The 144,179-nt window shown below is 41.7% G+C and overlaps 3 protein-coding genes across 7 annotated transcripts; 1 reads left to right on the top strand and 2 right to left on the bottom strand.

Annotated features, from left to right (window-relative positions):
- Positions 1-63,401: 63,401 nt before the first annotated feature.
- Positions 63,402-94,878, bottom strand: CENPC (centromere protein C). Of its 3 annotated transcripts, none has more exons than XM_054824531.1 (19): positions 94,704-94,878; positions 92,975-93,021; positions 92,021-92,082; positions 91,598-91,695; positions 90,442-90,532; positions 90,110-90,329; positions 88,988-89,182; positions 88,053-88,432; positions 86,564-87,410; positions 85,903-85,941; positions 84,594-84,667; positions 83,603-83,671; positions 82,220-82,324; positions 78,293-78,391; positions 75,563-75,658; positions 75,093-75,247; positions 74,505-74,595; positions 73,009-73,081; positions 63,402-63,631 (listed from the first exon to the last, which is right to left on the bottom strand). In XM_054824531.1, the coding sequence occupies exons 1-19, from the start codon at positions 94,716-94,718 to the stop codon at positions 63,589-63,591; spliced, it is 2,799 nt and encodes a 932-aa protein (XP_054680506.1). In that variant the 5' UTR covers positions 94,719-94,878; the 3' UTR covers positions 63,402-63,588. The 3 variants fall into 3 exon arrangements, with proteins under 3 accessions (XP_054680506.1, XP_054680508.1, XP_054680507.1); XM_054824533.1 differs by having other exon boundaries at positions 88,212-88,432; positions 94,704-94,784; XM_054824532.1 differs by lacking the exon at positions 85,903-85,941 and having other exon boundaries at positions 94,704-94,784.
- A 1,570-nt stretch (positions 94,879-96,448) lies between these two features.
- STAP1 (signal transducing adaptor family member 1) lies at positions 96,449-104,464 on the top strand. Its single transcript, XM_054824681.1, has 8 exons — positions 96,449-96,668; positions 99,093-99,164; positions 99,840-99,953; positions 100,651-100,707; positions 101,560-101,720; positions 102,356-102,484; positions 103,148-103,217; positions 104,023-104,464. The coding sequence occupies exons 1-8, from the start codon at positions 96,531-96,533 to the stop codon at positions 104,131-104,133; spliced, it is 852 nt and encodes a 283-aa protein (XP_054680656.1). The 5' UTR covers positions 96,449-96,530; the 3' UTR covers positions 104,134-104,464.
- Positions 104,465-109,445: 4,981 nt separating this feature from the next.
- UBA6 (ubiquitin like modifier activating enzyme 6) lies at positions 109,446-142,340 on the bottom strand. Of its 3 annotated transcripts, none has more exons than XM_054824737.1 (34): positions 142,219-142,340; positions 141,789-141,925; positions 139,420-139,482; positions 137,873-137,967; positions 137,049-137,077; positions 136,150-136,244; positions 135,511-135,622; positions 134,314-134,394; positions 133,658-133,780; positions 131,677-131,800; positions 130,326-130,429; positions 129,472-129,534; positions 128,333-128,409; positions 126,627-126,693; positions 126,073-126,216; positions 125,340-125,407; positions 124,985-125,063; positions 124,699-124,779; positions 124,251-124,328; positions 122,749-122,930; positions 122,096-122,201; positions 120,269-120,358; positions 120,078-120,158; positions 119,328-119,456; positions 118,425-118,476; positions 118,256-118,319; positions 117,335-117,404; positions 116,606-116,677; positions 115,296-115,413; positions 114,140-114,333; positions 113,378-113,505; positions 112,501-112,588; positions 112,024-112,118; positions 109,446-109,736 (listed from the first exon to the last, which is right to left on the bottom strand). In XM_054824737.1, the coding sequence occupies exons 3-34, from the start codon at positions 139,458-139,460 to the stop codon at positions 109,601-109,603; spliced, it is 3,066 nt and encodes a 1,021-aa protein (XP_054680712.1). In that variant the 5' UTR covers positions 139,461-139,482; positions 141,789-141,925; positions 142,219-142,340; the 3' UTR covers positions 109,446-109,600. The 3 variants fall into 3 exon arrangements, with proteins under 3 accessions (XP_054680712.1, XP_054680713.1, XP_054680714.1); XM_054824738.1 differs by having other exon boundaries at positions 142,147-142,265; XM_054824739.1 differs by lacking the exon at positions 142,219-142,340 and adding an exon at positions 142,092-142,206.
- Positions 142,341-144,179: the final 1,839 nt, after the last annotated feature.

Here is a 144,179-nt window from a genome sequence, read left to right as displayed (position 1 = left end):
GATTCAACATCAAATTAAATTGCCCTGGATTTTACCTCTTGCACTTTTTGAAAATGCATCTCTGCTAAGTAGAAGACTGAAAGGGATTGGTAAATAATAGCATATTCCTGCCATGCCAGGAATGGTGCTGCTGTATTCAATACGTTCACATGCGTCACTTGTTTGTACATTGTCATGCATGCTCTTGCTTGTCTAACACGGTGATTGAGCATTTCCTCTGAGTAAATGTGTGTATATCTTCTTTACTGAGGCATACAGGGATGTACAAGGTCTCCTTGAGGACGTAAATTCATTTTCCTGTCTTTTTAGCAGAGTGGCTGATTTCGGTGTCATTAGCTGATCCGCACTGGAACTTCCTTGAGCCATTCATTGAGGTAAATGTCTAGGCAGGTGAAACTAATGTTTCTCTTTCCCAGCTAGGATGAACCAGTTCATTTACTCAAGTCGGACATATTAAGAGCAGTAGTCTACTTACTTCATAGCCAAGAATTTTAAAAAGAGGTGGCCAAGGGGCACTCAGCAAAATCAGCATTGATTTTTCAGCACTGCCTGGAACACAGCCAGGTCTTACGGGGCCAGAATAAAACAAATACAGGACCCAAGCCTTAAAATGGTTAAAGAGAATAGCACATACAGGCCTGTCAGCCAAAATCAGTTTGGGCAGGTGAGAGGAAATGGGTTAGTAAAGACTGAAAGGATGGGATAATTAACCTCACTTAACATGGGTTTATGAGGGCAAAAGACCCTGTCAAGTTAACATAACACTAATTTTGGAAAAGTCCTAAGGTCGCTCCCACAAAGATTGCATCCTACTTAGACTTTTGTGCCTGGGACCACAAGGCACTTATATCACTAAGTTTGGAAGCAGCAGAACAGATTGAATGGACTTAAAAGGAATTAACTGACAAGCCTTGATTTCTGGGGGACATCTTGCAAACCGGGGGATGCTGCTAGTGGAGTCCTAATGCATACTCACTTGCAATTCTTAGATACCCTGAAGACAGGAGCAAAGTTTCAATGAGAAACTTCCTCCTGCTTTTGTCTCCAGCCAGGCTGGAGTGTCATATTGTACAACTAAACCTGTCAGCGTGAAACATCCAGCTTGTTTTCTTTGCCAAAGAGGTTATGGTAAACTTGAAAACAACTGGAATGTCTCCAGTCTGCTGCTCTCCCAGCAGACCTCCCTCCGCTATACAATTCTGACTATTCTTAATAATTTATCTCTATGTCTTGGTTTTGATTAATACTAATTGACTGTCAAAAATGCAGCTGAGTGCCCAGTGCTCTCTCTGCTGTCCCTAGTGGGAATGTGCTGTATGAAAACGAGTTCATTTCAATGAGCTCCAGCCTTGCCTCCACCTAAAGCATCAGTCGCTCACAGGAGTCTCAGCCCCATGGGGTGGGCAGCGGGGCTGCAGCCAGGACCACAGGACCAGAGCACAGTAGCTATTACTGTCCTTCATGCACACCTGCAAACTGAAGTCATAGCGAGACACAACTGCTGTGTGCTATATTCCCAAGCCTCACATTGCTCAGTACCTTCCTTGCCAGTGACCCGGCCTTTGCTGCTGCCTAGTCATTTTCTTCAGCTGTCATCAATAAACAGTGACGTGAGGTCCTTAAAATGCCCTGAAGGTTCTGCTTTTGGACAAATGCAACTGGGCTCATTTGCAGTTGTCGCATCTATGAAAAATGCTACTTTTTTTTGCTACAAACAGCTGGAACAAGTTCAATTGAATTTATATCAAGACTGGGTTTGTTTCTGAGCTGGTGACTCATGTTCTTGTCTATTTCTGATTAAATGTTATCCCTGTAAATGGCATACACATTTTTTCCTATTTAATTGTCATGGCTGAGGGGATTTAATCTATGCACCAATTCAATAAAATGTTATCATCGGCCAGCCACATGAAATGCAATCAGAGCGCCATTGCACGCATGGCTACGAGACATAGACATGCGCTCCCAACGTCGGGAGAAGGCATTTCAGGATGGGTTTTGTTATGCTCAAAGAGAAAGAAGCAACTAAAAAAAATCAAACTAATGCTGCATTCACAGAGCCAGATGTCTTGTACACAAACAAAAGTCACGAGCAGCAAAAGAGTGATCCCAATACGCTGTGATATTTAATTGATGCAAGTTTGATGTTCAAAAAATCAGCGGGCAATTCCCACATATACATGTTCACCAACAGGAGGAAGAGCAGCTGGGGTGCTAATGGCATTATCCCAAGCCTTCTGAAGGCAATGAAAGTTATTTTCAGGCACATCTCTGGGATTTGCTTCATGTCAGAATCCAAAGGTTTTGAGGTGCTCAAGGCTGGATTTTTTGGCTGTTTAATTCTCATCAGTGAGGCCGGGTATCCAAAATAGCTAAGCTACACTTAATACGATTCTGACAGGTTTTTTTTCAAGTGCCTTTTTATTGGCTCACAACATGCTAAGAAGAGCCACTGATGATTTGGCAATTGTATTTGCTGTTGAAGCTTGTTAGGTTTAGAAGTGCCACCATTACTGCTTCCTTGCAGGATGGGCATTTTCTTCAGCTACGTCATCTGTTCAAGCCCCTGAGGGGGTTTTGAGCCAACCAGGTTGCTCGTGCTGAGGAATCCTGCTGCCCTGCTGACTGGCCTGGGGGCACATCAGCATATCTGCAACATGGATTGCATATAGGTTGCCCACAGCCCACGGAAAAAATTCCTACCACTCATTGCTAGTGTTTGTGGGGGTCTCCGCAAGCTGCTGGAAGAACACAGGCCATTGCCTCTGCATGAAAACAAGTGAGAGTGTATTCCCCCCCAAACCGTCTAGTGTCCAAATGAGATCAGATTGTTCAGACTCTCATATGGTGGGGCCTACATTTAGCAACTGCAATGCATCAGGAGATAATCGTGAGTTAATATAGAGCAATGGTAATGAACAATAAAGAATGCTTTATATAGTTTTATAATCATCATACGGCACCATTATTCCCAAATGCACCCATAAATCTGCCAAAGGAGGCAGCTCTACAGCAGAGACACTTTTATATGTATTTAAAAAATGGGATAAAATCATTTCAATCCTTGGCAGACCTAATTTAGTATCACACAACATTTATCATAATACCAATAGCATTAAACTAGATGCCCACTGCACCGTGAGCTGGCGGCACTTTATTGCAGGCCAAAGAGAACTGGCACACTATCCAGATGGGGGCTTCGTTGGCAAGAATAAAGCACTTGTGAAATCAGAAAATCAAAATTTTCCTCTGTGCCACGGACCCTGCTAAAGAAAGCTAATGGAGTCCAGACGCTACAGAGATTTCCAGTGCGATCTGCACAAAGCCCTCCAAAATCCAGATGACTTTTAAGAAATGCAGTGTAAGCTGGGATGCAGCCCCAGTGGCAAAAGGAGATGGTACTGCAAAGGTTCTGACTCCCACCTAGCAAAGTGCTTGTGGTACAATCCAGTACACACAGCAGGACTGTTGATAACACATGCTTGGAGTCAGTCAGATCTGGAATGTTTTCCCAGCCCAGGCTTTCAGAAATGAATAACACCAGTGCTCATTATCAGACAAATCTTAGAGCTGAGAGCTTGAGTTTCCCAAATTAGGCTGCAGAGAGGTGGTTGAAAATTTCCTTACGAGCTATTACTACAGAAAAATTGGACTTTCGGCTAATCGCAGGCTCATGCACAAAGGTCTGTTTTCAGTGGAAAACTCTGATTTCTCATCTTAGAAACTCAGCAAACAGAGAAGCGCATACTGCTTCATGGAAAACACACTCCCAACAGGAAACCAGAAGAGCAGAGCCCTCGAGTACCACTTCCCTGAGGTGGTGCTTCGAGACTGAGATATTTAGGCTTTTGCCTGCCTTAGTATTTTATGTTTCTGTGTTTCACATAGGCCACAACAACATCATCTATATGGAAAGTGTTGAATCATTTTTCCCCCCACGCACATTTGAAAGTGAAGGTGTGCACAGTATAAATGGTGTGTACTCACACAAAGCACTGCATCACACTTGCAAATATCATTGTGGATTTTACCCTTCCGACTTACACCCTTTCTGGCTGTCAGTGCAATCACAACCATTAATCGACTTCTGCAAGCTCCCAGTTGGCACAGAAACCCTCATTTCTGACTTTCCAGAGAGGTCGCTGTTTATTTTTTTTAGAATTATTTGCAAACACTGCTGTCTGCTGCTTAAACACCTGAGGTACTTCTGACTAAATATTTTCACACCCTGGTTTGTGACCTAAGCCAGAAATCTGGGGTTATTTTAAGCATTTCTCTAATAGCTGTATGTATTCAGCAAGCTGAGCAATCTTCAGAAGAGCGACAGAAATGGAGAACTGGAAGGAACCAAGCCCAGCTTTAAAAATGGAAACCAAAAAACAAAGTCCCTGCTAGTACTGCTGCAGGCAATCCAAAAGGCATGTCTGAGCTGCTTCTAATCATATCAGCCCTGCTCCCCAGCAGGAGGTGAGGGAGGAAGCGTGACACAAAACTGACAAACATACCTTTTATTTCACATCAGCCAGACTACCATGCTGAGAGACATGATTCGGGCTTTTCTTAGGAAAACTCACTCTGGCCTATCGGGAGCATCATTTTAGCAACTGATCAGTGTGATCCCAATTAGAGATAGAGCAGTCGAAGCCGGTGACAAGCTCCTCAGCAAGGGTCAGATCCTGCACCAGAGCCTGCAAACACACTTTCCCGTACCATTACTGCCCTCCTGGTAATGCTTCCCCCCCAAACTTGCCTGCCCATGTGTGCCGCTTTGCCAGCAATGTGTCCCATGCCACGGCAGCAGGTCAGAAGGATGTGCCCTCGGTGTCGTATGGAGCAGAGGGAGACTACGGAGAAGGGTCACAGACCAACGCACTCCAGAGTCGGCTTACGCTAAGTGGTTATACGCAACTGTGGATACATCAAAAATAATTTTCATTTAAATCAGACAAATTTGCAGCAGCTCAGCAAGTGAGAGCACACACGAGCCAAATGGCCCAAATCCAGGTTACGCAAGACCACATGTTGCATGGAGATATCTGCAGCTACCATGCCAGCCAGCAGCTGGAAAGGAGACTTTCCAGTAAGAGCCACCTTGCTGTGACTTTTAATCACTGCATGCATTAACAACCTCACCCTTACGAGACAAAAGGGCACTTTGTCAAGACGGAGTAAGTTGGCCGCTTGATCATTTAATTGCCCTTGTTTAATTATTGCAGTTTGGATCACAGAGGTATTGATTTCTCAGAAAGGCTCTCCAGACCTTTCACTGGGCTCTACCTCAAAGTGAACTAACAAGTGTTGGGGAATGAAGTCTATAGTATAAATAATTTAAAGCAATGTATCATCCATGGACTACATTAAAGAAGAGTATAGGTAAAAGAGGAATGTAAGCCATGGCAATATCAGTGGAGAGGACAAGCTGTCAATCTTTGATTTTCCTACAAGTAAATGTTAGAGGTTTCTTCAATGGCCCAGCTCCAAATATAAGAATCTCAGGTTTTGTTTAAAAAAGAAAAAAAAAAATTCTTAGGATTCTGGGGGAAAAAAGATAAAAAGATATCATCATCAAAATTCAAACATAAGTAAAGAAATAAAATAAATAAAATAAAATAAGGTCCAAAGAGAGAGAATGATTATTCTGAAAAACAATCCAAGATTGCTATGCCAAAGCTATGATTTTTCAGTCCATTTCTGAGCACTTGAGATCTGCAGGGTGAGAACATCATTATAAAGGAAACTCAGTGCCTTCCAAGTTCATCGCTTGCTCAAGAAGCCGAAGTCCAAAGAAATTGACAAGAATGGATGAGAAGAGGCAAGATTTTGAGAATACAGCAATGAAATGGTATTAAATTCCTTTTTTGTATTATTTTGTAAAGATTTTTACTACTTTTAAAAAATAACTTTATTTCACCAAAAGACTCAGCAACAGAATTATTGCATGCCAACCTAAATTACAGCCTGACAACAGAAGCAAAAGCCCTAAGACAGGAAAAGATGTCGCTGCAACCTACGGCAGTGGGATGTAGACAAGACAGTTTAATATGGGAACGTAGGTGGTGCACTGCACCTTTCTAGTTGAAATCAATGGGCTTGAAGTTTAGTGATCTGCCCAGAAAGCAGCATAAATGCTAACGCATATCAGCACTGCGGTTTCTAATGAATGCACCACGGCAGGTTTTGGCACAGTTAGTCCAGCAGAGCTTTGCAGCCCTTGGAGGGGATACAAGGGGAAAGGGATTGTGCAAGGCCGTGAGACAAGCTCTAAACTCTTTGCTTGTAGTTATGCAATTATATAAAAATACTCTCAGCAGAGAGCCAGTTTGCTTTTAAATTGCCAGTTCTCATTATGGCAAAGTAATATTTGAAAATGTTAAATGAATGACACCTGAGAATTTAGAAAGAGGGAGAAATATTTTAAAAACCCCAAAGATTTGGGTCTTATGGGTTTTGGGTTTTTTCTGTAATTTCTCATCTCCACATTTTCAGGGAAAAACCTCGGGATTTTTCTGCTCAATGTGAAACCAGTGTAAATTGGAGCCTATTTCCTTCAGCATAACTCATTCTCTGCAAAACTGTGTAACATCCCAGCTCTTTAGATCTGCAGCCCCACAACTGAGGAGCAAGCAATGATATTCATGCAAGGTCATAGCCCTATTTAATGGAATTAAGGGAGTTTATGGTTCCCTGGCTTGCCATGCATTTGGGGGGAAAATCACTTTCACCTTGATCTGAACTAACTCCCAAGTGACTTCAAGCAGGAATTAAGAGGCCCCCTAAATGTTTTGTGAATTAGTGTTTACTTCTATAAAACAGGTTCCCGTCAGTTTGGCAGGGTGAGAGGCTCAAATACAAGTGAAACAGGGAACTGCAGAGCAGAGCAGTCCCTCCTGCATCTGTTGCCACACAGCCCTGGTAGCCCAGGCCAGCCCAAAAGTTTAACTTAAGCAGGCACCTTGAGTTTGGTATTGCCTTCTCCATCTGCACAGGCTGCACAAGGGACAACCTCAGTGCTGAGATGCTGTAACAGGCCCAGCAATTAGTCCTTATTTTTTCAGCTCTGTGCTAGGTATGCAAGGCAAGCAGGTAGCGGGGGAAGAAAAGACGTAGTGTCCCTGATGGGACAGGACAGGACCTGTTCTCTAAAGAGGATCATCAGGGGAAGTAGAAAGTTGGAGATAAGCCTCATACAAACTCTAAAATTTCAATATATATTTCTCTTACTTTAGTCCCTGTTGAAAATTATGCATTCAGAGTAGTCAGAATAATTGCATCAACGTACGCATTGCTTATAAGTAGTAACTGCTGTTGCAAAGGTTAAAAAAATCAGGGTTATTACTGAAAACTATTTTCTAAAAAAACTATCAACAGCATATTTATTTATCCTGTGTTTTGGAGGAATTAAAAATACCTACAAAGTCGTTTGAGTTGCACATGCTTTTACTTAAAAAAAATTGTAGAAGTCCCTATGCTTTTATATTTGCTGCAGCCTGTTCTGCGGGAATTACTAAGAATTAAAAGAATGGTTTGATCATAATAAGGTGATAAAAATGGTATCACAGAGCTGTAAATAATGCTAAGAGATAAGGAAAAATGTAGTAGATTTCTTTCCCAATTATGGAAATTATTCAAATAAAAAAACAGCAAAATGTTATTAAACTAAGTGAGCCATGAATTTCAAACACTGTGTATTTTAAAGGGACGTATTTTTTGCATAGACATTTGAGTAAAGAGTAAGCGCAAAATACTCCTAACATACCTGGCCACTAGCTGGCACCTTCCAGTTCTCCTTGCTTCAGGCAGCAAGATGTGAACAATCAAATCAAACAGCTCTTCCACTTGGTGTCTAGTATTTTTTTCCCAAGTATCTAAGCATCTTCTGTCATTACAGGTGGGAAATGATTGCATCCATGATAATTAGAATCAATTTATTATTATCAATTGCTATAATCAACACAAATCGGAAGCTTTCCTTCCTGCCACTCAGCCACAGCTTTGTAGGGAAACATGCAACACACAGCACCTCAGGCAGTAACGCAACAATAAATTCAATCTTTTATCACCTCCGGCACAACGTCTTAATGCTGACTTGCTCATGGACATGTAACAGGTACTCTGTGCTAAAGCCAAGCAGTGCTTAAAACATTGTTATTTTAGGTCTCCACATCTTACAAGTTGAAGTGATCCATATATAGTCAATATAAAAGACTTAGAGATACACAAAGAGCTACACATTTTATTTCATCTTGGTGATATGAAAAAGAAATGACATATAGGAAATGACCAAGTAAATTACATCCAGGAAGAATAAAAGTTTTTTGACTCAAAGATTTAGTTGTATTTGGAGTACAAAGGATGAACTTAAAAAGGCACATTAGGAGAACCATGATGGATGCATGTGTATACACAGATGTGAGGGGCTGAATATATTTATATTTGTATTTATTTGCAACAGTTGCCTTTAATGGAAATAAAAGAACGCAGTCTAGTCAGTGAAACTGGAACTTATTTTGCAGGAAATAGATGAAAAGCTACCAATCTAAGGACTAGAAAACATAAATAGGTATCCATTTAAGACTCTAAAACATCCAACAGATAAAGAAGATTTGGTATAAGACTCAAAAGACTGCAAATCATTAACAGAAGGGTGAAATAATATATATATTCTCTATATTCTAATATGTACAATATCCTATATTTTATGTGTGTATATTTATATAAACAACATCATAGAAAATTCATCATCAGTTCTTTGCTCAATCTAGCTAATGGAGTTCCATGGAGCAGAAATGAGAGCCAAACTTCATTTAAGGTATTGTGTTGGGTTTGCGTGGCAAGGTTTTGGTAGCGGGGGGGCTACAGGGGTGCCTTCTGTGAGAAGCTGCTAGAAGCTCCCCCTGTGTCTGACAGAGCCAATGCCAGCCGGCTCCAAGACGGGCCCGCCGCTGGCCAAGGCCAAGCCAATCAGTACCTCTGTGATAACATATTTAAGAGGAAGAAAAACACTTAGGGAGAGAGAGCTTTTGTAGCCGGAGAGAGGAGTGAGAAGATGTAAGAAACTCTGCAGACACCAAGGTCAGTGCAGAAGGAGGGGGAGGAGGTGCTCCAGGCGCCGGAGCAGAGATCCCCCTGCAGCCCGTGGTGAAGGCCATGGTGAAGCAGGCTGTCCCCCTGCAGCCCATGGAGGAAGGATGAGGGGGTGTAGAGATTCCACCTGCAGCCCGTGGAGGACCCCACGCCGGAGCAGGTGGAGGCACCTGAAGGAGGCTGTGGCCCGTGGGAAGCCCATGCTGGAGCAAGTTCCAGGCCGGACCGGTGGACCCGTGAAGAGGGGAGTCCACGCCAGGGCAGGTTTGCTGGCAGGACTTGTGACCCCGTGGGGGACCCACGCTGGAGCAGTTTGCTCCTGAAGGTCTGCACCCCGTGGGAGGGACTCCATGCTGGTGCAGGGGAACGATGAGAGGAGTCCTCCCCCTGAGGATGAAGAAGCGGCAGAAACACCGTGAGATGAACTGACCGTAACCCCCATTCCCCGTCCCCCTGTGCCGCTGAGGGGAGGAAGGTTGAAGCCGGGAGTGAAGTTGAGCCCGGGAAGATGGGAGGGGTGGGGGGAAGTGTTTGAAGAGTTGATTTTATTTTCTCATTCCTCTACTCTGTTTTGCCTAGTAATAAATTAGATGAATTCCCTCTCTAAGTTTGGTCTGTTTTGCTCGTGACGGTAATTAGTGAGTGATCTCTCCCTGTCCTTATCTCGACCTACAAGCATTTCGTTATGCTTTTTCTCCCCTGTCTAGTGAATGAGGGGAGTAAGAGAGCGGCTCTGGTGGGCACCTGGCCTCCAGCCAGGGTCAACCCACCACAGGTATTCTATGCAGTGAATCCCAAAAACTGGGATTCTAAAAGATTCCTAACTGCTCTGTTTTTAGAAGACAACAAATTAAACAGCAGAGGTGACAAAAATATTTGAGGCATGCAAAATTCTTCTTGTATCCTTCCCCTTCAGCTCCTGAAAACAAAACTTTCATCGACAGGACAAGGGGTAATGGTTTTAAGCTGAAGGAGGGTCGATTTAGATTAGATGTTAGAAAGAAATTCTTTACTGTGAGGGTGGTGAGGCACTGGAACAGGTTGCCCAGAGAGGTTGTGGATGCCCCATCCCTGGAAGTGTTCAAGGCCAGGTTGGATGGGGCTTTGGGCAACCTGGTCTAGTGGAGGGTGTCCCTGCCTGCAGCAGGGGGGTTGGAACTAGATGATCTTTAAGGTCCCTTCCAACCCAAACCATTCTATGATTCTATGATTCTATGATTCTATGATTTCATGGGACTTCACCCACAACAGTCATGAAATAACTGAGAATCTTCCCAAATAAGGTCTCTCTTCCCCAAAGTTCCCCACTGAAAGCTGTCTCCATCGAAAGTAAAGACTACCAGCCATTTAGAGTTTTAAAAATTGATATTTTGCCACCTCACTGTCCCTACTCAAATTTCATTCATCCTTCATTTTAGGACTTGGCCAGATAATGTGTCTTGCATTTGCACCATGGCAGACTGAGGGACATGCCTGAAAGCAAAGTGTCAGTGGTGCAGGTGGCCTTTGTAGGTAGAGACGGCTGTGTCTTGACTGCTAATTTCAATTTTATAGCATGCAACTGAGTGCCAGAACAGACCTGTTTTCTTTTCTTTTTAGTAAGAAGGAAACCACACATGCTATTGCTAGAAGCAGGCCAGGCAGCACAGAGAGTGCAGCAGGTACCTGGCAGCAAGGCAACTGGAGCTATCATGCAGGAGACAACTTTTATGCTCTTTCAGAGTGAGCGAGGATTATGCCAAGCCCTAATGTTCCATACGAAGGAAATGAAATCACTCAACATATTTTACAGCTCAGGGAAAAATGGTGCTTCATTTTTCCTCCAATGAGGTATTTAGCTCTGTTAGCAGGACATTATTAGATTTATTAGCATGTCAAGTCCAAGAGAGCTACCAGTTTAACTCTCAATACAGTCAAAGCACTATTTGGAGGGAGGGGGAGGGCTGCACATTTGAAGCGGGCAGGAATTTTTTTAAAATGCATTAACAACTCCAACCAAGTTGAGCCAGTAAGGCACATTAGGAGAATGCAATTGTCTCGATAGTTCAGAGGGACATACAAGATTAGAAAATATCATTCCAGTTTAGAAACCTGCATATAGTTAAGCATAGGAAGGTTAATATACAGAGAGAACAATGCTACAGCTCCCACTTCTCACCTAAAAGCAAGCAAAACTGTTTGGGGCCCTACGTGATTTGGAGTTGTATGTGGTGTTTTCAAAGGTTGCTTGGGCTCTGGGTTTAATAGAATTTAAGTCCTTGAGTGCACTATATTTCCTTAGCTGTGCTAGGATCAGTTATGTTTTAAATGCTTCACGTTCAGAGTTCAATACCCATAACTCCTGCTGAGCAGTACCTTACTCCACCATTTCTATGAATTTCACTGTAATCATTTGTGGAGTAATATCTAACACCCAAAAGCATACTCTGCTCACCACCACAGCTTGCCTCCTCACCCATCTGAAGAGCAAGGGAAGAAGAAAAAAAAAAAGAGTTTCCTGTAATACCTTGCTGCCTTGCATATTCTTAAGTACAGCATCCCATGATACACTTTTAGTATCCCTTACAGCATCAGTGAGTGCTGTGGCAAGTCCTTGCATCACCATTGTAACCCTAGGATACTGTAAAGGACAGAGCTGGTTAAAAAAATAATTAAACAGCAGGCTGTAGCTAAAGATTAGGAGGTGGAGGGGCCGATTTAATGTTCAAGGGGGCAAAAGGAGGAAAATACAACACTGGCAGGCCCAAATTTCCCTGGCTCCCACCAGCCACCACCTAGTCACCAAAAGAGTTAATGAGAAGAGTTGTGTTTGATCGTGTGGCTTGTACAAAGCAATGACCACAGACTCTGCTCTCTATTACCAAGAGGAGCTGCTGTACCACTGGGCAAGTGGGAGCAAAGGAAACCAAAAGCACCCTGCACTGGCTAGGTAGCATGAAGGACAGTCTCGATTCCAGTTACCCAGAGGCTCTGCAAGCCACTTGCTGCCTTAAGGACCAAAAATCAGCACCAAAGTCTCCAGTGCTTTACAGCCCAGTGGAACAAAACCCACAGCACCTCTTGTGCTAATGCAGAGTGTCAATGTGCTTTGCACTGATTTGGCTAATATTTATTTTTGTGTACACAGATGCCAGCTCTGAAATGTTCATGGTGTGGCATTTAATTCAAGAAGCAAAGGGAATGACCCTGCTTTTATGAATGGCTGTAAAATCATGCTGTTGCAGGACTCAGGTGCTTCACATCCTCCAAAGTGTTTTCCAAAAGGCTCAGAGAGCAGATGCTGGGCTGCTAACCGATCCGAAAAGCAAACACCACCAAGCATGGGGAGGGGGAGAAAGCAGGACTAATGAAACCCTATGAACGTGCTCGATGGTTTCCACAGCCAGGGCATCTGAGTGACAGATAATTCATCTTTTACCAGCTCCCATTGCCTAGAGATCAGTCTCTTGGTTGTTTCCAGCTAAAGCTACATAAACCAAAGTATTTTCAAACAGGAAACCAGATGTGACAGGGCCTGCCCCAGCCTGTGACAGGGACACGTGGGTTAATTATGATTGATGCCATATCACTCTTCATAAAGCACCCACTTGCCACATCAGGTGTTTTTACTGTCATTTATGGAGTGATGCTGGATATGCCAGCAACTGAGGTTTGGGGTCAAGGAGACAGGGACGGCAGTATGAAATAGCCAATTAAGCTTCCTCCGCTTGCCAGGAGGAAGACATAGAAACATACATTAAGCAAAAGCCACATAGTGATATTTTTCTTGTGTTTTCATGCTGCCTATGGTCCCACAGTGTCAGTACTGCTCATATTGAGGAAGACCCAGAGGTGGCTGCTAGGGTTAAGCTGTGGCTCAACATGGGTGAAGCTGGGAGGGGGACGCAGGGCTATGGTGCCTGCTGGGGACTGCTGAGGGGCAGGGAGCTGGCTACATCCACAACAACAGCTGTAAAACCAGCAGCATTTCAGTACATGACTTTGCCACACAACTAACATCGCTCATCTAGGAGCTACATGCAATTGAAATGTCTCTGCTTTCTAATGCATCTTTGACTTTGTAAGAGGAAAATTCTAAGAAATTCATATATATGGGAATTAGTGTGCAAACACACTTGAGCCCTTGGTGTTTTTCTTATTTCTGTCCAGTAATAGTTATATATAGCGTGCACACACACATACACACATGGAGAAACTCAGATCCCCTGCACTCAAGTGTTGGCTGGTTTAAGATGGAAGAAAGGCCTGAATGTGGTATTTCACCAAAAAAAAGATACAAGCCTCTCACGCTTAAAATGTGTTCACTGCCACGTAGTGCGCTTTATGTGTCTTTTGCATACTAATCCCCTCTACAGCAGCTTTCACACCCTTTTTTCCTCCTTTTTTTCTTAAACCACAAGACCAAGTTCAGTAACTGCTCCCTGTCTGTGGTCTCGGGCAAGTTACGTTTCTCTGCCTCCAACTTGGTGAAGGGTTAGACACATCTAAGATGCTGACATGAGCTACTGCTGCTGTGCTGGAAACTGGTAAAACTAAGAGCAAGAAGTGCACTGGTGAGCCAGGGAGGAAAGACGAGGTGCTGTTCTCTGCTTTAACTATTCGTAGGTGTACACCACTTCTGAATTGGGTATGGTTGTGGGTATGACAGCCATAGCTGTCGTCTTCTGTGAGTTACAAATATGGATCAATGGTAAATGAACTATTGTGCTTCACTTTATCTATTTTATGACTTAGACCAACTTATTGTATTTTAATGAAAAAATCAAGATAATAAAGCTTATAAATTAATAAAGGCAATAGGATCTGCAGAGCCTGGTATTGAACATGCTGTGTAATTTCATGTGTGAGGTTATTTATCCTCCAGTTCCAGAGTCACCTTTTTTTTTCTTTTTCTTTTTTTCCTCTCCTATTTAAACTAATCAGAACCATTTCAGGGAAGGAACAAGGTAAAAAGGTGGAGTCCTAAAACTGGTTTGCTCAGGCATCTTTGCTGGCTGGGGGTCTCAGCTCAGTGCCAGGATAGAAGGAGCTATCAGACAGTCCAGAAAGCTTTTGCACAGTATTTTGAATCATTTGCATGCCATTAAGGATAAACAGAGCACAGCTGGAGAACACCTTTCACTACCTCCTACCTATCCTCAACTTGAATTATCCAGCTCACCTTAGCAAATTCTATGTCCAGCAGTACGTGTTTGCAGAGCTGCTAAGGATGTCTTTTCTCATGAAAAATGGCGTTCTTCTGATTTGGGGTGTCAGATTTGAACGGCATGTGCATCTGTACACACACAGGGTCCTCAGAGGCAGGAGCTCCTCAGGGTGTTCCCCTAGGTGAGAGGGTGGTTCTGGGGAGTGCTTGCTGCCTCTGCTACAGGGAGACAGGGTGATGCTGGAGGAGTCTGGGGAGAGCAGAGGGAGCAAAGGGCACCCTCATCTTCCCAGCTAGCGCCATGCACCCTAGCACCCAAAAAAGCATGTATATGGAGATGGAGGTACCAGCATGTGGCATCTCCTCACCGACACTGGGAGTGCATGAGCATCTTAATTCTGATATTTATTCAGAAGTTCAGATATTGGCTTGGCCTTTTGAAACTCAATAAATAAAGAATAAAGCTCATGTCTCAAAGTGTGGCTTGCCCACATGTTTCTCCAACTAACTTTTCAAGGCTTTTTATCCTAACCTTGCAGCCCTGATGTTCCTCCGCAGTGAAATGATCAGCAGTGAAACAAGGGATCATTTTTAGCAGATCATCTGGGGGGGGGGTGTGTGGGGAAAAATAAACAACTTTCACATTAGTTGCAGAGAAGTGCACAAATGAATTACCCGCTGTTTTCAGCCAGTCATGAATAATTCAAATTCCCCTGTGTCGGTGGATCTAATTAGTAATCATCCAAACTATTCTTAAATTATCTAGTTTTGAGTTACTTGCATAGCAACGACATTCATTTCCGATAGGATTATTAATCCATTTGCCAGTGTGAGATTGCCAGGGCAGAGGCAGTGGGAAGCCATACCATCAGTTAACGTTATTAATGTTTCTTTAACAATTAACCTATCCAGTGTTCAGGGACAAACAGCATATGTCATGTAGAGAGATATTTTTAAAGCTCTGTGGATACGTGCCATACATCCTGCTGATTCGGCCACCTTGAAATGCAAGGAGCTGTCATTAGCGAAGGCTTGACCCTGAATGTGCAAATTGCATAGGAACCAAGAGAAAATATGAAATAATAGAGTTACCAAGATATCATAGCAATAGCTGAGTTGTGAATCCACTCCAAAAAGTGACTTTGCAAATGCAAGGCTCACCAGAGTGCTTTTCACTGATTCTCATGTCAAGTAAAAAAGATCTGTAATTTGTTCTCCCTGTTGCTAATTTGAAGGCTCCCAAATGCAGCCCATGTCTGAAGCTCACTTGAGAGGTCCTTTCCCCCTTTGTCTGTCCTGTGACTCTGCAGTCAGTTCTTTTGAAAAGGAAAATGCCAGTTTAGTATACCTCAGAAGATGGCACAGCTGAGATTGGTGGGGAAGCTGTATATTTTTATTTAGTATAATTCAGTAAATAAGGAGTGTATCATGAGCTTTCCCTGTCCACCAGGTATTCACAGTAAAACACCTGCTCCAGGATTGATCTGTAACTGTGCAAGGTCAGGGTGAGACCTTTGTTTAGGGCAAATCATTCCACATCTATTGCTGAGGGAGTTTCATATCTTATTTAGAAACATCTGGCAGTGATGCTTGTCACAGATGGGATACTGGGTTAGATGAAGCTTAGATCACATGAAAACATGTTCCCAAATTTGATTATTTTTAAAGGAGCTTTTAAAGTTACCAATCCAACATTCCCTTCAAATATACATCCTTCCAGAGAGGCAGTGCCAACTTGCAAAAAGGTAACAGTTTGATGTCCCATAGAGAAGCCCTCACTCCTAGCCAAGCAGCATTTGGGTCCCTGGGTAGCTCATTGCTGCAGCCCAGTTCCCTGCATAAACCAAAATTGTCACTAAACCAATTAAATAGCAAGAGAGCTGTGCTCAGGGCAGCTACCAGCCCTAACTCCATCATGGGGTGGAGCATGGCTGCCTAAGGAAGTCACTCCGTCAAGCCAGCTACCATGGCTGTAAATACCAGCAACCCACTCCTACACATTTTAATACTTTCTACATCATTTTAAAAGAGGTTAACTCATTTTGCAACAAATCTTGCTATCTCAGTCACTTTGGGGGGTTCACCGGAAACTGATATTTGCAAGCACACTACATAAAATACTCTCAAAATCAGTAAAACTAATAGTCAAAAGACAAAGGAGAATTTAACTTTTACCAGCCCAGGAAAATCAAGAGACCTGTTATTTAGAATGTGAAACCTTTCTTATTAGCATAGTATGTTGTGCTGGAAAAGTTCTGCATGATAAAATAGCATGTGAGAGAGCACAGCACAATTTTTATTAAATAAAAAAATAAATACATTGATGCCACCACAGGAAAGGAATAAAGTTGTAAACATATTTCCCAGACATCAGCTAACAGCAGGAGTTTACAGTTTTTCTGCAGTGGCCAAGTATAATAAAATTGATCTGTTGACTATACAGATCCATAAAATAGTTTACACAGAGTTAGAGTTATTGCCAGTTGGATCAGAAACAAAATTCTTCCAAAAGAAAGTGGCCTTATAAGTATCCTTTTTCCATTACACATTATGGCAACTGCAGGGTAAATGATGACCAGGTTTCCTTGCAGTTCGGCACTTTGGGATATTCTGCATTTAAACATCGCTCAAGGACTGAGCATAGGAAGATGGGTGAGCTAGAAAGGACTGAAAAACCCTTGAAGAGGCAATGGGAGATGCTCTCTCCTAACACCCCCAGGAAGACAACAGAGCAGAGAACTGCAGACGCAAACAGCTTAAACCACCATTAGCACTGGTCCCCGTCAGCCAGTAGTGGCATTTAGCCTGCAAGTCTCCTTGTCCTCAGTCTGAACTACACGTCTTCCTCAGAACTGTGCCCCTCAGACAAACCCCACCAGACCAGGCTTTCAACATTTTTACTCCATGTAATCCATTCTGGTCTTTTATTAGGGACAAATTAATTAATTCCTAAAAAGAAATCTTAAAAAAACCTCACTTAAAAACTCATTATCTTCCAAACTTTGATGATATACGGTTCATAATCTTGATCCAGGAATCAGACCACTGCAGACAGACACCCAGGTGAGCTGGGAATTAAGCTTTTCTTACAAAATCTGGGGAAAAGGGGCATTTGGGCACAGAAAAAGAGGACTACCTTATCTCAGGACTACCAATCCATCCCTATGAGGGTGGAAGCACATGCAAGGTTAAAAGACCTGCAGAAAGCCAATGCAGAGCAAAAAACTGAACCTGAGGCTCCAAAATGCCTGGCTAATGCCCTAACCATTGGAGAAGCCAATATACTACTGCAGGCCTCTTTTCCCCAACATTAGTTTCACGATTGCTAAAGAAAATCAGTATATAAAACATGCAAAAACATAATTCATTATTTCACAACGTAACGTACACAAAATCCTCCCCAACGCGCTGGCATTTAGTTTGAAATATGCCAAGGTTAATAGCTATAATGTAAAATCGTTATCTGCAGAGTATTAATTAGGACCCTCATGCACAATGCATTAACAATTTGCATGCAAAGAGGGCTGCAGTGGTTCTCTGTAGGAGGCTGGGAGCATGTCATAGTGGACGGAGAGCTGGAAGACTTCGAGAAAAGCCTTGCACTGAGCTGTCTTGCAGCCCAAATTGGGGCTTTGGGCCAGCGCCAGATGCCTCTCTCCTGCCCTGTGCACTGAGCGAAAAACAGTTTTTCTGGACCTCTCTGCATTGCTAGGCAGACAAGATTCAGTCATTTGCACTCGTCATGGTGTACGGGAGGCCTGCAGGCACTGGGGGATGTACCTCAGCAGTGCCTGCCATAAGCAGCTTTCTCCCAAATTATGCCAGGCACCTTTCAAAGCCTCCCAACACTAAGCTTTTTTGGCTTGCATGTGCTGTATATTTTTGGAAGAATGCTGTTTTGATACAGAAAAGATTTGATATGTTTAACGCTACTATTAACAGAGCCAGCCAGCCTCCAAGCCCCTCAGATAAGTAATTCAGGAGTAGCCACCTCCACAAGTCTCAGAGAAGGACAGAACCCGACATTTCTTTTTTTTTTTTTGTGAATTTTATAACTTTGAAGGGCCTCACATTCTCCTATGCACAGCACTTTAACCCTCAGCCTTGCAGGGTAACTCTAGGACAAAGCTTCAAAACTCTCACAGGGGACGTGAAACTTACTCAGCTGCAGGTCAGGAGCACAGCTCCTGCTTGCAAATATTCACAGAGAGTGCATGAGTGCCTCCATCCTTCTTTTTCCTATGTTGGTTAACCATAGTATCAGTTCTTTTTTTCCCATCTGTATCTTTTCCATTCTTTTTTTGTGGGGGTTACTGGTTTGCATTTGGCAGTTGTCTTCTTTGAAAAGTCAACATTTCTAAACAAAAGCAAAGTTAAAAAATATCTTTTTCTGAACAGCTGTTTCCCACATCCAAAATAGGAGCTACGATTTTAAGCAACTACAACACACAATTAGATGTCTCAAGCAGTGTGCCTAGATTTTTATAAAGTCTTGCTGAGATCACAAGACCATGAGAAAAGGGACTAGATGGGACTTTGCGAGCCCATCACACACACCCTTTCCCCCCAAGGGAAGCTGATCTTGACTCCAATGGCCGATGTAGACTATCATGTAGAAGGACACACACACATCTACAGAAGACCATTGACTTCATGGACTTTCCATCAGACTGGCAAAGAAACCTGGGAAAGGTGCTTCTTCAGAAGAAAAAAAGCATGCCTTATTTTTAATCCTGGAGAAGAAATCAAGATTCCTCATCTCAGGTGGCTTTCATCAGAAATTAAGAAGGTGCTGTCCTAGCAATTTGCATATATCCTTTGCCATCCTCCAGCTAAAATACTACAGCTGGGACAGACTCATGATTTGGCTGTGGTGAATCTGAGGCTTTTATTAATGTGATCCGTCACCAAGCCAATGGTTAACATATCAGTCTTTTTACAGGGACTGTTATCTTGCTGCCGAACTCCAGATATAAATGATGGCTGTGTGACTTGCAAATTGCTGGGTACAGTCTGTGAGGCAAAAATCAATAGGGCCTCTAGAAAACTCTTGCGCTAATCAGGCCTGGATTTGATACAACGAGGACAAAAACATTTTCTTCTGGTGTTTTTAGCCTAACTTGTGAGAGAGCTCACTCATGCTACAGCATGTGCCAGGATGTTTGCAAATGGTGCTGGCAAAGTTGAGTGGCTGTAAGGTTTGCACAAGGCCAGGAGTGAGCTGCCTATGAGTTTTAAGGTGAAGCTTGATAGCCATATAAACAGGATTGTACAATAGGAATGTATGAAATCACGGAGACAAATCATGACCACCCCCCAGCCCTATTCCCCAAATGGATTAAATTTTTATCAGAGTACCAGGAAGAAAATGTCAGATGTATTCTACTCTTAGCAGGTGCTAAAAGATATTTATTCGAATACTTTTTTTCCTCCTTTTAATCACCACTAAAGCTCCCTCTTGGACTCCTTTTGGAGCTCCTTTTCTTCCCCAGCCATGACCAGCTAGAGAGCAAGTATTGGTGAGGACTCAGCCAGGGCTCAGACAGCTGTGGGCTGAGACTCCAGCCTGGAAGGACTGATGAAAAAGCAGGAAAAATAAATCTCTGCGTGTAGATGCCTGCCTAGCTCGTCACCTGCTGAGTAATACCTCTCCAGGGACCACTTTGACTTTTTAAAGATTTGGTTTATTTTTCTTTTAATAACAAACATGCAGATGTTCCATGTTTCAAATTACTCCCATTCACCTTTCTTTTTTTCTCTCATTTCCAGCTTGTTTAGAGCAGGGCAAACATTTGGCATGCAGCAAAGCCATCAGTCAATGGCCCCACATCCTTGAACCCCAGGAAAAGGAAAGTGCTTCTCTCTAACACTGCTCCCCCACTCAATGACAAACCCCTGCCCCTTTCCCCCTTTGGGCCATGACCTCCTACTGTACCCTCTTTCAGCCCTTTGGGCCCTTGCATTAGTCAGCGTTCCCAGACTTCAAAGTCCCCGAGGTGTCTTTGATCCTCTCAGCCTCCTCCTGCCACATACTTCCCTCACCATCCAAAAATGAGGCACAAGATGAAAGGTGTGGAGATGAAAGAGCAGGGGAGAGAGCTCAATCTCCAAGCAAAGGTGGGACGCAGCAAAAAAGTCAGACCACAGCCATCGGTGCAGGCATGAACAGGAAACACAACTTGCTCCTGGTAAGAAGCCACTTTGCTGCAAGCAGTTTTTAAAAATGCAGGGAGGGGATGCACACAACAGAGCTCTGCCAGCTAATGCCACTCTGCTCCAACTCACAGCTACACACCGCAGCATCACATCAAGGAAATGGTGGGGGGCGAATCTGCAGGGGGGACAAAGCACCACAGCACCATTGCAGCCACAAAGCCAGATCCTAAAAACTGCAAATTATCAGATCCTGCTGAAGTCCATGAGTGTCACACAATTCCCATGAGCTAAAGGCCTTTGCAACCACTCACACCATCTCTAGTGCCTCTGAAACAAAATTCCTTCCAAAATTCCCAAAACAGCAATGAAAAAGTCCAAAAATGCAACCAAAGGTCCCCGAAGCACATAATACTTAGCATTTTTAAAGACAAAATCTGTCAGTAATAGGAGCCTCAAATGAAGTTTCACATCTAAATAACATGCCTTCTTTTCAACAGCACTAGTTGCTGCTGGAAGCTCTACATATTTTTGTAAAATCAGGCATCGTGATGAATTGCCTGAATATACTCATTCTTATACTAAGAATCTATTCACTGTGCCAAATCCTGCTCTCATTTCTGCCACGGGTTACTTGAAATGATGGAGTCACCTCTTTTATCTGCAAAAGTTTAGGGTTGTCTGGCTGATCTTTTTTGAATAACAGCTATTCAAGTACTTTTTAGCATCTTTTTTCTCTGAAACAGGTTTTTTCTTTAGCAAGTAAATATCCAAAATACAGACCTTTTTTTTTTTTTTTTAATGGCCTGGGATTTTCTTGCAAACCATGATTGTAGTGTCTTGGGCTTTGGCTGCTCAAAGCTATTTTGATAATCCTGTTTGGTGACAAAAGTATTTTGATATTCGTTCGAATGATGCTATCAGAAAAAAAAAAAAGAGCTAATTCAAAATCTTACAATTTCCTGACAAATTTGGGCAACAACTGGGAAACAACCTACTTAACTATTATTAATATTATTATATGTATATAAACACTCTGCTTTAAAATACTTCCTCTTTCCAGTCTGTGCTTAGATGTCTTATATCCTACATCCCTGACCTACGATCACAGCAAAGACAAAACATTGGATTTTCTGCACTTTACAAGAAAAAAGACATGAGAGGACGGCAACCCCAGCAAGTCCTGAAGGACAGAACATTTGGATTGAACATTATGACCCCAATGGCTATTTGATTCTGCGAATATCTGTGCCATTTACTGCCCTCAAAACCCACTGCAAATGTATTCCAGATTTACACACTTATTTTGCAGGGTATTTTTGAGACTATTACCTTGGGTTTGTTTTCTTTTTATGTGTAGATTCTTACATTAAACACATGAAAAATACTCCAGCATACCCACAGAGTGCCTGTGAAACTACAAAGCTGCAGAAGAGCCTTCCTGAAAGGAGCTGATCCATCAAAGCGACCCTCTACACTCTGTCCAGCTTTGCAAAACTACCTGGGTCAGTGATAATTATCATCAAGGTAAATTATATTCTCTGTCATGTCATATCACAATTAACCAAGCACCCATAATCATCTTCTGTCTTGCTAAGTCCCTGAGTAGGCAGTTTGCTATCTGCTGTTGGGAGATAAGATAGATGCCCACATAGCTGTGAGAAATGTCCTATTTTGTAGATACACACAATCCATTACAAAGGCAATAAAAGCCCAACAGTGTGCTATTCTGCTCTTTCCCATAACCCTTCTCTCTCTGCAACCTGATCATCACAGGGACTCTGCCTTCCTCCTGGCAGCAGCCCCTTTTATACACTTGTCCATCATTTCTCCAAGTGTGGGCATGCAGTAGGAGATATGGAAGTGCCTGTCTGCACTTGGAGAAATCATGCACCGACATATGAATGTATCCCTCGCAGGGGTGCACATTAATCAGCAGAGGCAAGAGAGGGCAGAGCAGGAGAGTCTCCGGTGTATAAAAAGCAACCCTAGCACAGGAGGGTGTGCCTCCCTGCCTCAGCACACCTCCATGAGCCAAAAGTCTCTCAACATACCAGATCTCCACCAGTGCAGTCTTGTGCCTCTCTCTACCTTGGCTGTCATCTGGCTTTTGGAGATCAGAGCTTCTGAAATCAAAACATTTATAACCAACCTACAGCACAACTCCCACCAACAGCCAGTCAGCCCAGTGTCATCCTTCTACTGCTCATAAACAGCCTCAATGAGAGCAAAAATAAAAGCTAACAAATGGTAAACTTTTATACATACTTTTGATCATTACTCACTGGCTTCATAAATCTCTCACACATTAGACAGTCAGACTAACAGGACACAGAAATTTTGCTCTTAGTGCCATAAATCTTTCTCACGTTCTTTCTATGGTTATTATAATAGAAATTTATTGTTGCTTTCGTTTCCTCCTATATTCTGTGCAATTAATCTCGATGTGTTGCCATGTATGTTTAGAGACAGTACATTTTGTGCCTGCCCATTTGTATTTTTTTCAACAGCAAGTCCCATCTGAGTTAATATATTGTGTTATATTATATATAACCACTGACCATAACTCAGATAGAACACAACACATTTTCATTTTGCTGCCCCATTATTTTTGCAGTAAGTCGATACAATATGAGGTGAAGCGTGCCTTGCTCAGCACTTATTGATCTGTCTGTTTGCTCATTGCTTACATCAAAACACCACTTGTCAGCTCTGGCTCTATTATGATTATCTTATCATGCAGGAAGTGACAACCTCAAAGACTAAATGTTAGTCGACATCCAAGGTCAGGTGATACCGAGAACCAGTCCAAAGGGTTTTCAGCAAGGCAGAGATGAGTAACTAATGCTTCGGGACCAAGTCTCCGTTTTCTTAATGGCACCTCTACATTGCAGTCAGGAAAAGCTACTATGGCAGATAGAGGAATGCTTCAACCAGCTCTTGCAGCAGTGAGGTTCAATGTAGGGATGGTGGTAGAGTCACAGTACTTCAAAACAAGAGGAACGCTATGGACCACAAATGACAGACAAGCTGTCTTCATTTTTTGGTAGTGTCAAGTTTTTGCCACAGCCAGCAGCTGAGCAACACACAGCTGCTCACTCACCCTTCTCCCCTCAAAGGGATGGGAACAAGAATGGGGAAAAAAGGAAAATAATAACAACAACGACAAGTGATGCACAAATGCAATTGCTCATCACAACAGAGGGAGAAAAAAAAACCCAAAACCAACAACCTAATGCCCAGTCTGCTTCCGAGCAGCGAATCTGCCTCCCAGCTAGCTTTCCCAGTTATATACGGCTCATGACGTTCTACGGTAGGGAATATCCCTTTGGCCAGCCTGGGTCAGCTGTCCTGGCTGTGCTCTCCCAGCTTCTGCTGCACCTGGCAGGGAGTGAGAAGCTGAAAAGTCCTTGACTTAGTGTAGACACTACAACTACCTAGCAACAACTAAAACCATCAGTGTGTTATCAACATTATTCTCATACTAAATCCAAAACACAGCACTCTACCGGCTACTAGAAAGAAAATTAACTCTATCTCAGCCAAAACCAGGACAGGTAGAAAATGTTCAGAGTATATCAAAAGTTTGTCCATCTTGCTATAAGGAACACTGAAGTCATGGGAGATTTCAGTGGAGCAGAGGTGTTGTGCATTGGTTTGGACTTTTTATCTCCTCAACAAGTGCCTTGCACATTGGGAAACCATAACCCCACTTGTTGTTGAGGACATTTAGCCAGTTATGTGTCGATGCGGCATATCAATATCGCTGCAGACCGTTGCTCTTAAGTTGTTAAAGAGCTTTGAAAAATACATTTGGAAAGGCACCTCTGCTCTATCAGTGCATGCAGCAGGGCAGTGCCGGAATAAATTAATATGATTAGTGAACCCCTGCTTAAAGGATCAATCACTGCCTTTGTAAGGAAGAGTTGTGGAAGAGAGAGATGCCAACAGCCACTGTGCTGATGCATTTTGGAGTTTGTCGGTGTCAGGGAAGGTAAGGACTGTGAGTGACAGCAGAGCCTCTTTGGAGTTTGGGTCATGCTGTCTTAAAAGTCCAGACAGGAAAGATCAAGATTTATGGCTGGATTACTGATTGACTGAAATAATCTACCCATCTACCTGGAAAATGGTAAAGGCCCACTAGCATCCTCCAGTGTACAGTTGCTTTACTACATGGGGGTCAGAGTTTTAAGCAAGCAGGTTTCCCATGCTTGGGCATGTACATAGGGGTGAGCCTTTGGTGTTCTAGAGGAACCTTGTCTCTCCAGGCTTTACAGCCTCTTCAGAGAGTGGAACTTACAAGGTGGTTCAGAGCAAGAAAGAAACCCAAGTATCCTCTGACAGGAAGGCACTCTAGGGTGCTGTGCAATGGCAGTGTGCAGAAAAGGTGAAAACCCCTCCACAGTACATGGGCATTACCCATTACCAAATTATCATTTGTCTCGATCCCACGCTTTGGAGGCACTAGGTGAGATCAAGTGATGATGCCGAGCGCTATAAGCACTGAAGGAGGCCCCCAAGCAGCACAACATAGGGGTTGTAAACCCTTGCACCCTCTACCAAGCACCCTCTCTTTTTTGCCATCTTTTCTCTGTGGAACAACAGCTAGAGGGTTTTCTGGGATAGCAGCGAGGGTTGGCACTGGACCTACGCTATGGCTTGGGGGGACACAAGGAGAGCTCAGTCACCATTTGAGCCTCCATACACCGGGTCAGGGGGCTATGCACAGCACACGATTTCTTCTGCTTCTTTCAGTGTAAGGCTACAAAACAGGTTTACACTAACTCAACAGTCCACATAAATACAGACCCAAATTATTTCTTGTAACACACTTATAAAGAGGAACTGAAGAGCATTTCCATGCTCTGCATGGTTTGTATTACCGGTGATTTATTTTTTTAATGTAATCCAATACATTACGGCTAAATCTGATGAGGAAACAGCTCACTAGAGTCCCCAGAGGATTGTTTTCATGTGTTCCGCGATTTACGACTGTTTGATTTCACTTTCATGTGCTGGATTTCTAATTGCAACCTACCCATATCCAAGTTTCAGCCCCTATGCCACGCACCGCTAGTTACAGACCCGGGGAGACTCATATCACTTTCTTCACCTGCTCTGCGGCCTGATCCTGCCCTTATGGCAAAGCCCACTTGTGGTTGATAGAACCCTATGCTTTACACTTTGATGCACACAGTGTTCCTACTATATCTCTCCATTAAACTTCCCAGATTCAGCTTTTGAGTTTCTCATTTTCCAGACTCCCTTTTCTCTGTCAGATGGTCTCTGACTTCAAGGCTCACGAGAGCTGCCTTTACAGGTACCAGCAGCATTTCCCTACTGCAGTTCGCAGAAAGCATGGGCGGCATCCTTTAAACTCACTTCTCTTTTGTAGTCCAGAAAGAGTCTCTTCTCCACCAAAACCGTGGGGGGCTGCTGGCAGTAAGCAGCCTGGTGTTTCCATCCCCTGGGATGATGGAAGGGAAAGGTGCTAATGATATGATATCCATTTTGCAGCTGCAATATGCTTGCAGAGGGAGATAATCTAATTGGTACCTTATTACTGGAGCACTTTAATAGCAAAATCAGTTACAGGAACGTGCGCACTGAAGCACTTTGTTGTTTGGGGAGAGTTGATATGACCTGTGGTGGCTGGGCTCATTGCCGTGAACTCTGAGAAAATTAGATAGAGGTGAGCTAAGAAAGAGAAATTCCTGAACTAAGGTAACTCTCTTTGGATCCTTGAAAAGCCCAATTCATTTCCTCTCTTATTCCTCATCTTTTGGGATGATTTTGTTCCAAAACCTGCAGCTCAGGACCTCTGATCTCAACACTTAACTTCTCAAAATCCTGGGGAGCTGGCATGGTTTGGGGAGCCTCGGCTAAAATGGAACTTGTCTGTAAACCAGTGCAAGGCACTGCCAAGGTGCACTAGCCACTGAGGGTCTGCTGACATCCTTTGGGGCTTTATCCCTTGGCCTCATCTGTGCAGTGGGAGCACCTCCAGCCCCCTGGTGCTGCTGACACCAAGGTGGCCAGAAACCACAGCCCAGCTGACAGAGTGCAGCTGAGTCTTCATTTGAATACTCACAAGGGGAAAAAAAGCTCTTTTATTCAGTTCATTCCTCCTATTATTCTTCTTTGCACATGCTGCGTTTGTTTTTGTCATTAGGTTTCCAGTGTCCCTAATAAGATATTAATGAGATGCTAATTCAACATGCAAATTACAGGAGACTGGCATGGAAAGGTTGCTATATTTAGAGTCAGAGCAGGATTTTAATGGCTGTCTTCACCCATCTTGTGCCTTTTGTCAATTGCTTCCTTACTCCGGTGAGCAGCCTCACATCCCTGAAGTATCTAGGTGACCTTGGAGGTTAGGAGAAATGACAAAAATTCTGCACTATGTTACCATAGTAGTAATGAAAAAAAACCCACTATGTTCCAAAGACACTATCAAAAGAAAGCCCTCTTCTTTTTTTTTTTTTAAAAAGACCTTGGACCCTTGCCCATTCAGGAGCAATAGCAAGGGAAAGGGATGCCCTAAGAAATGAGATGCTCATTGCCACACTGCAGAGTTCAGGAGTGATGCCAGAATCGAGATGTGCCCTCATCACACAACCTGGTCTGGAGGAGCAGAGGGAGAGGAGAGGGGTGCATATACATCCTATGGTCCAGCACAGGCAGCAGAACCTGTCCTATGGCGTGACACACAGACAGGGGCTCTGCTCCTCCACCTGTATTCACAGCAGGGCAGTGTGTGCCTTGAGTTCATTGCAAGCATACCAGTAGTTTGCTCTCTTAAAAACAAATGCTGTTAGAAATGTTACCCGAAGAAAGCAAGCAAGCCGAGTGCTCAGGTATTGAGAGATGCTAAATACTCAGGATGGGACCCTCCATTCCCACCACCTTTGCATTACCATAACATGCATCTCTCCCACAGCGAGTGCAAAAGAGCATCTTCTCGCATCGAACTTGAGGGCCAGCTCTGCGAGCCACACCAGAGCTCAAGGCTTCTATTTTGTCACCTGGAAGCTGAGAATAAGGATGCAGCCTTCTATTTATAAATGTTGTAGCACCACTGACTACAAATAGAGATTTTTAACCACAGTGCCTTTAAAGGTGGTCAAGCCTGAGAGAAGACCTAGGTACTGAAAGCAACATCTCCTTTCTTGCCAGAAGCTGTATTGAGTACGCTACCCTAGAGGTTATCATGAGAGGCTTGAATCATAAGAGGCTTGATAACCATGTCCCATTGCATTTTTAGGTCAGCTTTCAGAGTGCTGGGACACCCTGCCCTGAAGCAACAGAATTATGGTTCCCATCACACCAAGGACTAAGCCCTTCAAACTGCCAACATTGGGATGCTTTTGGGAAGAAAGCATCTTATTTTATTCTTGTTACTGAAAGGTGACAGCAGCAAGCTCACTACCTCATTTTCTGTCACCATGTTATCATGTGCACATCAGATGCCCCCAACTTCATTACAGTGCACCCCCAACCCCCGCCAACAGTCATTCCCACGGTTACTCACAGTGAGGCATTTTTGTAACTCACAAAAGCCTGAAACATCCTTTTTCAGTCTGTAAGGAGACAGGTACCTACAGGGACTGGTTTACAAAGTTACTGAGTCCCCAAACTGGACTCCCGGGTTGTGGAAACCAGTCATCACCCTTAAACCTTGTGTTTGCTTGGGCAGGCATTGATTCATTCAGTATTTGCAGACTGCCTCGCGTACCAAGTTTCTGGCCCACAAAGAGCATTTTTAGTATTACTGTATTTTTAGAAATTACCCTGAATTTCTGGCTGGGCCTTTACTTGCAGACAGCCCCCTGGCTCTGATGCTTCTTAAATGTTTCGATCATTTGCATCAGCTGAGAAACTGGCTCCTATTTTATGGATTTTTTTTTTTTCCTCTGAATCACAGTCTCCAGACTAAAATGCTACCAAAACCTCTGCAGACTTCTCCCTCCCCCCAGTGGTTTCAGCTGTTTTTATTGCTCTGAGGCACCAGACAGTTTTGTTAATAACAGTAAATCCTTTTAGCCTCTGGTTAGTGCAGGTTGTGCTGTGATTGACAAGGTAATAAAAGTGTTAATGAGAGAAACCAGCACAGCCAGAGATCAATAGTTGCCAATAAGAAAAACAATTCTGATACTTAATTTTGTAGAATTCCCCCAAAGCGGTTGAAAATACATCACAATTGGTCTATTTTATTGTTTAATAGATGTTCTCTCCCTGGTGCTCTCGGATAGAGATCGAATTAACTAGAGGTTGGGTGAAATGGCAAAGAAGGGAAGAGGATCCCCATTCCTCCCAAGTTTGCAGGACTGTTGGGACATGGAGCTCTGGAGCAAAGCCATTTCTGAAATCAATGTGTTTGGGGCTACTTTTCCCTGCCAGATGATTTCCCCAAATCACTCCTCCTTTGTGTGCATTTTTCCTGCAGTACAAATATAGGAGGGGAAATGACACGCAAGGCCAGCTGTAGCACCAGTGGTCACATCTAAGTTATGGCCATAAGATCTACCGTAAGCAAAAATGCATTAATTGTGCTGCCCCAAAGTGCAAAGCTACAGGGACACTGAAGGAGCCAAGGCAAATGCCCTTTCAAAAAAACCAGGTTTAAGATTAGTGCCAATCTGGGTTTCTGAGAGCTAATCAGAGTGGTAAAAGCAGATGAAGCACATCAACTTGTAGCACAGATTAACATCAGTTGCTTGCTAACAGGCTCCCGTACATGGCACAACGCTGTGTGGCCCTAAACACCCTGTAATACCCTAAATCTCCTCTCACAAATCTATCCGAGGCCAGATGCATATAGAAGCCTAATCCCATTTCAAGGGCAGCTGTTAAACATAGGAGAACGTGTGCTGGCAGTAGGAAGCACTGCCAAACTGGGAATGCAAGGAGGGAAACAATTTCAAGAGGGGCACAGAAAGGCTGTAAGTCAAACGGAAGAGAGATTGCTATGCATTCATGAAAATATGGAGAAAGGTAGAAGGACCAATCCTTTGCAACACACGAATGACTGCGAATACATTTTCCAGAGGCTGGTTGGATTATGCACGGATTGTAAATCTATTTGGACAGCTAACAGATGACAGCTTGTGTGGTCCCACTGGTTGTGCACAGGGTGTCCTAGCAAAGTCAAAGTGAAACACTAAAGGAGGCCCCTCCATGAGGGCTGTGCTCATGGAGGACACTCCTGTGAAACCCTTTCCAGGGCAGGACAAAGAAGTCTCCAGCACCAGTTCTGACAGCAATAATTTTTGATACATATACATTATTATCTGACAGAAAATTTCCATTTCTACCCCTGCATTATGAGAGGTTCAAGGCATTTTGTCGAACCGGGGAACACAGAGGGACAGCAGAGGATCCTGGTACAAGGCTGACTTTGGGCTCTAAGCCCAGCAGTCACCAAAATTGGTAGCAAAACTTCACCTAACTTGAGAAACAGCAGAGCCTGGGCAATGCTGAAAGCTTTTAGAAATCCCTCCACCAATTATTTTTGTGCCTAGGAATAATACACAGGCTCTAATTTAGACTTTTCTTGTATTACACCTCTCAGGGGTGTGGGCTTTAGGGCTGGCCCGGAGAGACTGGGAAATGCAGATACTGTCACTTTACGTCAGGAAAGCTCTGCACAGTGATAAAGCCAGGCTAATTTTTCAGCTACCCAGGTATGCAGATAGCAGCATACCAGAGGGCTGCTCTTTCCTGAAAGCTTTGGCATGAGCTCAGAGGTGCTGTGAGCTGCGCTCTCAGCTGGCAGGAGAGAAGTTGTGCCTGAATTTTCCAGCATGGGCCCTTCAGCTTGCGACTAAAGCTATATGGAGCCAATCTGCAGGTCCAGTCGGGCACCCAAGGTCTCCAAATGCAGGCTCTGCCAAGGCAAGTATTGATTTCTGCTGAGCAAATACAACTACAGAAGAACCAAAAAAAGGTAGCTAGATCTAAATCTGTTCTTCCTTCCCCCTCCCATCCCACAGCATAATTAAACAAATATTCCTGCCTGTAAAGAGAAGGGAATAATTGGAATCAAAGAGCATGAAGGGAGAGATCAGCATAAAAGGATACCCAGATGACACCAAGGGGTTTGGCTTATCCCTTTGGCTTTATCCCCCTTTTCTCGTCCTGTCTGTATTAATGTGGTGCTAAACCCTTGCATTGTCTGACTGCATTATTATTAATGGCAACTGGTACCCCAGAGGTCAGGGTGGCACTGCAGCTTGCCATTCACTTTAATTATCGACGCACATCACCAGCTTGAGAAATAAGAAAGATAAAGGGAGGATTATTGAATCTCATCTTATGCTGTGTGTTATCATACACTCTACATCCAGATCGGTTCCTATCAGCCTTTCTCAGCTCACTGCAGGAGGGGAGGAGACGGGAGGGGAGGGGGAAGTAAGGTAGTCTCCCCTTTACATTTTAATTTCACCCACATCTTTACAAATTTGGCCAAAACAAATTCTGACCATCAGATTAATGGCTACATCTGCCCAGGAGCTGGCTTGTGGCCACAATATTTAGATATTTAACTTATTAGATATACAAATATTATGGTATTTAGCTCTTTAGAAACCCAAATATTTAGATGGGTCTGCAGGAGCTGTTGTTGTACTTCAGGACTTTCCCTGAGACAGGTCATGTTACAAGTACATGGCTTAGTCTCATTTGGTAGGACCAGATCAGGCTAAAAAGAACTTAAAGATGTAGATAAAATTCACCATTCTCTGATAAAACTCACCATTCACTGTCATTTTACCCAGTCTCAGCACTGAACTAAGCAAGCTGAAGCAAAACAGAGGAAGGGATGAATTTTCCAATCAATGAAAAAGATTAATAACATTTCAAATGCAGTAAATATTTTCCCAGCAGAGTCCTCCCAACCTGAAGAGCAAGCTCTTACATGGCATATTCAAAAAGAGAGAGAATTGCTGGGTGGAAAAAAATGAACAGATTTCCTGCATCTGCAGAGAGTCTCCTCCACATGGTGGGCATTGCCACTAAAACAATATTAACGTATTATTTATGGAAATGTATGCAAAAGCTAAACAAGAGAAGCTATCCAAATGTGCTAAGCACCCATGCTAATTTTGAAAGGCAGCTGAGAAAAAACGGTAGCATTTTATCTATCCTGTCATTTACAAGCCACGTAACTCAGCTCTTGAGTTCCAACAGATTGCATGCTCCCAAATGTAACTCATCGTGTTTGTTGGTGATAAAACAAGATTAGGAGAAAGGGGGGTTTGAATAAAGCTTTCTGTGGGGAACACTGCCCAAGCCACTATACGGCTTTAGCCCATTTTCATGCAAGGCACACGTACCTTGTTAGCATTTCTTTTAATACTTCCAATTACGATCAAGAGGCAGGTAGACCCGTCACATGAGTTAAAGAAAAGGTCTTTGACAACCCCCTTTCTGTACTGGAGCCATGAAATATATATATAAATGGCTCCAAACACTTTGCTCCCTTTCAAAGCATGATGATTACCTCTTACAGACACAATGACAAGAGGCGCCTTTGGCAATCCCACGGTCCCCTTCTCCTTCTGAGAACTGGTAGAATGAGGGGGAAGAAAAGCCCAGAAGCCTATTTTAGCCTCCTTATTTTTCTTTGTCACATCATTAAGGGTTCAATGAATCTCCAATTAAATTTCCCTGACTGCTGTCACCATTTTGATTGATAGGTGTCCTTGGATCAACCTCAGTAAGGCATGTTGTTGCACCAAGCCCCTCTTTCCCCTCGCCATCCTTTATCAGCCCCTTGTCATCATTACCTTCACATGTCAGTTCATTTACCACAGAAACGGTGTCACCAACTAATAGGGGCAATAGAAAAACATTTGTTACAAATAAGGAAAAACTCTAATAAATCAGGTTACGCTTCAGACTGAAACTCCTGGAGAAACAGTATTTCTCCAGCGTGAGTGTTCACAAGTCACCCTCTAAAATGTTTTTTCCTGTCCTTATATAAAAACCTAAACAAAAGACATGCACAAAAATAATATACTCATTCTCAGAATGAACAAACAGGGCAGACCCATGTGCAGATAAAGTTAAAACAGCTTTTACAGCTTTGGATTTTCTTCATTTTGAACAAAAAAAAAAAATCTGAGCACTTGAGTTAACTTCAAGTCTTTGACACACTAACAATATTTAAGCTACAGAAGCTAAAAGTCCTGGCTTCTGACACTGTCTGGAGATTCTCTACCAAAACGCTTTTTCATCAAAAAGCAAACACTTTGTCAAAATTAAAGCCATTTGTATCAAAGGGTCATTTGTAATGAATTTCTGATTGCAAAAAAGAAATCAGGAAGAAGGGAGCAAGATATTGTAAGCCTCTTGAAATATCATATTTTTAAATTTCATCTGTTTTGAAACGTGAATTTATAATAAAAAATTATTGTTAAAAAATGAAATGTCCAAAGCACAATGCAAAATTTTAAATTTATCAAAGTATTCAAATTTATTTAATTTGATTTAAAAGAAATATAAAAGTTTCCTTTTGACTTTTGCAGTTTCGGCACAGAATTTGGCTCTGATTGGGAACTCTTCTGAAACTCAGAAAATCTGAGGGCAGGAAAACTGTTCTGTGTTTGGCACCAGCGCAAGGAGCAGTGCACACAAACTTCAGCTTACATACATACCCTCCTGGTGACCTGGCTAGGACAACAGCCAGGTTTTTGCTCCCTGTTTGTTCAGCATCTTGTGGAGTAGGAATCTGTCTGTGACAGACGTGCCTGTCCCTGCAGTGATTTATCATATAAAAAGGTCTTTATACGTTACACACCAAGGACTGTATCCCCAAGGACTGACACATAACCATCGCTGCAGTCCCTCTTCTCCTTTTTTCCTCTGATCACCATCAAAGCACAGAAGCACACCTAGATGCCTGCCAATTGACAACCCAGCAGGGAAGATCTGCCCTTCAAAAATAAATAAGGAAAACAAGAACAGCCTTGCTAAATTATTTGAAAATGAAACCTAACTGCAAGTGTGCTGCAACACATCATCATCCCCACCCCAGCAATGACTGCTGATACGGGACGAGGTCAGCACGCATTGCCCTGAAGGCGTTAGGGCTAGGAGAGCCACAGCTGCTGCTCATACGAACGAGTTTCACTCTTTGCTAGAGATTTTTCCACCACAGTAAGGGGTAGAGATGTCGGTGCAACATACTGGACTATTTTACTCAAGCTCCAGTCCAGCCCTTACTTCTAGTTCCCATGAGCTCCATCTATTCCAAGGGAGACAGCCAACCTCACAACAGGGGAAGACCAGCTTTTTCCTCAGGGGATGTTTGGAGGATCATCTAAGCAATTAAAAAGCTTTGCTGCTATTGAAATCAAGAGGATTAATGCTCTTAAACCCCAGGGATCCTTGGTTCATCAATCCAACAGCACACACTTTTTTCTATCTGCGTACAACTGATTTTAGCTGATGCATCCAGGAGCAGCAGGACTGTGGGTTCATACGGGGCAGCGGCTGCTTGGTGAGCAGAGAGGATGCAGGTTTGCAAACGCCATTCCGAAGCACCACAGTACTGTGCAATTTGCACTGATTTATTATGCAATTAGCAGTGGGTGCAGCTCAGTGCACTGTCTATGAGAGACAACACTGGCAGAGCTCAGTGCTTAAAGCTGACTTTGTACTCAGGCACCTAAATAACCGCCCTGGTTTTCTTCACCAATCTCAATAAGAATTTTGCCTCAAAATAAAGGTAACTTCTACAGATTCTCAGTGCTGAAAATCTCCATCAAAGACCACAAAACTAGGTACTATGATTTTAAATGGATGACTTTCGCGTAGCCTTACTGTACTGCATATTACACAGACACAGAGCAGAGACTTAGCTTACTGTAAAGCCACAGTGCAAATGCTTACTATGAAATGGAGATGCATAGACAAATCAGAGATGAGGGATTCCTGTGGGAAATCAAGTCATATTGTAGCTATAAAAAACAGACACACATGGGGAAGGTTTTCAGCAAGTATGCATGGACCATGATAAACAACAGGCATATGGGAGCTGGGTGGATGTATGGCTCCTTCCCATACCCAGGTCACGCCATCAGGTGGCAACATATGGGGTGAACACCACCTGGCAAAAGGCAATGCAATTTCAACTGCCCAATTGTCTCTGCAACTTGCTTCTGTTCAGGCGAAATCGTCTGTTTACGGCAAAACTGTCAACTCCGGGGCCCCTCACAACATGGATCGGAAAAATTAGAAAGTCACCCACTGCGTTTCTATTGAATATTTGTTCCAGTGGCTGCTGCTTGCTCACTGGATAAAGGGAGTCAAGGCAAGACAATTACTGGGTTTTTTTTTCCAGATGACTATTCCAAGGTGTCCAAGCATGCCCCAGCTCCCATAGCTGATTGACTGTGCCCTCAAGGCAGCTTCCCTTCCCTCTGCCATTCACAGCAGTACACCTGGTTTAGTCATTCTGTGCACTACTGAAAGCCTTTAACCAAGCAAATAATTTTGTGGCATGGAATCATTCCACTTTGGCTAAAAAATCTTCTCCCAGTCCTTCCCGAAACACAAGTAAAACACAGGTGCAGAGAAAGGAAAAATTGAAGTTGCTCCTGAAAGAGAGTGTCCAGAGATGAACAAGAGCCCTGCACCATCAAGGATGGGATGTGGTGCTGCTCTTTCTATCACAGGGAAATACTCTGCTGCCATAATATGTCTTTTACCATTTCTTTCCTTCCTTGCTAGCAACCTGAGAATATTAAGATACAGAAACGCCAAGCCACTAAGAGGGACAAACTAGATATCAGAGAAATAAAAATGAAATAAAACCTGACTGCACATAGCTTTTAGTGATACCATTTGTAGGAGATGCCTGAATTGCAGTTAAAAAACTAGTAAAAGGAGCTAAAGGGACAGCCCTCCCCGGCACTGCAGGCCTTGAATAAATCCCAGGCTGTCCTTGGGCACTGGCTGCTGCACACCTTTTTCCTTTTTTTTTTCCTAAACTACCAGTTTGACCACATGAAGAAGAGTTTACTTAAAAACAAACCGACAAATAATGAAGTTGGTTTTTTTAAAAAAATAAAAATGTAAAAATCAATGATAACTCATGGTCTGAAGTCCGACTTTGGTGAGAAAGATCGGCGAACGCTTCCCTCCTCGTAAAGGCAGGCTGCCGCCTCAGGCAAACCAGCTCCCCAGCCTCCACGTGATGGCCACAGGCCAGTCCCAGAGACAAGCGACCTGAAACAAGGCGGCTTGAAGGAGAAGCTCAGCTCCCAGAGGACATCTTTGGCCAAAACTACCCAGAAAAGCACTGCGTGCCCTCGCACCGCTGTGTGTGTGGTGGGGTGTCGGTGACAAGCACCTGCATGAGGAGAGGCGCTGCCCGCCAAGTTCCGGATGGTTCCTGATGGTTCTGCGGCAGCCCCGCAGCCGGGCGCTGCACAGCCCCTTGGCAGTGCCTCACAGAAAAACACATTCAAGAAAGGGCAAAAAGCTGCAACCAGTGAGGAGTGAGGGGAAAAAGTGTGGAAAACAGCGCTGCAAGCCCTGAGGTGAGAGAAAAAGGAGGAAGGGGAGGAGGTGCTCCAGGCACCGAAGCAGAGATCCCCCTGCAACCTCCGGAGGAGAGGCCCCATGCCCGTGCCAAGGGGTATTTCCTGAAGGTGTGACTTATTTAAATTAATCATCATTAAATTAATCATTTTTGAGAGATGGCAGACAATCAAAAGATTATTCCTGATGACTAAGCAAGCCTAAGTGCCATGAAAATGAGTTGTTCAGCATCATCACTACCAAAAATGAATTTCACTTTGGATGTCAAATATGCCTGATGAGCATGGTTAAAAAAAAACGGAGGGTTAATTTATGAAAGTGAATAAAATAACAATTTTCTGACTGTCCAGCAGCTGTTTAATAGGGTATCTGCTCTCAACTGGCAATTAAGATGTGTAAAGGGGAGCAAATCTAGAGAGAGAACAGGAGTTTCTAAGTTCAGCATAGCTTGGCTTTCCTGGACCTCAGTCAGCTCAGCACAGCTCAAATCATGAAGAAAAACCATCAGGAAGTCCACAAAAATAATTAGCAATAGATTGCAAAGGACTTTTGAAAGTATTTTACAGTATTAGATTGAAAGGAAATTTTGCATTTTCTCCTCATATGCATCCCAAACTAAAGCTCAGCTAGGAAGAAATTTAAGGGTCAGAAAGCTACAAACAGCAAGCAGGAAACTTTTTACCCAGCTACGCCTGAGGGTGGGCTGGAAACTTTTAGTCTGCATCATAACACACGTTTCAGAGAGAGGGATATAGTTTTGCTATGAAGACTTAAGGCAAAAGGACAAGCGCCATGTCTCTCAGTGAGCTGTTTCAACAGTTAATTCCCTCATTGTTAAAATCTGCCTGTTGTTTTGTAGCCTTCAGTTTTCAGCCTTCAAATCTCATTGCACCTTTGTGAGCTCAGCTGAAGAGCTCTTTAGCTAAAGAAAACATGGCTACATTCAGTCTTTGATGAAATCACTTTTTGGTTTGCTCTTTGTCAAGCTGAATGGGCAGAGCTTCTGGGCAGCTCCCACATCTTTCATTTTGAAGGGCAATCACGGAAAATGCAAGGCTTTATTCCAGAAGCAGCTTCGCAGGGGCTCAATACAGACCTTATCCTCTTGGCCCTACCTCTTTTAAAAGACCATCATATTTCTACAGCAGTATCTTTTTCACGACAAATAATCATACTAAAAGCAAGAAGCTAGGCATTCCCCCAGGTTGGCACAAGACACCAGCTATTCCCCAGCTCTGCATCTTGCATCCTGCAAATTCAGGGCAGCTCGCACACTGACCAGAAGGGGATTATCACAGACCAAAAAACATTACCCGCTTACTGCTGCATCTGTCCTGGTGCATGAAAAGAAGAAAAATTATGAGACATGGAAAAAAAAAAGAACAGCATGTCAATGTGGGGAACCAAAGCCAGCATATCAACCACTAAAAAACAAGTAAAAAGTTTGTCCCCAAGTGTTTGCCTTGCTGCAGGTTTTCATAGCCAAGGGTTGGTTAGCACTGTTTTTACAGGTGCTGAGAAAAGCAAGAGTTGGTGAAGGCTGCTAAAGTGCCTTTCAGTGATAGAGCAAGCAAGGGCTTGGGCTGGGTATGCTCAGCACATCCACATTGCTCCCTGCCTCCTGCATTGGTAGGCAAATAGATAGCAGCACAAGGAAGAAGAGACCAAACAACTAAAAATATTCAAATACACAACACAAAGAACTCCATTTACGTTAAAGCACTGCTTCATTTAGTGTTTGGGGTTTTTTTCCCCCATTAATCTTAACCCACTAACTCACTAATATTTTGCTTCAAAAATAACTAAAATGAAGGGTTCCCTTCTAGCTGTGGGTATGAAGGAAGGCACAGACTGGAACTGTTTGATGTCCATTTCACTGCAATAAGTGGGTAAAAATGCAGATAAAAGCAAATGATGCATAATTATTATCACCATTAACACCATCTGTCATCACCCATGTGTGCTGGTGGGTATATTATTTATATTTTTTATATATATATATCTACATACACACATACACACAAACCTGGATATAACCACCCCCAAACAGCAGATTCTTCAGGACAGAGCATCCCTCTTTGCTCTGCAAACTGCAGCACTACAGTCCCAACCCTCTTTGAGCTGCTGGCTGCCCTTGTAACGTACCCACCAGCACTCAGGGGAGACAACAGATGCAAAGCAACCCGTGGCTCCCATCCCCTCCAGTCATCCAAGGGGCAGAAGGGCTCCACAAGGCAACATCAGGCCCAGAGACTTCTCTTTATAAGGGCAAAAATAATGGTTTAAATACATGATATCCAGCTCCTCCAGGGAAAGGCCTCCTGTTTTATGCTACTCCCACAATGTCCTGCAGCTGTGCCTTTGAACTAGACCTTTTTTCCATTGCTAAAGAGTTGTGACATTTTCTTTATTTAGCACTTGAGGTTTTATTTAAAAATACGAACCACCGAATTGTAAATCTTAACCAGGAACAAGAACCATCTGTGCATACTTACAAAGTACTCTGGCTGGAGATACGTTAATGATGGAACATGGCACACATGCAAATTCCTGCTTGGGATATATTTTTAAAATGCTCTTTTTCTACAGAGGAGGCAAATGACTAATTGTTTCTGTTGTTTAGGTGCTTGAAGTGGAAAACAGGCATTTCTGCTGTTCTGCCTCCATTCCTAGGTGCAAAGCCCACACATGTACAATAAAGATAAAGCAATCCACGTATGGTCGAGACTTTGGCACAAAATGCCTCTCCGTCCTTGCCCCCAGGCTAGATAATATCTGGACTAATTGCTGCCTGCACGTGTATGTCAAACTGTCCCAGATGTTTTACGATTTACTGTTGCAAAATGAAAATCGATCTAAAAATGTGAATGAATCCAAGGTTAATCACACTTCTGCTACTGACTCCAACTTCCCCCCCGCACACCTTCAAACATAGGGGGTCTGCCCATGTTTTGTCCTCATCCAAAACCAAATATAAGTGCCTAAAGGAGTTACCTAGTTGGAATTTAAGCCATCAAAGTCTAACCGTGATCCTGAAAAACCATTGCACAGCTGCTGCCTACACAGAGCTCTCTTAAATTCACCAGGCACCATGCTAGATTGCTAGAAAGTTTCCAGGTGCTCCAGTCCTGCTCTGCATGCTGGAAAAATCAAGGCCAAGCCACTGGGTTTCTGCTCACATGCAATCCGAATAACAGCCTCAAAACAAGGGGGTGCCTCACCCATTTCCCTTGGGCTTGCTCCGAGGCCTCTGGTCTCCTGGGATTTCATGCCAAATGCAGTCGGAGCTGTTACTCAGAGGGCAAAACACAGTCCTTGTCCTGTTGTGGTGGGTCTGGACCCCTTCACTGAGGAATCCCAATGCAAGTTGGGAAGAGAAGTGCTGACCCTCCTTCCAAATGGTACAGCCATGCTGGAAGAAATTAAAGATGCCTTTGGCCAGGCAGGTAACCGGAAAGATCTTGTGTTCCTCCTTCTACTCCATAAATAAGTGTATGCATTGAAAAATAATGCATGGTTGGACTGACCCTTTCCAGCTCATTGGCTGCAGAAAAGTATTTTGAAAATTACTTTAATACATATTTACCCAATGGAGCAGAATGATTCACTTTGGTACACGAATATGCCTTATTAAAAGCTGCTTACACACAGGTTTCTCAACCCAGCCCGTTCTTTTCACCCCTCCAAGGCATGTATGAAATACCACATTCGTGACATGTAAGTCTGGGGGACCCAAGTTATTTCTCCTATCTTGTGCTAGAGAAAAGGGAGTGCCTTAAAAAGAGCATAATAACAATGGTTACAATTAGTGTTACAGGTGCTATGAACTGGCCAAAGAAAGTCCATCTCTAACTGAAGCCAAGGGAGGAACGAGCCTGGGGTGGCAAGCCTTTAGTAGGGCCTGTTGCAATAGGACAAAGGGTAGTGGGTTTACACTAAAAGAGGGTAGATTCAGACCAGATACGTAATGAAGAAATTTTTTACAATGAGGGTGGTGAAACACTGGAACAGGTTACCCGAAGAGGTGGTAGATGCCCCATCCCTGGAAACGTTCAAGGTCAGGTTGGATGGGTTTCTGAGCAACCTGACCTAGTTGAAGATGTCCCTGCTCATTGCAGGGGGTTAGACTAAATGACCTTTAAAGATACCTTCCAACTCAAACCATTCTATGATTCTATGATTCTTCCCACCCTCTGTATAAAGCTTCCTGCAGAGGGTGCAGAGACCCTTTTGCAATGTGTTCTGAAAAGGCTTGTGTTTCAGCGGGATAAGAAAACCTTTCCATTAACCTCATTCTCTGTGACAGGTCAGCCCACCCGCTACGTGAGCCCGCATCACTTTACGTGTTGGGGGCCGAGTAGCGCCCAAGCAGCCTTGGGAGAAGTGCCTTAATTGCTGGTAATGCAATAGCTCCACTTAGCACCCACAAAGCAATTCAAAAATGGAATCAAACACTTTCTGGCTACACATTTAGGGAGCAGCCGGCTGTGTTGGCATGTTACTACATTACTTAACCACTGGGTCATATATCTGTGACTACAGATGGCCTTTCCATCCACGCCTCTTAAGCAGCATCTGATACCATCACCGAACCCTGGCCCAAGGGGAGGGATGCATCCGTTCTTACCAGAAAGACTTTTTCCTTTAAATTAAACACCATGTCAGCTTTGGCATCAAAATGTTTTTCTGCGGCCCCATTAGACCCACGGAAGCAGCCTTCTTCATCTCCAGCATGGGAAGCACTACCCAGCTGCAATTCAGCTGCAGCTCTACCTTGCAAAGGACAAGAATTGGCAAATAAAATGACCTTTCCCCATCAATCTCTCACCAGCAGCTCAGGACACACACACTGCTTCCCATGGAGTACTTCTAGTGATGTTTCTTAATGATGTGTTTCCTCCAACTCCCCTTTACCTGGGTCTTTTCTTCCAGGCATCTCCAAGGCACCCGCAGCCTCAAGGGATGGCTACAAAAACATCATCATGCGCTGTATTTGCACTGTAAATCTGCTGGGTTTAACGCTGACATGGCTACAGCAGCTTAGCTGTTGGCTGCACAGGGAAGGCAATGCAGAAAATCAGCAAAAAGCACTTTAGGCTACCTGAGCCAACATACCAGCAAAGTCAGTGATAGCTCAAAATATAAAAGCAGAATGGTCTTATGATCAGATCCACGGGGCATCAGCTTATCAAGTATCAATATGAAAGTATTCACGCTCTGAATCCTGCTGTAGGCCAGACGCTCCGTGGCAGAGAGAAGAAATGGTACAAATCACAAACTCATGGCCTTGGCTTACTATACTTACACAGGCTTCAACAAATGCCTCAGTGGACACTTCTGGTTGAGGATAGGGATGAGAGACAACGAGCTAAACATTCCAACTTTATCAGAACTACTCACTTGCTTTAATATTTTTATTCCTATGGTTATATAGTGAAAGATCATTTTGTTCAAGGAAAACAATGATGGCTGAAAACTGTATAAAGCTCCTCAGGACATATTTCCTTATTTGTATGCCTTCCATACAATGGAAGCCACATATGGCAGCAAGTATTTTCCAAAACATATTCTACTTGTAGAATAATCCTCCAAATTATTCCTTGTTATTAAGGACCTATGATGTGTAAAATAGGATGTGAGCAGGACCATACGACACACTTCAGGTTAACCAAAACAATTTGTTTGACTCAAAATGAAAATTTCATTCCATATTTGAGGACAGGCTTTTCACCTTGCTGAAAGAATTTGCTCCCAAAATTAAAAACTGGGGCATTTCTTCTTCATTTCCCAATTTTCTCCTTGTTTCCATACACTTATTGAAAATGTCCATCCTTCTTTCTTTCACCAAAGCTGCTTCCAAAGCTCAGCACATACTTGCTAACAGAACATTAGCCCAAACCCCACTTTTATAGTAAACGTTACCCTCACCCCAGCAATTCTGCTACAGAAGTGACACAGAAGTGAGGAGGGTGGGCTTTGCTTTCTCCCATATAAATATTTAACTGGCTCAGACTTGATTTGCCTGGAGAGTCAAGCCTTCTCTTTTAATTGATTATTCTGTTAACTTCTTATTAGTAAAGATCATCTCTGTATCTGTAGAAAGAAAGTTGGAATAAACTTGGAAATGAAGAAGTATTTAGTGGGGACAAAGAAGCGCAAGGCTTCAATGCTGAGAGCAAAATTGCTTTGAAATCTTCATTCTAAAGCAGGATGGGTAATGGGGAAGTTCCTGTTTTGTTTTGATTTTTTTTTTAAAGTTCCCTACCAAACATTTTTTTTTCCTATGGTTTCCTGAAGCTGTGAAGTGGGCTACCTCTCACTTCAGTAACAGGTCCGCAAAAAAAGGGAAAGGCTAAAGAGGATGCAGGGGAAAGAAATAGCCAGGCCATTTCAGAAAGCCCTTAGAAGAGAGGCAAAGAACGAATATTAATCTTCTTGTCCATCAAGAGCAGGAGGAGAGGATTAGTGTAACGAAAAGGACAGAGAACGAGGATTTGTTTTTGCAGCCAAAGGGTACAATTACACAAGTCTCAGGGGCTTACCTGGCAGGACTGCCCACAGAGTGAGTTAATTGACAGAAAAAGCCAGTTTTTCAAAGAAATTCAGCTCCCAGCCCCTCCCATTAACACCAGTAGTGGGGCCCTCCTTTTGAATGTAAAGCTACTGGATTTAGAGGCTGCCTCCAGTCCTCTCTGAAATGAGTCCTAACAAAACACAGATGATGCTAAATGGGTGGAGTTTTCAAGCCTGCTACTCAACTTGATCAAGGGTACTTATTTCCATTTCAGTATTTCCCAATGTTGTAGCCGAACCAGTTCAGAGTAAAGAATCAGACAATAATGAAAATTACTCCATTTAGAAGTTAACATTTCTACAGTTTACCATGATTAGAGATGTATTTAACCTGCCACCAGTGCTGGGGAGCGCAGCATCGTAGCGAGAAAAGCTGGTTGTATTAAAATCTTTTGTCTTGAAAATGCATTCTCAAATCCATCAGTTGGAACAATGTTTCTTGCTAAAGGAGGAAAAAAAAAAACCCACACCCCAGAAATGAAAGAAATGGAATGCAAACTCTACGGCAGAAAAAACCATTCAGGTTAACATTTTGAACCCCAGCATTGGAAAATACAAGGTTATAGTTGCCATAGTGACTACAAATCAATTACTTTACACACAGCTATTACAATATTAAAGTAAACACGTCCACAGTCAAAACTACTCTATAGCCTCACGGGGACTAAGTTAAAATTGTTGTGGAGCCCAGAGCACGATGGTAAAGTAAATGCATTATTACATGATTTTTTTCTTTAATTTCTTTTTTGCTTTGCATTTCAATGTGTTTAAGCCCCTCAGCACCACAGTGCAGTTGGATGGGGGGGCAGTGGGATTTCTCCTCCCTAAAGCCTGTCCAATTTGGCCTTACACAGGCTGGAATTGCAACAGAGGCTGCAGGTGGTGAAGACTCAGATGAGCAAGGCCAGATCTGCAAGAAGACATCAACTTTCATCAGGTCCTGACACTCAGGATGAATCTCTCTATGCTACCTTTAAGGCTTAAGTATCTACACAGGGATGATGAGCACCTCTGAAAAATCAGTGGCAAGGGTGAGCATGGCTCCGTTTTGCAGTGCTCCTGTTACGGGATGCCGTTTACACAAGTCCCAAATCCACAGGAATATCCGGCAGAGCTAACACATTTTCATGCTCATCCTAATGGCTCTTATAAGCTGATTTCTACCAATGTTAAGAGTATCACTATGGTTTCATACTGTGTTACAGCTGTAGCTGCTTTTTCTCTTAATAAGTGTCCTTTGAGGGACAAAATTTTACATTTTTCACCCAGGTGCACCCTGTTCAGTCCAAATGTGGCACTTTGGACTTCCGTGGGGCCAGAGAGAGGTGAGCTCAGACCCATCCATGTAACCTAATCATTTGCGATGACATTCAGAAAGTCTGAAAGCTTATTGATTTGTTTTATAATCATATTGTGCATCCTTAAGAGCCGAACAAGTGCCTGATTTAAATGATTGGCTTGATTTTTTTTTTCCCTCTGGTTCATTTTAGCAAAGGGTGATAGCACTTACTTATCACCATCAACAGACATGCGATTTACATTTGGGCTTTCAGGTCTTCTACCCTGATAGAGGCAAATGTCAAGGCAAAAGGGGATGGTGCCTGAGAACACACCTGACCTGCTTTTTTCTAAATTTTAAATCTGTTTTAATCTTTTTTTCCTTCAATTTTTCTGCCTGCTAGAATGCCACAGTCCTGTTTGCTTCTGCCCTCCTCCATTTTGCATTACCCTGTGTTTGCACAAGAATAAGCCAGGATGATGAGCATCAGCTACCATTTTTGTTTTGAAAGCTTATCCAATAAGCTAATGCTATTCTCCCAGTGTAGTCCAACTAGTCATCATTTTCCAAACACCAGACAAAGTGTTGGGGCATGAACTGACACCCAAAATTCTTAGGCAGGAAAATACAGTTTTAAAAAAAAAGTATCATTGAATCATAAAATGGTTTGGGTTGGAAGGGACCTTAAAGATCATCTAGTTCCAACCCCCCTGCTGCGGGCAGGGACACCCTCCACTAGACCACGTTGCCCAAAGCCCCATCCAACCTGGCCTTGAACACTTCCAGGGATGGGGCATCCACAACTTCTCTGGGCAACCTGTTCCAGTGCCTCACCACCCTCACAGTAAAGAATTTCTTCCCTACATCTAATCTAAATCGACCCTCCTTCAGCTTGAGCCCATTACCCCTTGTCCTGTCACTACTTGCCCTTGTAACCAGTCCCTCTCCAGCTTTCCTGTAGGCCCCCTTCAGGTACTGGAAGGCTGCTCTAAGGTCTCCTTGGAGCCTTCTCTTCTCCAGGCTGAACAACCCCAACTCTCTCAGCCTGCCTTCAAGGGAGAGGTGCTCCAGATCTCTGATCATCTTTGTGGCCCTCCTCTGGACTTGTTCCAACATGTCTTTTTTGTACTGGGGACCCCAGAGCTGGACACAGTACTCCAGGTGGGGTCTCACGAGAGCAGAGTAGATGGGGAGCATCACCTCCCTCAACCTGCTGGTCATGCTTCTTTTGATGCAGCCCAGGACACGGTTGGCTTTCTGGGCTGCAGGCACACACTGCCGGCTCATGTTGAGCTTCTCATCAATCAGTCAACACCCCCAAGTCCTTCTCCTCAGGGCTGCTCTCAATCCATTCTCCAGATGCCACGTGCCACAGAATGGTCACCATAAAGCTCCAGGTAGAAACTTGTTTTCCCCATTTAATTAAAAAATTCAAAGTATGCCCAGAAAAGAACCCTAGCGTCGTTTTATTACAAACTTCTCTCTGTGCATCTCTTCCTCTGGCATTGCTTAGAAATGAGAAACAGGGGTCTGGGGGTGGCAGAAGGAATCAGGGCAGCCCGCACCCCAGGGAGAGGACAGTGCTGTCACCCAGCCCTTCACCCTGGAGGATCGCTGAGGATACAGGTGGGTGCTCTGGCCACAAGCTTACTTGTTTTCCAGCAAAATGTCATTAAAACCTTTGAGTATATTTGCTTCCAGTTGAGACAAACGAGCATTTTCCCGGGGCGGGGGGGAAATAGTTTCACTGGAAAATTCACAACTGGCTTTAGTGTTATAATAATACGACACCCTTTTCACCGTGGATCCACAATTTGTTTACTTTTCCAAGCACGACTGTTTTCCCACCTCTTTTCCCTTATGTTCTCTCACATTCATGTTTATCAGTTACGCACAGAAATAAAACTGGTTTATGGTGAATACCCTCATTAATGTGCTTTAAACACTGTTGACTTTAAAATGATCCACTCCAAAGCTCTGAAGTAATTTTCGAGATTAAAAGTATCATTCCCCTTTCTGTGCAAACAATGTGAAGGTGCCAGGTAGAAGGCAGAGATAGGAGAAAGCCATTTCCAAAGCTGAAACGAATTCAAGAGATTTAGCTACAGCCTATCCAGCTTAAAATAAAGTTACAGCCCTGTCTTATCCTATGGCTCACATCTCTGACAGCAAACGTCATTAAAGCCATACAGAGAGGCATCACTACTTGTTCTGAATCACTGAAACTTGACGACTGAGAAAATAATGCCAGCTAATGCATCCCTCCAGGGCCAAGTCCTTTAGTGGATTATTTTTTTTTTTTTAATCCATTTGGGCAGGGAATACTGCTAAGGTGAAGTGGTGCAGTTTTAGAATCATAGAATGGTTTGGGTTGGAAGGGACCTTAAAGATCATCTAGTTCCAACCCCCCTGCTGCAGGCAGGGACACCCTCCACTAGACCACGTTGCCCAAAGCCTCATCCAACCTGGTCTTGAACACTTCCAGGGATGGGGCATCCACAACTTCTCTGGGCAACCTGTTCCAGTGCCTCACCACCCTCACAGTAAAGAATTTCTTCCCTACATCTAATCTAAATCGACCCTCCTTCAGCTTGAACCCATTACCCCTTGTCCTGTCACTACACTCCCTGATAAACAGTCCCTCTCCAGCTTTCCTGTAGGCCCCTTCAGGTACTGGAAGGCTGCTCTAAGGTCTCCTTGGAGCCTTCTCTTCTCCAGGCTGAACAACCCCAACTCTCTCAGCCTGCCTTCAAGGGAGAGGTGCTCCAGATCTCTGATCATCTTTGTGGCCCTCCTCTGGACTTGTTCCAACATGTCTTTTTTGTACTGGGGACCCCAGAGCTGGACACAGTACTCCAGGTGGGGTCTCACGAGAGCAGAGTAGATGGGGAGCATCACCTCCCTCAACCTGCTGCATACAGTTGACTTTCTGGGCTGCAGGCACACATTGCTGGCTCATGTTGAGCTTCTCATCAACCAACACCCCCAAGTCCTTCTCCTCAGGGCTGCTCTCAATCCATTCTCCACCCAGCCTGTAGCTGTGCTTGGGACTGCCCTGACCCACGTGCAGGACATTGCGCTTGGCCTTGTTGAACTTCATGAGGTTCACACGGGCCCACCTCTCCAGCCTGTCAAGGTCCTTCTGGATGGCATCCCTTCCCTCCAGCATGTCGACCACACCACACAGCTTGGTGTCGTCAGCAAGCTTGCTGAGGGTGCACTCGATCCCACTGTCCATGTCGCCAACAAAGATGTTGAACAGTGCCGGTCCCAGTACCGACCCCTGAGGCATGCCACTCATCACTGTTCTCCACTTGGACATTGAGCCGTTGACCAAAACTCTTGGAGTGTGACCATCCAGCCAATTCCTTATCCACCGAGTGGTCCATCCATCGAATCCGTGTCTCTCCAATTTAGACACAAGGATGTCGTGTGGAACAGTGCCAAATGCCTTGCACAAGTCCAGGCAGATGACAACAGTTGCCCTTCCCTTGTCCACCAATGATGTAACCCCATCGTAGAAGGCCACCAAATTTGTTCAGGCATGATTTGCCCTTAGTGAAGCCGTGTTGGCTGTCACCAATCACCTCCTTATTTTCCATGTGCCTGAGCATAGTCTCCAGGAGGGTCTGCTCCATGATCTTGCCAGGCACGGAGGTGAGACTGACCGGCCTGTAGTTCCCCAGGTCTTCCTTTTTCTCTTTTTAAAAATGGGGGTTATGGTTCCCCTTTTCTGGTCAGTGGGAACTTCACTGGACTGCCAGGACTTCTCAAATAAGACGGACAGTGGCCTGGCAACTTCATCCACCAGCTCCCTCAAGACCCGCGGATGCATCTCATCGGGTCCCATGGACTTGTGAACCTTCAGGTTCCTTAGATGGTCTCAAACCTGACCTTCTCCTACAGTGGGCAGTTCTTCATTCTCCCAGTCCCTGCCTTTGCCTTCTATGAGTTGGGCAGTGTGGCTAGAGCACTTGCCGGTGAAGACTGAGGCAAAAAAGTCATTGAGCACCTCAGCCTTCTCCATATCCCGGGTAACCAGGTCTCCCGTATCATTCCGGAGAAGGCCCACATTTTCCCTGGTCTTCCTTTTATCACTGACTTATCTATTGAAGCTTTTCTTGTTGCCCTTGACGACCCTGGCCAGATTTAATTCCATCAGGGCTTTAGCTTTCCTAACCTGATCCCTGGCTGCTCGGACAGTTTCTCTGTATTCCTCCCAGGCTACCTGCCCTTGCTTCCACCCTCTGTAGGCTTCCTTTTTGTGTTTGAGTCTCTCCAAGAGCTCCTTGTTCTTCCATGCAGGCCTCCTGGTGTTTTTGCCTGACTCCCTCTTTGCTGGGATGCATCGCTCCTGAGCTTGGTTGGAGGAGGTGATCCTTGAACATTAACCAGCTTTCTTGGGTCCCTCTTGCTTCCAGGGCTTTGTCCCATGGCACTCTACCAAGCAGATCCCTGAAGAGGCCAAAGTCTGCTCTCCTGAAGTCCAGGGTGGTGAGCTTGTTGTGCACCCTCCTCGCTGCCTTAAGGATCTTGAACTCCACCATTTCATCGTAGTCACTGCAGCCAAGGCTGCCCTTGAGATTCACATTCCCCACCAGCCTCTCCTTGTTAGTGAGAACAAGGTCCAGCATGGCACCTCTCCTCACTGGCTCCTTTACCACTTGGAGAAGGAAGTTATCATCAACGCATTCTAGGAACCTCCTGGATTGCTTATGCCCTGCTGTGCTGTCCCTCCACAGATATCAGGGTGGTTGAAGTCCCCCATGAGGACCAGGGCTTGTGAACATGAGGCTGCTCCTATTTATCTATAGAGGGCCTCATCTGCTTGGTCTTCCTGGTCAAGTGGCCTGTAGCAGACCGCCATTCTAATGTCCCCTGTCCCTGCCCTCCCTTTAATCCTGACCCATAAACTCTTGGTCATCCCCAGGCAAAGCTCCAAGCACTGCTCCTGGTCATTGACATAGAGGATGACACCCCCTCCTCATCTCTCCTGCCTGTCCTTCCTAAAGAGCCTGTATCCTTCCATTCCAACACTGCAGTCATAGGGGCCACCCCACCATGTCTCCATGATGCCAGTAAGATCACAGCCCTGCAGATGTGTGCACGTCTCCAACTCCCCTTGTTTATTCCCCATGCTACGTGCGTTGGCAGAGAGGCATTTAAGCTGGGTCCCTGATGAAGCTGACTTACGGGCTGGTGTGGCTGCAATTCCTTTGTGCTGCGCTTCAGGTGCTCTCCTGCTGACCTGTGATCCTTCTCCCACCTCTGGGCATCTATTGCTGGCACTGGCATCCAACTGGTAGGAGTGGGATGGATTGAGGTTCCCTTCCCCCAGCCTTCTTCACCAGCTTGGCAAGCCTATGACCAAAGATGTTCTTCCCCTTCTCTGACAGATGGACACCATCAGCCCCCAGTAGACCAGGTTTCTCAAAGTGAGTCCCATGGTCTAAGAAGCTGAACCCCTGGCTGTGGCACCAGTCCTGTAACCATTTGTTGGCTCACCCGATTTGACTGGCCCTTTCAAACCCCTTCCCTTTGACCAGGAGGATTGATGAAAAAGCTACCTGCCCTCCAGAGTCCCTTACCACTGCTCCCAGGGCTCTGTAATCCTTCTTGATACTCCTCAGACTGCTCCTGGCTGTATCACTGGTGCCCACATGAAACAAAAAAATTTAGAGCTTGCCTTTGCTCTGAGGATTCAGGTAGTTTTCCGAAGGTGCTAAATGTCATTTAAGCTTTCAGATGCTTTAAATCAAGTTCCCAAGATGTACCAGAATGATCTCCTAACTCAGTCACCTGCAACGAGCCTTAAACCTACGACCACACACACACATACCCAAACTGCCTTTGCTTTCAAGTTCAGCTTCTCTCTTACTAAAAAAAACAGAAAGGCAAATTATTCATTTCGGTATCAGACCACACTAGGCAACTTCCATACTCAGCCCAGCTCAGCTGCATAAAAGTCTCCCTTCTCTTTGTGCTTGCAGAGGAAACCAGCTTGTGGTCCCTTCTGCAAGCCAGAGTGCTCCAGCCTCCCAGTCACACACCTCCACTCCTCTACAGCGCAATAATATTGCACTTTTTGGGACTCTCTGCACAGTTGTTTCGGATTTTACCCCTGAGCCCATGCAGGTGAGCTGAGGAATCATTCCCAGGACCCGAACCAAAGCTGTCCATTCCTGCAGCTGCTCCCTACTCCCGGCCTGCGGTGCCTGCCATGCATCTCCAGAGCAATAACGAAACTGTCAGTTGCAACCAGCCTTTGTGGATTACCCATATACATTTTGTTCCTGTAAAGCCTCTATTAAGGATGCCATTCCGTGATACATATTTAAGTCAGTATCTCGGCACCACAGTTGCCTGCGTGAAAGAAACCGAGAAACTATTACTGTGAAATTGCCTGCAGCTCTTGAGCACAGGAGGTAGCAACTGGCTAATAGTTTCTTAGACAGCCCTGGCAGATGTGTCAGGTTGCTTCGCAACTGCGCACCTCGTGGGAGAGCAACGCACGCAAAGCTCCCCCCTCCTAGTGTCCCCAGCTGTAATTAATCCATAGCATCATTTCTATAGTGTCAGCAGCACCATATGGACCAAGCACTATTTTGCAGGACTAACCACAGAGGAGGAAGATTGCAATTATGTGTCTGATTATTCTCCAGGGCAGCCACGGGTTGCTTTATGGAAGGCAAGAGAGTCTGAAAGGGGTGGGATTGCCACGGATGGGGCTAAGAGGAGGACGACAACCAGTGGAAGATGAAACAGCGGATAAAACTACCTCCCATCTTCTGTACTGCTACCGTCTTATGCGACACTGCGTCCAGTTTTGCCTACAACATGAATCCAAAAAGGGCAGCTCCAAAATACAACATCTACTTGGCATTCAACTCACCAAGTTGTCCACTGCATGGTACGTGCTGAACAAGCGGTTAAGAAGGGTGCAAGGACACATTACTCTTTGATACCAACATAACAGCCTCCTCTTCCCAAAGCTCATAAAGGGCTCCAGGGAGTTCCCAGTCAGAGCTGAGTGCCCGGTTTCCCACAGATACTTATGTCAATAGCAGTTATGAACCTTTAGAGGTCTAGGTTTAGGTACAAAACTCCTTTAATTGTCTTTGAAAGCCTATCCTAGAAAGAGAAAAACATTTGTTAAGACAGAACAGCCTCTCTAACCCAGTATTAATATCATTTTGTTGGCAATGCCATTATTTACCAATTATCTACTTAATTTATACGTCTATATTATATACATAATCAGATTACATATAAGCTGATTTACTCAAGGAGACAACTGACAAAGATTAAACACTGTGTTTTGCTGGTGGCATCAGCATTGCAACAGCAAAACTCACTCCAGAACCCTAAAGGAGAGGTCAGTGGGTCCTCCTGCTCCCATCAGCAGCCCCAAACCACCCCGTCGGCAGGGAGACACTGCGTTAGCCGTGCACTGGTGTGCTGGGCAATGCATGCCAGCTGTCTCCAAGACTCCAAGAAAACCCTACCAAAACAAACAAATGAGAGCACTGTTTCCTTCCTTCCTTCCTTCCTTCCTTCCTTCCTTCCTTCCTTCCTTCCTTCCTTCCTTCTTCCCTCCTTCCCTCTCTCCCTCCCTCCCTCCCTCCCTCCCTCCTCCCAAAATTTGATGTTTACCAGGAACAATTTTGTCATCAATTCAATGCAGGGAAAAAGAGTTTATACTTAAAAAATGATAACAACTGCTTGTATTTGAATACGCCTTATAGAGACAGTTGAAATAAAGCAGTTATGATCTCTGTGACAGTCGCTACTGCTAATGCCTATCATAAAAGCCAGTAAGGAGGCAGATACGTTGATTTATCATGCATTGCTGCTCCCATCTATCTACTTTGTAATAAAAATCTGTGGAATTATTGCTTACGCAGAGCTTCATGTGCCCATATTTGTATTGCTAACCTCTCCTGGAAGATTTCAAAGCTTTATTTATGGGAGGCTTTTATCTACCCCTAGGAAAAGCGCTTACAACGGGAGCATGCCTGCCCCTGAGACTCGAGCCCGTTAAGAGTACAGATTTATGCCACCCAAATTCCCCAGTGGAGAAACATGCTCTTTATCTAAGCTCTCGATTAAAGCATGGCTCCAACTCATGCTTGCTGGCACTGAGGATACTGGTGACTAGGGATTTTTGTACAAGCCCCAGATAAATCCTCTGGCACCATCTCTTCAGGCAGGACCACATGTATCACCTAAGATCAAGCCCTCCTTCTAAAGCACCTAAGGTTTGTTTCACAGCTGTGGTTTTTTTTCATCCCCAATGCATTGCTTTCTTACCTGCTTTTTACTCTTACCAGGACTTTTTTTTTTTTTTTAGCTTTTACTACCTACACACAGCATGTGCTGAGAGGAGCGACACATTATTTTGAGCCAAACTATTCACTATACTCTTCAGGACAAAGCGGTTCTCTATCCTTTTTCTACAGTCCTTGCAGATTATGATGAATTTTGCCAGATTTAAGAACCAAAGAAACATACCAAGTGCCACACTTAAGAGGTACAAGGTTGTGAGATGAAAAAGGTTGATGCTTTGGAGAAAAATACCAGTATTTCGCATGCAAGGCCTACTTGAGGATGGAGGTGGATGCAGCGAGAAGCAACTTGCTGTTTCCAGCAGCAGTTTGGAGCTCTGTCCGTCCTACCACGCCCCTCTGAGCCCCCAAATTCATGCTAAGAGCACATTACCTATGTCCACATTCAACTGGCATGTTGTCACAGCTCTGACTCTGATCATGGGGAAGGATCAGCACGCACTGCTGAGCCCAAATGGCTCCTTTTGGGACAAATATCCCAAACCAGAGCTGTCTCTTTGGAAACTTCTCTACACTAGGACTCTTTTCCAGGTTTGGAACACCACGTCCTGTCCATGTTTTTGCAAAATTTCAGCAAGCAATCGTACAATATGTGTTGTCACGGGCACAGCACTGAAAGGGACACGCAGAGGATGACATGCTCAATACATGGCATTACTTAAGGGGCAGATTCATACAGCACCCAGCAAGAGTTGTCTTCCAAAAGTTAAGTCCTGCTCCGTTTCCTGCCTTGAAACCAAACTGCAGCCCCCTGGTAGCTGCTCTATCACAGTCAAAAAGCAGAGATCACTCTTAGTTGGGGATGAAGCACAACTCTGACGAAAAAGCAATTAGCATTGGCTAATTAATCAACCTGCATGCATGGATCTTCTAAACCACAGGCAAGGAGAGCCCATGGGAAAGCAAAGCCCAGTATGCACATATTGCTTCTCCTCAAAAGGGGAGAGACACTGAGGCAGCAAAGTCAGCCCAGCTTCACCATCGTTTCAATTTGCCTTAGGGTAGTATCGGTGTTGTAAACAACCTCCTTAGAGGAGTTACCTGAAGTATACCAGAAAAATCAGTCCCACTTAAAGAAAAAGCAATATAAATATTTGCATGTGCTCAGAATCAGGGCCAGAAAATTATTTCTTGCATCTTATTCCCTCATGAAAAATGTTCACAATAAACTTCTCTACATTATCTTTTTCTCTGAAATCACACAAACACAATATTGGCCCATGGAGGATTTAGGGCTTCAAAACTTTGATTTTGCCCTTTTTCCCCTCAAAACATTCTGACCTTTTTTTTTTTCCTCTCTCCTGAATCTATTCAGACTATAACTGCCCAAACTGGAGTTTAACAAATCCATCTGCTTTAATTTTCTTCTCACACAGAATGCAGGAGCTATTTGGGTTGCAGCTACTACAACAGTCCTTGATGGATGGGAAGGAAGAGCTGGATTTCAGAGCGTCTCCTTCACCAGTCTCCCCTGAAACATGGACAGGCCCCACTGAACTGGACCCAACCGCACCTTGAACCCTAAAATAAAGCACAGCTGTGTGTACCTGCTGGCAGGGATGCTGGGCAAGAGTTCACACCTCTGCATGATCCTCCTGTGGCAAATAGAACTGGGGCTGGTGCCAAGCGAGTGTCAGCCATGACAAGGGCCAGGTGGAAGAGCAGAGAGCGAACCCCAGCTGAGGTGTCACCATTTTTCACAGCTCTCTGGCCCAACATAATGTTTTAATGAGAGGTGAACTGGGTGAAGGTGCCCATCTTGGCTCTTTACATGAAAAGACGGAACTTGTAATCAACCTCACACAAAACACTATACACCAAATAAACCTTGAGGGCATCAGGAATGAGATGTACCTACTCAGTAACCCCAGCAGCATGATGTCCTGGCTTCACTGAACTCAACACATCTTTTGCTATTGACTTCAATGAGATCCTGAGCTTTCTCGTTATCATTTTCACCATACTTTGCTGGGGCTGGCTTTGGAGAATCACTTAAAGATTGCAGTTAGGTGAAAAGTGAATTCTCATCTGTCTCCCCTGTAGAAAAAATAAATATGGAAAGTCATAAAGGAAGAATAACTTTATTCCACTTCATCTCTCCAAACCAAAATGAAAACCAGTTTAAATTCAGGTTTTTTTGTAGCATATTTGTCAAAAACACTTTAGATGGGGGGGGAAAAACCCCACAGACAGAAAGAATCACCAACAGTTTCTCCCGGAGAAATTTTCATTTTTGATTAAATCTATTTCTGATGTGCTTGAGGATGAAACATATCAAGTCTAGGAAATAAGTGTGTGAACAACTTTCAGGAATAATCAGGATTTACAATGACCTTTTATTCTAGGCAAGCAAAGGCAAGCGGTGTGATGGATACAGGAAAAAATTACTGAGAAACAAGGAAATTTGCATCCAGCAGCAGCAGCAGCAAAGGGGGCACTGAAATGTGCTTGCTTTACACAGAGGGCTACAGTGCCATGTTATTGCAGACAAATGAAGGGCTTGTATTAAAAATGCATAATTTAATCAAGAGAAAAACTATTAATCAGATGGAAATATGCAGACCTGATATTGGTTTTTTAATATTAGTGTTATTAAATTCTGCTACAGTTTCTTACAGAATCACCCAAATGTAAATTAATATAAGGAGAAACAGTTAACAAAATTACAGGACCAGATCAAACATTTTTACTCGTTTGCAAGCGTCCCGCTGACTTGCGATATTAGGGATGGCATAAAAGGCTTAGTATAAAATACTACATGCGCTGATCTAATAGTATCTTCCCCCATCAGAGCAGCTCGAAATGAGCCCCGACACAGTTGTTGGCATGAGGGGGACGGGCGCTGAGGTTCAGTGCCAGCGTCAGCCTCTGCCTTGACCCAACACAGGGCTGCTATCTCCGTGTGCCATGACCTGAGCACGGCCGGCGGGCTGCCAGATCCACCCAAAACCAGCCCGTGCTACGAGGAGCAGGAACTTATTCCCCAGGCATAATCAGCCTCCAGAATTAATACCTGCCCTGAGAAAACAGGGCTGAACGTTCCTCTAATTTAATATATTACAAAGCATTAAAAATATCCCCCATTGGTGCATGCAGAAATGACAGGAGAGTCACTGCCTCTTCTCAGCATCTCTTGGGCTTGTGGCGCCTGCCCACAGCTGGGGCTCGGCTCTTCTGCCGCTGGTGCTAAAGTGTGAGTTTCCAACTTGCCCGTTTTACATAAGGGCGAAACAGCCGGCAGAGAGGGACTGCCACCTGCCAAGTGAAATACTGCCTTGGGATTAAAGCTAGGAAAAGACCCCGAGTCCCTTTCCTCATTTGAGCATTTCTGATGTGGCAAAGCTCAGCAGAGAGAGATGTGCTGGTCTTGAAATTCCGCCAAGGATCGTGGGGCTCACATTTCAGACTACACGCCTGTTTCGCTCTGCTCGAGTTACGGCACGAAAGTCACTCTGTAACACCGTTCTTCCAGAAAATGAAGAATTATTAATATTGACTTGGTTTATAAGAGTGCCTAGAGGCCCTGGCCCCACTGTTTCAAGCAGCATAGAAACACCAGAAAAAATACACTTTGGGGTTTTTTTTCCTCCTTGTCAATTAGAACATAAACACTGTAGAGCAGAGATTCTTTCTTTTGTTTGCACAGCACCTTGTACCATAAGGTGCTAATCTTTCAGGCACATCTGAACGCACACAAAGAGGATCAAAACAGGTATCAAGCATTTAATGTTAACACTGATTCCCACCGACACTTTATTTGATATCCGCGTATGAGAGAAAGAGAAGATGCACAGCGGGAAAGCAAGGGAAATTAAACAGCATGTGTGACCGGTAATACACAAAATTGCTCATTTCGCAAAAACAGCTGTAGACTCTTTTAGACCAAAAGCTGATGTGTCAGTCTCACTTCCTACTTCTTTTTCATTTTATGTTATTTACCGTATGACTGTTTGTGACACTACTCACACCAGGGGATAGATAAAGCCAAGCCAGATTCCCTCTGCTTCCTTTTCCCCCTGTTTTTACCAGCTGGTACCTCCCCCGATCGTAGGTCCTGCATGAGCATAACACCACAGCACTGCACACATGTGGCCACCAGCGGCATCAGATAACGGCCAGGAAGCTGCTGCTGCTCTCGATTCCCTGCTATGTTGCACCAGTGTTAATGAGGAGTAAATAATAATAATGAATCAGCTTTCTTCAGTTGACAGTAAGGCGTTCAATATTCACTGAAGCCACTGGCAGCTCAGGGTCGGTTTCCAGAGGCCCCTGCCTAGTAGATGTTATGATACTGCAAACGCTGTATCTTCTGGAAGAGCAATTCCATGGTATAAACTTCAAGTACCCCATCCTGCTGGATTAGGAGGTGCTTTGCAGGTGGCAGATGACTGAAGCTGGAAGGGACACTCGCCCTCATGGGTTACAGCCTGTCTCATGCAGCACGTGCCTGGGCTTGATGTCACCTACCTAACCAAAAAAAATGCTGTGGCAGGCCCTTCTGGCTCGCAGCGTGGGTGGCATTAAGCCATGTTGCCACACGACTAGAGCTGGCTCCGGCAACGTCCTGCTGGGCTGCAGTCTCACCTCAGTTTTGCTTCCTACTGTAACAGCATATCCTCTAAAAGGAGAACCCCAACTCCCTCTAAAGCCAAGTTCCCGTAATCCCCGGAGAAATCTCGCAGGTTTAGGAGAAGCAGCCAAAGCACGGTGCTATAACCAGGCCCAGCAGCGCAGCGATGAGGGGAGCTCACACATCTGCACCGTTCATGGGAGCCCTGCTAGGCAGCAACAAAATCCTAAACAATCTTCTGAGATAAGGCACCGAGCAGTGCCTTTGTCTTGCTGTAAACATTTCTGGCTTTAACCTAACATTTTAGGCAGAAGTATTCCTTGCTGATTTGAGCCATGAAATACAGGGTAGTTCCTGGCCAACAAGCGTTGTCCCAGGTGGCTTCTCCTGCCTGTGACACAGAGCTGGCACCATCATCCTCATATTTGAGGACTTTTGCTGTCCCGACCCTCTTAATATCTGTGCAATAGAGCAGTGCTATTACCCAGGACTGAGATATGACCCGAGGAGCCCAGAGGCAAAGGCACTCGGGCAGACTGATGAGAGAGTGTGGACAGGACCCTGCCCCTCAGCTGGAATCGGATGTCATTGGCTTGGTCGCTGGTAAGCATGAAATTTAGGAAGATCTCCAGTAAATTGTAGTAGCTAAAGGCTTACCATTGCCTGAAACTCTTAAAAGACCAAAGCACTGGTATTATCCGCTCTGTTTCCATCACCTTTTTGATGTCCCCTTTATTCCACGGAGGCTGCTACAGAGTTAGCAGCTAGGAATTGAAAATATGGAAGGAATATGTATGAGCAAATCGAGAGGACAGTTCTTTAACTTCTTGAAGGTTTTGGGAACAAAACACTGGAAGGAATACTTAGCAATTGAATTCCACTTCATTAGAGGGAGAACCATTTCTAAAAGAAGAAATAGTCATCAAGATGGAAATACAACAGTTGAGCAACAGGTCTGGAAGGGAAATAAAAGATGGGGCTTTCTGCTGAAAGCTTTGCAGCAGCCTTCTCCTACACTTTATTGGCCTCTAGTGGAAAACAGAAGCTATGTCTTGCGATCACCAAACTTCATTTACAGAGCACAGGGGAAAATATACCACTCCCTATACAGAGTTTGAACACATGCCTATCAAAGGAATGCAAGGCATGCGACTGAAAAGGATGACTATTCTGCTTTAGCTACATACGCAGTCTTGGTATTGCTGTCATTCAAGGAAGACATTGAGCTACATACTAGGGTTTTTTTCTACATATGTTCCCATTCAGGTGCGCCTCTTATGGTGCCTGCCATAAAAGAAATAAAATTTCACCTGCAGAGGCACTAAGTTTGTCAATACTTGGGCTAGAAGCTCCGAGCCATTGTATGTGCTCCACTGAACGTTAACCCTTGTAGCACTCAGACTGCAGCAGTCTGGCTATAAAGTCAACTCTAAAATAAGGAGTTCAGTTGCTGTCTTCTGTAAACACAGGCTCTTGAAGTGAAAACATATGCCTGTATGGAGCAGACAGTGATTGTGATAGCAGTTCTGCCCAGGTATAAATTTAGTGATTCAAAACCCATGGCTCCAGTTTCCATGGATATACACAAGATAACAACTCTCCTCAATTAATTAAAAATACAAACCATAATCAAAAGAAAGCACTAAGCAGGATCACAGGAGCAAACCTCTGAAAAGGTAAGTCAATGGAGGGCAGTAGGCTCAGAGATACTGGATAACATAAAAGAGCAAGTCATGTGCTGGGCAGAGCAGAGCTCTCAAAACCAGAGCCAGCTAAAGAGCAAATGCTGTCCCCGGGAGAACTGTGCACACCAACAATGAACAGATACCTCCTCAGCAGAGAAGGGACGCAGATTGCTGGCGGATGCTGGCTTCCTTCGGCTGAGTATAAATCTCTGTGCATCCCTCCAACAGCTCTGTAAGCTTGGCTTGGTTTCCTCCCTCCCCCAACGCCTGCCTTCTGGAGCCCAGGGCAGAGTGGCAACGTTTGCTCCTTGGGAAACGGCATCCGTCACGGCAGCCTTGAGATGGGGGAAGGCAGATGGCAGCACCACGCTCGGCACCGAGCGGACAGCTTGGCTGGTGTTCAGCAGAGGCATGGCGCTGCATCCAGGTCCAAGGATGTGCCTTCAGTCTGCTGCACAGCCTTGGCACCCAGGAGCCTTGGTACACGGGAAAAGGGAAAAGAGCAATAGACACTCTCAAACATGGGAAAAAATGATTCAAAACATATTTTTGGTGTATTTTCACTGGGTTTTGTGTCTGTTTGCTCCTGCATTCATTTTACCAGCCTCTATGCTGACCTAGGGTACAAGGGCATGCCATTAGAAGCTTCTTTGGAGACTGAACTGCCAAAAAAAAAAAAAGCAAAGAAATTAAAAAACCCATGCCAAAACAACACATCGTGCATTCATTCATTGAGAGTGAGATGATGTGAGCTACCTAACAAATCTGAAAAGAAAAAGTTTTGAAAGCCAAGTGCAGTCTTCTGACTTGTTTGCTCTGGTCAAATTGCTCGCATTCCCGGTTTACCTTCAAGCAGAGAAGGGAAGAGACACCGATGGCCAAAAGCCACCACGTTAATATTTTTTGCCAGTTCAGAAGTGTTCACACCCAATCTGTGCGTGTGTGAGTGTGAGAGAGAAATGTAACCAGCAGCAGAGAAACTCTGAGCAGTAAACACTGGGCTACCTCTTCCTCAAGTTCCCTTGGCTCAGTGCTGGTCCAAACACCTTTTTTTCTGCAGCATTTAGCAGAGTAACCAAAAGCAGCCTGGTTTTATGCCATAAATGTAAAATAATCAAGCACAGGACTTTAAGCCCATGAGTCCTCAGGGCTGGCTGAACTCCCATCTGTAAATCCTACATATTAGTTATATTATGTTTATTTCCTTCATGAGGAAAAAAAGAAAAAAGATTAAATACAATCAGTCTGAGCTGGAAATAGGTTTCTTTCCACCTCTTGCACAGACTGGCATCTCAGAAAGAGCAGTAGAAAGTAGATATGATGGCAGTAGGACTGGTGTGCGGCAGAGCTTCATCAGGCTGGGGCAGCACCAGAAGCGAAGCCAGGTTGTTGTGGCACAGGAAAGCTTTCCTTAGCGTCAAGAGAGGCAGCAGGGAGAGCTTTCCACACCTCGTCCTTTGTCTTTCTTTGTACAACAGAATGAACTCCACCTTACAGTCTTAATTCCTTAGGCTGCAAAACATTTGGCACTGCTTCTTTCAGTTATGCATGTGTATGGATAATACCCGGTTCAAAACAGAAAAGGAAAAAAAATTAAAATAAAAATGACATGATTCTTAACAGACAAGTTAAACCTGCTTATCTGCAGAGGAATGAGAGTCTTATTTTAGTAACAGCTGAATCATACAAGACAGCAGACCACATAGCAGTGTGACCAAGTTGCTTCCTACAGGAGAGGAGGATCCTTTCAACTCAAGATTCTGAAAATACACAAGAGACTCATGGTGAAACCAGCCCTGGGCTGCCCAAGACGTGTAATAAATGTGACTTTAATAATCTCTTCTACCACCTCTGGACAACGTGGGGCTTCTGAGGCTGTTCTCAAGTCCCGGGTACAAGGGTTTGTCTTTACATACTCCACATCTCAAAGCACAAATGAGCACACTGGCTTAAAACTGGTTTAATAATCCCGGAGCAGCGACTCAGTGGCTGGTGGCACGTGCCAAGCAAGTAACTCACATGCTGTGCCTGCAACCAGGCTACAGTATAACCACTGGCACCTTCGCTCGGTCCCGAACACTGGATAACCTGCCTCCTCCTGCTGTGCAGTGGAGAAAACCAGCCGGTTGGGATAACTTTTAAGACCAGCATTTTGGTTTTTATCCACAAAGATAAAAAATAAGTTAAATTCTTTTTACATGCAAGAGAAATTTGGCCTCAGCTTCTGTTGTGCCCTCTGTGAATTGTGCACCTTACCTGTTTATCACTTCTTACAACTCCTGAAACTTTTTTAGACCTTCCAGTGATGTGATAAACTTGAAACAGTACATCCACAACCACTGGAGGAACTGAAAAAACACCACACCCACACCAAAGGACCAATACAAACATACAAGGCAAAGCAGCCTCTTGTTTCCTAAAAGTTAATATTGGGTCACCATACAGATTTTACTGGAACTGGCCTCCTATGAAGTTATGACAAAGTCTAATTGGTGTAGGAAGGGCACATGTTCTGGTTCTTCCAGGTTAAGGCAGGTAAAAGAAAAAGATGTATTAACAATCTTCCTGCTTATCAAAATACAGAACATGATATATGCGGTTATCGGTTTCTGTCCAATGCATTGATTTGATCCAATTAACAAAAAACTGTGACGGGCTGTTCTTGATGAAAGCATCTCCCAAACACTGCAGTGAAGAAAAGCAGCGATTCCTGGTGTCAGACCACGAGCACAAGAGAGCACGACCCTGTCGGAACAGTCGGGCTGAGGAAAGAGAGTCCCAAGGTCCACGTCCTGCTCAAGGGATCCTACAAAGCAACCTGCACAGCAGCTGACCAGAACACAACAGCGCTCAATTGCATCAGTTTTGGGCAAGGCAGCAGCGCCGCCCTCCCCTACCTGTTTTGCACAGCCCTAGGGCACAAGCGCCGTGGGCGTGCGCACACGCACCCAGGCACGCGGGAGAGGCGGCAGATGGCTGAGTGTTAGAGCCGGATTCTCTAAATGCTTCAAGAGCCCTGGGAACCGCAGGTTGAAAGCCTGCACTTCAGCAGGGCTCTTGCCAGGAGAGTGCTAACGAGTGCTGCTTGGGCAGGACGGATGGGCACGGATGCGGTAAATGAGCTCACAGAACCTTCCAGGAGTGGGAAACCCCCACTTGCTCCCTTCTCTGCAACACTGAAATAACTTAATACACCATCGTTCCTAGCATAGTACGCTGTTGTTCAGGAGATTTTTACTCCTCACCCTCCCACCTCCAAAAACTGTTTTGGCTCCAGAACTGTTTTAATACTGATCCAGACTCCCAAGTTTTAAATGCTGAAGATCTCTATGACACTTAGCTTATACCAAAAATACTGAGTTCAAAAGAGGCAAAGATAATTAAAAAACCCCAACCAACCAACTGGTACCACCACAAAGAAACACAACAACCACCAAGCACTATGCATAGAATACTTGAGTCCAATTTGGATTTTAAATCATTCCTAGGGAGACCTACTTTTACTAGCCGCAGTAAAGATTTTTGAGAAAATGAGCTCATTGCTGTGGAATTAATAATAGATCTATGCAGATTGATACTCCCAGGAGGTAAAGGAAAAGGGAAAAATATTAAAAACTGATGCTCCTGGCAAATGAAAAACTAATGGATCATATTTTCCTGAAGGGATGGGAGGTGCTTTCATGTTTTTTCACTCTGCAGACTATGCAAAACCTGCCCTAATAGGTAACTCTCAGGGAGCACCATCTCCAGCTAAACAGAAACACCTTGAAAATTTCACAGTGAATGCAGGAGAGTGTAAGTCATCACATACCAAATCTGGAGAGCACCACAACACTGTAGCAAAACGTAGCTGTTTATGATTTACCTGAAAACCAAAAGAATTCTGCAACATTTCAACCTAGAGTTTCTGTGTAACTGTGGCAGGAGCAGAGGGATTCAAATTGGAACCAAAGCCACTGTCAACTAGGAACATGTTTTTTTCAAAGCTAATCTGTATTGGCATCTGAGGTTCAACTGGGCCAAGTGCCCGGTCCTGCACATGGGTCACAACAACCCCAGGCAATGCTGCAGGCTTGGGGGCAGAGTGGCTGGAAAGATGCCTGATATAAAAGGACCTCGGGGTGCTGGTCAACAGCCAGCTGAATACGAGCCAGCAGTGTGCCCAGGTGGCCAAGAAGGCCAACAGCATCCTGGCTTGTATCAGAAATGGTGTGGCCGGCAGGACTAGGGGAGAGATTGTCCCCCTGTACTCAGCACTGGTGAGGCTGCACCTCGAGTGCTGTGTTCAGTTTTGGGCCCCTCACTACAAGAAGGACATGGAGGTGCTGGAGCGTGTCCAGAGAAGGGCAACGAAGCTGGTGAAGGGTCTAGAGCACAAGTGTGATGGGGATCAGCTGAGGGAACTGGGGTTGTTTAGCCTGGAGAAGAGGAGGCTGAGGGGAGACCTTATGGCTCTCTGCAGCTACCTGAAAGGAGGTTGTAGCCAGGTGGGTGTTGGTCTCTTCTCCCAAGTAACAAGTGATAGGACAAGAGGAAATGGCCTCAAGTTGTGCCAGGGGAGGTTTAGATTGGATGCCAGGAAAAATTTCTTCATGGAAGGGGTTGTCAAGCACTGGAACAGGCTGCCCAGGGAAGTGGTTGAGTCACCATCCCTGGAGGTATTTAAAAGCCATGTAGATGTGGTGCTTAGGGACATGGTTTAGTGGTGGACTTGGCAGTGCTAACAGCTGGACTTAATGACCTTAAAGGTCTTTTCCAACCAAAACCATTCTATGATTCTATTCTATGAAAAATATTTTACTTTCAAACTCCTTATAAGAGTTTCAACAACTCAAAGAGAACAGTTTAAAGATTTCACTGTTGGTGACATCCTTGAAGCCACTCAAGGTAACTCACATTATTTAGAAATATTTACAAGTCAAACTCATGGAATTACCTGCATTTTCAAAACCACGCAGACTAGAAAATTAATTCTTAAATTATTTAGAAATCAAAGAAATCAAAACTGATTTGTGTTATTTAATATTTATTGATACAAAAAAAAAAATTTGTAGCAAACCACGTATTTACAATTTACACTGGAGAAAGATCTTTAAGACCAATGAAACAGCATGCCCCTAAAACTGGGGTGTATTTCCAGGCGGATGGTAGTCACAGTGCTCTTTAGAATTCCTTTGCATTAGACCATCTTCAATTTGCAGGCAAAGTTATGGGGAAGAGGTTTCCAACAACATGCTTCTTGCTTTTGGTCTAAATTATAAAATAATAGGAAATTAGTTCAAATTAACTGTGCCATAATATTAGGGAGTTACTAGACAGTAAAGTGGAACAACTGCAAACTACTCACAGCAGCAAGGGCATTAGAGCATTCACCTACTCCAGCGGCAAATCAATAAAAATATTCATATCATTGCAATTACGCTCAAAAGAGCACATTAGCCCAATTTAATTTAGCTAACAGTGGTCTCTAACAAATGCATTCCTCTGTGCAAAGTTTGGAGTTGTCAAAGCCACACCTGATTGTGACACTGACACTTGCTCTGCGTGTATTCTCTTATGCTATCTCTAATACGAGATGATGTATTTTGTGCAGGACCAAGAGGCCTCAGTAGTTAACGTGCATGTGAGTTTCACGCTATTTTTATAAAAATCTTGTGTGTATTTTAATTCACTTAAGCTCAGGTTTAGATGAATGGTCCGCTATCTGTGATTTACACTCCCTAAGGCCACACAAAGCTGCTGATAGTAGGAAAATGCCAGGAATGAAAACTGTTGCCAACTGAGAGAATAATGTCTGATGCAACTCACCACATCAAGTGACAGCTGACTATGACTCCAGATGTAGAGTTACGTGGAAAAAGCAGCTGCTTGATAGCCTGGACTGCATAAGATGCCAAATTTTCAAGCTGGTTTAAAGCTCACATACAGAATGAAGACTGCTGTTAAGATTTGCAAGTGAAAATACCTAACTACCACTATCAAAATACCTTATACTAAATTGCTTTGGGGTATATATGCAGAAAATTGTTAGCTAATTCCTCAAAACTCCTCAGTGGACTTCTCATCAAGCCCAGGTATGTGTCTTCCTTAGAGGGTCACCTCAGAGCAAAGGCCAGAAGGGGAAGGTTAAAGCTGACAGCTGTAACACAATTTGGTATGCGCATTTCGTCTTTTGCTACAAAGGGAAAACAGTGGCTGTCCACAGTAGCCAAGCGCACTGGCACAACCCACGCTCTGCGGTTGCCATAGTCATGGCCGGCTGTGTGACAGGGAAAAGTCCCTCCACTTGAGGTGTACAGCATAAGCATCCTCCCAACATGAGCATGAACTAAACTTGCAAAAGCAGCTTCCATAGCATGGGGGGTCTCCAATTTCACAGAATGGTTGAGGTTGGAAGGGACCTCTGGAGGTCATCTGGTCCAACCCTCCTGCTCAAGCAGGACCACCTGGATTCAGATAAGCTCTCTTTCCTCACATATGAGCCTTTGTCTCCTGATCCCTTCTGTACCTCTCGACCTCTCCACAGCAACCAGTGATAAGAATGAGGATGCCAAGTGTGTACACAAACACCCTAATGTACTCTGCAAATACACACTCCTACCCCACAGGCAGTAAGTAGGGTAGAATGGAGATGGCAGGTTCCGGACTGTGTGGACAGAGCTGCTCCACAAGGAAGGATATGTCAAAATGAGCTTGGTCAGGTCTCAGATTCACTCCAGGCTCCTCCTTAGACACCACAGAAACATCAAAAACCAGGAAGATTAATTTCTCCTGGCACTTACCAGCAAAGTCAGGCAGCAACGAGGTGTGAGAGGGCATATGCATCCACATCCATATCTGCAGCAGTGGGCATGCACTGCCATGCTAGACCTCTGTGCCAAAACCAGCTGGTGCCAAATGGCATTCCCACTGGCAAGAGGAATGAAGATGTAAGAGCAGGTGAATGCCTGGATTACCCTGCCAATACAAAATCAGGGTATGGCATGGTGCCTAAGTGATGGCAGAGCCACGGCAAGATTGTGCCAAGGCAAAGACACCAGCATGTTGAATTAGTGCTACAAGAGGAGCAAAAAGCACAACACTATGATGCTCTGGGATTAAGTCTGGCCAGGGGGAATGGTGCTGGGACAGATTCTTTTGGCACCGCAGAACCAGCCTCAACAGATGGATGAGGCTCAAGGGCAACCATGCAGGCCTGAAGCTGTCTCAGTTCTGCGTCTGCAGTCTGGAAAACGGCAGATGACGACACTAACAAATGCCTTGCCAGTGACATCCTACGCCAGCCTTCTTGGGATTAAAACGGCACAAAAGTCTTTCAAAGAATGGAGGCCAAAGGAAGCTTTGCATCACTTCTCTGAGCGAGAAAATAAGGAACTTTGCCAGGCCCTGTACAAAGCTTGAAGGAGAGGTAGCAAAGGAAACTTCAGGCACAAGAACACTTCTGAAATAATTCAAATACCTGGAACTGAGCTAGAAAAATGATACGATCCTTGCAAATGGAACAAAGACAAAAATAAACCTTTGGTAAGGGAAATGCATCCCAAAAAGGCAGAAATTTAGGCAGCAAGACAAAAAATGAAGGAGAAGATTGAAACTCGATACAGCAGCTGAGCTGAAATAGTGGCAGGTGAATGCCTCATCCCGCAGCCTGCTCCAAGGGGAAGAGGGAAAAAACCCAAAGGAGAGACAAAAGCACACCTTTGACAGATACTTCAGGGAGACAACTGCCAACCTGCATAGCAGGATACAGTGCATCACACTGGCAGCATGTGCACATGTAATTTCATGAAGAAAATTACTATCAACACTTTTTTTAATACATGAGACCTCTTCTTTGTAATTTCTGAAATAATTCAAGTTCCAGATAAGTGCACCAAAAAAAAAAAAAAGGCACGTTTAATCAAATTCTTAGTACATGTGTGTGTCAAGTTAATTAAGACATGTTTTGTACTTCACCAGCATCGCAGTTCCATGGAAATGGGCAAGGAGAGGCACAGGAGGACTGGGTCATGCACCTCATTTGCAACCCTCGGCATCTCACCAGAGATGAGATTTGCAAGTTTAAAAAGTCCTTCAGAAGAGGAGCTAAATTATTTTCAGTAAAAACAATATTACTATTATAGCTCCTCTCTCTTTTTTTCCATCAAGAAACACAAGTACGTCATGCAGCGTGGGTGCAGGATGTAAGCAACAGAAGCCATTTCATGACAAGGTAATGATTTCTGTGAACTTACGTGGGGTTAGCAATTGAACAAAATGAAGCTATTCTAAATTCTGATAAGATAATTCACTCAATGTAATTTGTTTAAAAGGTTAAACAGGATGTGAAGATGGACTTGGTATGTCACAAAATGAAGAGGCAAATAAAGCAAACATTTAGAGTTACTTTGTCTTTAAAACACAGCGGGGCTTTTTCACCAGCTAAAATACTGTTCAAGTCTGGCAGCTATGTTCTAATTTATTCCTGCAGCGACCTCTGTGCTTTACCTATGAATTACCTTAACAGCGCACAGTAAAGCTTAGTTGCTCAACAGGCAAATGTCTGCTTTACTAGTATGAAGAAAATCAGCCATAATAAAAGTCAGAGAGCATTTGCTGGATGCAAAAAGGCCTCTGCAATTATCACTTAATTGTCCTTCATGGGCCAATACTGGGAGTCTCATACTTTCCCATTAAGGTTGATCCCTCCTTCAGCACTTTTCCTTAACTGGCTACTTAATTAGTCTTCCTTCCTGGGCTTAATTGTAAATTTGTTTTGATTAATTAGCCTCAGAGCTGATTTGGCACTAACTGAAATATGGGAGAAGTGCTTAGTTTCTTCAGCGTATAAAGCTACTGCATCCTAGGGGAGCCCCCTCTTTGTCAGCAATAAAATTTCAAGTTCAGATTGTGTTTGAACAAAACTTCATAATTAAGTTTCATTTCTTGTAATCGCCCCCTCTGTACTACCATGCAAAAGTGATGATAACATAAAGGATAAAATTCAGTAAGTTCAGGCCTCTTGTTCAGTGGATTACATATCATGTTCATTAGCTGAATCCTGCAGGTTTAGATAAGATGACTTAATGCTCTCAAACACAAGCCATCCTAGCACTACTAGAATCCCAAACCAAGAGTGGAGGTTACCAGCACAGACAGCTGTGTTCTCATGGCACTGACACCAGAAAGGTTTCCCTTACCAATCAGAAGAGTCACGTTCTGCTCTTCCAAAAGTTAATGAATTTCATTGAAAACCATTTGCACAGCCTAGACAAGCCAGTCTGCAACACCTTTGGACACTACTACAGCTCTTCATTATGTTTACACCTCTCATATCACTCCTTTCCTCTCCCTTTCTACATCACGTTTATTCCAGATATCACAGCATTACCATGCATCTGCCATCTTGATCAATTCTCATTTCAGCTACTGTTACTGAAAACACAGGAAAAGGCAACTTCAAACACCATGACTATGAAGAAATGTAATAAGCTAAATAATATAATGTGTGTTAACAGCTATTGTACCCATTTAATAAACTTTCTAAATAGTTGTCAAGATGACTGCAATTCTTCAGTTTTCAAATTTAAAAGTTCTTACCTATTGAGCTACAAAGAGAAGTTAATAGTCTTACTTGGAACATTAATAAGTATGTTTTTCTGTGAACAGTTTTACATTCGCATCTGAACAGTCAGACTGAGAAAGTAAACACTTTGCTTCTTTCAGCTCCTTGTTTCAATTATTGCCCCTCTTGTGCTCCAAACAAGAAAAGACTGCAGAAGAAGTGCAAAGGAAATGTGGTTTTACGACCTTTTGCGTGTGCCTTTACTTGCGCACAGGAGTTTAAATGAAGCAAACCAGAACAAGAGCTTTGTGGGTGGGCTTAAGAACACAGAGCAGCTCTGCAGGCACTCCTTTTAACGTTTTCATTTACTAATAATCTGCAGCCATCTGTTTTGACTGATGATCAACTACTGTTTTCATCTTAGAACTGGACCACAGGAATCATTTTGGTTGTCAAATCTCAAATGAACGTTTTCTGTGCAACCTGAGAAACGTTTGGCTTCGAGATCTCTTCTGACTACATTCGTGAACATCCATGAAGCGATAGGATATTCTGAAGAGAAAATGTACTAACTTGGAAAGACAAAGATATTCAGTTACAACAGCTGTCAATACCATTAAAGAGGTAAGTTCCATACTCTTCAGTTAGATGTATTATCTGCAATCAATCACCACAAAGTAAAGCCTGTATTACGAAAGACATCAGGCAACAGAGTCTATACATCAGTAAAAATGTAAGAAATATTCCTTCATGCTGAAATGCCTTTTCAGCTGTTATGAAATGAGGAAATAGCTCTTTACGGTTATTGTATTCCCCAAATGTTAATTTAAAATCATCTGCAGATAACCAATTCAGCTGTGTACTTGAAAAATAGAAGAAATTGTGTATGTGCCTCAACAGTTTGTTTTATTGGCACTATTTTTCTGTAATTACTCAGCTCATATTCTCCTATTTTATGTTTACAAAGTTGTATAAATATGGATGTGCACACATATCTGACAGTTTTGCAACCATTCTTTTGCCACTTTAAACTGCAGAAAAGCTTTGTTTAATAAAACAGCAACAGCTTTCTAACCAAATGAAACTACAAAAAGATAAGATTTTCAAAAGAACCTACTAACCAGTAATTTTTTTTTTTTCAAAGGAAGCCAAAGCCTTCAAAAATCTGACTTTTTATTGTGGTGTAACATTGTCAGTTAAGCTCCTTAAAACAAGCCTCTAGTTGTTACCACAATACCTACCATAAAACACATGTACCTACTAACACGAAGCTGATGCAATATGTGACTCGGCTTTTGTTTCCAGCTCTCTCAGTAACTGTTGACAGAAAGTAATGAATTAATATACTAAACCAGTGATATCCTCCAGGAACAGTATGTGTACCACACAGGGAACAGAAAAAGCCATGTCTCTTTCACAACAATGATCCCAACTTCACTCCACAGCAAGTAACACTGGCTAACCAACTTTGGCCTAGCTTACCACAAACCGGGCTCAGATCTCTGCTACTAGTAGAGGTGATGTTCTGTACTCCAGTGTAAGTAAAAAGTTGTACCATCTGAGCTGAATATATAAGCCATTATAGTCTAGGAAACAGTTTAAAAGCTGTTTTAAAAGCTACAACAGGCAAATAACATTAAATATATATTCTTAGGGTTTCTATAAGCTACAGACCACAACATGCTCTATACAGGCTATTACTTTAGGATTTTATCAAGTCTAAATAAATTTGCCACATATCTATTTGAAACCATCACAGTAGTCAGTGGAAATTAGGATTACTCAGAGTAGAAAATATGCTGATAAAAAGAATCACACATATGCAGGAAGAATGCCAACTTCTCACGTTTCAGAGAAGGCTTTTTTCTTTCTTTGCAATATCCCATTTGGTAAAGGAAAAAATTAGACCACCAAAGGTTACCCAGGACTACTAGTAGCCTGATGTACACAAAAACGTAGGAAGTGGGAGCCAAAGCAACACTAGGTAGAGGTAAAACATCAGCTCCTTCTTCTGACTAAGGACCAACTCTTTGTTTGCCACAGTGCACAACTCAGCACCCATAGGAGTCCTGGAACTCAGAAGATTCTCTTGCACCTCCTCATATTATATCCAGGCTAACGACATGGAAGCAAGTTTTTTTACAAGTGTCAAGTTGAAGAAAAAAATTTAAAATGTGATCCAAACAAACGATGAACAACCTAGCTCAATTTAACTCCTGCTGCGCACTAATGTTTTAAAAAAACAGCTTTGCGCAAGTTTCTGCAACTAGTACAACACACATGGTAAAAGAACGAGCTTAGCAAGGTTCAGTGGCAAGTTCTAATGTTATTGGAAACTGGTTTACACTTCCTTGCAACAGGATTCAACTGAATTTATCTCTATCTGTAACACACTCTTCTTCCTGCCTTTCAAAAACCAAACCCTATGCACATAGATGCCAGCCAAGGACAAACAGCTGTGCCTGAAGCCCCATCTAGTGACAAATATTGGAACTGTTGCTAAACTACAGCAACATCCTAGATACATCACCACACTTCGCACAATTGATTTTGCTACTTAAAAAAAATAAAACCCAAACATTTTGAGATGTAATCCAACTACAAAATGTTCTCTGCAAACTATACAGGACATTTCTCCCAAGAAACCGACTAGCCAGGAAGCAACAAAACCATCAGACCTAAAAAGTTACATACTTTACCAAATCCACCCTATTCTGTTGACACTCCCAGCCACAGAATTAGGAAGACACAAACAGGCACTCACAGCATCCTGAACTCGAACCTGTACTTGAACATCTGCCACTTTCCAGCCCGTGTCAGGAAAAGGTCTACACATGTTACTTCTGCTTAAGAAAACATCCTGAAAGATGTATTTCTCATCATTTACTCATGACCAAAAAGAAAATCTACTCAAAACCTTGCTGCCAAGTTGCAGGATAGTGCAGTGGGGAAAGCCAGATCGATGCCTGATACAACAAGGGCCGTGTATAACTTCTCATCTGAACCCACCAATCTAGAACACATTGCTGGAAAGCAGAAGGCTGGCTAGAGCTCCGTCAGAACATACATCTACACTTTCCTTTAGGGTCATGAGCTCCACAGTCCAGACACGTTCACTAACCCCTTAACAAAGTATCCTTCTGCTACCCAATCTGCGGACAGGTAACGCAAATGAAAATTTGCAGCATACCTTCCTTCTGAGCTCTCTGGCCTTTAACACAACTGAAAAGTGTTCTTGTTCTGACTTTCAGCTGGAACCAACAAGCTGTTGGGCCCAGAGACCAACACATCCATACCCTGACCACTGGGAGACATGCTTGTGTGAGGAGCAGAGGATCTTTTGGTCTAATGCTAGCCCTGTACTGTTTTCCAAGTGGCAAATTTCCAGACCTCTGCAGGCCTGAGGAGTTGAAAGACTTACAAACTAAACGTTTTAGTGGGTGGGATCCCCTCAAGCAGTGGAGACAGCATGTGTGTCCATCTGGTAGCTGGTATGGCTCCAACACAGAAAGGACAATATTTGAATCTCGCTGACCTTGAAGCGACCAACCCAAGCCCAAAATTTCGAAAAGCTGCCAATATCAAATTACTATCAGCTGTAACTGACTTTTTTTTTTTTCTTAACTCTTAAACTGCTTACAAAAGTCAAGGCTGGGAAAAAAGAAAAAAAAAGTCCTTCTTTGCAGTCTGAACTTTGATAGTAAATAGTTCATATCATGACAGAGGAAGAACTAAATGGCAATAGGCACGTTCCTCTGTTTCATCTTCTCAGAGTTAAGCGTGACCTAGCCATGAATGCAAAGATGCCACAGAACTTCCACCAAGTATTTCCACTGTCAGTCTATATATGCACTAATCATAGGAACTACTGCTGGAAAGAGAATGATAAAAAAATATATATTATCTCAAATTCCCCAATCTAAAGGGTCTTTCATAGACATGGTAATCTTGGTGTCCAAGCCCTTGGACAGACACACCAAGTTAGTTGGCAGCTGAAAGCTTAAGGGAAGCACTAAAGCCAATTCACCTTTCCTACTTTAATGTATACTCTAGGTTTAGCATAAAGATCACGGCCAAGACTGTTTACAAGGTCAATAGTCAATCCTCAAGTCTTTAAAGTTTATGATTCCAATTCAGTTTTCCCTATCTCCTCTTCTTCTAGAATAGCAGTGACCACTGAGAAAGCACCCTACCAGAATAGCTGTAGTTTATCCTTATCTTCAGCCAGAAGGAACCTTGAAGAGCTTGGGAGACAAATGCTATGTATACCATCTGCTGTCTAGACTTGGCTTCTGGAGTATACAGTATAATTATAGTTTTCCCAAAGGTCCTCGTTATGATCCAGGAACACGGCAAGCAAAACAAAAGGAAATATTAAAGTAATACATTTGGCAATGACCTATTGCTGTTACACAAAATAAAGCTATCCGCAATGTTCAGAGCTAATCAAGCCATAGCTTCCACACAAAAGATACAACCGATAAGCTCCTACTTAGGAGTTCCCATTGTACAATTTGATTTTGAGGCAGTAATCATGTATCTGCTAGACAAGGAAGAAACACCCGTCATTAACATATTAGAAGACTGGACCCCAGCACACAAGCATTCCAGCAGCCCATCTCCTAGACAACAATTACTGGAATGTGAATAGCATGGTCCGACATTTAAATGGAGATTATTCTAAGCAGTTCATACCAGGCAGGTGTTAAGACTACCAGATGTTAGCTGAAGATGTCAAAATTTTTTCAAGTGCTAAGCATCTTTAAGGAGACTGGGTGTATAAATACAATTTTGAACAACAATGTGCTTAACCCACAAATTTTGTATGTGTATCTTTGTCATTGGACGACACAAGAACAGTAACTGAGGCAGAATGAGGCCCTTCAGTTTGTCATTTCAGTTAGAAAGCAAACTACTGATGTTCTTTTGGTTTTGGTCTTAACTCTTCTTATGTTGATTTCAGCTGCTCATTTGTCATGTTAAGCTGGGCACACTCAAACACTTTTTGTATGTAAAAAGAACTTCAAAACATCTAAAAGCTTGAAAAGTGTTTCAGCAAACTTTTCTGCAGAAAGTTCTTCACCTGTCTTTTTTGAGTTGTGTGAAAAGAAGAACACTTTCTTCATTCAGAAGATTACGTATGTTATATCCATTTCCTACAAATAAAAAGAGAAAGTTTTCATTAGAAGCCACTAGCAATTTTTGAAGTCCTGTCATCAGACAAGTGTATTTTTATTTCATATATTTTAACAGAAGGAATATTAGCCCCTAAATCTAGGATGCCACTCTTACAGGCACATCATTGCATTTCAAAGAGATAACAAGGAATACAGCTAGTGTCATTTATTTTAACCTGTGGTAAGAATAAAGTGCATCTTTACTAAGAAGATTTTTACTGAAAAGAATGTAACGGGCTTGAGGTCTCAGCTCTCAAAATCCTTAAAGAAAACTTTAAGGTGACTGAATTTACTTTCATTTATTCCTATGGAAAATCTCAATAAAAACTGTATGTGGAAATTTATCTGCAGATCTTCACTTGGGATTCGCATACTAACATGACCAAAAATATAGAAACATCTAAAAGGCACTGAATGTTGGGAATGAGCAACATCCTAATGTTCATATACAGCCACACTTGATGAATTACAAAGAGATCACCCACCACAACCACTGCATTGCCCATCCAGGCATACTGAAACAGGCCATCAGGCAGGGAAGAATGGAAATGAAGTATAGATCCTTATGGCTGTATGGAACTTTCAGCAGTTTATATGATCTGCTTTCCCAAAAAGCCAAATTGTCTCTGCAGACCCCTAAACTTTTAAGATTAAAACAAACACAAAGAAAAGCTTCAAAGCATCAAGCAGTAATTGAACAATGATTGTTCAATCAGGACGTCATGGTGAAAAGTTAATGGAAAACCAAGTGGTAGCTTGTAATTTTCTAACATAGCCTCTTCACAAGAAAGCTGTACAAAAGCTCTCTACAGCTTCATTAACAGTCTGCTTTACAACTACCACAAACTCTCCTGACTAGTGTCTTACCCACTGAAGGACAGCTTTCCATATGGAATTCTATCTCAGAAGGGCAAAATCAGAGGTATCTAAATTCTCAACAACCCACATGACATTACAACCCGTTCAACAAGATATTCTGCACTTTCTACGTATCAAGCACAAAGTGTAAAATATGGTGAACTAATCTAAATGGATTTTCATTATTTTACATATGGTGAACAAAACAATTATATTAACTACCACTATATTAAGCTGTCTGTGAAGTTTCCCCAACAGTATAGAGACAGAACCAGAATATCAAGAGAAATTGACTCTTAGATCTTGGTGTCATCAAAATTTTGAGGCCAACTCACATAAACAAGCAGTGTTTGTATTACTGCATTCAAAGGTTAGGTCATCAACCCACATCCAGTACTGAGTCATATTCCTTTCTTCATAACCCTATACTTTTCCACTCTACTCAAACTTACCTCTTCCCATCATTCAGCTCTGTGTTGCTTCCTAGCATGCTAATTCAGTCTCATCCATCTCCAACAAACTGGTTTTAAACAAATGTACTTACCTGCTGGAACATAGAAGTAGTCCCCTGTAGTCAGATAATATGATGTCTTATGTAAGGTAACAATAATTTTGCCATGGATAACGTGGAAAGCCTTAATAAAGTCAAAGGGTTCTAAGATTAGCAATGTTTCCTTTGCAAACATTTAAGAAAGTTATCCAAGAAAACATACTCTTTGTTTTGCATACATGTTATAACAAAGATCAAAAAAACAAACAAGCTAGCAGAGCTGCAATCCCTTTTCCCCACCCTGCTGAAAAATAAGATGCACAACTTAAAAGGGGACTGAGGGCCAATTTTATTTATTTGATACTTCTCTCTTGCCTGCAAGATCCAGACGGTAAGCGTACATAGACATACAGATTTAATGTGAAGCAAAGCAGGGCAAGGTGCATGCAAAGTACCTCTAGCAAGATTCTTTCATTATAACTGATTTCACAACTGAAATGATTCATTAATGTTTCCTGTGTTTATCTGTGTTATAGGGGAAAAAACTGAAAAACCTGTCAACTTCGTATGCTACTTCTAACCATTCTAAGATTTTCTGTTTACATAGTCCATTTTATAAAAATAAGAAAAAAGCATACTTACTATTGTATCCATGTGGACAAACTGGTGTCCCTTTTCTTTAAATGGTTTCAAAATCAATCTACCAGTAGCAAAAGCAGGTGTATTCAAATTTTTATATATTTCTACCGATTCATCTTTGAAGAAGCATGAGTGACTGCTTTCAGTGTTAATGCATTCTACAAAAAAAGTCCAGTAGATTAACATTAATGCTAACACATTATTAGTCTTGATACTTGCTCAGTAACTACTTATTAAATTATATGCATTACATATTGTTTCAGTGCAACACCCCCAACAGCTAAACTCAATATTTAGCTGAAAAATCAGGACACTTTTTGTGTCTCCCTCAGAATTTTCTCCAGAAGAGCAATAAACATTTCAACAGCTGACCTTTTTATGCCCAATGTGGTGTGAACAATTTTTTTTTCTTATCAGTCTAAACACTTACTACATAATTCAGAAAGGCTCTTGGCCACATCCTTTCAACTCACCTAGAAGTACTTCCTCATTTGTTTCTGGGTTCAGTACAATGGTTGGCTTAGAAGTATCAGCTAGGGTGTGATCCAAATTTGCAGGTATCTCGCTTCCTGAGGAGACAAAACAAAAAGGAAAACAAAACCAGAAAAATAATCACTCTACATTTAAAAAACTTAATTATTTAACCACAACTTTTACACAATTTTAGATTTCACACATAAGTACTTGAATTTGGTTTATCAACAAAACTAAAAAGACTGACTAAACAGACTGAATATACTTTCTTCAAATAAAAGGAAACCATCCTTAACAATTCTTTGAAAATGTAATTTTCATTGGAATTATTTCTGTGTGTAATAGATAAAGAGTCTCTAAATCCTAAAGAATTTTCCGGGGGAATGCCAACTACTTATCCTATGCTGTTTATGACAGTATTTACTCAAAAGTATCTGCATTTTAAGAGAAGTGCTTTTCTAGCAACAGATGCTGAGAGGATATTAAGAGGATATAAAACACATGATGAAGTATGAAGAACCAGTTTTTTCCTTTTATCTACTGCTGATGGGCATCAGGAGACTTAAGAGATAAAGTGTTCAAAAGAATAAGCACATGTTCAATTTTCCTTTTCTCAAGAAATACCATTATAGAAATCTCACTGTAAGTTGTAAATCAGAGAACTATTTCTATAATAAAAAGGATTTTTCCAGAGAAGAAAATAGCCTAAGAGTTGATGACAACCTTAAGCTTTTCAAATAGAATGAGACACTGGAGAATGTTCACAACAGAATAAATATCCCAAAGCTCTCTTGCAGAACTCTCTTAAGCAGACAATTTTAGCTCCACAGTGCACAGGAAATTTCTTTAAATGCAGTCAGAACAAGAATGTTAAAGGCAAAGCTATAGCACTTTATAGGCACTCATGGCTGCTTAAATACTCTTACACCAAGACAGTCAGGGTAGAAAGGAAGTTACTGTGTTTGAAATAGCTTTGTTCCAACATAACCATCTCTCTATGACAAGAAGCAGCAACAGGTGCAACTCTATAGCTATAATGACCGAATTTTATTGTATCAATAGAATTTAGGAATTTGTCCTAGAAATTCTACTCAGCTGATGCATCACTTAAAATTCAAGGATGCTAGCGAAAGATCATCTCTCAGGATGAATGTCTGTTAAAGAGGAAATCCATCACTTCTGGAAGACAGTTCAAATGCACCTAAAGCAACCAATAATTCTCGTAAGATAGAATATGAATAGTCACTACGAGCTCAGGTTTACGTGAACGGCAAATGATTGATATTAATACATAAACTGTACTTAGATCAAAGGTTGATCTAGACCAGGATCCTCCCTCCCATCAATGGCCAAAAGCAAGTACCTCTTCCATCCCCAAAAACACTATAAAAGAGTAATGGCACTTTCATGCAATACTTCCCACTGCTAACAGGGAGCTCATACACTTTATTTCAAGCTATTAACAGTTGTTAAGTTTTCTGTGAATTTATCTACTTCTTGCCTTGAATCTACATAAATATTTTTATCCATAGTATTCTGGGGCAGGAAGCACACAGAGAGAAAAGTCACCTTATTTTGTTTGAAATGATCAGCTCTCACTATCTTCCTTCTACACCTTCTAGTTCTTGTGTTTAAACACAAAAAAACCAAGAAAACAAAACACAATTTATTTCTATTCCTCTTCTTCATGCCACTCATGATTTTATAGGTCTTTCTCACACCTCCACAGTACTCTCTTCAGGGCTGAGGAGCCTTCACCATGTAGTTGCTTATTGTACAGAAGTCCTTCCATGTTTTTGACAAACTTTCTCTGAACCTTCTCTAGTCCTGCTACTTTCTTTTTGAGGCAAGGAATAAAATTTACATGCAACACTCTAGAAAAGCAGAAATTTGTACCAACATTGACTATTTTCTTCCTTATTTCTCTAATGATTATTTCAGTCCTGATTTGTTTTAGAACTGTGTCAGGACCATAGGGCATTTGTTTTATTTGTTCTATGACTTCACATAGAAAACTTTCAAACAAAAACTCTAGACAGTCCCTATACAGAAAGGTTTTTTAACATCAAAACATCTTCCACAGAGAGCACAGCAAAAATAATTCGGCTTTTGGACTTTGATTCTATCTCCTTTTTCTGAACACTACCTACATATTTATTATCTACTGGCCATAGAGGCTCTAGCAAAGCTTCCTGATCCTGTTTGTTTAAACACAGATTTATTGCCCACTTTTAACCATTTTATCCACTGTTCTTAAAGCTCTCTCTTCACCTACCTTGTTATGTTTTTGTATTTAACCTACAATAGCTTAAAATTCTATTAACACCATATGTTGCCTTTTCCAGACATGGTATTACAGGTTTTTATACCTTAACTGTACGCTAAGAAACTAAACACATTAGCATCATTAATCAACAAGCCAAACAAGGACAGCTTATTTTCTTCAACTCCTGCTTTAAAGGCAACCACAACACTTCTGAGTGTGTCCTGTATCTCTTCCTTTCTATTGCTGAGAAGTTATTTAGAATGAGATTGTACAGCATTGCTATAGGTACAATAAGAACAGCTTTTTCTCCATCAGATCACATAAACACATTTCATTATAAAATTATTTTCACCCAGAGAAAGAATCAAGTCTTTTACAGGAGAAAAATTTTACAGCAATAGAGTATTTGATTACAGATTTTATATTTTTTTTAAGTATCAAAAAAAAAAGTTTGTGTTCATACTTGTTTCATCTCTTTTCTGCCTGTGGCCATGCTTCCTCCGTTTAACGTTCCTGTGAGGTTCTGTTTCTGGACACACTATTCCACTAATCACAAGCCCTCCTGAAACAAAAGGAAGTTAAACAAAGTTCACTAACTCGTAACAATTTTACAAGAAGACAGACTTGCAGAACCAACAAGCATTTCACAGAATCATAGAATATCCTGAGTTGGAAGGGACCCATAAGGATCATCGAGTCCAACTCCTGCCTCCACACAGGACCAGCTGAATCAGAGCATATGACTGAGAGCATTCACCAGACGCTTCTTGAACTCAGTCAAGCTCAGTGCTGTGACCACTTCCCTGGGGAGCCTGTTCCAGTGCCCGACCGCCCTCTCCGTGAAGAACCTTTTCCTGATATCCAACCCAAACCTCCCCTGTCGCAGCTTCATGCTGTTCCCTCAGGTTCTGTCACCGGTCACCAGAGGGAGAAGATCAGCGCCTGCCCCTTCGCTCCCCCTCGTGAGGAAGCTGTAGGCTGTGATGAGGTCTCCCCTCAGTCTCCTCTTCTCTAGGCTGAACAAACCAAGGGACTTCAGCCTCTCCTCATACGTCTTCCCCTCTAGACCCTTCACCATCTTTGTTGCCCTCCTTTGGACACTCTCCAATAGTTTTAAGTCCTTTTTGTTATGTGGCGCCCAACGTTGTTACTCAATAACTTCTTTGCCTACTCAACGACTTCTTTGCTTCAGTCTTCATTGGCAAATGCTTGAGCCACACTGCCCAGGTCACAGAACAGGGACTGGGAGAAGGCAGAACCACCCACTGTAGGAGAGGATCAGGTTTGAGAATATCTAAGGAACCTGAAGGTGCACAGGTCCGTGGCATCTGATGAGTTGCATCTGCGGGTCTTGAGGGAAGTGGTGCATGAAGTGGCCAAGCCACTCTCCAACATATTTGAGAAGTCCTGGCAGTCCGGCGAAGTTCCCGCCAACTGGAAGAGGGGGAACATAACTCCCATTTTTAAGAAGGGTAAAAAAGGAAGATGCAGGGAACTATAGGCTGGTCAGTCTCACCTCCATGCCTGGCAAGATCATGGAGCAGACCCTCCTGGAGACTACGCTCAGGCACATGGAAAACAAGGAGGTGATTGGTGACAGCCAACACGGCTTCACTAAAGGCAAATCGTGCCTGACAAATTTGGTGGCCTTCTATGATGGGGTTACAGTGTTGGTGGATAAGGGAAGGGCAACTGACATCATCTACCTGGACTTGCGCAAGGCATTTGACACAGTCCCGCACGACATCCTCGTCTCTAAATTGGAGAGACATGGATTCGATGGATGGACCACGCGGTGGATAAGGAATTGGCTGGATGGTCGCACTCAAAGTGTTGTGGTCAACGGCTCAATGTCCAAGTGGAGAACGGTGACGAGTGGCGTTCCTCAGGGGTCGGTACTGGGACCGGCAGTGTTCAACATCTTTGTCGGCGACATGGACAGTGGGATCAAGTGCACCCTCAGCAAGTTAGCCAACGACACCAAGCTGCGTTGTGTGGTCGACACGCTGGAGGGAAGGGATGCCATCCAGACGGACCTTGACAGGCTGGAGAGGTGGGCCCGTGCAAACTGCATGAAGTTCAACAAGGCCAAGTGCAAGGTCCTGCATGTGGGTTGGCGCAATCCCAAGCACAACTATAGGCTGGGTGAGGAATGGATTGAAAGTAGCCCTGAGAAGGACTTGGGGGTATTGATTGATGAGAAGCTCAACATGAGCCAGCAATGTGTGCCTGCAGCCCAGAAAGACAACTGTGTCCTGGGCTGCATCAAAAGAGGTGTGACCAGCAGGTCGAGGGAGGTGATCCTGCCCCTCCACTCTGCTCTTGTGAGACCCCACCTGGAGTATTGCATCCAGCTCTGGGGACCTCAGCACAGGAAAGACATGGAGCTGTTGGAGCAAGTCCAGAGGAGGGCCACAAAGCTGATCAGAGGGCTGGAGCACCTCTCCTATGAGGACAGGCTGAGAGAGTTGGGGTTGTTCAGCCTGGAGAAGAGAAGGCTCCGGGGAGATCTAATTGCGGCTTACCAGTACCTGAAGGGGGCCTACAGGAAAGATGGTGAGGGACTGTTTATCAGGGAGTGTAGTGATAGGACAAGGGGTAATGGGTTTAAGCTGAAGGAGGGTCGATTTAGATTAGACATAAGGAAGAAATTCTTTACTGTGAGGGTGGTGAGGCACTGGAACAGGTTAACCGCCCAGAGAGGTTGTGGATGCCCCATCCCTGGAAGTGTTCAAGACCAGGTTGGATGAGGCTTTGGGCAACGTGGTCTAGTGGAGGGTGTCCCTGCCTGCAGCAGGGGGGTTGGAACTAGATGATCTTTAAGGTCCCTTCCAACCCAAACCATTCTATGATTCTAAAACTGCACACAGTACTTGAGGTGAGGCCGCACCAGCACAGTGTAGAGTGGGACAATCACTTCCCTAGACCAGCTAGCAATGCCGTGCTTGATGCACCCCAGGATACGGTTGGCCTTCCTGGCAGCCTGGGCACACTGTTGACTCATGTTCAACTTGCTGTTGACCAAGACCCCCAAGTCTCTTTCAGCATGGCTGGTCTCCAGCGTCTCATTGCCCAGTCTGTATGTATAGCCAGGGTTGCCCCTTCCCAGGTGCAGAATCCAGCACCTGCCCTTGTTAAACCTCATACGGTTGGTGATTGCCCAGTTCTCCAATCTGTCCAGATATCTCTGCAAGGCCTCTCCACCCTCAACAGAATCAACAGCTCCTCCCAATTTGGTGTCATCTGCAAACTTGCTCACAACACCTTCTAGTCCTACATCCAAGTCGTTTATGAAAACATTAAAAAGAACTGGCCCTAAAATGGAGCCCTGGGGAACCCCACTAGTGACTGGCCACCAGCCTGATGTAACCCCGTTTACCGTAACTCTTTGGGCATGACATGTCAGCCAGTTGCTCACCCATTGCACTATGTTTTTGTCAAACTGTATGCTGGACATTTTGTTCAGAAGGATACTGTGAGAGACAGTATCGAAAGCTTTACTGAAATCTAAAAAAATGACATCAACGGGCTTCCCTTGGTCAACTAGATGGGTGACCTTGTTGTAAAAGGAAGCTAAGTTTGTTAAACAGGCCCTTCCTCTCACAAACCTGTGTTGGCTGTGACCAATGACTGCATTGTCCTTCAGGTGTTTTTCGATTTCAGTTGAGAATGTATTTCCTTGACGTTGAACTTTTCAGATAGCTTTAGAAAGCCAGAACAAACCAAAAAGCTTTTGAACATCAGCTATTTTGGAGTGCAATGCAACTTGAGACTTTTTGAAAAGAATCTGATCATGTTTCAGGCAAAGAACATTTCAGAAAGCCATGACAAGAGAGTCAATTTTTAAGACAAAGTGTAAATTTTAGGGACACAGAGAAATACTATTTTCAAACAGACTAATTCATTGGGAAAGGACCAAATTAGGCTGAATTGTCAGAAAAAATTCCTGAGAACAAGATATATTCTATCACTTAGGGAATTTAACACTGAGACTGGATAAAATATTATAGCATCTGCTCTGGAGAACAATCACCACACTAAGAGAAATGCTCCAATGAATGATCCAGTAGATTGTTTCTTTTTCAGGTATCATACAAAAATCTTTGATGCAATAAACCTATTAGTACAGAGAAACCATTTTGTTCTTCCTTAAACAGTTAAGGCAAGGGTATACGCTCTGCTGATACTCTCTCTGGCTGACACAGGAGTATCAGGAGGGAAAAAGACTACGTGGAAAGATGACAATAGCTACAGATCATAAACAGACTACTTTTTTAAAAAAATTACCAAGTAGTAAGCATCTCAAAGCTTTCATGTCACAAGATCAACCCACAGGTTTCTCTTTACTGCCCTATTAACAGCAAGCAAATAGGTAGTTTGGAACTAATACCTGAAGGCCTCATCGCATAGTTTACGCGCTCGCCTCGCCAATATTCCAGAGGTCTCAGTCGTATCCTTTTTGTCCGACGAACATTAGGTGTGTTGGAAGGCATTACTAATTTGAAGGATGAAATAATTCACATTAAGTATATGAAAGGAAAATTCAGAAATGGAAAACATTAAATATCCTTTCCTGTTGTTCTGTATCAGGGGGTCAGCACTTCCCAGCTGATATTTATAACACATTGCTATCATGACAGGAAAAGAGAATCAAGTACTGCCAAAAGCCTTCTTTTGCATACATCAGTATTTCACTCTTCTTTTTCTTACACAGTCACCATGCTAACTTTACATTAGATTTCATTCTATATATTGTAGAACTGTATCATTGCAATACAGACATTAGGGGCTCAAGCACAAGGAGCAGCAAACATGCTACAACTGTGAAGACAAAGCTCTCGATGAAGACTAAGAACCCTGCCTAAATCTGAGGGATTTCATTAGCAACAGCGAAAAGGCATTGCCTTGGTTAAGGCAAAAGGAGAGTAACAGAGACTGCATAAGCAGCCCCTCCTCTTCCAGATTCTTAAGTCCCATCTCCAAGGCCCAGAAAAGCAGCACTTTTGCCAACAGAAACTCTACACATTTCCAAGACTTACTTATTACACAGTCTCTTAAGACTTACTTATTACACAGTCTCTTAAGACTTACTTATTACACAGTCTCTTAAGACTTACTTATTACACAATCTCAACTTTCAGTTTTTCTAAGCTGCCATATATGAATATAGTAAGATTCAATATTTTAGTGTTTGTAAGAAAGAATAAAAGCCCTTTAAGAGTTGAGAGCAAATCAGTCAAGAATATTTAAATGTTAAAAATAAAAACGGTAAAAAAAAAAAAGCTGAAAATTTTTGAAGGTAGACAACTATAGTGTTGTGCATAAAATATTGAAGGGAATAAAAAACCCAATAAAAACAGACTAGCATGCGACTACAACTGACTGCATGCCCATTGTTCCATCCTATCCGGACTCAGACTGTCACAGAAGGCAAGTTCTTTGTACCCTCAGTTACACTGTGTAAAACTAACTCAAACTCTTACTGTTCTCACTGAACTGTAATCAGTATTAGATAAAAAATGGAAATGTGACAGTTAAAAAGATAATAAATAAAAAAATAAAAAAGAAACACTAGAAGTTTTTAAAAGTAGCTTAAAAGTTAGAGCAGCATTCTAGTACCCTGAAGAACTAACAAGGCTTATCTGTAAGTATTTATTAACATATGAACTCATTTCTTGGTGTTTTCCTATGTCTCCTTCAGCAAAGTTTACATCAAATTGGAAATGCATTTGTAGTTATGCACTTACATTAAGATATTTTAAAATGATCTTACCTATTTTATGCCTCGCTATGTTGTCTGACAACAGATTTCTTATTTGACAATTCAAGTCTTCAGAACTATCTGAAAATACATTCAGAAAAACACACCACTATGGACATTTACTATTCCTGACATTTATTCAATATACCCACTAGAAGCAACCAAAGATAATACAAGCAGAAGTCCCAATGTTAGCATTCCCGCTAACATTTTTTTCTTTAAACATATATGAAACCCGATGTAGATAAAGAGTATATGCAATTAGTTTTTACACAGTTTAAGCTTGAAAATTACATGAAAACTATACATTCAAGTAAATATTCCCATCCCTCTGATAAAACAAACATCGGCAAATTAAAACTACACATATAATTTGATTAATAAAAGTGCAAGGTCATTCAGCTTTATACCACTCAAGCCTATCTTTAGAATAAACTTCTTACCAGAACACACACAAAACTAGGTCTCTGAAGTAAGCACTGCATGAACTAATAACATTCACAACTGGCTCTAAAACACTGATGAAAAACTTTCTATCCCCAGGGCTCATATTCTTTATGACAATATGTGCAACTTGTGTAGGGAAACTTAAAAGAAAACCAAAATATTTTTAGGCGAACAGGCCACAATTCCGTAAGGCACACAATTTGGTCTAGGGCGGCCTAAAGTGATCATATATAGTACCATCCCATGACAACACACCAAACTGGTACAAACCAAGTCTAAAAAATTTGTTCAAAGTATTTTGGAAGGATAACTTTAACCTGGTAGGTTTGATGCCAAACCATGTAGTGCTTGTCCTTCCAAAGCTAACACAACGTAAAGCTGGCATACTCTATCATGTACTTGGGCAGAAATGTGACCACAGCCAATACAATCTGCATTTCTTATTCTGGACAAGCGGAATACAACACAAATTACTGTACCATCAATTACAGCTTATAAGAAGTTTTTATATATATATATATAAAAAATGCAAGAAAATACCAACTTTAAATATTACCTGAAGATGTATTATCCTGTTCACAAGACTCACTTCTGGAAGCAAATTTATCACAATGTTCTAGAACAGGCCCACTTCAAAGAGGAAAAAAAACCCAAAAAAATACATGCTTGAATATGTTAAGTGTCAAAGGAACATTACAGCACTACCAAGAATAGCAAATTTAAGTCTTCAGATCACGTGGGGTTTTTTTTCCTTCTAAACATCTGTCTGTACCTATTAGACTCTAAAGAAAATGACTGCTAGTTACGAATCACAGGTCCAAAATTCATCAATTGCTCCTCTATTCAGTCATCAGGCAGACAAACCAGTGTTCACACCATCTCTATAAACAGGTTTCCTAGAAATCTTGTAACTTCTTTTTCTTTTTTCTCCCTTCCAGAAGAAACACACCTTCTCCTTTCCTCTGTAGCATTACCTTTCAAACAATTTTCCATAGATCATGATTATAGAATTGCTTTAAAGAAATGTTTTGCATACTATAAGGACAGTAAAACAGTTGTAATTGTAATTTGTAATATGTATTCTGTCATAAAATCTCCCACATAAAATGACAATAATTAACATGCATGTAACTCCACCAGAGATTCTCTAGCAATCAATTTACTTATAACAGGACTTCTCTTACAGCCTTAGCATTAGTACCCCTAACCTTTCCTCTTTCTCCCATCTGTGGCTATGCTTTTACTGTGCTGGTGAAGTTCAGCTGTGATCCACCTAAACTCCAAAAGATGCATTTCAATGCTAGATTAGCAAACCTACACTACAAATTTGTCCAATTAAGTCTGCAGTAGGATCACTTAGAATAAAAAAATAACATTTTCAGTAGAATTACACCATAAGAATTTAATAAATTCACAGACTGTCACTCCTATTTGCTTTGTTGTTAAGTTCCCATCCCATGAAGGAGAAGATATGTGCATATCTCCATGCACAAACAAGAGTTTGGATTGTAGATACAGTTCTATACCCTACTTAACAGCAACTTTATTAGTACAACTGTTATTACTTCTAGGAGCACTGGGATTTCTGTTCAAAAAATCACACACTAATGTGGAAGCCAGCCTCAAAGGAAAAAAAATCCCCAAAGACAGGAGACTTACTATGACCCTGTATTCATGATAGGAAGAAGAATTGTATTAATTAACTGTATTAGCACGGTATTTAAACACCTCAGCCATTAATCACAATCCCTTTTCTACTAGGTTCTTCACTAGTAGAACACAGTAGTAGTACCAAACAGCTGTTCTGTCTCAGTGGGGCAGAAGTGGGATTAAATGCAAGTTTTACAGACAACTCAGGAAATTACCTTTCAAGACTTGCAGCCTTCTCAGCTGCAAAGGAATCTCTAGAAAAGAAAAAATTATTATTAAGTTTACTGTTAAGTCAATTTTCCTTACTGAAAGGAACCTGTAGGTCAATAATTTTACATACTGAATAGAACCATGAAAAAGACATTTTAAAAAAAAATTTAAAAAGCAATGCAAAGAATAGTGATTAAAAACTCAATTAGACTGGTTAAAGAAACTTCCTCTTTTGATTATTATTAGTAAAATTACTTCCACAAAAACAAATGCAGCTGAAGAATTAAACACTGTATTTTCTCAATTTATAAAGTATCAAATCTGACAATGAAGTTATTCTGTGGGTGGTGGAGCTGTGTGCGCCACGTGTGCCTTTGTCCCTTCTTTTTGTTTGTTTGTTTTAAACTGGATCTGCTACCCAAGTCTCAAAAGAACACTTTAAAAATTCCAGCACCAGTTTCCTGACCTAGAAGCAGACACTAGATTTGGCATCCACCTTTGAGAATAGGATGTTGATTACACCGCTTGGTTTCTCTATTAGCTATTCAACCAATCTGAAACTGTCACATAGTTCAATTGGGCCACTAATGCTTAAAAGTTAACAAGACCTGTTTAATTAACTACCACATTATACCATACTTGTAAGAAATTGCATAAAAAGCTTACTGTAGTCCATGTTGCGTGTTACGTTTTCTTTTGTTACTTTTTATTTTCACATCTGATAACTTCTGTTTTTTAATTGCCACGTCCTGTACAAAAGAGTTGTCATCCGTTTGAGCCTCTGTGTCCTCAGGGTTTGAGCAAACACCTTTACTCATTCTGCGATTGATCTTTTTGGGTATCTTCCCTGAAGACTTAGCTGGCAATCGTTTCTTTTCAGAATTGTTCACACTGTCTAAGAGGTGCTGTAGTGCTTTTACAGGAGTTTTGTTATTTGCACCACCAAGTGACTCCAATGTGTGCAATACGTTTTTAGGCTTTTCAGACTCAGCCAACTTCTGAACCACAGAAGTCTGTCGTTTCTGATGCCGGGGTGAGGTAAGCACTTCATTCAATTTTACAGGCTCTCTTTCAAGCTCTTCTTCACCAGGTTCACTGTCAGAACTCTGCTGTCTTGGTAACTGAGGCTTTTTCTTACTACTTTTCTTGACAGATTTTTTAGGCTTCTTCCTTGGACTTTCTGCCAGTTTCTTAGCTACTGTATCTTTTGGAAGTTTCTGCTTAGCAGTTTGTTTCTTCTGAACTAAATGCTGAGAAGCTTTTGAAGGCGACTGAAGATGCTTGGAAGACTTAAGATTCTTTTTTGGAGACACAGTCCGCTCTTGCTGATGCCCAGGTGAGGGCATAGGTGAATCCTCACTTGGCATCACCTTTGTTTTACTTTGTTCTGCATCAGATGCTTTTGTTCCCAATCCAGACTGTGACAATATCAGTTTTTGGGCTTCTGGTTTCCAGGACGTGTCCTTTTTCTGGTTTGGAGAGCCTTGCCTAAGTGCATCCTTTTTAGTCTTTCCTATAAATACACAAAACACTTGGACATTAATATCTTTTCCCATTAAACCTGAAGATATATGTTGACATCTGAATGTATAAAAATAAACCAAATAAAAAAAAGTATCACAAAATCAGATTTTCCCCTGATGGTTAAAAGAAGGCTTTCTCTGAACCACAGTGTATTAAAAATTCAAACCAGAATTTTTGGTGTACTTCCAGTATTTCCTAGCAGAAAAAAAGGACAGAAATGTTACATTCAACCTGCTTTCCAGTTTTCAGTGCTTCCAGCTACAAAACCCTTCTCAAGTAATTCCTAAAAATCAATCCCCTCCAGTTCAAAGCAAATATCTTAACCTCCTTTCTACAGAGAGGGGAGCAAAAGCTTGTGGCAAAAGCTACCTTCTTTGTTCATAAGAAAAGGCAACACTGCTAACTTAATTTGTAATGTCCTAACAGGAAGGGCTAGGGGAAAAACAGAAAGAGTGAAGATACTTTGTCTCACTGCTTTATATACAGTCAAACCTAACCGTGCAACTGAAACATCAATTAGAAATCCATTAATGTCTCCCATCTACATTATCCTTACTATCCTTACTTCCCAATAAACCACCACAAAAAAACCCAGTAATATGACCTGGAAGGAGATGTATGAAGACCTTACCCATACGAGTACTGTTTTGGCTTTGAGATTTAAGGACCTTTCCTTCAGTGTTAGAGACTGGATCTGATTTTGATGTTCCTTTGAAGTCATGTACTCTAATGTCCAAATCACCCATTTTCTTTTTAGTAAGTGCTTCAACCTGTACTTTTCTGTCCTTGCCTTTCTTATTCTCTGTCTTCTCCTTTTCAGAAGGCTGAGATTTAGAAACAGGAGTTGCAGAGCCATCTTTTTTTGATTTTTTGTTCTTACGGGGTATTGAAAACCAAGAATTAAAAGATACACCATCCGATTCATCAATTAAAAATTCACATTCATTTTCTATTTCTGTATCTTGATCTTTCCCAGGACGTGGTGATGGCGGTGATATTGAGGTTGAGTACCTAAAGAAAGGAAGGACAAAGTATTCACATCATTTTGGGGGAAAAAAATTTACTTTCAATTTTGCAAATCTAGTGGTGACTCCAGAACACCTAAACACGCTACAATACATTCCTCGGAACAATTATTATAAAGTTCATCATTCATTGCCCTTTAGCTTCCAAAAAGAGCACAAGACCTGCTTCTCCTTGCTTTGGCCTCATATTCACACCTCATTATCCATATTAGTTCTGAAAAAACCTGCTTGATGTCTGCTAACTTCAGAATCACATAAGGTTTTCCTGAATCATCCAACCTACTTTCCAAAACATCTCAGGCTCAATCTGAAACGCTATTCAACAGCTACATACTATTTTACTGGCAACAGCACTGTTAAATCCTAACAGCACTTAGCTTTGAAACAATTATTAAAACTCAAGTGGGATTTTTCAGTAATGTTGGACTATCCCAAAACATTCTCCAAGACCATGTTTATAGATAAAAGGATGTTGCTCCAGTACTCAGGACTGGGTTATTTTACTAGCAAATTATGTTTCATATTAAGCCTCAAAACAAACCTTTTTCCAGATGTTCCTGTTGCTACGGCTGCTAAGATGACTGAAGAGAAAGACTTCTCTTTCTGTACAGAAGACGTAGCAATACGTTCTGTTCCTTGCACGAGAACAACCTGCTCATCTCTCCCAGTCTGAAGTCCTTCCAAATTTTCAACTTCCACGTGGCTCTTCACTGCATTTTGGTCATCAAAATGTAATCTATGTATGAGAAACAGCATTCCAATATGATGCTAGAAATCCTGAGCACACATTAAAGTATCGTGTAGATGGACAGATGCTCTCATCTTCTCCTGCTGACAGCATCTCACTTCTTATGAATGAGCTTCCATCTGACAATTTGCTGAAACCCAGGCTAGCAGCGCTACTTCCCAGCATAGTAGCAAGTGTCCAAATCAATGAGACAACATGGGGTGAGCTTGTGACTCGATCAAGGTGAGGGCTGCTCAGCAAGACAAATTCCTAATTTTAGGAGCATGTGCTTCAGAAATTGTCATGTTCCCTAGACCCTAGGTGCATTCTCTTCCCAATGTCACTCCATCAATGGGAGTCAATAGGATCAGTGTCAGTTCCTCTCGATGATCTACCCTGGAGATTCAGTCCTCCAGGAAAGCAGAACCATGGCTGGGACCACTGGCCACTATTGTGGCTGTGCTTCAAATTTTCCAAAGAGGGGAGAATGATCCCAACTGAAGTTGTTCTACTTTGTATAAAACATCTGTATATTCAGAGTGAGAGGAACGATGAGTGCTCATCTCTGCTTTAACAAAATTTTGGTTAACTTTTAAGGTCAACACTGTCAATAGTCTAGACTTTTTCAGTGAATCCTATCTGAGAAGCTGATAATTTGGAGCACTTGCCTGTGAAAAAGGAGTTCAAATCTATCCTGACAGGCTTCCTGCACTTGGGTATGGCACTTTTGGAAATTAACCCTTATCACCAGAGTATTTAATAAAAAAACAATTCTCCCCTTTCTAAACCCAAATATGGAAATTTTCTAAAAAGCTTAGAATTATATTTTATGAGTTCAAAATTCAAACTCATAAGTGACTGAAACCACCGTTTTAATTTACCCTAAGGGGTGGGGCCGGGGAGCATAACACCACTGCCACATTTAGCTCTACTTACGTATGTACAGGAGAACTTTTTGCTTCCTCCACAAGAAGAGGTGATCCAACAGACCCATAACCATCCTCAGGGTCCGAAGACATAGCAGGACTTTTGCATAGTGCTTCAACATCTTTTAATATATTATTTGTTTCTCTTTTAGACACAGGAGACTTTGGATTTTTAGAATCAGCTACGTAATCACATATTGCAGGCTTCAGGGGTGATTCATGTGACCATCCTGCCATATATATATATAGAATAGGTTAAATTCTTCTACTCAAAACCTTACAAAATCCCAAGAAAAAGTTACCACCCCAAAAAAAAATAAATTCAATAATAGTGCTACCAACCTCTGCTGCTGACTGTTTTTAGTGGTGATGCAGGTAAGGACTCTGCAGAATTACAGGCTCTTTTCACAGAGTTAGTTAACCCTGCCTTTGACTGTCATAGTCAATAACAAAATAATGAGACAAAGTAAAATATTTGATAAAGTAACAGTATTTTGACAGGAATATAAATTTCTACAGAACACAATATAATTTCCTTCCCTTAATTTTTACTCATTTGAAGCACAGTTCTACTTTAACTAAACACTTCAATTTTCTATCATGTAAGACTTTATAAAACTTAACTGTAAATTTCAAACAACAGGTAAAACAGTGTGTATGCTGAAAATGAATTTGCAGCTTTGAACAGACATCCTGCTAGTCCACAGCCAAGCAATTTACTCTTTTCATCAGAATGAATTTAAACAATTTAATTCACCTTAAGTCACGCTGAGGTTTTGCAAAAATTTGCAAAAAACCCAGTATTCTAACATCAGACTAAAGTAAACAAACACCATTATAAAGGATGCTTGTTCTCAACACTGCCATTAGTAGAATATCCTATTTTTACAAAAAACTACTAGAATCAAAATATTAAAACTAGATATACAAACTAGATTATTGCTATCATTCTGTCAGCACGTTAACAAGTCCTTCACCTTGCTTCTAATCTTCAACAAATTTACAGATATACAAAGTTATTGTACCAATAACTGTTTATCAGGAGTTGGCAAGCAGCTTTTATACAAGAATCATCTTTCAATTGTACTAGCCATCAGATAGCTAAGAAACATGTCCATATACCTGGCAAAGTGACTGAAACCAATCCCAATGGAGTCCAAGATAATCATACCCACCCCCAGTTACAATGCAGCGTGCTACAACTCAGAAATTTAACTATCCCAAACAAAAAGCTGAAAAAGCTTTCGTCAGCAAAAACCCAGGAAAATAAGCTATTAAATAAATCTTGTTATAGAATATTTACTATTAGATCACAACAAACTAAGAAAAAAAACATTACCAACAACTATTACAAAAGGTTAAATTATAACCTATATACTAATACATATGGCACTTATTCATTCAACACTCATACAGAACTAAATCCTACAGAACTAAACTTGTACCAAAGTGAAACTGTACCCACTGCTGCGTTGTGACACTGCTGTAACTAACTTACCCTTTGGCTCTGTACTGAAGTTCCCTTCTCATTTCTGACAATTAGGGTTGAGCCATGGGTTGCACTTGGAGAGCTTATTGTAAGATCACTATCACAACCTATAAAGAAAAAACTATAAATAAGGGATTCTTGGAATTGTCCAGGTTTCACTTATTTTAACAAGTTGCTAAGGCTCATTTAGGTCACACAAATCCAAACAAGAAAGAAACCAGCTTCTTGGGAAAAAGATTACCTTTATAAAACAGCTAAGACACAATTTTAAGCTGCTAGGAAGAGGGTGCTTTTAAAGACTGAAAGACATTATTTTTATCCATTTTATTGCTATTTTTTATTGCTATTTATTTACCACTAAACATAATACCAGGAAATAAATTATTTTTTCTTTAACCAGCAAATTAAGCAAAACACCAAATAAAAGCTTACTTTCAAAACAATCCTGTATGAGTTTCAGTACGTTTTGACCTGGCTGTACATCAATCTTCTTTCTAGAAAGAAGAGGGGGAAAAAAATATTTTCAGACAAAAATATTAAATGTTCCTATCCCAGCAATATAAAAAGCAGGAAAGTTCTTACTACTTAATATTTTAGATTATTATTTCACTAGTCCCAACTTTAATATATTTTACCTACCATTTCCACACACAGATATCTACAAAGAAACTTTGTCTAAATAAGGATTCCAGGAGAAAAAGTCCCACTGCCACAGAATATGATGAGAATGAAGAAATCTCTCTACATAAAAGAAAATATACAACTACTGCAACAGCCCTCAGGTAAAAGGGCTTTGGGATGAATAGAGAGTCTCGCTTGAAATAAATAATTCTAAAAAATCAGTCCTCAAGTAACGTTGCCTGCCCAGTGATCCAGTCTCAGCAGACCCAGAAATAAAATGTGTAGGTTGCAAATCTATCCCTTCCTACAAGGACTCCCCCTCTGCTTCTCTTTCTACCACTTACCCACAGTTATTCTGTGCTTCTACAAAAGTTTCAGTGGCAAGAATTGGCCTGAGGTATCAAATCCGTAAGCAAGTGAACAGCTGGGCTGCTTGGACTACTATTTCAAACCTCCCCAGCACAAATGAAAATGGCAATCCATGTTGATCAAAACCAAAGTAACAAGAGAAAAGCTGTGGAGTATTTCTCCCATAATGATTATTATAAGCCTTTAAAAACAAGTAATTTAGTAGATTTGGTAAGCTCATGAAATGCATGTCTAAAAATGGATTCCAGTAACAAAAAGCTTGCATCATATGGGAAACATCATATGATCAGTTTAATAAGATACACCCAATAGTTTTGACATTAAGCTCTCGGACAAAAATCAACATAAGTTTTCCAAACAATCATATCTAAGAATAAAATTTTAAATGTAAATTACCTTCCTCCATGGCAGAATCTTGCTCTGTAGTCTTTTTTAAAGTGATTCTGTAAAGAAATAAGAATCAATTTTTACTAGGCATGGTGACACTCGACAGAAAAACAAATAAGTGACCAACCTCCTGTTTCTCATGTAAGCAAGTTTCAAGGATTCTTTATCCATCTGAAACTAATAGGAGTTACTGCAGCCTTGTTCTTCTTAGAACACCACAGTACCTACAAACCGTGTAACAACTGCCAGAAATTCAGCTTTCCTCAAAAACAATCACGCATCTGTTGCATTTAAAAATCAGAGAAACTTACAGGAGACTTACATGACAGAAATCACAGAGAATCTAAGGATTTAGTTAATATTTCTGTGATGACTACAGAAATAATATTTTAAGTAAGGAAAAGGAATGAACTACCCCACAAAGCAAGCTAGGATATAACCTTACAACACATCCGCTGCTCTGTGAGAGCTGCTCACATGGAGATTCTCACCTGTGTTTATCACAGGCAAGACCACATTGACAGGCAGTGAGAGCACATCAGCTGTTCCATGGTAAAACTCAAGTCTCAATCAACTCCCAGCACTCCTTCGAATAGCAGACATGACTCCAGTCATCTATTACCACAACTATAGTAATATTTCAAATATCTATATTATCAGCATTGCTTTCTATGCCAAAGTATACTGAGCTGGGAACAGGCAAAGACTGTAAAGGATAAAAACAGGAAGGAAGGGCAAGGCAAGAAAAATTAAAGAGCTAAGCAGAGCGCACTTTTTCACCAATGTGACAAGAAAATGTCTCAAAAAAATCTAAATGCTTAGCTGAAAAACAATTATGACTTCTTCTTTTGTGTAAACTGGAATAGAGTATATGTGCAGTGTGAAGATTATCTAGTCCAAATACCACAGAATTCAGCACATTTTTCCTAAGTTTGCCATACTGACATTATTTTGCACTCCTTTGTGATTCCTCTTTGGATATTACTTCCGGTAATAAAAATAACCAAAATCACATAAGGATTTATTCCACTGCAAATTTTCAACATCAGCTTAAAATGGCAGAAAGAAACTCTAGGTCACACAGGAAAATGACTGACCAAAAGTCATCACTTCAGAAACAGTGCAGAACCATGCTCCACAGCAAATCAGTCACTCAGGCTTAAACTTCTTCCCCTTGTAGCAGAGTGCAGTATAACCAATTGGCAAGCAACCTTTCATATAAGAAAATGAAAAATTCCTGTAACGGATCTAAAAGAGCTTTTAACAGTTTAATTATTGTTATGTTCATACCCCGCTATACATAAAGAGCTTTTAAAACTTAAGCTCCCCGTGTACCTCTGACAGAGGACGGTAGAAGGAGGATGAGTACGGCAAGAGTCGCTGTTTCTTTACACGCTAACCCGAGAAAGGAAGATCTCCAGAGACGAGCGACAGGCGCAGCTGCAGGCAGCCTAAGGGAAACGGGGCTCCCAACAGACAAGCTCTCAGAGCAAAAGTGCTTCCGCCAGCAACCGAGGCCGAGAGGGAGGGCAGAGTCCCTCTCAGGGGGAAGCGGGGGACCCCCAGCGCCTCACCGCGCCGTCAGGGGTGCAAGGATGGCCCGTGGGCCCGCTCGCTCCTCAGGCGCGCCGTGAGGAGAGGGCCGCGCCCCAGCTGTTTCGGAAGGGAACAGCAGCTGCCCTCAACACACCCCTTCCCCCCTCCTCCCGCCTCTTCCCCCGCGCCCGCGGTCTCTCACCAAGGCCTCCGCCATCCCGGGCCGCCGCGACGAGGACGAAGACACCCCGGCCGCGGGACCCGGCCGCGCCGTCGCCCCCACGCCCCCCCCTCCCCCCACCGCTTTCAAACCTCGGGCGCCTTCCCGCTGCGCGCGCGTAGCGGCGACAGGCAGCGCACCGGCCACGCCCCCTTGCCCCATTGGTCGGCGGCCGCCGCGCGCCAACGAGGGCGATTGCTTTGCCGCGCGCCCACACCGCGGGCCGTTGTTGCGCCTGCGCAGGAGGCAGCGGCTCTTCCGCTCCGCCCCCGGCCTCCTCACCGCCTCAGAGAAGGCCGCGTTCACCCAGGAGAGGTGGTGGGCGGCAGCACCCGTTCTTTTTTCCCCTCCTGGGAAAAGCCACTTCAAATCCTCGGGTTTCTAAACGCTACAAAACATCTACAGTCACCACAGGAGAGTGCAAGTTTTTTGTTTAAAACATTAGCGAAGAACTCGACAATGAGTGAAAACAACTGCTTGAGAACATCGTGCAACAATATCTTACAGTATCTGCAAAAGACAGCCAAAAATATAATTTTAAATTATGCTTTTTATCACACACAAGCAGTGGACTAAGTGCTGGCTCAGCAGCAGCAGCCTTGCTAAGCAAAAGTGCAGGCACCCATGTTCATTAGCTTTTCTGCAACATTCAACAGTAAAGTTGAATTCTGCCATTTAAACACGATCAACAGACAACATGTACAAAAATCTGAAAATGAGCCAAAATCTGAGAACATGTACTCATGTTTAGAGATGACATGGAGAATTTACTTTCACACATAAACCCCTCTTCTGGTAGGGTTGGTTGTCAGCTATCTGATGTGTCAATAGATCACCTTACGGGCTAATTATGTACTCATCTCACACCTACATACAGCTGAGGAACGGAAGAGGCCATGGAGATGTTCAGTAAAAAACAAGCTTGCTTTTTTTTTTTTTAAATAAAGTTTGCTATGTCTTTAGTAGCAACCAGCATCAAAACACCAATTCTTGTCATCCCTGTTCTTTGTGACTGCTAAGGGCAAGGTCAGAAACCAAGTTAAACATCATGGTTCTTTGAAATTGATGGAAATTTCACCCCTCATTTCATAAGGACCAACATGTTGTTCCTGAATTACCAACTCCCTTCACAATTTCTTTAAAGGCTTTGATATGTTAGCTCTTTCACAATGAAAGTCTTCTTCCGACATGCACATTGCGAAGTTGATTTATCCTTGCCGGTTATAAACAACCATAGGTACATTTATTTCCAATATTACTTTTAGTGTCCTGTAACCTCCCTAGCCATTTGCTAAAGAAAGTTCAACTCTGATAGTCTCAAAATTAATCCACGCTCCCATTCCAATGAAAAATTTAAATATTTTTTCAGAGGCAGCTGAGAGCAGTCTCCCCCCAGCAGCAGCCCACGAAAAGCCCAGCGCTGTAAGCCATAAAAAGCAAGCTTTTCCACCATGACCTTCAGGTGACACCCACCACAGCAATGATGCACTTTATACCAGCATGCTCATCATTTGAATGTCTCCCCTCGAGCAAACCCAAGGAGCACACTCTAAAGGAAAAGATCCTTTTAATCCATTTCAGTCTAGTTCCTCCCATGATCATATACCAAGCAAAGAGTCAGTGGCGTGCGCTGACCTAAAAGCAAGTACGGAGACTTCCTCTTCGAGGTGCAGCTTTTCCCCCCCTTTTACCAAGGCGAGTTCTCTGGCTGAGGCTGATCAGAGCAGACTGATAAAAACAGGAGTGGGGCGGAGGGGAAGGAGCACAGCAACAGAGGATATCCAGATATCCCACTGAGATATCCAAAGGATGCTGAGAGGCATTAGCGAACAGCCCGAGGAAACTCCTCAGCCAGCCCCTCGGCGAATCTTCCAGGAGAGGCAGAGGATTACCGGTCTGCCTTTGTACTTCCAAAGTTACCTGTCTGTCCGGCACTCAAGATGCCAGGTAAGGCACACAGTCCTGGGAGGTGGATGTGTTGAAATATTTCTTAAAAAACTTATTGCCAGGAGCTACAGGTCAGGGGGACAGGGGAAATGTTTCTCAGCACTGGCTGACACAAACAGTTGCACTGAAATAATGCTATGTAGTTATTTCTGTTCATATTACTTGTGGGGGGAAAGTAAAATAAATTATGTAAGGTAGCCATCAATATCTCCAGGATCCTATTATAATTTACTATTACCTACTAAAATGTGGATTGAGTTTGACTGATTTCATAGCTACCACTATGGTGAAAAGCTAATACGGTATTTTTTAATACCAAGAGTAAAGTTTGACATGGTTATATTGTTCTGACACATCCTCTGTTTACTGGAGAACAGTATCCATCCTGAAGTCTTCAGTGACATGCCACCTGGAGTATACATGAGAATCTCTACGTCTTTTTCTTGTTAGTAAGGGCTAATGATTTAACATCTGTGGACTAACTGGGAAAATAAGTGGGTTTTTTGACCCAACATAACTATTTAAGATGCAAATCTGTAAACGCCTACATGCTATGTTCAGAGCATGTCCCCAATGAAGCTGATTGCCCTTTTTTAGTGCTTGATAATGACAATCCCTGTACTTAGGGTTACAAAGTTGTTTTTACCCTACCTACACTCACATCTCTGTAGATGCAGAAGCACAGAGTAGAGAAAATGAGAGTCATGTAGTACTAAAGGTAGATACAATCAAAAGACCAAAATAGCATAGTGGTTCACAAACACAGGAACAACCAGGTACCACAGAAAACAGGAACTCCAAGAAACAAAAAGTAGACTAATAATCTTATTATAAATTCTTCTGCAGCACTAGAAATTATTCAATGCACTGCTTTGTTATATCTAGCAGAACACCTGCAAGTTTAATAAAGCTCCCTGTTACATTATTTATATCCTTTTATGTAAAACCTTTTTTTTCCCCCATGAACAATTCTTCCTTCTGAAACTCAGAAACTGCCATACTGGAGTAACAAAAACTAACAGGGCAGTGCAATAATATGCAGCTGATCTGAAGAGACTTATATTGGACTGATGAGGAGGATTATCACTTTTGAGAGACCAGACGCCTAAGAGAAAAACATATTCATGGCTGTGAAACAACGAATGCTCCTGGGAACTACTATAACTACATTTTCATAGAGCAGAAAGCCCAGTTCATAAGGTGCAGTTCAAAAATTTCCCATGACATCCAGCCCCATACTGCAGCAAGCATTCACAGCTTTCCTTAACTTGCCAGGGACAGATGGTTTAACGAGGACATTTACCTTAACACAACGCTGCAGTGCTCAGAGGTTGGGGTCCAGAGGCTGAATACTATTTGACATAAACCACCAGAAAGACTAGTTAGGAGCTAGCAGGGTAAGGAGCAAGGATCACTCTCAGGATACTCTAGGGAACGTTGCTCACCCTGATTTGTATCATCTATCAGACTTTACAAGTTATTTCTTTTTCTCAATTGTTGTGACTGTGTTTTACGCCCCCACCTCAAAAAAAAAAGCAACCAAAAACCCCACACATAGACAAAAAAAGCACACAAACCAAAACAAAACCCAAACAACAAACACACAACAGGTAAGTAAACTGAAAACTAGAACAGAGTTTCTGTTTTACAGAAGTTGCCTTCCCAGTTCAGTGTCCCATAACAGCGATAGTTTTCAGGGTATCAAAAGCACATGAAAACAGAAAACACTTTCCCATCACTCTGGCATGACTGCATTAGGGAACAGTTAGAAGAGTCAGACAATTGTATTTACCTTGGCGGGGTATTGATTTACGAACACTACTACACATAATTTAAAGACAAAGGATGTAAAATACCACTTCAGATGCAAGTCCAGTTAGTAGGTCGGACTACCGTCAAGCTCCATTATCTTCTCTCTGTACTAAGTAAACTGGCAGGATCAAAATTCAATGCAAATAGATACTTCAAGAGAATGGTTTTCAGAAGATTAGATTCTTTACACATGTTCATCTCACACTATTTTCCACTTGTATGCCTTTTAGGGAGAGCAAAATTTTAAAGTGGCATTTAAAATATATTTTCCTTCCATTAAATACACCCTTTAAATTGTTTGACAAATTGCTGACAAATGTTTAACATTTAAATTAGTTAAAAGTAAAGTTTTCTAATTCCATGCCAGATTAGGATATTAGAAAACAAAGCCTAGAGCCTATATATCTTTTTGCCTGTAAAGAATTATTTACTGAACTTTTTTTTGCATAAACTGCCTGCAAAGTACATACTTGCTCTTTAACAGTCTTTAAAAAAACCTGAAAACTAACACATGACAGCACAATTTTTTCTTAGCAGTTCTTTCACTTTTAGCATTTTGTGGGAACTAAAAAAGATCATCTTCACAAACTAACACTTCCTCCTTCCCAACAGGAATTTAGAGTATATTGGACAGAACTCAGAGGAACTATGCTCTTCTTTTATGATGATAAGAAAGCCCTAACAGTAAGTAATGTGCTGTCTTTGTAACTACCCATCTGATTAAGTGCATCTCTTATTTTCATCAAGTAATCCTTATGTACTCCAGACACCTCTTGCCACCCTGTCCTCTCTCATTTGCATAGTCCAAAAAAATAGTACTGAACATTGGAACAGAAAGGCTGAGATCAAAAAAAGCCAGAGTGAAACAAACTATAGCATATTAATTTGCCTCATTAAAACAAAAAAGGAGTATTTTTTTGGCACCTGAGCTACAAATGTATCCATGTTGCTCCATAATTTTACCGAGTGCGTTTTCCTCAGCTCTGCACAATGGTAAAATTATCGTGTGTAACATGACTTTATGCAGCTGAGGAAAAAGTGCTTGGTATTATTATGGTGTACGCTGGCTAAAGGTTTAGTTCAAGTCACAAAGCAAATACTCAGGGAGGTTTTGTGGATTTAATCTATTTGTGATTATGAAGATTAGGATGGGAAAAATCCAGAAGGTATGCTGTTGGTGAAAAGAACTTCTGTAAGCAGAAGCAAAGTTTTAGCATGTCTGTCAGTTAAACTTAACCCAAGTTCTAGCAAAAAAAAAAAGTTTCAATCTATTTTCTTCTAAACAAATTCCTTTGGAGACCAGCTATATTTTTGGTGAAAATTACAACTTGTGCTGTTTATCTTTTCCCCTCTCCTTAGTACTCACAGAAATCAGATATATCAGCTTTGATCTCAGCAACCAATGTTTATCCAGATGAAAATGGCTCTGCACAGTTCATCCTGATGCTGTCAAATGGCGAACTAGAACTGAAGGTAAAAAGAGGAAGGCTGTGATTTGTAAGCCACTTGGTACTTTACACCACATCCCACAGATATTCCAAGCTCTATTTTGGTGTGGGAGTAGAGCTGCCTTCTTGACATCGAAGCGTACGGCCTGCAGCCAGGCAGCACCAAAAGGCAGTACCAAAAGGCAGTCAGAGAGGGAGGGAGGGCAAAGGAACCAGGGAAACTCCCCCTTGAGGCATTAGCAGTTTTTCCTCAGGAGTACCTGGGAATATGAAACGAGCAAAGAATTGAACAAGAAAATATACAAGAGAAGCCAGGAAGTACCACACTGACAGGCCCACCTCACCTGTAAAACCAAGAAGGGGATAAAATATCTGACAACCCCACCGCTCAGAAGCCATACAGACTGTAGTGCTCAGGGACTATCTAGGTTTTATACTTGAGACTCACCTATGTCCTTAGCGTGGCCTTCTCCTTGGATCCACATAACCCTCTCCTTTTACTCCAATTATTTATTTTTTTTTTACCTTCCCACCTCTGTCCTGTCACTCTAATTGGAGTACTGGGGAAGTGCAGGGTTTCAGGGTGTGATGTAGTTTGGCAGGGAGCTCGTTTCCAGGCATGGGACTTCTAAAAGGGTGACAATTATTTGAGGCTTCCACATGAAATACCACTTTTTTTGTTGTTGTAGTTGTTCTTACACCGTCTTTTTCTGTTCTCTCAGGCTAATGACTGTGAATGTGGGAAAGAATGGAGGGGGTTTATTCTCACTGTTACAAAGGTATGGAAGAGCTTTATATATCACTTCATGTCAAAAGTGAGGGGATTTTGACTTCATGCATGCCAGAAGTTGGCTTCCACAGGCACAAAGCCTCATTTCTAAGGTGTTTGCACACTAAACTGTTGAGGGGTTGTGTTGTGGAGGTTTTTTGTTTTGTTTTTTTCTGAGGAGAGCAAAATTCAGGCTGATTTAACCCCAGCTCATCCGCAATACATGCTCTGCCATGGTACCTAGTCAGAGACAGTTCCCAATACACTGCTGCCCAGGAAGGAAAGACTTCTAGCACAAGTCCATCCCCTGCAGCTGTGAAAAAGGAAGAAGTGGCCAAACTGCACAGCTGAGAGAACCCCTCAGCCTTGTGTTTTATTCTACTGTTCTTCTTAGATAAATACACTTTGAAAATAGCAAGACCCTCTTTGATAATGACCAGTGGAAAAATAAATTGTTTGTTCACAAATGACTTTACATTGGCCTGACTGAATCACTTAAAAAGCTGAGGATGGCTGAAATAAGTTAAATTACATTTACACAGCCTTTTGCAGTACAGCAACTGCAAAATATTGTTGTGGATTCTTACATCATTCCTACTTCTGTCAATGCACTTTTCTTCTGAATCAGGACCCAGATATCCTTATTTCACTATTCTAACAAAAAGACATGTGCAGCATTTTATTCAAAGCACAGGCATATCCAAACCTTCCAGATTATCACAGCTGCTTAAACCAAGCAGGTAAGAAAGATTCTGCACAGCAGCTGCGCTCAAAGATGAGCTGTGATGTGCACACAGAAACAATTGCTCACAATGTTTGTCCACTCTTTCATTTTCTTTTCAATTACGTTGTTCATTTTCAGCTGTCAGTTCCACCAGATGAATCATTACTACCTGGGCAACTTACAAGAATGCATGAAGTGCTAGAGAAGGAAAAGAAAAGAAGGATTACGCTTAACAACTGTTCCAGCACATCCTTGAACAGAAAAAGCCCTCCCAGCAGTACACTGACCGCTATGCCAGCGTAAGCTCTGACTGAACTATGCCAACTCCAACCTGACTATAGAGCCTTCCCTTCTTCTTTCAAAGTATTATTCCCATGCAGAGGTTCAAAATTCAGCTGTTGTACAAGGGTTGTATAATATTCAATGAACAAAATCTACCTTAAGGCCTTTATAGAGATTTCCTAAGGGAAAGATTACTCCTGCAGCTTTCCTACAATGCCTTTTGTTTTGAAAAGGCTGAGTGTAGTATATTACTATGCTTAAAAAACTTTTTAGAAAGCCACACATTGGGCTGATGTATCTGCCCTTCTGTGAAAATGCTGATTACCGTTGAAAAATTCAAGGTAAGTCCAGGTTACTCTTCTCACATTCTTTCCAAGGGTCCAGAAAGCATCATACCTATATGAAAGTTTCATTTTCTCTCTGAGAAAGCCAAAGCACCGCTGTCCCAAATTATGGTCCTATAGTAGCATTCATCAGCAAGAGTCCTTGAGACGTCATGCCTCTTGGCAGCCATAGCTAGTTACCCTGGATAAGGCTAGCATTGTGAAGAGGCGTTAGACTGGTAGACCGTGTCTCTTCATGCAGCTCAGAATGACGTGGCCTTGCCAGTGTAACTGGCTTTCATGCTGTTTCTCTCCTCCCTTCTGTGCAGGTGCTTCTATGCAGTATCTCGGCAAGAAGCGATACAGATGTTAGAAAAGAACCCATCGTGTGGGAATTTGATCCTGCGTCCCGGCAGTGACAGCAAGAACTACGCAATCACTATCCGACACAAGTTGGAGTAGGTTGATTCCACAATATATTATTCTGTTCTTAACTAGTATACACTGTATTAACAGCTGAATTTTTAATACCCAGAGTGGACATGTGAAACATATGCCTTGCCTTCAGGCTGTTTTGAGAAAGGCAAATGAGGCAGTAGGGGCAGGCCTGTGACTGATTTCTTGGCGCTCTCCTCCCCCAAAGCCAGTTAGATTAAACAAACAAGCAATAAAGATCAGCCAGCAAAAGCCCATTTCCTTGGGTAAATGAGCTACCCCTGTTTGTCATGAAACTGTACTCAGTTTAAGAAATCATCATGAAGAATGAAAATGGAACAAGCCATATCCCTTTGTAAAATGAAGAATGAAAAATGAAAGACATGAGTATATTCAAACAGTAACTTATTCTAAAATCAGACCACATTTCAACTGAATTACCATCTTTTAGCTTTTGCAGAGTTTCAGAACAAGAGGCATCCAAGTCACAAGGAATGACATTTGCAATCCTCAGTGTTTCTAAACTAAAACAGGGAAGAAAAACCCTGCCACACACCTTCAATAGGTTCTGGGGATACTACAAAGCACGACCATTGCTCCTGCAAAGGAGTTTGTAACGACAACAATATATCAAAAAGTATTTAACTTTGGGTGGCATATCAATATCAACTTTAATTTTCTTTCAGTCCCCCATGCTTAAAGCACTACAAAGTGATGTCCAAAGGAACAAGTTACATTATCGAATTGGAAAGATGGGTAAGTGAGCAATTCTCTTGCTGAAGATTCTTAAGCAGGTGTAAGAAATATCACTTTGCAGAAAATTAGAAAAGCTGTAGTAAATTCCTAACTATACTTTATGAGTCAAAGTTAAGTATGCGGAGAGTTCACCTCTTGTTAGTCCAACTAACCTAATCTCAAAGAACAAGTTATCTTTTAAGAACTACAAAAATAGAAAAAAGCTCTACATCAGCATCTTCTAACAAAAATAAAATCAAACAACTCACAAAACATCCAAGATGACTTAATTTTTTTTTTTCCAACTCAGGTTTCAGTACTAAGACTGAAAACAAAGCTGTCATTGCAGCTAGAGGAAGTTCAAAACACACTCTATGTAACTTTGAGAAATAAAACTAGCTTAGTTGAAGTGTGAGCGAGGCTGTATAGACCCTGTTATTTGGTTTTAAAGTTTTCTTCCACTTTTCTTTCTCATGGCCTGAGATACATTCTATTGGTTTGAAAAAGCATCTGCTGAAAGTGCACCAGCACGCATTGAAAGCGCAACAGTGCAGATAGCTATCTCTCTTTTGGTTTGTTTATTCATTTAATAGAAGGGAAGGACTTACATGTTCAAGGTTCAAAACATCACCATAGACCACAGAGGGCTGTCCTAGACCTCATTGCATCCAAACGCTGGACATAAATCTGGTATCAGTTGTTTGAGAAACATTGCTAGGGATCCCAGCCTGCCAGCATGTTTTTGAAAATGTATTCTCAACACACACGGCATGTTTTATTTGGTGGGGGTTTTTTTTGATTGTTTATTTTCATTTTGGTGAAACAGGTGATACTCCCAAGCCTTCAGGATGTTGTCAATTACTTTGTGACCGAAACCCGAGGGAGCCTGAAGCCGTTTGTCATACAGACACACACTGCAAAGGACCCAGGGTTCTGAAAGCAAGCTGGTTGCTGAAGGTGCGCACAGGAACAATCCTGTTAAAAGGAGGCAGGAGAAGCAGCATGGGAACTCTGCACTATTGAAGATAAACAGAAGGCATTCCCCAAAGTACTCTTTCTCAGTTTCTAGAGCACATCTGTTACCTCTAAACCAAGAATGTGATGCAGCTTCTCCCAGAAAAACTTCTGAGATTTGGGGAGGGCAAATAACCCAATTCCTGTAGAGGATTAAATGTGGAAAAAGAAGAAAAGAGTGGGAAAGAGAAGACACATTGCCCCTGCAAAATGCAATGGAAAAATATTGTATTGAAATTAGGCAGACAAGTGTTTGTGGGCTCAATTCTGTCACTGGCTCACAGTGCAATAAACGCTTTATGTTCAGAACTCCGTTTCTTGTCTGCTCACTTGTAACAGTATCAGTGCCATTTATGACATCCCACAGAGACAGCAGGGATGCCTCACCTCTGCTGGGACTTTGAGCACTGCCAGAGAGGTGCACAAGTCTGGGTAGCTTAAGACGGGGCTTCCTGGTTCTCTGCAAGGTCACGCAACCCTTACAGGACCTGGAACATCCCAAATAAAGTGGCTGGAGCATTTCCCATGTTATGCAACCAAGGGAGGGTATAAATTCAAGCAAACTGAGATATCTCCTGCCCAGCTGAACATTCCCACCACTTCTACATGCGAGCAGGGCCATTCATCAAACCCTGCTGTGGGCTACTTCAGGAAACGAACGAAAATTACTTGCTGTCCCCGTTGGTTAAGCTCTCTGAACTACCTTCTTCATGGGCTGAGACAAGCCCCACTGAGTGCAAAAAGAGGACAAGACTGAACAGCTGGTAATGAGGGAAGGCAGCAGGGCATGTGAAAGCCCTGCTGATCATACCAAACACCAAGCCTCAGGCACAGCATCCATCTTCTTGGAAACTGGGGATCCAGCCTTCAAAACAAACAAGCGATCAGCAGCAAGATCCAAATTTAGTATTAAGTTCTGTCAGGCAGCTGGACTGAATAAAGTGCTTACAGGTTGAGTACCCACTGCTGAGTTACACTCCTTCATAGTTAGTGGAGATAACTAGCCCAGAGCCTGTCTTTTTCCCTTCAGAAAACCCCCAACCAAATAAACCACACCTCTTCTCTGACAGTGGTGGGGGAGCATTCATACAGCTCAGCTGAGGACAGCTATGATCTAGGTACCAGAGCAGCTGGCACCTCCAGTGCATGCACAGGGAGTGCTCTAGGTAGTGTTGCTCTTATTTCCAGATTGATCATCATGTTCCTTTGACATCAGCTGGGAATCACAAAGCAATTACTACTTGTTTCAAGGATTATGGAAGCCAGTGAAGACTTGGGAAGGTTATTTTAAAAGAATGCCCATGTGTTTCTAAATAATAGGTTATGTGTGACCATATGAAGGCGCACCCACTGTATTTATAAAAGTACAAAATAACATGAGACATAAGTATTTTCATGAAAAGCGAGTGCTAAAGATCACTGTGTGAAGATGGTGCTGCTCAGTGTGCATCAGGTTAAGAGTAGTAGCTTTTCCTCAGTATGAAACTGAAACTTGTGTGTTGCTGTGAGAAGTGGGAACTTAATACTACTTTATCTCACTTTTGCCACACAAAATGATTCACTTGCTAGCAAGACAGTTCTGCTGGCATTATGAATGCCGTAAACTCACAACGTCTTTCAGCTTGAGCCTCAATAGGCTTTCTGAAGCGTGGATAAACACCCACACTAGCTACTTCATCGACCACACAAAAGATACCAAAAGATGCGTTTACTAAAATAAACTCTCAAAAGCTATCAACCTCTGGACAAAGATTGCTGCACTGCGGTGCAGCAGTGTATGCTTTCTGTAATTGCAAAACAGGAGATAATTACAAAGGATGGATAAATCTTTTAAGTTAATAAGCCCATTGTCTGAAATTCAGTTCCTTTCTTCAAACTGGTCTACAGCCACATTGTTTCAAAGACACAAGAAAAAGTTAAGAACATTAACTTATCTAAAGCCTTTACTGATGTTTGATACAAATCAGACAGATAGACAAACTCTCTACCTAGCTCAAACCCACAGTATTTCAGGACGTGAGATGCTGTGATGAGGTGACAGGGTTTCTGCATTCACAGAGGCCCAGCTGGTGCCAGAGTTGTTCTTTCTACGTAGTCATCATTCTTGAATAGCACTTTTTTGTTGGTTTTAAATAGATGTTCACATATTCACCATACACAGGAAAAGGGTGGGGAAAAAATCTGAAAACATGTACTTTTTTACTCTTTGTATAGGTAAATAAAGTCCTAAATCCATCAGATGCATCAAAACAGTCTTGTTAACAGTAGCATGATCTTCACACAGAATCCTCACTACTCCTAGCGTTAAAGAAACATGGAGATTAACCACAGAGAACAGTTGAGCTGGGTGCTAAATGCCTTGTGTTTTGCATGCGCAAACATTCCTGCAGCTATTAAGAATGCGAGAAATTAAGGGAAAGCCAGTGTAAATATAAGCAAACTCTGTAAGAAAGCATTTGAGTGAGAAAGATCTTTAATACTGATATGAAACTTCATCTCTGCAAGTCAACTGCTCTTTCAAAGAAAACATTTATGAAGGAAAGCTATTTAAAGTGTTCTAGTGGAAAGATAGTTCTCCACTGCTGCAGGGAGATACCGCTAGCTCTAGCTGCTCCACAAGAAAAGAGCATCAAACAGTCCTATACACACACAAGCTTTCATTACAATGGAAAAAAAAAAAAAAAAAAAGCAGTTCTCAGATTCCAGGTAGTGCTGCAAGCCTCTGCACTGCTAGCACTGGTAGTGACAACGCTGGTGATCTAGAAGACCAGCACCCTGAAATTCACTTGCCCAGTTTGAGCCCTTTTAGCATGATCATGCTGAGCACCTGCTGAGACTTTTGATAAAAAGCAGCAACAGGCTGAGAAGTGGGCTGTCTCAAACACAAAGTCACATTGAATCGGCTCACTCCACTCTGCACAACCTTCAATATAAAGACATTCACTCTCCATATCAGCAATTCAGAAAGTTTTAAAACATGAGAAACAATTTTAATGAGCCACTTGACATGCACAGTTCTTCCATATAAACTCCTCTTTAGATTATTACTTATAAGATTTTTACCTAGGTTAACTTACATCCAGAAAATTTTAAAGGTCTGCTAATAATTATGTAGAACCATTGTGCATTTTCAGTTTTTCCATCAGCAACTGTTTAACTGAGCAGAACCCACCCATAGAACAGACATCCATCCAACAGATACACACAATAAGAGCAGTATAGAGATACAGCCGTGTCTGTAAATTCTGGCCCTGATCCCTGCCAACCTCAACCTGGACTTTTTGGCAAGGGTCTCACAAAGCTGTATGCATTTCCATTAATAAAAGCCATTCTATTAATTATATATGAAAATTTACTTAAAACCCTGAGGACCGTCAGATGGCATTCTAGCAAAGTACTGAGACTTTACTATTTCTATATGCTACTTACTTAGAAAGCATAAGCATGATGTTAACACCACACTAACGTACCAGAGTGTACTTACTCAGAGTTTCATTTGTTTCCCAGTCTCCAACTGTGAGAGGTGACAGTGCTTTCAACTTGACCTAAAGCTTTAAGTGATCCTTAGCGCTAATTAGTGATTTCAGTTAAGAGTTCAGATTGTAATACTGCCACAGTGAAATACATTTTAGTTGTTATTTTAGAAGTGGAAACTTACTGTCTCCTCTGCACTCTAAATGTAGTCATCTTTTCTCCTATTTCAAAAAGTTTCTCTAAAATAAGTTCTTAAAAAAACTTAAATAAGTTAGTTTAAAAAGCAGTATTATTAATCTATAAAATTATCTCTATAAACTAGACTGACTGTAAAACTATATGTACACGTTCCAGAAGATATCCTGCACATAAGACTAAATCCCAAATATTGGAATAATTGTGTTGACTCCAGCTATTCAATTCCATACACCTTGGTGTTCAAGTTCCCAGCCTAATAGCTGTTATTCCTGACTACAACTAACTGAGAAGGGGAAAAAGGAGAGGCAAAACTCCTGACAAATAATGTTCATTAAATGTGAAGATATCCCTAAAGCTTAATAAATTATGATCAAGGATAAATAGCTAAGTAGTCAATAGCTTTTGCAACAGCTGCAGGAGATAATGTGCAATCACAATCTCTAAAGCTTAAACACATTAAAAGGTTTTCCAGTTCATAGGTTTTTATTCTAGCCTCACTTCACTCTGTCATCATTGGGAGAAAAAAAAAAAAAAAAGAACTACCAGCTCAACTATCCAGTGTTTAAATGATAGAGAACATAGAAGTGGTGTCACAGATGTTTCTGTGATGCACCTCTGCCTCACCACAGTAGAAAGCTAGTCCTAGCTATAGTATTATTTCTGATCAAGCAGATTCTTTATACTTAGATATCCTAGTAACTGGCTGATCATGATAAAACCCTCAAGTGTTCAGGGCAACTTAGACTTGTGCTGTGGAGGGGTGTACAGCATAACCATTCACTATAAGGAAATGGTACCAAAAGGAGCAGCTGAGGAAACAGTGTTTGCTGTGAGTCAACATCCAGAGCTATTTGGCTTTTCCTCCTTTCGAAGTCATCATTTGCTACAGTGTTTTTAATTTGGTGAGGGCAGAAAGGCTCAACCACACCAAACATGTTCTCTTTCTTGAAGACAAAGTTTTATTGTTGAAATCGTTAACTCAGCTCTCCGATAGGTTTCCACTTTCCCCATGTTGCAGTATTCCCCAAAGAACAGTTTCAGTGCAAATAATCAACAATTCCAGCTCTCTTGACTTTTTGTGACAATTTACACCTACTCAAGACCTGCCTCCCAATGTTTCCATGTTGAGACTGACATAAGATAGCCGCTCTGACACACTGCATCACTAACTGATCAGAAGAAAGCACCAACACAATAAAGCAGGTCATCTGCTTTTAAGTGGGAGTTTAAATCTTTTTGATGGATTAAATCTCATGTGTAGATGGCAAGAATGAAATTCTTGTTTGAGAATTAACATGTGAAATGGATTTGAGATGTTCTTAGAACACCAGGAGTATCATAAAATGGCAATTTCCCTTCCCCCCCTTCTCTAAGCAGCACCTAATTTGCATATGGGGACCATTTGTTAGGTTCACCATTCTTCTTGCTTTCTTCAGCTCCCCACAAATTAATACAAATCTTGTCTTTAAGGTAAGGACTGTACTAGACATTCCATCTCATGGAGTGACCAATCCTCCTTTGAGCAAACAAGTTTGAAGAAAACAGGAGAAGATGAAACATAAATCCAGTTTGTCTTCAGTGCAAAGCCACTGATTTTCACCATTTGTTTTAATTAAGGCTTCACCAAAAAGAAATATATAGTACCATCTTTAATAGCTTAAAATTAGCACACTCCTTTTATAACAAACAGTCCAGGAGTGACTTTTGTGTCTCTACCATCAATTGTCTTCCTGAACAAAGTAGTATCTCACTGGCGGCCCTGGCAAGTCTTCCTCTCCATCAGTCTCTGGAGCAAACGATACTGTCAAATCCACATACTTCTTATCAGCTGATGGTTTCACAAGCTTTTGCATCCTACAAGGAAATGAAGAATAGTTTCTTAACGTAACAGAAGGAAGACTGGCAGTGGGAATTCAGGGCCAGGCTATAATGAATTTCACTGCCAGCAACGAAGCCCAACATACTAGAAAACAGATTAAAATGGAGAATAAGCCGCCTTTTAATTTTAACACAAAAGCTGTTCCTCCACCTGAGGTACAGCAAATGGTATTCCATTTTCTTGATAGGCTTAGCCTGTTAGTGAGCTCTTACATTGTTGACTAACAAGTGCTCAGTACAAAAGAGAAGAGAAAATGGCCGGTTTCAGATGGAATTCCTCACCGATGTAATTTCTCTTTGGTGTCCCACTGAGGCACAAGGCAAAGTTAGCTTTCTGTGCAGGATTTCAGTTAACGAGGAAGATTATTATACATTATTAGGGAGAACCATTCCTGTGCAGACACTAGATACAGAGTTCTGATGCAAAGTAATTCTACTGGTGTCAAGGCTTGTTAAGTCCTTGAATTTCAAAGGCGAATAGCAATGAGGTGGGAAAAAAAGTCAGGATCTGGGACTTCTTCCTTCATGACCACAACCTGAGTTTACACTAAGTAAGTGTATCATGTCTTAGTGCAACTTCCCCCCTTTGCTCTCTGCAGTCTCAAAAGCTACAGCTATTGCTTGGAAGTTGCACAATAAAATACTGAAGTAGAAGGTCATTCAACCTCACTTTCATTACATATCTTTGGGCATCTCAAAATTACTTTCTTGCCAAGTCTGAGCACTAGTTCATGAGGCCAGCTCAAATGCTAGGAGGCTGGGGAAAGAGTCACTCATTTCTATTCCTCACAGGTTACTTAGTGAAGGATTTTCCTTCTGGCTGTGCTTTAGCTTGCAGGTCAAAAAGCTGCTTTCTCCAAAGTACTGTTCCCTTGCAAGAGCACAAAGCATTAGCTCTCTTCTCAGCAGAGATACTGAGGTCATATCTGTTTGCATAAGGAAGCTCCAAGCTACAGAGCAAGGCAGATATCTACGTCTCTAAAACTTGCTTTTAAGCAGTATGCTACCAGTCAATGCTGTAATTCTGATATGAAGACAAGAGTCTTGCAATACTTGTCATATTACAGCCAAAGACAGATTTTAAACATACAAGCAAGACCAGAGTTTGCTGTGCAAATACATAGCTTGCAAATATATTGGTGTTGAAATATAAAGCTTTGGGGACTGTTTGTACCAGAACACCAAGTTGCTTTAACTACATGGAAAGCTTGAACTAAGTCTTGGGGTAATAAGAAATCCTGATATTCACAAGGCAGCTTCACACCATGCCTTTGACTTCATTACACACCCCACTCATTCAAAATTATTTATACAGCTGTAGGAGAAGGAATACAAACAACTTATTTTGAGATAGGCTGTAAATTCACATCTTAGTATGCCAAGCAGTCAAAAGGCAGTACCAACTTAGAAGCTTTTCTCTCCCTGGAAGTTTGAAGTAGCTTGCCGTAACACATACTACTTTGCCTGATGTTACCTACTGGCAGACCTTTGAAAAAGTACTGATCAATGCATCTCCTTGCTCTAGCAAAGGCTGTGAGCACTGACCAGCACATACTTCACAGGAGCTGTGAGGAGCAAATTTTGAGCTAAAGAAGGTCAATCGACATATAAAGTAGAACTAAACCTGGGTGAGATCTGGCTGTTACTTTGCAAAGGCCTATCAGTCAAAAACTAATGCCCTGCACACACAGCCTCCTAAACTTCCAGTTTGTTATACCCCAATTTCTTGTCAGTGAGCAGCACTGCAAAGCCTCACGAAGGTCTCATTTTCAAAAGGGCTCAAGTGAGCTAGAATCTCAAGGAATTACTATGAACTGAACAGACTTCCAGAAATCTCAATCTGCAACCAATACATTAACTCCTTCCCGAATACGTGTTCTCGTTCTTTCAGAGCTAAGTTGCTAAATATCACCGTTAGTTTTAAGCAGGTTAAAAAGGTTCCATTAGTCTTGTTCTGCTTGAACCAAGGTATATTCTTTCCCCCTCCAAAAAAACCAACTTACTGTCAGACGACTTTGGGTTTCTCATTCTGGCATTCATCAGTTAGAGTAGCATTTTGCAAGTCTCCTGTCCTCACTACAGAAGTTAATTCACTTTTTTTCTATTCAAAAGGAAGAAATTACCTTTTTTCTTTCCCAAATACTAATGACTAGCGACTTTGAGAGAAAACATTGCTGTCAGACACACATCCTTATGATAAAACCAGCGAACATAATTTGTACATGCACTTGCATACCTCAATCCATTTTCCAGTTATACTTACGTCAGCTTTAATCTTTTAATATGACCTGGCATTACAGGAACATACAGCATTTTGACTCCCTGTACAACCATAGTTGGTTCAATTCCATATTTCTCCTGGAATTCACAAATTAAAATTTATTAAAGGACTAGGACAGCTGCACAAGCCAGCAGATACTACTACTGCTAATACTACAACTAATTATTCAAAACCATAGGATCCCAACCAGGAAACTTGCTAATGCATGGACATAAGTTTTATTAAGATACATTTGAGCCAATCAAATTAACAAAGAATTGGAAAATAGGCTTGGACATGTTTACTTAGAGACATTCCCATTGACATGAATTCTTTCTAGAATTACTCTGGTTTGAACAATAACTTGATTAAAGAAAAAAACAGTAACAAAACACAACAAAAAAAAACCCCAAACCAACAACCCAAAATAAGAAAATCCTTTCCTTGTCTTGTATTAACTCAGTACAGTAGATAACTTACTCTGACAGCATTTATGAAGTCCAACAAAGTAAAATCCTCTTTCCCATAAATTGTCCACCTGTCCCAGATTGTAAATGATATCCCATTTCTGTTTTTAAAAAAAGAAAGGTTGGTTGTTACTCTAGAACATGAACTCAGGCACTTCCCTTAAACATGTATCAAAGAACTGCTATGTCTTCTAGCAACTTGCTGTTTTATATTGAGCAAAAATCTCTTCCTTCTCCACCTCTCTGACCTGGCTAAACACAAGACACAGTAAGAACTTTGAGTAAACATGGTATATGGGAATGAACTTAACTGAGTTTTCAGACCTACTGAAAAATAGCTCTTGTATTCACTAAGATACAGAAGTGTGTCCAGTCTGTGCAAACAGGATGTTTATTAATAACCACACTGCATATCTAACTCATCTAGATTTTCAAAGCCTCACTAGCAACAGCTTCCACTGAAAACAAAACTAAGCCCTTAAAACCACTATTTTTCAAATTAGGACAGAAAAGTATGTGCTGCATTTTCCAAACAGGAAGCTCTTGAGCAATGCATTATGAGACACCCTTACCAGTACTAAGAATATCAATTACACCTTTAGAAGTATGTACTAAATGGATAATAGAGTTTGATAGCAAGCACTAAGTGATTCATGATCTTCCAAGTTTAAAGAACAACAAAAAAATAACCTTAAATATCTGTAAAATTTAATTGGAGTATGACAATGAATTGTGGTTCAATCATAGTTCTGCTATGCGAGCATATAAGGCCTTTGTTTATCTGAATTTAGTAACTGTACAAACTTGACACTTGTTGTGATGGCTCACCAAGTTCTAAACATAAATTACCAGGTTTCCAAATACCGCCCTTCTACCATTATCCTTCCTACCTGATTTCTGTTCTTCTTACTTCAGCAGTTTCTGTAAAGACCATTATGGGAATAGCAAGGTTCAGAAAACAGTTCTTGTATGCATCAGCTGGGTAGCCACCCACAACTTTAATGAGTTCCAGTGCAACCTGCAGTAAATAAGAATCCCATACTTCCATGAAACGAAACACAGGTTTTAGGTACTGTGTTATCAACACTAGTTAAGAGGTCAGCAACTACAGAGTAAGTTGTTAATGAGATCAGCCTTTGTCCAATCAGCAGAGTAAATCACATCTGGAAATACAACCCAATATGCCACAAATTCTGTTCCTGCTAATGGAAATATTTAAAACATTCGAAAGTGTTCCTAATGTAGGGCTCTTCCAAAATTGTTTAATTAAGACACCTCCACAAAGTATGCAGTTCCATTGAGGTGCATGGGTGTGAACTACTACAGAACAGATCCTTTCCACTCTTGGCAGTGGCGCTCTGATGGAGGTTAGTATTAATTGCAGAAAACAAACCAAGATGCTGATCTCCAACTCCTCTCTCTGGTCAGCAAAACAGAAATAAAAGCACCAAGGGCTTACCACATCTAGAACCAAGAGCGACCTTTTCTATTGGTATATGAGAAAAGAAGATTATTAACTTTGAAGTAAACCCATTTCTTTAACAAGGCTCTGTCACAGTAGTGTTAATCAATATCCAGACAACAGTAGTTTTAGGCAAGGATCAGTAAGAGAAAGAAATATGCATTTTAAGCATTTTAAAAAGCATACTCACCAGCCCTGATACTGCAGCAGTAGCTGTTGCAATTGCAGGAATAATCTTTCCAGCAATGCGCTTTGTTTTGAACCGATCTGCTGGTTCAATGTTGTACATCTTGGCTCGCAAATTTGATGCTGCTGTTATGAAATCTATATGCCCGTTACTATCGTCATCTTTTTCAAAGGAGATGGGCTTCATTTGCAAGTCATCTGCTCATAAAAAAAAAAGCAGCAAAAATTATTATTAGAAAACTGAAGACGTCCTAAACGTAAGTTATAGGGAACTAGAACCTTAACAAATTAAAAATTTCACATTCTGGAGCTTGGTGCCTTACTTACAATTTGCTTTCCCATGCTAGAAGTAGAAATACTCCTATCAATACCAGTTGTTAGGAGTGAGTAATGAAAGAAATATCATCAGAACTCCATAATTTTACTTTTCTTGCAACACCAGGAATAGATTTTGGATAGTCCTGTGGATGTTTCTTTACACCCCACTTCACTATGGCTCCATCCTGTGAGAATTCCCTCTTTTTTCCCTGCTTTGTTTAACTGTAACCATTTCACTATGGACTCAGTAGCATGGGAGACAGAGGTTGACGCTCCTTGGGATGGGTTAGAGCTGAGCTAATCTTTCTCCTCTGTGTTCACAGGTTAAAATGCACGCATGTAGTTGTTGTCCAATGACCTCTTCATGCGGCCAGGAACAAAAATGGGATTCGAGCATTCTCATTTTAACTTGTCTAGAAGATGCTGAAGAAGTCTCTAACAGCCTTCGCAATTTAGGATAATTTCAGATTGATTCCTGTACGTAGTAACTCTCAACCTTCTCATATCTGAATCACTTTCAGTCCATCTGGGATCTAGCCAGCATCCTTTCCTTCCTTACAGTTCAGCTCCCTGCTCTCTGCTTGCTGTTATCAGGGTTGTACTTACATGTACAAGTATAACAGAAACCCTAAAACTTGCAGGAATCTCAGAAGTACAGAAGCATAGGGTAATGTCAAGCAATAAGAACAGTTACCTGCATGGCACTTCAGAAAGCTTTAGATATCTGCTACCTGCTTCTTGCAGAACTACAGAACTACTTTATCCAAAGACCCGAATGTCTTAGTACTGGCAGTGTAATTGCAAGATGTTACTAAGCTATGAAGGTAGTTTGCACTACTCACTTCCCAGAGCTTCGTTGGATAGTATAGACTTCTCCAGCTGGAAAATAGCATTTCTTTCGTCTTCACTGCTGACTGGAATATGATCTGGTTTTCTTGCAGTTTCATCAGTCTGTACAACCTGCAAGTGTGTGCAGTGCTTGGGTAATAAAATACATGAACTTTGTACAGGACAAGTGTGAAGTGTACTAGATTTCCTGTCTTCCTTGCAGTCTTTCCTCCTCAGTTCAAGAGAGACATAGACTTACTGGAGCAAGTCCAGCCAAGGGCCAGAAAGATCATTAAAGGACTGGTGCATCTTTCATAGGAGGAGAAGCTGAGAGCTGGGACAGTTCAGCCTGGAGAAGAGAAGGCTCAGTGGGATCTTATCAATATGTACAAATATGTGACGGGGGAAAAAGTACAGGAGGTAGAACCAGACCCTTTTCACTGGTGCCCAGTGACAGGACAAGGGGGTAGGGCAAAAATTGAAGCATGTAAAATTCCGTAAGAAACAAATACTTCAAAGAAAAAGCCAAACAAACCCCAACGAAAACTGTGAGGATGGCTGAACACTGGCACAGGTAGCAGAGAGAAGCTGTGGAGCCTCCATCCTCAGAGATACTCAAAACCCAATGGGACACAGTCCTTGATAACCTGCCCTAGCTGCCCCTACTTGAGCAATGGAATTGGACTAGGCGGTCTCCAGAGGTCCCTTCCAACCTCAACCATTCTGTGATTCTGAGTCAAAATATCGGTTCTGTCTCACAAGGCAAGTATTCATGAGACAAGTGTTAACACTGGGCAAGAAAACACAAAAATACCTTGGAATATTTGCTCATTTTAAATGATGACAAATGCTAGCCACTGCACATTAACATTTCAGCTGTTTTGAAGTTAACACTTCAAAAATAAACATGAAAGTAATGACACTTCCTTTACATTACTTAGAAAGAAAGAACAAATTGACACTAGTCTTGGATTGCTTTAAAGTTGTTTATGAGTAAAATTTTACTACTTTTATTAAAAATAGTATAGACTTATAAACTTAAAGCTTGCAGGCTTACAATCACACTCATGCACAGAAAACAATGCTACAACAAATCATTTGCAAAAGGCAAAAAACCCCCACGTTTTGCATTTAGCATCTGGTACATATATACCTTAGCTATATCAAGTGAAAGCAGTTCTGTATGCCACACTGTTGTTTCCCCAAAACACATTTTAATTTGTGTTTATTTCTCATCAGCATCAATGCAAGAAATAGTTGGAGATGTGGGGCACTGCTTGCAGATTTCTTTTTTTTTTTTTTCTTTAAACTAAATATCACTTACTTTATTTGAAGGTCTGAATTCTGGTACCTTCACAGCTGAAATAATCTTCAAAATAGTTTCCTCTGACAAATCCTGTTATGGTTTTGAAGAAAAACAATTTAAATTCACATCAATGCAGGAAGGCCCCCACAAAAAGACTGTATATCCAGTAGCATTGCAAAGAATACCAAAACATCCCACAAAATCCTACAAATATTCAATGATGTTTCACCAAAAGGGACGTTTCAGTTGCCGCAGTGAACCAGAGTGAAGTGCCTAGCACTTGAAAACTGAACAGAACTGAAGTGTAAAAGGTGACTTAAGGAAGATCCAATTAGAAAAGAAAAAAGGGTAACAAGAAAAACAAAGGATAAGCAAACACAGAGGCTGTGAGTAGCAAAAAATAAAACTCCCAGATTATAGCTAAGACACTTAATTAAAAAAATGCCTTAAAGATATCTTCTTTCAGATCAGTTATTATATTGCACAGGAAATTGGCCCATCAAGATAAGAACTCCTGACTTCAGTGCTTACTGAAAATACCCAACACACTACTCATTTCTTCTCTGGGTTAGGGATTTAAAGAAAGACTAAATGTAAGCAGTTGCTGAACAGCCAGTGCTGAAGGATAGATTACTTCAAGAACCACTTGAATCAGTTCTTGGAAAGAACTGACAACTGGACATCAGGCCAAAACTGAACATGTACACCCAAGTTATGGGATGGGAACACTGTTAAGGTAGGGATTACCTTTTCTGTGAAAGGAACACAGTACACTGTTGCAAACAGTTTTGCTGCACTCATGATGAAACCATAGTGCCTGAAGAAAAGAGGAAGATAATTATTTTTCGTTGTTTTTTTACTTCAGTTGCCCAAAGACTTGCAATCATAGTCAAAGAGGTCTTGAAAATGCACACACAGAAACAGAATTTCCACCCTTCAGCGCACACAGTACAAAACAGATGACAGATTTTTAACGGACTCAGAAGTCCTCCCCAAAACTAAGCAAACTTTGATGAGTGAAGTTATTTAATGAAAACCATGTTTCCTTAACCTCTGCAGTCAAGAAAATAACTACAAATGCTCACATGACATCAATATGATAATAAAAAGCTTTACCTCAAAAATACTTTGATATTTGGCATGATCTCAGTTTCCACCCTAACTAAAAATGGTGATCCGGATAGTTTCTCAAAGCAGGTGTAGATGTGCAGCAGATAAAGGCTTTTCAATCCTTCAACGACATCAATTTTTAAAACTATCTGTAATACCCAAGCCATCTAGATCAGACCCAAATTGTGATGAAGAAGAAAAAGGGTCGCTCCACTAGGTCATTTTAGGGAATCAATTTAATTTGGCTCATCCTGCATTTCATGATCTGGGCTGATGAGGGCAGGGAGTATGACAGCAACAACTCAGTAATTCTCTAGTCACACAATAAATGAAATGAGTCGTTCTAAGCCATTTCACATTAGATGTTGTCAGAACTTCCCGCAGCACCCTCCAATCCCATGTCAGTGAAAGTTAAATTACCTGCAGTGAAAGTATGCCACAGCATAAGACTATGCACTAGTACCTATCAAGTATCAGTCCAACTTCTTGTGCTATATAGCCATTGCCTTGAGTTTTATAGGATGCTATAAAATGCATCAGTGGCAGTATCATACTTACAAAGGATCATTAAATTCAAACTTCACTGGGAAAGGTGGCCTCTTTGGTGACTGCCAGAACAAACCTGGGAAGATGACAGACTTAAGATGAAATCCTAAGGAATCAGGAACAGCAACGCATGACGTATGCCATGAATTCACAACAGGCACAAAGGGGCATTTGTACTTACTTCCATCTTTTAATCGTGTATCAAGGGGAAATGAATGAAGGAGCTGAAGAGCCTAGAGGAAAAGCCAGAGTAGCTTTAGTAATTTCTCATAAACTGATATGACCACACTAAATCGAGTCCTCTTTTTAGTAATGAAATCTAAGACATCTTTGTCAAGATGGAGAGCTTAAAGACACAAGTACTACTAGACAGTGATTGTCCGTTCATTCACAGGACGAAGAATCACCTCATCTGTCCAAAGTCCAAGCAAGACACTTAATCCAACAAGCAAAGCGTTCCCCCCACCCTGCTGTCACTTTAGGATCCTTGCGTACCAATCCACAACTGGGAATGCAATGTTTTCTCAGTGTGACAACTACCACCATGGCTTCCATACGCACAGATATGATATGTTTATTAATACACAATATCATGATCACATCTTTCTGACAAAATTACACAGATGCACACACTTCAAGCAACACTGTGGACCAGATTCTCAGAATGACTGCTTCTTATTTCAGCCAAGCTTTCTGTGACATCTTTAAGAAAAATCAGGGATATGAAAATGAGTTCAGTAACAAAAGTTTAGTGAGGGAAACAAAAAGCCACTGTCTTTTAGAAAAAGACATCTGATAGTCCTGCTGCTCTAGAAAAAACACAATACCTAGTCAGCTGGAAAAACACCAAGAAAACTGCATGGAGACTATTGAACAGAGCCACCAGGAGTGAATTAATAAACCAGACTTAAAAGCACTACAGTAGAAAGAGGAAGAGATGCAGCATTTTTAAGTTTCAAGGACAGGTTGTTATTTATGAAGAGATGGAAGTGAGTGCAAAGACTTGCGCATCTAGTTATTATGGCTACCAAGTTTTCCAAATCCTCATCAGTCTAGCACCACCTCATTTCCAGGTCTTACCCACCTTATGGCTAAAGTACTTCTCAAATTTTACTCTTGCCAGTTCCACACACTGTGTCCAACTTCGGGGTCTTCTACTGAGTGTTTTAATAACATGAAAACAGCCTTCTAAGCTCTCCCCTGATTTTATTCTCTAGATAGAAAAGGAAATATTAAAATGTTAAAACAGACAAGATTCCTCCCAGTCCAGTCAACCAGTAAATGTTTTTAGTAAGTTATGGGCAAAAGGACACAAAGGTTCACTTTGGGAAATACTATCTTTTATGTGATCCTCTCCATTGGGTTTCTCCCCAGGTACTGTGGTCTACTTGATTTACTTCCACTCAGCCCTATGGACCATAGGCTATTGGAGACTCACAAGAAAAAATATTAATCAATTGAGTCTAATTTATTTACATAGTTGAATTCACTTGAAACTAACTCTTCCCTTCATTTTTCCCAGCTGGATGCACATCAGCGTGACATCTACTATACACTTGCTAGCAGTACCTTAGTATTTCTGATACTTCTACATCATGGATAGAGCACACATGAGCTAGAGAAGCAGCCCGTGCATGAGACTTAGCCACTTAATTATGAGACACACCAGAAATACTGTTCCTGTGAAAGATGAGCTAATGACTTGGCCAAATAAGTATTCAGGTTTTCTGAATAAAGTCAGAAAATAACCCAAATCTCACTGAACTTAAATAGAAACAAAATCTGTAAAGCATTAATTTAAACCCCGTATTTTACCCTGGCAACATTCCCCTACCTGTAAAACTTCTTCTGCAGACAGATAGGTTTGCCAGAACTTGTTAAACAACGAAGGCTTGTGAGAAAATGAACTTTCAAACTAGAAAATAAAGAGAACAAATATGGCATTTTGCAAGAAGGGTATCATATCCTCCACCTTTCCAGATACACATTAAGTTATGCTGAATGCCAGTAAGCTTATTCCCTTACCTTATCTCTTGCCCACTGTATCGTATGCTCAATGGCAGCTGGGAAAGACTTCAAGGTGCAAAAAGGTATTTCTTCTTCTGGTGGATCCCGCTTTAATTAAGGAGAGTTGCATGTAAACGTAGTCTTATTAAAGTTTATTACTAATAATAGCACCAAGAATTTCTAAACTATGTAAGTTTAAAACCTCCACTGTTATAAAATACAAGGTGGCTTATTTATGCTTAGAACAAAACTTGTTCTATGAACACTAAGGTATCACTTCCTGTTTATGAAGAATAGTCTAAACTCAACACTAGAAAGCAAAACTGAAATACAAACAACAGAAGAAATTGCCAGCCAGCTTTTCCAAGATGTGCAGTTTGCATTCACATACGCCCTCAAAGGAAATATACCCTTTCACTCAAGGCCAGAAAGACTTCTTAGCAAGACCATTAGAATGCTCAAAATCCTGTCTCTGTCCACATAGCACCATTTCACAGTGTTCTCAAACACTGAATTTCTACCTTGTAAAGGCAGTTTCATAAGAACTTAAGCAGAGGGATACTGCAAAAGTTTGAAGGTTCATTTCCCCCTTCCCCACTGAAACAGAACTGTTATGTATGCTTGTAGAAACTGGCAGACTAATTCCTACTACAGAGGCTTGTGTACCAGCCTGTGGAGGTGATACTCACCAAGAACAGAATGAGCAGGCACAAAGCAGTTCTAAGAAACAAACCCACAAGTACAAAACCAGTTTGCAATACATTGTGGGCCTAGAATCTTATTTATAGAATCAGAGAATCATTTTCATCGGAAAAAACCTTTAAGATCATCAAGTCCACCACTAAACCATGTCCCTAAGCACCACATCTACATGGCTTTTAAATACCTCCAGGGATGGTGACTCAACCACTTCCCTGGGCAGCCTGTTCCAGTGCTTGACAACCCCTTCCATGAAGAAATTTTTCCTGGCATCCAATCTAAACCTCCCCTGGTGCAACTTGAGGCCATTTCCTCTTGTCCTATCACTTGTTACTGGGGAGAAGAGACCAACACCCACCTGGCTACAACCTCCTTTCAGGTAGCTGCAGAGAGCCATAAGGTCTCCCCTCAGCCTCCTCTTCTCCAGGCTAAACAACCCCAGTTCCCTCAGCCACTCCCCATCACACCTGTGCTCTAGACCCTTCACCAGCTTCGTTGCCCTTCTCTGGACACGCTCCAGCACCTCCATGTCCTTCTTGTAGTGAGGGGCCCAAAACTGAACCCAGCACTCGAGGTGCAGCCTCACCAGTGCTGAGTACAGGGGGACAATCTCTCCCCTAGTCCTGCCGGCCACACCATTTCTGATACAAGCCAGGATGCTGTTGGCCTTCTTGGCCACCTGGGCACACTGCTGGCTCGTATTCAGCTGGCTGTTGACCAGCACCCCGAGGTCCTTTTATATCAGGCATCTTTCCAGCCACTCCCCTGCAAGCCCGTAGCATTGCAAGGGATGCTTTAGAAGGGAGTTTTCAAGGAGAAAAAAAAAATAATTTAGTCCCTTGGAAGCACTTCAGAATTAGGACTTTTTCCAAAGCTTGTGTTTCATGATTTATATAGTAGTTGCTCGTAATTATTGGCCTAGGTGTAATCATCAGCTAGGTAGCAGACATGGTATCTCCAGTCTGCTCAAATTTTATTTCCTGTGAGCTTTTTTCAGAAACCAAGGAAGTAATTATTTCCTAATAGTACTGATCTACAGCAACTCAAACAGGCCACTTATTTTAGACAGATACATAAACAATTAAAGAATCAGAGGGCTTTATGAAACTAGCTACAGAAGGTAAGCGATGCTCTTAAAACACTTACATGACTATTGTAGGACTCTGTCAGATGGGGCACAATAACTTCCGTGTGTCCTTTTGTTCCCATAGTTCCAGAGTCTATAAGAGGACGCAGGTTTGCTACACAACGACTGACATGGAAAGACACAGACTATCAGAATACGGTGTAATCACTACACTCTTGCCTTGCAGAAATTACCAGAGCATAATGAGAATTGACTCTAGGCACTTTCAGAAGAGTGGAAAGCTTGCACCAAACTCAGGAAAACAAAAGATTAAATAAGAAGAGCTATTTCAACTTAGATCTGGATACCATAAACCTGAGCCTACCTGGATTAGGAGCATTAGTAATTCTTTTTAAATATAAATGTCCCTACTTATAAATTTAAATACATATTCTTACACATAAATAACTCAACTGTAAGACTGCCACAGTATTCTCTCCCTCACTGCTCTCTGCTATGTGAACAGTAGCAGCCACACAACAGCAGAATTGGTTTCCACCATGAGTATAAACCCCTTCCTCCCCGCAGCCAGCATCCCTATAAAGGAGAAAGATAAATCTGTGCAATTTGCTATCAGATCTTATAAGCAGTTGCAGACCAGGAAGATTAAGAATAGAAAAGCAGAGTTCACATAAGTGTGAAAAGCAGCCCTCGCTTCCTTTCCACAACCTACCTATCAATGTATCTCCTTGCCTCAACATTGTCCAAAGCGGTCACAATCACATCCTGCTTGGTATAGAATTCATCGCTGTAAGTGTTCTCAGTGGCTGGACAAACTTTATTAATATACGAGTCAATCTTTAAGTAAGGATTGATGTTCAGGGTTGCTTCTGCTGCAGTATAGCTTTTAGGTTTCTGAAAGTATAAATACATATATATATATATATATATCTCAACAATATTCAGATAAAGAACATCTGGAACACAGAAGTACTGACTTCATTTGCTGATCAGACAACAATTCACTGACAGAAATGGTAGTATGCAAAACATACAACAAAGGAAATTCTTTAATCATATACCTCCCTCACTAATAAATATTGTATTAATCTAGTTTTATTTTGAGTTTAAAGTAGTTCATCAGAGACCACAAGGTGAAAGTGCGTAAGTGGTGCAGAAGTGTATCGAGTAACTGAAACTGATGCCACGTGCTGCTTCTCAATGCTCACAAAATGCCAGGAGAAAGGAGCAGTCCATGACTGTCAGAGGATAAACCCCATAGTTACTGTGACTACGTCTATGCAGCATAGACATCAAACACCTGTGAATAATCACATTACTGCAAGGCATTCCACACAATGCCAATTTCTGAAGCTAAAGTGAAATACAGTTCTTAACCCACCTGACACTTCTAACTATACTAGCTTCAATTATCTAGGGATCAGCTCTTAGAACAGTGGAACTCAAGACAGTGTGGCTTCTGAAAGCTTGCAGAGTTCACCTTCCATTTATCTGTCCATCCAAAATGTAATTTGCTCCCAGATTTACTAGATGTGAACAGGAGGCAGAAAACCCAGCCGCTGGATTTTGGGCAAGGGAATGCCTTTTCCCCACTGCTGTCAAGATTGGAGCTACCTTTTATTTTGTGCTGTTTGCAAGTACAGGGATATTCTCTCTGCTTCTACGGAATTAACAGTTTCTGTATCACACATTTACTGAACGTACATGGGTTTCTACCATGCTATTTACCAGCTTAATGAAGACTGAATTAAGTCATAAGATAGCAACTTTGGTCAAGCGCCATTAGCAGTAGTTCTTCTATTAAGAACACTTCTGCCAGTGCTGTCTATTTTTTGTTGTTCTGTTTTATTCTCCCTGAATTTCAATGCTATATTTCCACATAAATGGAAAAAGCATTTCTGGCATATTAACCCATGGCAGCTTCTTATGCAACACAGCATTCCTCACCCAATTCTTAAGTTCGAGAGATATCATTAGTCAAAGACACCAGTACAAATTATTATCAGACCAACCAATTTTACTCAACCGATACTAGTGCTAAGTGGGATGCCAACATGGTTCTAGGTACTGTTTTAAAAGATACTGGACTTCAGAAAAGACTTAAAGGCTGTAATGGACAGAAGTACATACACTCACAAGTTCAGCTCTCAGTGGGGACACAGGACAGGGAAACAGAACAATAATCCAGAAAGTTTATTGAAAAAGAAAGCCTACCTGTATGTGATGAGGTCGAAAAAGAAACTGCCTGTTCAGGTTGGATTTTTCTATCAAGTCTGGATCTGTAATTGTAACCTAAGTCAGAAGGGGCAAAAGCAACAGCTGAAGTTACAATTTAAGTGTAGCACTGAGCAATAATCTTGATGAAATCTCTACAGAAACTTGTCAAAACAAAGCACTCCTGTTGGCAACCACTGTGGTTAACAGTTCTGCCTATATTGACTAATTGAAATTTGTTTTAAAAATCAAAATACAGCAAGACTGCTCCAAATGTGTTCTGCTTCTAATTGCACACTACTTCCACTCTGTGCTGAGGCCATTTTATCCTCTACGCAGAGATCAACCTGAAATAAGGCTTAGACTTTTAACATTTTAAAGTAGTCTAATTATTTAATTATTCCTCATTACATTACTTTTTAATAAGTGAGGTTTACAGATGACTTACTAATCCTTTGTCCTGCCCAGTACCGACACCAAGAAGTGCAAAGTTTTTTAGCATTTCACAGCCTATCGCTCCACAGCCAACCTAAAGAAAATAACATTTTTAGAGTCAGAAAGATAAGTGAAAACCACGAGGACAAGTATAGTAGACAAGTCCCATTACAATTGTGGATCATTTATTCTGTAGTGGCACACATCATCAGGGCCGCTCTCATTATTTTGAACACAGTGGATGTTTGCTGTATTGACAAAGCCTTTGCAAAAAGGGTAACAGTGTCAGCCATACTCACCAAGAAAACGTTCAAATCATGCAGCTTCTGGCACAGAGTGTCTCCAATACAAGCCCTCAAGGCATCGTACCTATCTCCCCTATGTAGGCATAGGGGAAAAAAAACAAAAGACGAGTAAGTTGCCATTTATCATGGTAGTATCACAGATGCCAAACTGCACTTTGACGTGTACTAAGAAAATCAGACCAAGTCCCCTGTAGTGCCTATTCCTCCCATGCTCAAATAGGACACACATTCTCAACCCCAAACCTGTCCCTCCAGCAAATGGCAATGAACTAACTTTAAAAGACATCATCTGTGCCTGCTTTCGACTCAGATGTGAACAGTACATAAAACAGCAGATAGTTATATTTACCGTGGCAGAAATTCTTCAGAGCCCATCTTTTCTAGAGGTGTTACAATGTCCAACATATCTATATATAGCTGTAAAAAATAAAAAAACCAAAACAAAACAATAAAAACCTGTGAAAAATATTCCTGTTATTTTCATTTAAAAACCAAAGTAAATATTTTCTATGTACAGAGTCTAAAAATTCAGAAGCACAAAGTTTTTACTGTCAGTGGAAGGCTATACAGCATTCAGCTCCCTACAGTGTACTTTATAATTTTAGTGGACAGGAAAAAGCACCTGGACACAGAGGGGAAAAAAGGCTCACTGAAACGTGAGCTGCAAACTTTTGACTTCTGACAGGCATGTTACCGCCCCAGCCCCAAATTAGACTGTGAAGTTTTTTAATCTAACTTTATTATGAGACATATCCTGAGAGTCTGAAAACACTGCTCTTATGTACAGTAGCTTAAACTGGCATCTGGACTATATCACACCTTTGCAGCCATGCACTGACAGGCCAATGCTCTCCTTGCTTGTGGGGAAAAAAGAATGTGATGTCTGAACCCCAAATACAAAAATTTTAACTAAAACTGGCTGCATTTTTCCTCTACACATAAAACCATTCTATTTTTTCCTAAATTCATTCTCAAGTCTTTTTTTTTTTTCTTCCCCTGTTCAGGCTATTTTGATCATACAGCATTTACATATTCATAACATCACTGTCAAAATAAAGATCCAAAACCAAAGACAGCCTTACCCACTGCTGCAACGGAGAAAATTTTCCTGTTACTGCTTTCAGGACTTCCTGGCTAGCAACACCACCCACTGCTGCAGCCAGAGGAGCTAGAAATCCCTGAGCAGTCCTAGACAGCCATTTCACTACATGTCCATTCACTTGAGGCTGAAAAATAAGACATAATAACAACAGATTTATCCCTTCAATCGAGCAAGTCAGTGCTTGACAGTCTCATAGATTATTGTTCTTCTGTAAAAGACAAATTATTTCACTCTGACTAGCAAAAAGGTTTCCAGCCACAACAGATCCACTGTATACCCTGTACTTGTAATATGCATTTATCTAAAAGATGGATTCATATAGTCACAGGATTCAGCCTTCATGTCAGATGAACATTCGGTTGAACCCATGCTGAAACACCATTCTGTCTCCTCACGTGGACTTCAGAAGGCCAGCTGATCCATCTAAAGATGGATACAAAGACCAGAACAAAGACCAACAACTAAAGCATGACCTTTAGGCAAGTAAACGAGCGCATCAAAAATGACTTATAATAATAATGATTCCTTACTCACTTTGTTTTCCAGTGTTTCACTTATAGACATGGCTATTTTCAGCATTTCCTCAGCATCTTGAAGGCATCTAGACACCAGGGTAGAAACAATAATGATCACTTAAACATTCCACAGTCCTTCCAGAAACACAGTCAATGGAGAAAAAAACACTGGATGCAGTGGGAAGAGTTTGGAAATTTATATTGGCTTTAACAGTGAGCATTAAAGATGCATTTCTATGTTATGGTTAGCTCAAGAACAGAAGTCTCAGTGGAGAAGCCCAGGTGCAACTCCAGGCCTAAGATTTATACTTTGCAAGTAGTTTTTTCTCGTCTAATTCAAAATTACGCACATCAGGAACTACAGGTGAAAAAAAATACTGAAAACCAAATCCTTCAGGCCTTTTGTTTTTTTAAATCCATAAGCTACAGGCTAATTCAGGAATCACTGAAACAACTTTTCCATATTAATCCCACAATATGAAAAAACTTCCTCCAGGTGCATTTTCTGTCTACCTGGATCCAGAAAGTGCCATTACTATATTGGGAAAGCCCTGTTACAAACCCAGACATGCATTAGGTAACATTTTTCATCTAGATTTCAACTCTTCATTTCTATGTCATCTATTAAGTACTGGAAAGACAATGTACCCTGCTGCACATCAGACCAGTAACTACAATAAGAGGAGAGACATGTCTGTGTGGTGGTGCAACCCCCCTCTCTTAAGCCGCTCAGTACTTGGTGCAATTTCTCCCCCCTTTTCTGGGCCACATACCTGAGCAGCAGGCCAGAGCGTTAAGGTGCCCCCTTAATGTGCCTGGTTCTTGCTTCTTTGGTAATGGGAATGGCCTGGTACATCTGGGCTTGAACCATGACATTCTTGCTCCCTTATTGCTTGGGAACAATAATGATAATAAATCAGCTCATGACAACCTGGTGCTCCTGTAACGTAAGCTGTGGCCCAAAAGGGGGAGATGCCAGAAAAGTTCTGAGTCTGCACAAGTGGTGGAAAGTACCAGAATATTTCGCCATCCAAGCTGGGTCAAAGTGGAAAAGTACCTGACAGAAGTCAATTATCTTGGATCCTATAAATAGTGATTGTAAGTGAGACCCTTTGATCTCTCCTGGATCACAGCAGGCTGTGACCAGCATCTCCCTTGAGCTGGGATGCCTCTCAGGCACAAACCTCTCGAGAATCGTCCACTGACAGAAGGCCAGGGCAAAGCCAGCCTTCTCAAGTCTCAACTATTGCCTTTTGAGGATGCTGATGCATTGTGAGTATTTACTCCAAACTCAAAGAGGGAAATTTTAACTCTAAGCTAGCTTATTTCATCCACCTCTCTACTTATACATGTGTTTAAATATACACATTTGCCTGTATGAGTGTGGGTGGCATATATCACTGGGCCCAAATATTTCTGTTTGTACCTCTATGTTTTATGTTTACATATATATATCTATACACTTCAATTTAAGATACCTTATCATAAGTTAGCGTGAATCTTGTCATGTTTCAATCTGTAATTAAGTTGCTGTTTTGATCATAATATATTTTACTGAATTACTTGTAAATCTTTAAATTGTCAATCGAGTGCTACTAAAATTCAACCTTTGATTTAACTCATCCTATTAATAAATTTTGAATTGACTAAATCATAACCATGTCAAACACCTTCATCTGCGACAGTGTGATTCAAAGCTTAGCAAACACAAAACTGCTGCATTACCCAATGTTTGGTCCGCGACCAAAGTTCTCCTGGAAGCGGTTCAAGGCAAGCATGGCAACGTGGATCTGCAAAGGTGCCTGTGAAGACAACAGTAGCTGTTGATGAGTTATAAAGTCAAGAAAATGGAAAGAAAAAAAAAGCAACTATTTGAACTCTTCTGTTAACATTTTACTTCCTTGTCTCTGAACCACACGACTCCAAAAAAGTTTTTAAATAGCTTTAAAAAGTGAATTTGAAATACCTTACACTAACATTTTTACAAAGTGGGATTATGAGGTATGACTCGGTAGTAATGCGATACCCTTCACACACATTGAGCACCCACTTCAACTAAGTCCAACTAAAAAGTCCCCAAAAGAATTTAATGCTGAAATTGGAAAAATGCAGTAATCTTCTTTAACTAGACACTAGAATGCACTGCATTTTGCCAAACATCAATAGCAAAGCCCAGCATTAAGGGTCAAAATTAGAAAACCTGAACAGGTAAGTCAGTTCTTACATTATCAAACAAAAAGTCATTAGATCAACATTTTTTAGGTTAAGATTTTAATGAGCCCAAGACTTACATGCCTTGCATGTCCATAATACTTAACTAAAATTGTGTTAGAGGCAAATACTGCTAGCTTCCTCACAGGGTTTTGTTGTGGTTTGGTTTGTTTTTTTTTTTTTTAAAAACAAACACCTCTGAATCATTTTTTCAAACGAAAAAAAATATTCTTACATTGTTAACTCCAGTTTCCAACCAACCAATGATCACCTTTTTCTGATTATCCTAGCTTTGATGCCATTTTTATCAACCAAACATTGGTAAATACAGGAAAAATCGTTGTGTCACTTGCAAAATTTACACTCCCATGAATTAAAGACTTATCATACACCAAGATTTTAAACAGCAGAGGTGGTTGAGCTATGCATTTACAATATACTCGGTGCAAATCATGGATAACAAGCCACTACAGTGATCTAAACCATACTGTATATGACCACACAAACTGATGCATCACTTATTTCATACTTTAAACTCATATTTAACTACTACAGAATAGAGTTCAGAAATTATATTGTTCTACACATAAAGCTGCAGATTATATTCCATGTAGTTTTAACATTAAAACACTTACGCCCAAATCCCCACATACCTCAGGCTTGCTAAAATCCGCAACAAGGCATAATGGGTTTGTTATCTGCTTCTCCAACCGTTCCTGGAAAAACAGAATTCATGAGAACAACACACACACTTAAGAACACAACAGTCACTCCTACCTGACAAATCAATACTCTTCATGGAGAGATTAAGAACTAAATATCCTCTGTTACTAGCACTACTATTACTCTCTCTGTTATTAATGCCACAAAAGATGCATAAAATAATAATCTACTGCAAGTTTTGTCAATCAAAAATAGTCAGAGATGTTTCACATCCTAGTGGCAAGACCCATCTCTTAAACTGCTCTGAGGTTGGTTACCAGAGATTTTATAGGCAGCTGGCTGCTTGCTTGTAGAACTTCCCCACTCAGGAAGAACAGGAAGCTACTGCTTCACAGAGACAAGATACCAAGCTGTGCATTCTCATATCAGAAGCAGCTGGTCCTTACTCCCAGCTCTTTAGAAGACTGTTTGAAGGCAGACATGGTTCTACTTTCTGCGGGCCCAAAAAGGCACACAGCACCATGTAGTTTGCAACTCCTCTTACAGAAACTCGCGCAACTGTCTTCTCAGAAGGCCCCCAAGAAACCACATATTCATGGACCTTCATGGAGTGGCCAGCACTACAGGGATAGGCTGCCCATAATTTTTTTTTTCCTCTACACTGGCAGGTAACTTCAAAATATTTCCTAATCTCTATGGTGTAGTACATCACTATCACTATTCTTACCAAATATAATTAGTGCAAACCCAAATCACAGGTAACCAAATGATACATCTGCTGAACTCTGCTTCCAGTGCTCAGACCATTAAAACTCAAGAATCTGGTTACGTCAAGCACACTCACAAAGTAAAACATCTTGGGTGTCTTCACTTGGACAGCTATGCCTCCATGTAAGTAAGGCTCCATATCTGATGTATCACCAATGCTGAAGGAATAAGGTGACACCACTGAAGAGAGAAGAGAATAAACAGTGACTAATAATTAAAATTGTCAGTGGATACTACAATTCTGTACACAGTAAAGTGGAGTTTTGCCGATGCTTTTTACCCTGTGATTTTGTAGCGTGCAACCTTGCTTTGAAAGCATAAACACAGCTGATCCTCCTAACAGGACTGCCCCCTCTGCCAGTTTCTAGGCTAAAGTATTAGTTTCACGTGATCTGTTATAAGCTTTTTGAAGTGGCAGCAGATTTAACAAGAATTCTGATGACCACAGCTCTGTAACAAAACTGAAATCACTCTCAGTTTTATTTAGACTGTGCACAGCAGTATCCAGTATATTGCTCAGAGTAGGATTTTAGCCCCGTGACTAGAACAACAGGCAATCAAAAAGGGCAGCTGGAGCATTTAAGTCACGTCTTTCATACCATCTGGAGCACCATTCAGATAAAGCAAGATGGCACAAAAACTGTTAATTCATGGAAAACTGAAACCAAAAGCTGGGCCATGATTAAGAGGAAGGAACCAAACACAGTATTAGCATTAATCACAGCATCAGCACTAGCAAAACAAAAGGGTTCAGAGACAACAGACTCAACCACATGTTTCAAGGCTACTGTTTTTGTATCAGACCACAAAACAGTTACAAACAACACCCACCCACCAGCTCTCTCTTCTGCTCCAGACAAAAACAGACATTCAGACCTGGGAATGGGGCAGTTCCCCAGCATCCAAAAGGAACCAAGTAGTATGCCTTGAGACATGCATGATGTAGACCAAAGCAGGGCCAACATAAATCATGAGAGTCACTTCAAAAGCATGCTTAGAAACAGCATGATGTCAATGCATCCCCGTACACTTAAACTGTCACTCAAAAAACTACAAGGCAAACAGTGACATACAAACTGGTGTTAATGCAGTCCAAAACCATGACAGAAGCACAGGCATTACAGGACCCTCCAAAAAACAAAGCAGTTTCATCGGCAAACTAACGACGGTAACCTCAGAGGCTGCCAACTAGTTTCCACTAGCTTAGAGTTTCCACTGGTCCTTAAGCGGCAAGATGAGTTTGGAAAAAACTTTACTAAATGGAAATGGAGTCAAGACAACACTTTGCACCAGAAAGCAATTTTTTTGTGCAAGCTCACTGGAGGCCTGCACAACCCAGCACTCCTCTGATCACAGTAACTAACACTACAGTGAGCTAAAACAGGCCAAAAAATAAACACTTTGCAAATGAGTCAGCAACAGTTTACCTGTTATTTGGTGTGTGGATCCATTTAAGCATGACATTCCATTAACTTCCCGGAAGGTTAAAAACTGTCCTGTTTCAAGCCTGTGTGGATGATTTTCAAGGCAAGTGACAATACCAGGATTTGACTGAAAGCAAAAATGGCAAAGTTAGCAAGGAGGAAATTGTCTTGTGTAAAGGAGTCATGCTTTATCGTAGACACATAGCTTTTTGCCTATTCAAACTGCAGCCTCTAACACTTTTAGCATCTCAGTTCTGCCATAACATAACAAGGGAGTTACCTACGAGAACTTTTTCAGTCATTTTCAGTTTGTCTTTTCTAACACAGACACTCATTTTTACCTTTTACAGCTCTCAGCATGTTAACAAACTGCATGTTAGTTCTTAGCAGTCAAATTCATTGTTCTGTTCTGAAGTAGCAGCCAATTTATCAACTTTTTCCAAACAAAAAATAGACTATATGTTCAAAGAAATTTTCACAGACATTAAGAAATAAAGTCTTGTGAATGGTCCTTATTACTCCATGCTTCCTTTCCATCTGATCTCCTTAAAAAGGACAGGCCAAACTTATTCCTGAAAGCTAGGAAGCTTACAAAGCTGGACATCCTTAAATACAGGAAAGCCACAGCTTCAAGCAGATCCCAAACAAGCAGGCTTACACTTGCAGGATTCTCAGACAACATCTCATCCTATTACAGGATGTCATGCCAACCTCCCATGCACACAGAGGTCTCTCTGCAGTCCGAGGACAGCTCATGAAGACCTTGTGGTACAGCTCAGGCTGTAATATAGTGGATTTGCAAGCAAGCCTAGCCTGTAACATCTCCTGCCATCCCTTTCTGAGCTCCAAATATTAGTAAGATTTCAGTTAAGTAGCATAAAATGTAATTACAGTGGACTACATTCTCTGTGGCGTGGAGAATGGCAAATGAGTCGACCAGAAAAAAATTCTTCTCTGATTTTAGGGACAAAATGCCACCTCGACCCTGTCCACAGGACAGGAATAGTCACTTGATGGTGGTTTTGGTATTGAGTTGTAATTCTGGTCAGTTTTACGCTTCAGAGAGTGGAAATAAGATACAACTAAACTCAAGTATCAGATTATGAATCACAGGAGATATATATATACAGGTATATATTAATTCCTTGACTTGGCAGGCAATCAGCACAAGCCATGAAACATAACTTTGTACTCTTTTATGTAATTAAAGACAACAATCAAGTCATCCATTCCCTTTTAAAGATACCAAAGAACAGGCTACCTAAATCACCAAATCACGAGCTTTAATTCAGACCAAACCCAACTTGCTATACTATCCCCTTCTAGTTTGATTATTATTACATCTAGACTGGAGATAGAACAAAAGACTTGCTATTGGATGAGTAAGGTTATAGTCTAGACTACGAGTTGAGAGAAGAAGCTAAAGCCGTTTCCATTTATAAATAACAACAATACAAGATCAAATGGACATCCCCTCTAACATTCTGCACTGAAAGCATTAGCAATAATATTCTCTTCTTGTCACGTCTGCTTTGGTAGGTTAAAACAAATGCTTTTTTTTTTTTTTTTTTAAAATAGGCTGTCAATCCCCTTGATCATTCCAGCAGTCCTCCTCTATATGTGCTGCAGTTTCTCATAAAAAATGGCTATTTTCATGCCTGTTTCAGGGCTTCCTTAGAACACTTAACCCATTCCCGCTCCAAGGCTATGTTCTCTCTCTACATCTCCTCATTTCTTTCTCAAAAAAGACTCAATTACATTGTAAGTAATGACCAGGAGGCATCAGTATGCTCTACAATGTTAGCATGTTATCACTGGTTTTGATCGAGACAGAAGAATGAAGTAAGTTTGTTTGCCTCTGCTACGCTGCCAATTTTCAACTGCTTAGCAGGCTGCCGAAGTGAAACACTCTGCTTGGTCACACAGTCAATAACGAGTCATTATAAAAAAAAATTAAAGCAGCACAATGACTTCTATCCCTTACTTGTGTTATATTTGAAATGAAGATCTCCTTTGGCTCCTCTCCTGTTGTATCCAGTACTTCAAATTCATCACCGAAGTCACAAAACAAACGTGAACATATTCCATATACATCTGCACTGATGAACTACAAGAGAAAGTAAAAGTCATCAGTACCCCTAAAACAGCACAAGCCTAAGGAATGACCTCTCACATTCAACCTTGTGCAAGGCTAGCAGGTTTAACTTCTATGGTGGAAACCTGTCATGTGCACCCAGGCCACTGACTATAGCGCAGCAGTCATGACAGCCTGGAACCAGCATGAGCATTTCAGAACCCCTACACAAAAATCCAGGAAGCACACCAATACGCAGTAATATACTGCCATTTCTACTACTGTTACATTCAGTCTCAGCGTGTTCTTTCAGAACAATTATGAGTTAACAGTGAAAACTATATCTTTAACAGAACTAATTTTTTTTTTTCTTTTAGAACCAAGCTATGGTTATCTGGGCTGGCAGCCAGATAACACCAGACACACGTAGAGAGTAGCAGCACCATACTCCCAAAACTCATACTGCTCCATCAACATGCTATCTGTCTCCATCTCTGGATAAAACATGTTGGAGGTCCAGAATGCTTACTGTATGGATCATTCATGTGTTTAATTTTTTCTTTTACCTTAATAGGTGGCTGCTGAGCATGACAAAAGTCATTAATCTTCTTCTGCAGCAACAGACTTACTTCAGTCAATATGACACACTGTGAACAAGAACAGAAATAAATATAAGACACCAAAAGCAATTAACATCTTCAGGCTATGGAAAAAGTAGTACTAACATTAACTAACAGTAAGTTACTCAGGTGTCCTGATTCCTTTCCCCCACACATAATAGTGAAAGCAGTCTTGAGTCAGTTTTCTCATTACACGTTAGAGCAGATAGGTTACTGCTCCACAAGTTCTGGAAACAAGATGAGCAAGAGCAGGAACAGCAAATTCTCACTCTATTTCTCTTTTTTTTTTTTTCCCCAGCAGCTGTGAAACTCAAAAGCTAATTAGAATACTTAGAAATACAGTTATGGATCATCTCAGCAAAAATGTAGATCCTGAATTTTAAGACTGAAGTTCGCAAAACAAACACAAATGATACTTATCAGTGCAACACCAAGAAGTCTGCACAAGCTTCAAGTATTTGTGCTCATCAAATTGCAGACATACAATTTCTGCAAGCATCTTTTAAAGTCTAGGATAGTATTGGGTTACGAAGCATATGCACCATGTCCCATTCAGTTATATATGGCTTATTATAGCTGGGACATTCAGAAACTTGGTAAGCTTGGGTATAACCGCTGGCCACGCAGTAAAAGTGCCCAACTCAGACTGAGCCATGCACACAGGCAGGACAGCTGACTGAACAACTGAAAACATCCTCATTCCACCACAGAGGAGTTTATGTTTCATTAGATACACACACACGTTACCTTTCTAATTACATAGCCTGAGTTTCTACTGCCTGAAATAGAGCACACAAAAATACATGTAGAACATCTGTGATATGTAGCTGCAAAAAACCAGTCACAGCTTCACCTTTGAACAAAAAAAATATTGTATGGCAATCTCACTTAGCTATTTATTGTCATAGTAAATTCCATAATAAGTGTCATAAGAAAGTGCTAGGAACACAAAACCAATTTCAACCTTGAAAAAGACAAGCACAACCATTTCATTAGTCCAAATACAAGAACGACTTCTTTCTTTATATCATCTCAAAATGTACTTTAAAGTTTGTTTTCATTTTATCTACTTATATAAAAAAAAAATCCAGGTTGTTAGCTCTGAGCAAAATACCACATACAACTGCTTTAAGAGTGACATACCTGGTACTGCATTAGAAAAGACAGGTCTGTGGTTTCATCTAGTGGTGCAGTTGACGCTTCTACGTGGACATATGGATTGAGTTCTGCAATACGATGAAGTGTGGCCTCAGCCCTGAAAGAACAGAAACTGGCAAGTTTTTTATGTATCTACAAAATTGTATTTCAATACAGAGTTTCATACCACACATGCCCTACAAGAGTCCCTCAGGAAGTCTCCTGGCAACAATCACCAGCTCATTTATTCACACTTAAATTCCTAACAGGTCTGAGGAAAACAGCTCTGTCCAACATACAACAGGACTCACTGATGGCCTAGTGTCATGGCTGTTTTCTAGTCTCCAACAGGTGCCTGAAAAAGCGCAAGGAAGAAATGTACCCTGGCCCCCACTATTACATTTACATTACAAGCTCCCAACTGTGGCAAGTTAAATATTTGACTCAGACAGAACTCCAGTCCCAACCTAGACTTCCCCTAATACCTGAGCACTATACTCAAAGCCAGTAGCTCCAGAGAAATGGTTTAACAAGTATTTGATATGTATTAGCAGCTCTTGGACAATGAACTGTTATTTTTGCCGCTGATGAAACTGTAACTCCTAGTCAAGTTCAGTCCTCCCTCACTTCAAAGACTTCACCAACCTGTTTCTTTGACTGGTAATATCGTCTTCATGGATGAAGAAGTTGATCCCCAAATCCCATTTTGTGCACTGCTTGGTGTCATGAACTGTAAGAGCCTAAGAAAGTTCAGTAAAAAGCATTTACTGGAAGAAGCATATGTGGTCATAGCACCCCAAAGTATGGATTAAGCCCCACCATAAAATGCTGGAGGACTAGTACTGCAGAAGATTTAGTTGTGTCATGTATAAGAAAAAGCTCCTCCAACTTACATTCCAAGAGAACTCCTACTGTTTGAGAAACAGAAACGCATCCACAATACACATTTCATTAAGCATTTTCCTCCCACCTTGCAATAATGAGAGCATTTAAATACTGAGGATGATTTTTGCCACACCGCGATTAATGGGCAAATGCAATCTGTAAATTAATGGACTCCCAAAATTATAAACGATTTTTTTTTAATTGGAATCAAGAGTTTTAAAAGGCTTCTCTCTAATAAAATTAATCCCAGCAGCATAAAAGCAGTTGCTTGATTAAAACACCCAACCATTCTAACATTTACACAAAAGGCTTCTGACAGATGACAGAATAGGATGACATATTTTGAATAGTTTGGCTTTTGAGTTTATACCACTCCATTTAGGAAAGGCCACTTTGTACAAAAGCATTCAATGTCTGATCAGCTGCAGGCGAAAATATTACATGAGGTATTTCAGAGTGCAGTGGACATTAACGTGAGACTCAGACCATACCACTAGAACATCCAGATATTTAAGGACCTGGGAGTGAAAACTTTTAATAGTTTTGCAATCCTTCTACTGAAAGACAGTTTCAGAAACTTAAGATTAGCTGGCTAGTAGTGTTGTCCCTTCTTCTCCTGCTCACCCAAGAATACCCAACAACAGAACTGTTTTACATACCTTTACCCCAGCCAGAATTATATTTTTGGCTGAAAAAAAAAAAAAAAAAAAAGAGAGAGGCACTGTTGTAGATTTCTTGCAAATCTGTAATTTAATAGTTATGTGGGTGGACAATAACAGTATGCCATTGCTAAGAACTTCACAGCTTAAGGGTTTGTTCTCTTTTACATTTGGCTCAAGCATTCTACAGCACCACTGAAAGCAGAATAAAACGAGCAAGGTTAAAAAGGCTCTCTACATTTGTCATTTGTCAGCTGTTCATCCCACAAGCGTGATTACAGAGACAGTAATGACAATAAACTGCAAAACCCCATGACTCGGTTCTGGCATCTGGTGCGGAGTACCATTAAAGCCAACTGAAAGGGCAATAACCCAGGTAAGAACCAGTCAAGACAAGTCTTGCTCATAAAGAGTAAGGGAAATTGTTAACAAGTCTCTTGCACCAGGGCAGTTATGAATTTTTCACCAAACTGCATCTGTTCTCCTACCTATCACCCCCCCATTTCCTACGGGGGATAATTCGCGCTATAGCTGTTCCTGTGTTACATTCATTGATACTGATGCCTAAAGGAATAACTTGGATTATCCGCCCTCATGGAAGCACACTTTAAAGTAAAACGTGAAGTGTTCTAGTAAAAAGCTTACTAGAGAAAAGTCCAGGATCTTTCCTGCATCTGCTATGTTACATGTATGCATCATGCACATATAACTTCACTCAGGTACTTCAGACATGCTTATTACGCCTAAAATAAGCTTTACAAGTATTCTGGGACAGTATGTTTACATACACTTGTATCTGCTTAAATAAATGTTACTTAACTTACCAATCTCCACACCAAGACCACCTATACCACTCAGGAATACGTGGGACTGAGCCATCTTCTGCATTGCAGTGTCTCCAAGAACATACCTCTGGCGACTACAGCAAAGATAAATTCAGATCAAAACAAGGTACAACTGAAGTCAAGAGCATATGAAGGCAAGTCAAGAACTCCCACAGGTTTCCAAAAAAGTTCAAATATTTTCAGTTATTCTATCATCCCAGTTCTGCAGATAAGTGTGTGTCACTAGTGACACATGCACAGTTTATTTACCAGCCCTCCGTTCAACAAGCAACTGAGGACATAACATGCACATATCCGAACTGTATAGTGCTTTAGGAAGTGTATATCAAATGTAGTGTTTGCGCTCACTATCCAAATAGTGAGATACATTTAGTACAGAGCTTTTCAGTGCCAGGTTTTAGAAAAGAGAAATAAGTTTTAATTTTAAATTGGTGTAAAACCCATTTGGGATAGTAGGTTTTTGGAATTGTCTATTGAAGACACAAGCAAGCCAAAGAATTTCTCTGTTATCAGAAATCTTCAAACCAGAGGTTGCAGCAGCTTTTGTAGTCAGATCCTGAGCTCTGAAAGACTCTTAGTTTCCAACTATACAATTAAAATAAACCATTCTAAACATGACTTTTTCCACCAAGGAAAAGTATGACTTTCATAAAACTAGTGCCAAAGAGTAAAATGACACATACAACACAGGAAGCATTGCACTGAATTAAAAAGAAGCCTCGTTTGTTCAGCATACAGGTGATTTATTTTTCTTTAATATAAAAAAGCTTTTCATCCCACCACGTTTTTCCAGGGATAACATTCATTCCAGTACAAGCTCTCTGAATTATTGCCATGCCAAATGATCTCAAGCCATTCCCAGCTAACAAATTAAAACAAAAATAATAATAAAAAAATAAACAATTTTTTAAAAAAATCTAGCAAAAAACCCAAAATCCAACACCCTGAAGTCTGAGGATAGACAGAGAAGTATGGCAAAGACTGAGGAATAAATGAAATTACGAAGGAGATAAATTACATAATATTAAAAAGGAAGGCGAAAAGAAGGTGAAAGAAGATAAGACACAAGAAAGAGAGGAATATCTACTTTGTCAAAGGGGAATCAAGACAAAGGCAAAAAGAAAATCCATATTGCAAATAGGAGAAGTATTATTCCTGTCTTCCAAAAAGCACACATTATTGGTAGTATCGGACCTTTGTACAACTCCACAGTAATTACCTATGCCTTTTACTGGTCAGAAAACACCTCTTATAAAACCAATAAAAGAACAGTTTTACAGAAAAATGGATTGCATCTTCAATTCAACCAGTTCTCACTGCTAACCTTGCAAGAAGTGGGTTCTATTTCACTTGCTGAACACTTTGGGTTTTTTGCCTTACAGAAGGAGGGACATAGCAGCACAAGTACACACACCTTTACCTAATTGGCAGTAGAGTGTTTTCAAGCCTTGTCTTTCACATTACTGCATGTAAATTAAGTGTTGCTGAAAAGTCAAAAGCAGTGCTTAAAAATCAGATATTCTTACCTATACAAAGCATCATCAATTTCCATAGAGTCTGCCGCCATGATGCAATGCGATCTGTTTACACTAAAAGGGTTACAAAAAGGAAGAATCTGGTTACATTGGATGCAATTTCACAGCTGCCCCCCCCAATTCTTTAATTGAAGAACTGAAAAACGCAAAAAAGCAATGTTACATTGGAATCACTTTGAACATTAAGAAGCCTATAGAACACCACAGCATCTAGATAACTAAAAAGCACAGAAGCCAAAAGACAAGATCTCCCAAAACTTCAATAAATTATTTCAAAATACAGACACATCAATTTCCCCACTGAGGAGACACAAGCCTTACTTCTTGTATTTGTCACAGTTAGATTTATTAAAAGTCCAATTTAATTTTATATTAACAGCTCCAGGCCATTTAACTTGCATCTACCTAATTGGTGTTTTTTCTGAAGAGAAGATAGGAGATCCCTGAATGATGAGGAATAGTTATTTACGCTGCATTATTTCTATGTTAATTGAAAATCCTCAAGAAACAAGTTACTGTTTCAGCTAACTGAAGAAATCAATACCCAAACATATGAATTAATGCAACATTTAACTAAGACATCAAGTTAAACAGTTTGATAGAATTTTAAGAAAAAACAATTTGTGCTATTAAGGCCTTCAGTGATTAGCAAAGACTTTTTCGTTGTGAAGTTACCTTAGTGATAACTAACCACTAGGATTAAGAACAACCAGCCACTGGGCAGCTTCTTTCGTAGTTATGCAGGCTGGGAATTGGTGCTTCCTGGACCTGGCAGGTGACTGCCACCAAATACAGGACGAGCAAAATAGACCCCATGTTTGACCCAGAAGATCACTTCCCATCGCTACTAGGAAGGTACACATCTTATTTCAACTCCCTACAAACTGCCTTGGAAATTAGACATGGCTGACAACTCTTTCTCCTAAGAGACTGAAAAGTAAAGGCACAAACATACTAAGGAGTTTTTTCTCTGAGAGCACAGATATACCGTAAAACGACTTTCAAGGCAATCCTGCCCAAAGGTTAACTCCTATTTACTGTTCAGATGGTTCTGGCAAACATTTTAACATTTCTGAAGCGCGGCACCTGCAGCCTGTCACAACTTGGAGACTACAACATTCTGACCTGAAATTTGTCCTTTTGATTTTTTAGGCTGAATTGGAAAGTGCAGAAGTAGTGCATAAGTAGCGCAGCAAGGGACAGAGTTACATTGAAAGCAGGCCACAAATCTCACCACTTAACCTCTTCCACAGTGTGGATACTAACTCCAACACGTAAGCTAGCACACAAGACCATCAACATGAGGCACCTCCATCGCAATCTACTCCACAAGTCACTTCAGTGTGCCCTCACACAACAAGGGCTGAAGACAAGCAATGCCAATGTTACTAGATCATCCTAGGACCCAGATCTCAAGCCACACAGCAACACACCTCATCTGAGAGTCACAGGCTTCAGTCCCTGCTTAGGTATAAATCTTCATTTCAGCCACTGCCTGAGACATAAGACTGGAATTTCCCCTCAAAGCAAGCCAGCACCACCCCATAACGGCCCAGAGCAACCACCCCCAAGCTGTTCTGCTCCTCCATGATCACCCTCCACAAACAGCACAAGCACTCAGGACAGCCCAATATAAACAGATTGCGGTACTAAGGTGAGGAAAGGTGATCCACCCCTGGATAAAAACACCCAGCTTCCTCTGCTGTGGTTGCTGACAGCCATCTCTATCGGTGTGCCCTCCCAAACAGCCTTTTATAAACAATGAGGATTTGCAATTAACCCACAAAAGAACCTTCTCCACCTGTATCACACAGACCCGTTTTACAGTGACTCTTCCAGTATATTTATCAATTCCCAGTTCTCCTCCAGCATTTTCCGTTACAGCACTGAGCTACTGCCAGCGTACCTGTCAGGTATGGCAAAATACCTCATTCCAAAAGAGGACTCAGTAGTATTCTTGTCAAGTGGCTCTAGGACACAGTTTTGATAATGTATTCCCACATCCAAGTTATATTTCTCATTTTAGTTCAACCGTTAAAGAATCTGTCTCAAATAAAAGCATGTAATATGGGGAAGGGCAGGGAAAGCCATTCTAACATGATGTCCTGGTTCTTACCAGATGCTCAACCTTTATACACTCACCTGCTTCCTTTCAAAAGCCAACACTATCCTGTTTAATGCCAGGCTTCTATTGAACTGTGTAAGTAATGCCTTTCATTTTTTAAAGCCTCAGCTGCTTGTGGGACATAAGTCAGGGACAAACTGGGAAGCTACATGTTACCAAGAAGGACTAAGATGCTCTGAAGAGCAGCAAAGGCACAGGAGCTGCAGCAGCAGGCCAGTTTCACAGTGTTTCTTACCTCTAAGTCAGCGCAGGCTGAAGCAGTATTAATTACTTGCTGTTCAGCAGGCTGGGATGGCGGGGAGGCCTGGATTCATCCCACCTACCCAGGGTTTCCAGAGGCGGATCCCAGTCAACGCAGGCTCCCTGTTCAGTCTGCGAAGAGAGAGAAAGAACACGCTCAGATTCACTGTTAACTGCCCAGCCGGGCTAACGGGGGGAAACGACACCTGGATCTCCAGGCGGAACAGAGACAGCCGACCGGTCTCGAAAGCAACCCGATCCGAGTCCCAGCAAAGCCAGACCGGCTGCAGCCCCGTACCTCGACGCCCCGGCTCTCGGAGAGCTGGGAATCGCCACCCGGCGGGCCAGCCTACCCCGCACTCGCCGCCTCCCCGCAGCCTGCCTCAGGTGCCCCAACTCCTCGGCTCGCTGCCGCCCGCCCTCACCACCGCGGCGGCCTGGCGTTGCGATGAAGGCCTGAGCGCTGCCGGCGGCGACGGGCGAAGAGGCAGGAAGGGGGTGGGAAACGGCAGTGCCGGTGCCGCGGCGCTTCCCCGCCTGCGCCGACATGAGGGGCCGGGCTAAGGCGGGAGAAGGCGGGCCGCCCTAGCTGGGTGCGACATGGCGGCGAGTAGGGCAAGCTTTTTTAGTGCCCAACGGGAGACAAGCCATTAGAAAAACCCCCACTTTCTGCCCAAAAAGTAACGCACCGTGTTGTTAAAACAAAAAAAAAAAAAAATTCCCCGTTAGGTTAAAGCGTTACCGGTTTAGACGATCGAGAGTGGTTCTTGAGCCCTGCTCCTGAGGTAACTGTCTCCACATCTGCGCAGGAGAGCACCAGCAAAATGTCGCCTACCTCAAAAACAGGCAAAACTTCACTGAATGGGGCTAGTGAGCAAAGTTGTGAAATGCTAGAGAGCGTCCAAGGCCGTAGAGGAGCACAGGTTTGGGAAAAAGTGGTCAAAACCAACGTACAACATCACATACCAACATGGTATATGGGCTTGTGGAAATGTTTTTCCTCCCCTTTTTTTTCAGGTGGCATTTACAGGAGAAAGCAAGCTCTGGGAACCATCACTCTGCTTCCGCCACAAACTCAGCATCACCTCCTATAAATATTTTCTCTCCTGTTTCCCAAATTCCGATTAGGATCCCAGCACTGCCCGTCTTCCCATCATGCAGTTTGATCTCCCTTCAACTTAAACCCTGCCTTCGCTTTCGTTATCCCTAATCACAGGGGTAGGTTAGATGAGTTTAAATCTTTCATGATATCATTAGTACATCTTAGAATGGGAGGGATTCATGCTACTGCACAAGCAACGACTGAAAAGTGTCATTGCATATAGTGTTTACGGAATAGTCAACTTACATTTTAAAATAGTTGTAACTTTAAAAAAAAAACAGACCAAACAACTATCTGCATCCTACAGTACACTGGGGGGGAGCCAGCCTTTTCTCTGTTGATTGGGTTTTTGGGAACTTCTATGGTCAAGAAGACCCAAGTTTTGTCCTCTTTGTGAGCATCCAGTGCATTATTTTACATTTATATCTCTCTAACAAAGAGTACTAGCAACCCTCCGCATCTTCCTGAAGATTTACACCTCAGTCCAACAACGCATGCAGCTTTTGTACTGAGTTAGTAACAAAGACATGAGAGCAGCAGTATAACACTCTGCTCGTTCAAACACGGGCTATACGTTGGCAGGATCAGGGTGAAAGTACTTGTCTGCTATGCAGCTTTTTTGTCACAGAAATAATTACAGATGTGGGCAAATTTCAAAGAACCACCAGAGGCCACTAGAAGTCTGCAATGCCGGACTGAAAGATGGGATAAAGGGAGAATGGGATTGTTACCAGTAAAGGAATTGATGTTTAAGGCTGGTATTTGCTGTGTAGCTTCTTCACATAATACATAAGAATCAGAAAATACAAGAAGAAAATTACTTCCGTTATTTCAATAAAGTAATTTCAAAGAACAGTGCACATACCTGATCAATAGAATTAACAGGAGTCCCAGCTATAAAGAGTGGAAAAAAAACTGAAGGGAAGTTTAAAGACAGCAAAAAATATCAGCTTCAGTTTTGCCACTTTGCTAATTTTTAGTTCTGTCAGTGGTTTTTACCTTTAATTTTGTGGTTTCTTTCCTTGAAATGAACATGTTTTGGTTTTTTCTTTTTAGGGTTAAACTAACAATTCTTATTTTTAAGAACTTGCCAATCAAATGTGTTCTGAAAAATAAATTAAAAAAATCTGCTACGTACTACATTTGTGTCCTGGTTATTGCATTTTTTAAGATACCAGTCACTTCAATATGCAGTCATCTCACATGAAACAGATTTTGCATAGTAACAGTGAATACTGAAAAGCCTTTTGCCTAAACAGAGAAACAGCAACATCCAATTAATTC

The sequence above is a fragment of the Grus americana genome, chromosome 4 (assembly GCF_028858705.1).
Source record: "Grus americana isolate bGruAme1 chromosome 4, bGruAme1.mat, whole genome shotgun sequence".
In the NCBI taxonomy this organism is placed as follows: domain Eukaryota; kingdom Metazoa; phylum Chordata; class Aves; order Gruiformes; family Gruidae; genus Grus; species Grus americana.
The sequence above is the reverse complement of the archived record's forward strand: the minus strand, read 5'-3'. Positions and strand labels throughout refer to the sequence as shown.

Excerpts from the sequence above, each read along its gene's own strand:
- UBA6 (XM_054824737.1), bottom strand. The coding sequence starts at position 139,460 with ATGGCGGCAGACTCTATGGAAATTGATGATGCTTTGTATAG. Across the intron at positions 122,931-124,250 it reads TTCGACCTCATCACATACAG|AAACCTAAAAGCTATACTGC; the intron begins GTAGGCTTTCTT and ends TTATACTTTCAG. Across the intron at positions 112,589-113,377 it reads GTAAGAAGAACAGAAATCAG|AAATGGGATATCATTTACAA; the intron begins GTAGGAAGGATA and ends TTTTAAAAACAG.
- CENPC (XM_054824531.1), bottom strand. Across the intron at positions 90,533-91,597 it reads CTTCAGTACAGAGCCAAAGG|TCAAAGGCAGGGTTAACTAA; the intron begins GTAAGTTAGTTA and ends TGACTATGACAG. Across the intron at positions 90,330-90,441 it reads AAAAACAGTCAGCAGCAGAG|GATGGTCACATGAATCACCC; the intron begins GTTGGTAGCACT and ends TATATATGGCAG.
- STAP1 (XM_054824681.1), top strand. The coding sequence starts at position 96,531 with ATGCTGAGAGGCATTAGCGAACAGCCCGAGGAAACTCCTCAGCCAGCC. Across the intron at positions 99,954-100,650 it reads ATGGCGAACTAGAACTGAAG|GCTAATGACTGTGAATGTGG; the intron begins GTAAAAAGAGGA and ends CTGTTCTCTCAG. Across the intron at positions 102,485-103,147 it reads ACTATCCGACACAAGTTGGA|TCCCCCATGCTTAAAGCACT; the intron begins GTAGGTTGATTC and ends ATTTTCTTTCAG.